The sequence below is a fragment of the Pseudopipra pipra genome, chromosome 1, assembly GCF_036250125.1.
Source record: "Pseudopipra pipra isolate bDixPip1 chromosome 1, bDixPip1.hap1, whole genome shotgun sequence".
Classification (NCBI taxonomy): Eukaryota; Metazoa; Chordata; class Aves; order Passeriformes; family Pipridae; genus Pseudopipra; species Pseudopipra pipra.
This window is the reverse complement of record NC_087549.1, coordinates 122640223-122784401: the sequence shown is the minus strand read 5'-3', so window position 1 is coordinate 122784401 and position 144179 is coordinate 122640223. Positions and strand designations below refer to the sequence as shown.

General features: G+C 39.9%; 2 protein-coding genes across 15 annotated transcripts; one reads left to right on the top strand and one right to left on the bottom strand.

Annotated features, from left to right (window-relative positions):
* The first annotated feature begins 57533 nt into the window (after positions 1-57533).
* On the top strand, positions 57534-116418 carry PALS2 (protein associated with LIN7 2, MAGUK p55 family member). 10 transcript variants are annotated; one of them, XM_064674842.1, is made up of 15 exons: positions 57569-57726; positions 74850-75008; positions 82292-82344; positions 84266-84361; positions 84859-84977; positions 89859-90011; positions 97812-97964; positions 98498-98725; positions 99910-100041; positions 101992-102091; positions 102653-102721; positions 103763-103924; positions 106474-106676; positions 107084-107212; positions 109547-116418. In XM_064674842.1, the coding sequence occupies exons 5-15, from the start codon at positions 84861-84863 to the stop codon at positions 109721-109723; spliced, it is 1623 nt and encodes a 540-aa protein (XP_064530912.1). In that variant the 5' UTR covers positions 57569-57726; positions 74850-75008; positions 82292-82344; positions 84266-84361; positions 84859-84860; the 3' UTR covers positions 109724-116418. The 10 variants fall into 10 exon arrangements, with proteins under 10 accessions (XP_064530888.1, XP_064530912.1, XP_064530906.1 ...); XM_064674836.1 differs by having other exon boundaries at positions 84856-84977; XM_064674868.1 differs by lacking the exon at positions 84266-84361.
* A 1641-nt stretch (positions 116419-118059) lies between these two features.
* GSDME (gasdermin E) lies at positions 118060-143832 on the bottom strand. 5 transcript variants are annotated; one of them, XM_064674892.1, is made up of 11 exons: positions 143658-143831; positions 142151-142263; positions 139700-139930; positions 138391-138583; positions 130011-130182; positions 128899-129019; positions 124692-124880; positions 122685-122812; positions 122382-122568; positions 120947-121020; positions 118060-119744 (listed from the first exon to the last, which is right to left on the bottom strand). In XM_064674892.1, the coding sequence occupies exons 3-11, from the start codon at positions 139908-139910 to the stop codon at positions 119514-119516; spliced, it is 1506 nt and encodes a 501-aa protein (XP_064530962.1). In that variant the 5' UTR covers positions 139911-139930; positions 142151-142263; positions 143658-143831; the 3' UTR covers positions 118060-119513. The 5 variants fall into 5 exon arrangements, with proteins under 5 accessions (XP_064530962.1, XP_064530971.1, XP_064530989.1 ...); XM_064674901.1 differs by lacking the exon at positions 143658-143831 and adding an exon at positions 143228-143584; XM_064674919.1 differs by lacking the exon at positions 139700-139930 and having other exon boundaries at positions 143658-143829.
* Positions 143833-144179: the final 347 nt, after the last annotated feature.

Below are 144179 nucleotides of genomic sequence, written 5' to 3'. Positions count from 1 at the left end.
AGTACTGGTGTTGCTTGAAAATTTAATAAAGTGTACTTGTTAATTCATCATCTAAGTCATTAATGAAAATATTAAATAATACTGGACGGGGGACAGATCCTTGGGGGATCTTGCTTGATACATCTTTCCACGTTTATTGTGAACTATGGGTAGCTATTACTTAAGTATGGATTCCCCAGACAGTTCTATACCACTGATAATGCCTCCAGCTAGTATACATTTTACTCACTTATGAGTCTATTATATAGGCCAGTGAAGAGTGGGTAGTGACAGTGAAGGTAATAAAGAGATGACAGTGAGTGCCTCTCTCCAATTCACACGGCTTGTTTCCTTGTCATAGGAGGAAATAAACTTCCCATGATTTATTATTGACAAATCCATGTTGGCTGTCATTTATCTCCTTTATATGGTTACACATTGCTTGATTATTTCCTCCAGATTTGGGAGAGGAAATCAAGATAAGCTGACTAGTCAATAATTTCTTTGTCCCTCTTTCTCCCCTTTTCAGAGGCAGAAACAGCATTAACCTTCCTCTGCTGTGAAATCTGTTTTTATCTGAGCTCTCTGAAGCTCCCTAACAGCTCTGAGGCTGCTCTGGCTGGCTCCTGAAGGGTTGCATTGCAGAGTGACTTCCCAGCAGAGGTTGTGGCTGCAGCCATAGGTCCCTGACCCATTACCCCACTTCCACTGGACATGGCCAAGTAGGGAGCTGGACCAGGGACTGCGACTGGGCTGAAAAACGGCCTCTGCTTTCAGTGGGCCATGGCAGCAGGAGTGCCTGGCTCTAAGATAGAGAGGAGCTGGCATGTCACCATGAACACTTAACCTGCCTTGAGCAATGCCCCTTCAACTGAAATGTGCCTGGAGTTCAATACCCTGCAGGGTCTTTCTGAACCACCAGGGCTGAGAGAGACTTCCATGAACACTGTCAATCTACCCATTCCCTTCTGTAGCCTGATCTTTTATTTTCAGTTGTTGGTGTTAAATACATTAACTACCTAATCCCAAGTGGCCCTTAGTGTCAACCGAGGAAACTTTTTACAATGTAATCAGTAGATAATTTTCCTGCCCCATTACAAGTTTAGGTGATTCTTACTTAAATCATTTCAATATTATGAAGGTATTAATATACCCTGTTTACCTGTGTCTCTGGGGAGCTGTATCTGGTTTTGCTCCTGTGCTTTTATAGTTGTGTCCCTGCACAATTATCCTTTATGTCTGTGCATAACATGAGGTTTCTGGGAGCTTCCCTCCTCCCCTTGAGGCAGCAGAAGAGCTTGTGTCTGGCAGTGCTTATCTGTGACAATGTCTCACAGCCTCCTCTGCCAGGAGAGGGAGTTTGTCCTGCATGTACCTTCTTCAAGGAGATGCAAAGTCCTGCAAGCTCATTTCCCTCTAAGATTTCCCATAGGATTTGACTTACCTGCAAAAAATTTTTATGCCTGTGAAACCCATTCTCTTTACCATATCAGTTTGTCTCTTTTTTCTTTTTTTTTCTTTTTTTTTTTTTTGCAGCAGCAGCAGTTGTAGACCCCCTCACACTGCACATTGCCCTTTATCTTCCTTTATTTTCATCCACCTCCTTCTGTCTTGATCCGGTGCCTGAACACTTAGCTGTGTGGTACTGATGGAGTTTAACAAGCTGCTAACACACAAGGAAGTGTTTTCAAGAAAAAAAAAGAGACTAGCTGAGATACAACCAGGGAGAGACATTTTTGTCTGCCTGAAATGGAGTCAGACACTATTTTAACCCAAGACTAGGTAAGTAGATTAGCTTCCAGGAGAGCCAGATGAAGCCAGATGTACCAGAGAACTTTAAGTTGGCTTCTCCTAGGTCTCATCTGGATACACTGAAACTCAGCCATTGCTTATGAGTAAAAAGTGAAGGTAAGGCTACTATTTCTTTTATTCGTTCCACCATGTCTCACTCTATTTTCTAAATTTATATATATATAATTCTGCACAAGGTTCACAACAGTCTCCAAAAACAATGTTGTTTTTAGTTGGCTTCTTCCTGTTGAAGTCAGGACAACCACAGCAGAATCCACATGCCGACAGCAGAATCCTTTTCTCATGGGTCTAAACGACAGATTTGTAGCTTATAATAAAACTGCCTTCAAGTTTATTACTGTGCTGTCATGCATTTCAAACGCTACAGTAGAGTGAACCTGAACAATACCCCAGCCACCACTTGCCATATTTACCTGATGATAAACGTCAGGTTGATTTTCAGCAACAGAGCAGATAACGGCAGGTAGAAGAACTTGGGTGTAGCAACATCACCAACAATCTGACTCTGTGTGACCAATCACATTTTTTTATAACATGAAAAGATTACACACTGCAACCACTCCTATGACACGAGCTAAAGGAGAACATTTTCCTTCCATTCTTGTGAAGCCGTGATCTTCAGGAGAGTTATGAGGACAGGTCCTGTTCGTATTTGCCTTCTAAGTTTGAAGACTGAAGAGTCACAGCTTAAGCCTGTCTGCCAGTGATGGCTCCTCAGATGTTCACAAGGATTTTGCTGATGGTTTCAGAAGGGGTATATTTTCATTAGTTTTTATGCCAAGGAACATTAATACTTCTAAGCAGACAGAATGCTGTAAGGGCTTTAAAAACAGTAACAAAAGCAAAACCTCTTAGTATCAGAACACTCACAGTAAAATCACAAAAATTAACAACCCTGCAAATCCTGTCAACAGCAACTCTGAATACAGACTGGTTCTTACCTGTGTTTGTGGAGATCTGACACAAGATACCAGGTACCAGCAACCTAGAAACAAAATGCAGTGACAATTTTGCAGGGCAACTGCTATTGAAAGAAATTATGACCCCTAACTTTTTTTTTGAGTTTGTGTTGTTTGCATGCTTATCACACGTGCACAAATGCAGCATCCTGGATCCATTATTGCAAGTTTTTCAGAGAGTCTCAAAGAGTTGTTGGTCTCCAATATGCAAAGTAGTTCTGTAGCATGACATCTATTATGAAGCATTAAATCAAGCATTTAAGATTTACATTGCTAAAGCACCCTCTAGTGGAGCAGTAACAGAACAGTTGGTTTTAGCACAGATGAGATAAGTACCCTGCATATTAGAGAATAGCCAAGTAAAAGGCTGGATACTGGTGGGGATAGGCAAACACACTGAATCTTTAGTTTACAGAATCCCAGAATCATTTAGGTTGGAAAAGACCTCTAAGATCATCGAGCCCAGCATTTGACCAATCGCCACCTTTTCACTAAGTGCCACATCTAGTTGTTTCCTGAACACCTCCAGGGATGGTGACTCCACCACCTTCCTGGGAAGTCGGTTCCAGTGCTTAACAACTCTTTCCACAAAGGAATTCTTCCTGATGTCCAGTCTGAACCTCCCCTGGTTCAGCCTGAGGCTTGTTCTCTTGTCCCGTCTGTGTTCAGTCAATGCTTCTGCTGTCCATGCAACACATGGAGTTCACAATAATATGAAACGTGGCTGTGTGATTTTATTGAATATAAACCCAGAATAATGATGTCATTTTGGTCAGAGAGCTTTGGAAGTCATCTCATCTAACCTCCTGCTCAGAAAGATCAGACGATTTGTGACTATTTCCGGATGAGTTTGGAATATCTGCAGAACAGACATTGCACAACTGCTCTTCCCAACATATTCCAATATGTGACCATGGATGTCATGGTGACAGAATTTCCCTTGTTACAACTTCTCTCTGTTGCCTCTCACCCTACAGCTGTGCACCCCCAAGCATTCCCCATAGTTCCTCAGGGTCTTTAGAATGTTGTCATGTTGAAATATTGGAAAAAGTATTTGCAGTCACTGAAAGAGAAAGAAAGCTTTTGGGCCAAGGGCTGAATGAAAGTGAGTTGAGGTTTGTAGTAAAGAAACTCTTCCTTGTTCCCCCGTTAAGGGAAAGGACTTTTTTTGTGTGACTTGTAGAGAAACACAATGCCTTCAAAGAAGATCACTCATTTTATTTTACTTTTTAAAGGAAGCAGCTGTGTGATCCTGACTGAGGGTAACTGCTTGGCTGGAGGTGGGCAAGAGTGGGTACCCCAGGATGTTCACACAGCTTTGTGGGTGAATGCGCAGTACAGAGCATCAACTTCCCATAGGCAGTACAGTACCTGATGCTTTCAAATAATTAATCTTGTTTTAAGGGGAAGGAGGTGGATATGACCAAAAGCAGAAAACAGCTGAGCCATGGGAGCTGGGTCTGGAGAACCAGAAGGTCACTGAAGATGGTGGTGGACAATGGTGGTGATCTCTGCTTGCTGCCTGGCTCTATGTGTTCCCTGGCTGCAGCAAACAGAAGAGAAGGCAGGATGAGCTGGCCCCTACATTTGGTGATGCACAACATAGTGCTGGCTATATTTTTCATTAAAAGTTTGGCCAGCGACATCATGGCACAACTTTAAGTGCATAGCTTTGTGTATTTTTAGAAAATCAACAGCGTTGAGGTCTGCTATTTTCTGTTGCTTCCCAAAGATCAGACTTTGAAGCTGCTGAGATCCGGATAGATGTGGATCCCAGGTGAACACTGATGATCCTTCTGTACCTCCTCCAGACCTACCTGGGGCCATGGTCTGTCCCTGAGGATGCAGCATGCCCCCTTCCCCCCTGCAGTTTCATTCTCACACTGTGCATGCCTGCTGCCTCCCCTGTGCTGCCCTCAGCCTGGCAGGCTGTGGGCAGGATGTTTACGGGGAGGATTAGGCAAGGAGTAATCATAGTTCTTTCAGACTGGGTGGATAAAATTAGATGTGTATAATCAGTGGTTAGGTGGCTGGAGGAAAGGAGCTTTGTTTGTGAGTGGTCAGCACCTGCTGACATCCAAACTCATGGCCTCAGTATTTGTGTTTGCCTTTAGCCACCTCTGCATGAAAACACCCACCAAGGCCAGACACAGGGATTGAGCCTCCCCTGGACCCGGAATCCCTCCTGTGTTTTCTGCTTCCACCTGCCACTGCTCACACTACCAAGCCATGTGTTTCTGTGACCTTGTTGGGCAGGAAAATCAGTGTCTCTGCAGGTGGCCAGCTGCCAGGGACATTCATTTTTTCCAATTAGTGGAAAACAGAGGGTGTTACCTCTACCCATGATTTAAAAACAGCATCAGAGCAGGAAGCCATGGAGGATATCCAAAATCCTGGTCAATATGCCACTTTTGGAAGTTAGCAATGCTCTCTTGAGTGCAACAGAAGACACTTCTTTCCCCAGACTTTTGGAAAAACTAGCAATGATGATTCAAAACAACTGGGTAGAGGAGCATGGAGCCCCTGAAGTGTGACTGCCCTTGGCTCTCTTTGAGCAGAAGCAGGGATGCAGTGAGCATCCTGTGCAGCTGAAGGGCTCAACCTGGTGGGCTTGCTATGCTAAGAACTGCCCTGAGTGCTCCAAGAGCCTAAAGACCTATGTTACTGAGCTCACAAGCTGTGGTAAAAGAAGATCTGGGAAAACATATTAAACCATCATAGGTTCCAAGGTACTCAGGAGACTTCCTTTTTATTCTCTGTTGAAATTCAATAATCCTTCTCTGGATTTTCTTCTGATTCTAGCTCTCCCCTTTGGAGTGTTTCTGTTGCACAATTTGGTTTTTCAGATGTTCCCTTTCAAAACGACAATTTGGAACTGGAATTAAAGAGGGTGGCAAAAAGCCTTAATCAAAGACCTGCTTTATAAATAAGACAAGTACTTATTTTATTTCACTGTTCAATAATATACTTCTTTTCTATAGCTGCAGTGCTGAGGAGACAGAGCAGCGACAAGTAGGACTGTTGTTAATTCTACATAACTTACTAACCTTGAAATGTGGAGAAATGAAATTGCACTTTACTTTAGCATTTATAGCAACATTTAATCAAACGTGGTTGAAGCCCATATATAATTTCTGACGCTAGAGGGAGTACATAATTTATTTTATGAAAATAAGAAAAACCAAGTCTTGCTTTTTAAATAGAAAATAGATCAACAGGGGAAAAGCAAAAATATTCAAGGAGAACTTTATTCCCCCACTTCAAGTTACAGTCAAAAAAAAGAAGCTGAGAAGCTGCCCTATGTGTTACCCATATCTAGGTAGGTTATGCAACTGTGTCTGTAAAAGCCAGTGTGGGGCAGATAACCCAGTCTGTGCTCAATTTGTGTGTGTGTGTGTCTATCGAGTCTGCACACACAGGGTGAGTAACCAACCCACAGGATAACATGCACAGACACCTCTGCCCACAGGTTTCTATCTCTGGTGCTGCTGTATTCCCACTGTCCCCTCCAACCACTGCGGTGTCTCAATAGTTATGATCACTCCAATGTGTTTATCCTCTCAACATGCCTGGGAGGTAGGGAAGAAGTACTATCCTCTTTTATGGTTGGAAAAATCAGGTGCAGAGGGGGTGAAAGATGCACCCACAGCCCAGTGGGAGGCTGTGGCAGAAATTAAGACCATAGCCTGTCTGTGCACCCTTGCCCAGGTTCACAATTCATCTCTGGGTACAGCAGGTTGTTAAGTGACAAGGTGCCCTTGCCTGGCTGTTTTTCCAGACCACAGGTACAAAGGTGCCTTCTTGTTTTGTGTTTTTTCTGTAATTGGATAGATGTGTCACCATGACCTTGTGACCCTTTGTCCAGTTCTGGTTAGCAGGAGATGAGTCAGGCTCAGGCTGATTTGGAGATCGTGCCCTTTGCAGGGTGGTGTGGGTAGAAAGCAAATCCCTCACCCCTGTGAGGGTGAGAGGCCACACAACATGGCCCCTGCTGGCACTGTGACAGTGGCTCTCACATAGGCTGAAGCAGATCATCTTGGCCTCCTACGACAGTAGTCATGAAATTGAGAGTTAAATACAAATGCAGTCATCCAGGACAATCTGAATGGTTTTGCAGCCCAAGCATCTTGATTTTCATGTGAGATCAGTCTGACTCGAAGGATGCAACAGTGGTTTATCTCCATTACAACGTCATTATCTGATACAGAAATCTTCTAAAGCTCTCTTTATCAGGGGAAGGATTTTTTTTAAGTGGTAGAAACAAAGTCAGTTCTGAAAATGCTATTGTCTTGTTATCATTGTACATGCCAACAGCTTCTGAGATTCCGTTCTGAGCTCTTCCACTGAGGCCTCCTTCAGCCCATTTAGCACTGCAGTTATTAAAGCAACAAGTAACTTCAGCAACTCATCCCATTAGGGAATACTAGGCAGTGAAATTGCACTGCTTTTAAAATAAATTCTAATATCTTTAGTGAAGGATTTGGTATGTTACACAGTAGTTTAGGGACAGATATTCAAGGGTAAAAGCACTGTGATGTTTGTAGGTGGATCTTGTCTCCTGCCAACACAGACACCAAATAGTAAAGTCATGCAAATAAGACTGTCTATCGCTCTTTGGCTCACCCACAAACACACATGTACAGGCTAAGAGAGCTCAATGAATACAACCACTGAATAGTCCTTCTTACCCACTCCCCATTGCTCCTTCAAAGCAGTCAGCATTTCCCTCCTTGCTAACAGGGCGGGGGGGGGGTCCCTTATGCTCTGAGACTTCCTGAGAGACAAACCTCAGCAACTCTCCACTCCTGGGACAGACCCTATTTATGCTTGCGATTTAAGGAGTTGAGTCTCATTCTCACAAATGTTTTCTAGAATCCAGGTAATGATTTGTTACCAAGAAAATGAGGGTGCCCCTTGAGATCCTGAAGAATTCATATAATGCAATGCAGCTGCATTTGAAGATTTCTTTTGTTTGCACACACAAAACTTACAGAGAGCTTTGTATGCCTAAGAAAGGCAAGATCTAAGCTAGGCAGGGGGCACCTATTGTTAAGCATCGCGACCTTCTTGTCTCTTTTGTTCAGATATGAAATATTTATCTTCCTTTCAACTGCCATCTATTGAAAATATGTTTTTTAATCCCTCCTGTGTACATATTCAGAAAGAACAACAACCAAAAAATCGTAAGTAGGTGATCAAACACAGTATTCAGTGTATACCCAAACACCAGAGCGCATCAAGTCTATCTCCTCACTTATGTCAAAATTTTATGTGGAATAGAAACTGAAGATCCCAGGAAACCCCTGCAACCCAGGAGCATGAAGAAACTGAGGCAGTTAACTCCTCATCAAATTCAGCTTTTTCTGCATCTAAACAGCCAAGCCTTGAAACACTGAGCCTCTCATTTGTCAAATGAGGCTGTTCAGCCTGGGGAAGAAAAGGCTTCAGGGAGACTTTATAGCACCTTCTAGTACCTAGATTCTTCTGGGGAATCTGCAAGGAAACAGGAGAGGGATTTTTTACAAGGGCCTGTAGTGAAAGGAAAAGGGGCAATAGCTTTAAACTGAAAGAGAATAGATATTAGAAGATCAGATTAGGAGATTAAGAGATTAGATATTAGGAAAAATTCTTTTCTGTGAGGGTGGTGAGGCACTAGAACAGGTTTCCCAAGAGAAGTTGTTGTGGATACCCCATTCCTGGAAATGTTCAAGGCCAAGTGGGATGAGGTTCTGAGCAACCTGGTCCAGTGGAAGGTGTCTCTGCCCATGACAGGATGTTTGAAAAAAAATGATCTTTAAGGTCCCCTTATGAGCCAAACCATTCTATGATTCAAATAGGGGAAATATCTCTACATGTTGTGAGAATAGACTTATCAAAAGATTTTGAGACACTTGGGTCAAACAGTGTAAGAAGGGTCACGGAAACAAAGCCCAAATCTTATTAAAAAGAGAGGCAGTCAACAGAGGAAGGAATGAGTAACTGAGCAGAGGAAGGGGAATAGAAAGCCACAACTAATTTTAGAAAGAGAGAAAGATCGAGAAAATAAAAGGCTGTGAAGAGCAAAAGCCTCAGGGACAAAGTCATAAGTTTTTTTGTAAAATCTCATGTGCAGAATATCATAATGAAAAATACAGCAGCACTGTCAGGGGACATAGCTGCTTAGGAAAGAGAGGTTGAGCATCCTGGCAGTGAGGAAAGAGTGCCAGTGTCCTGTGTTCATTATTCAAAGGCAGATATGTTCAGTTTTTACATGAGCTTAGTACCACATAAGCAGAAATTTGCCTGGCTTGATGCATTTTAATAGGTGATTAGGAATACGTACAAGCTTGGTGCTCTGAGACTATGGTCCACCTTTGCTGTGTGCATGAGGGCACATTCATAGCCACTGGCTGGGAATCATGTGTGAGAATGCTGCATCTTCCAGCTTCTTGTTGCAGCAGCTCCTCACAGCTAAGGATTCCACCTCCCACTTGTACAGCTCACACTGACATTTTCCCCTTAATTGTGTTTAGCTATATGCAAATTCATGTGCCTATAGACATTGTATCTATGTATCTCTCTCTCATGGCTCCTGGTTACATTCATCTCTTTCAGATTCTTATTACGTGCTGTGTTTAATTCTGCAGCTGAAATTGGCATTTTGATTTGCTCATATTGCATTAGATGTGTGCACTGACTTTTGAAAAAATCAGCTGACTCAAATGGCGGGATGTCAGCATGCCCATCTCTGTACCACCCAGCCCAAACAAAGCTGCCAACCCTGCTGGCAGCCTGCAGTGTTAGAACTTGGGTAAATGAGATATTTAGCTTTTACATTTTTCGCAAGATATTTGATAGAGAAAGGATATCAAATATCCAAAGAAATTCAACAGAGACAGATTCCCCCCAAGTGTGGTTTTTCTCATCACGAGAAATGCAAACATTGAGTGCTTTTTAGACTTGTTGCTGAATTTAGGATTCACAGAAGGGTTGAACAGTCAGAGCAGTGCGTAGTCAAACCCATTGTGGGGAACGTGCAGCATTAACTCCTTTCCTGGGTTCCTGCTAAGGCATTGCTTCTTGGCTAAGTTGCAACGTGCTTGCTATCCTGGTTGGCACCTCTTCGGTAGAGGAGTAACATAAATTTTTAGTGCTTGAGCACTTAGCATTTAGATTGAAATAGGAGAAAGCAATTTACCTTTGCCTACTATTACCACATGGTAAAATTACGCTGACCTTGACAGTATCTTTTGTTTGCCTGGAGTGCTCTGAATTCAGGGCAACTTTGGCTGCACGATGTACACAAATTCATCACCATCATGGTTAAAATGAAACACCTGAATGAAAGCAAAGGGAATGTCTTTACCTCTACCTGGATTCCTCAAATCAGACTCACAAATTGAGCTCAGTATCTGAGAAAACCCTGGCTTTCAGATAAGATCATTTCAGACGAAAAAATCCTCTTCCTGGTCATGGGTTGCTCTTCATATAGTACCCAGAAGGACTTTTGCTTCAGATACAAAACAACACAGATCTTTTTCTGATATAAATGCAAAATAAGCCAACATATTCAGTGATGTATGGAAATCTGTGTTGTGGAAAGCCAATTTACAGATAAGAATTTCATTTCCTGTAGTCAGAAACTATTTAATAAGAAGTGGGGGTGAAAGAAATTGAAAGAATTAAAATAATTGCATTTAGCTATTTTCTTCCTCTTGAGATACCCCATTATCTAATCCCTTGCATTTCTAATAAGCAGTGATCAGGCACCTAGTTTGTCCTGAATGTTCTATGGAAGAATTTCAACTAAAGAACGATATTGTAAACTTCCTACAATAAAATCTTTAAAAGTGTGACTCAGCATGTGTGGCCATAAAAGATATCCAGTTTTTACAGGAAGGGTGATGAAAATGTGTGTATCACATCAGAATTAACCCCTTCACAGGTGAACTTTTGCAGGAAAAAATCAACCCACCCAAGTTTTCAGCCAAAGACTTCTGCCTGAAAGCTAACATTTCTAAGTTGTCCTTCTGTTAGAAGAGACAAAAAAAGCCTGAAGTACTCAGGAAGAAAAGCATGAGCAGACATTGCAGCCAATAGAACTGATAGAACTGTGAATGGCAGGACCACTCCTGATGCCTTTTTCACCCCTTCAGAAGGGGTGAAAAAGCCTGAAGCATGCAGGAGCTTCACTAAGAGAAAAAACAAAAGCAACACCTGAAAGATCATAGAATCATTAAAGTTGGAAAAGACCTTTAAGATCACCAAGTCAAAGAGTCAACCTGGAATCCCCACCATGCTCATCATTAAACCATGTTCTCAAGTGCCATATCCACACATTTTTTAAACAATTCCAGGGATGGTGACTCCCCCACTTGCTTGGGTAGCCTGTTTCAATGCCTCACAAACCTTTCCATGAAAAAAAATTTCCTAATATATAATCTAAACCTCCCCTGGTGCAACTTGAGTTCATTTCCTCTCATCCTGTCACTTGTTACCTGCAGAAGAGACCAACCCCCGCCTTGCTACAACCTCCTTTCGTGTAGCTGGGGAGAGTGTTAAGGTTACCTCTCAGCCCCAGCTGCTCCAGCTGCTCGCCATAAGGCTTGTGCTCCAGACCCTTCACCAGCTTTGTTGCCCTTCTCTGGACAAGCTCCAGCACCTCACAGAATGAGAGAATCAGAGAATACACCAAGTTGGAAGAGACCCACAAGGATCATCAAGTCCAACTCCTATCCCCGCATAGGACCAAGAGCCACACTATGTGCCTGAGAGTGTCATCCAGATGCTTCTTGGACTCTGTCAGGCTTGGTACTGTGACCAATCCCCTGGGGAGCATGTTCCAGTGCTCAACCACTCTCTGGGTGAAGAATCTTTTTCTAATATCCAACCTAAACCTCCCCTGACACAACTTCAGGCCGTTCCCTTGGGTCCTGTCACTAGTCACCACAGAGATCAGTGCCTGCCTCTCCTCTTCGCCTCACCAGAAGTTGGTTTCCCCTCAGTCTCCTCTTCTCCAGGGTGAACAGACCAAGTGACCTCAGCCACTCCTCATATAGCTTGCCTCATAGTCCTCCACCACCTTCATTCCTCAATGCCTTTCTTGTAGTGAGGAGGGGCGAAAAGCCAAATACAGGATTTGAGGCGCGGTCTCACCAGTGCCGAGTACAATGCCAAGATCACTGCCCTGGTCCTGCTGGCCACACTATTTCTGATACAGGCCAGGATGCCATTGGCCTTCTTGACCACTTGGGCACTCTGCTGGCTCATGTTCAACTGGCTGTTGACCAGCACCCCCAGGTCCTTTTCCTCTGGGAATCTTTCCAGACACTCTGCCCCCAGCCTGTAGCACTGCGTGGGGTTGTTGTGACCTAAGTGCAGGACTTGGCACTTCAAGATACAGCTGTGTGTTTGATTTTCAGGGAAAGAGAAGAATGCACACACTTTTTCCTCTGAAAGAGCAGTTTTCTTCTTCACACCGATTTAGAACCATGAATGTACTCTTAAGTAAGGGGAATGAGAGAAATATTAAATCTAAAGACTGATTTAAGAACAACACAACTGTCAGAAGGATGACTTTGGCATTACTAAGTTTATAATATGCTTTTAAATGCAAGAATGGTTAATGAGAGGTTCTTGCTTCTTACTTTACAAAGAGATGTAAATGAGGCATATTGTGAAAAAAAACCTCAGGAAGTTATACTTACAGTCAGAGCAACCTACAACCTGTTAAACTTGCGTAAGCTAAAAATCATACCTTTCTACCATCATTTGAAGGAAAGGAATAATTTGTTACTGAAATTCTGATCAGACAGTGTATCTGACATATTGTTTGATTTTATTTTCTGAGAAATCTTAACTTTTTAACCAAGTGAAAAATAAAAAATTACTATTTTGTAGCTTTCCATGCTCAGAGTTTAACGAAATATTTCATATTTCCACTGTGAGCATATGTTCTTCCATAGAATGAATATATCTTTTCAGTTTAAAAAAATCCATTACTGTTAAGATACAGTCCCTTTAAACACCACCACCACTGCCAGCAGCTTCCATTGCTCTTTCCTTGGCAAAGGACAGAACAAAGAAAATCCCTGTCTAGAAGACTATCTTCAAAACCGAGAGCAAGAACTCTTCTCCTCCTTTAGCTGGGCTTCTAGGAAGAAGAAAGGTAAAAAGCCAGCTCTAATCCATTGGGCATGAAGGGATAGGAAGCTGCTATGGGCTCACAGAAGTTAGTAATCAAGTGGACTGAGTAAGAGGCTTTGTGACAACAGAACTAACATAAAAAGAGAAGGCTGCAACAGAAGAGAGCTCAAGGATACTTAGCTCAGGAGTTGGCTGCCATAGTGGTTATTCTTTAGCCTTTTGCAGGATGATTGCAGTTGATCACCTGCCCACAAATCTGAGGGAACATAAATCTGGAATTTGTGAATTCATCTGTTGTGTTTTGACAGGAGAGAGGCTTTTGGCAGACAGTAAGTGGAAATAAACTCTCTCTCCAGGGCTCAGAGCCATGTTGCAACTGCTGGAGAGTATTTATGCCCTCTCATTCTCTCTTTTCAGAGAGGCTGCAGTTCAACCAGCTGCAGGGCTCTGAATCAGAAGTACTGCTTTAGCAAGAGGGAAAAGTCCTTCTGTCTGACAGATAGAGCTGCCGAGTATTTTTTTTCTGAGAAGTTGGCAGCCTGGTTTTGAGCATAGGGTCTTTTCAGGTACTTCAAGAAGATGTAGACACAAAACACCTCTAACTAATGCTAGGTCAGTTCTAATCCTTGATGTCATCAGTTTTGTTTCTCGTGTGAGAAGATTCCATTCTTCTGGAGAAAACAAAAACATAAAAACCAAAGTACTTTTTGGTTTAATTAGATCTATGATTACTAAGCTACATCCTTAGTACTGCGGCACAGTATCACTGATGAGGAAACATGAAAAGCTTGCCAAGCTTAGGTCAATTAGATAAGTACCCCAAGTGTGGCTGCTAATCTGAATCACTTCATAACTAGTTTTAACCACTTGAGACTGAAAATGAAGCTCAGTATTTCACATGAACAGGCACTCCCATGTGAGTTCTCACACTTTTTTGCTTCCATGGAGAATGGAAATTCCGATTTCAGTATATGTTTCCATTACAATATGAATAGTACCTTAAAAAAAAAGAGAGAGAAAGTTTGGCTCAACTTAAGTTTAAGTTTTAAATAAACTCTCTGTAGGGTGTGGATCTCTGATGTCCTCAGGAGTTGTTACAATAAGATGTAAGATAGTGCCAATAAAGAACTTCAAGTATTCAAACTGCACTCTCTATAAGCCCGAAGAGAAACAAAGCAGGAAGGTGGAGTGGATTCAAACAGCTGAGGTTGGGACTGGCCTGAGCTGGCCTTAAAAGAGCAAGGATGCGTTGATCTAAAGACCATTTCTAACGGTAGACTTTGTGTAGTTGGTCTGGGCCCCATAAAGGGGCTTGAGCCAGTATGCAAACATTATCTGTTGCTGTTTCAAATCTTCTGATGGGACAAGCACCCTGTGGATTGGGCTGTGACTAGTGGGCTGGCTTTCAAGGCTTAATGCTTGCCAACAGCCTCTGGGCGAGGCCAGTACAGCTTGCTGTAAGGAAAGGTTTCTTTACACTTGACAACACCGTGTTATTTCTGGGTTTTATTACATGTTTATCCTCCAGGCTCAGTAACCCTTGGGTGGACTCATCACGACCCTGGGTGAGAAGGACCACCCGGCACTGCTAGGCCCTAGGTCTGTTAGCTGCTGGCAGAAGAGAGGGACCCCCCAGACAGCACCTACCTGGAGGAAGTTGCTGACAGATCACAGCATGGATCAGGGGACTGGGGAAGGGAAAGGCTGGGGAAGTGCATAGGCAGTGTTCTCCAGGCAGGCTTTAACATTTCATTACAACTCTAAGGAGGAGTTGCCCCTTCTTTTTGTTAGTCTTGCCCAGCAGATCTCCATCTCTCTCTCCTTCTGGCTTTACGTCAAGAGCCATTGCTTCTGAATGGCAGTGGCAGGGATGGACAGGGCTGGAGGTGCAATTGCATGAGCACATGTTTGTGGTGCAGGTTATGGTCCTCCCAGTTTGGACTTTTGCACAAGAAAGCCCAGCGTAGGATGGGAGAAACCACTCTGATTGTGTGCTGATAGCATAAAAGCACACAAACAATCACACCCATTCAAACCAAAAAACTGAGCTATCTCAGTATCCTCTCACTGCTTTAAGTGGATGCCTAGTGAAGAGCAAGAGCAGGATGAAGCTACGTGAAGTTTCCTTCAGATATCCAAAATTGAACTCTCACAATTTCAAGCTACTTTCTGTCAGGAACTTCCTGAGATAGGTGTGAGGTTTGTATTCTCTAGCTACCAAAGGCTTTCCCATCTATGAGTGTCTCCAATGTCCTCTTGTGTCCTCTTGAACTTATTGTGGCTCTGTATTAACACCACTCCATGCCCCCATTCCTTGTGTTGCAGAAGTGACTGGTTTCTGAGCATCCTCACCAAGCCACTCTTCATGCTGTAGACTACTTCCGTTAAGTTGTCTCTCTTTCAGACTGGGATATTCTGTTCTGGTAAAGTAATTGCCTAAACTGAAGCTTTCTGTATACGATCAGAGATTGAAGATGGTAGTATTTATTACTTTCCCATGAATTTTCTCTGGTTTGGCTGTACCAGTTTTGATCTGAGAAGACCTGAACCCCACAGACTAATCATAACGTGAGTCAGTCATGAGTTTACATGCTAGCATAACGTTCTTCCCTCTTTTATTCTTTATTCCCATCCTGTGATGCCCTAATACTTTATTTGAGGGTTTTTTACCACTACTGAGTACTGAGCTGGCATATTCATGGAGCTGTCAAAGAAGTCCCAAGATCTTGCTCCTGAGTGCCAATCATCATCTCATAGCATGCTATTTTAGCTGTGCAACTATGATTGCTTTTTCTCCCCTATGTATCCCTTTATATTTATCTACACTACATCATATTTACCATTTTATTGTCTAGTCACTAGGTCTCATAAAGTACTACTTAAGTATTACTCTTAAAGTCAGCCCTTGTTCTTAACAGCATAAGTATTTTGCTATTGTCAACAAACTTTCCTCTCTGTTTACTCCCTTTTCCATGCTGCTTATGAACACCTCGACAGCAAGGGTTGCACTGCACAGCACTACAGAATTACTCCAGTCCCCTCCTCTGTTTCCTATCTTTTAAATATCTTTTTATCATGCAATGACTTTCCTCTTCATGATGTAGCTGCTTGACTCCCTTAAAAGCCTGTAATGAAGAATCAAGGGACAAGTTTGCTGAAAGTCTTTGGATATCCAAGTAGACTGTATCAACTGAATTGCTCTTATCTATAAATTCATTGATCTTGTCAAACAACTCCAATCTGTAAAAATGGAAAAGGTCATGCTGACTCTTCAGAAGTAAATCAAATTTATTGAAGTGTCAACGGATTTTGTTCCTAATTACACTTTCTACTAGTTTGCCTACTGCAGATTTCAGACTTTCAGGTCTGTTTTTTCTCACATCTCCCCTGGAACCTTTGCTGAAAAAAGTTGGCATTTGATATTTGATAACCACTCTTTGGATATCAAGGGACTTTTAAGCATAGAGTTATAATCTGCTATTAGACATTTAGTGATTTCAACCTTGAGGTCCGTTGAAACTCCTGGGTGTCATAATCTGTTTTTTGGCAACCTGTTGCTGCTCATTCTGTTTCAGTGTTCCCAGACCAGGTTCCTGGGCATAGCTATTTCAGACAGACTTCCCCATTCCAAAAAGGCTTCTGCTGTGGGAATCTACTCTTCTACAGTGAACAAAGTGATGCAAAGGATTCATTTAATTTCTCTAATAGCTTTATTTTCTCAGAATGCTTCCTTTGAACTCTGGTAATCAATGGGCTCCACTGATTTCCTGGTAGTCATCCTGATGTTCAGGAATAAAGATTTATTGCTAGTTTTAATTCCTTTTGCTAGAAACTCATCAAACCCCTTTTTGGCTGTCTAATTGTTATTGTACATGTAATCTTCCAGAGTGTCTGTTACTTTCTAATTTATTCATTTGGATCCAACATCAGTTGTTCGAAGGATTTGCAGTTATTCTTCTAATAACTTCCCTTATCTTGCTGTCTTCAAAGCTACCATGTACTGCCCATTTTCAAGCCTACTTGATGAATAATGTGCACTGGCCTTCTACTTCCAGCACAGCATCCTTTAGCAGACTTCACATCTTCAGGAAACAATTAATTTTCTTTGTTGTCTCATTTTGCTTCTTTTAAAAAAAATTCCTCATTTATATAGGTTTCTCCTCCAAGCCAACTCCATAATTGCCTGTTTTCTGATCAGTATCCTTAACCATTTCCTCCACGCATTAGTTATTGACTGTTTCATATTACACTCTTGCACAATACCTGGCCCATTTGCATGTAAATAATTGAAGTCTGGTGTTTGATATTGCCTTTCCTGCCCCTCTGGCATCTTGGAATTCCCCTGTATTGTGCAGCCAGTGACAACATCCTGGTCACAGAGGCAGTATCATACACAATGTTTTTGCCATGCTACGGTATATTAGATCTGAAATTTCCATCCCCACAGATTTTATGTTTCATGCTGATTAAGTAATTTGTTAGTTTTATTGATTCTAGCATGGCCTACTCTAAACTTGCTGAATATTTGGTATTACAGTGTCCCACTTACCATCCTCTTTCTGCTGTATTTCTGATGTCTGTTATGTTGATGCCTTCACTTAGACTACACTGTCTGTTCTTTTACCTTATTTCTTAACATTTCTTAATGTTCTCTCTTTCTGCCTCTCTTTCCCTGGCAGCACATGGATACCAGGAGCATTTCAGAGACAGCTACAGTAAAAATCCTTATTGTCAGCACCTCAGAGCTTCAGCTTCACTTATAGCACCTTGCATCACCTCTCTTCCACTCTCTTCTCTCTTGCTTTTGCTTTCCTACAGTATTGCTATCCCCATGGACAGCAACCATCTGGCCCTCTGCAGCACTTCTTAGAAGCTGATCAAGGTTCCTCATAGACTCCTTCCCCTTTCTGCTGTCTCCACACAGATGCTGTGGCTCCCTAAATAGACTTTCTCGTCTGTATGATCCCACTGACCTTAATTTCCTTCCCTGGCTTGGCCCAAGCATCGCGTGTACCTCCCGTGACCACAGGCTGCAGGAGCCATTCACGCCAGCACTACAAAAGCTGCAGTAATACGAGTGGAACCAAGTGCATCCTAGGTCGGAAACTTAGCTGCCCCTGGGGTGCTTTCAGGAGCCTGCAGGTACTTCAGTGCAGATCTCTGTCAGTGGAGTACCACTCCGTAACAGCACAACTGGGTAGCTCTGACTCCTGAGGGGCTATTCAGGTGTATAAAATTAAGCAGGTGCACAGGAGTTAGCAGGGTTTGGGTTTGGACATGTAAATTTAAGGCAGGCCTTTGCCTTCCTCTCTTCTGTTAATTAAGTGTAACAATTCCAGCAGCTCGAACAAACATGTGGGATTTTAATAAAATGCACAATTACAGAGCTGATTATTGGGATGGTAGCAAATACCATGTAAATCTTTTCAAAACATTTATCTGAGTCAGTATTTTTCCCTCATTCAATTTTCCCTGGCAGAGGGACGGGATGTCTAGGCAGGCTGATCATTACAGAAACATTACTAAGAGCGACTGAATGCTTTGCGTAAATTTTCATATGCAAAATCTGTGTAGAATGGGGGGAGAGACATAAGGAAGTAGTAGGCAGTTTTGTAAACGTCTTGTGCTTTATCTTGCATGGAGCTGCTTGTTCTGGTAACACGTGAATTCAGTTTTAAACACGAGCTACCAGGCGAGTTGTTGATCCTGAAAGCTGTCGTAATTTGTGTTCATTTAATTAGCTCAGTGTTGATGTTGTTGTCGTGTGTACGCTGCTGACCAAGCCACATAATCTCCTCCCCGGTTGTGCTGTAGCACTCCTAAGTCCTGTGATGAGATTCTGCAGAAAGCATTAACCTTCTTTGTCTGACCCTTTTATTTTCACTCCCCCCAGGCTTTCGTACATGTCCGCTGCTAGTTTAATTAAAAAAAAAAAGAAAAAAAATTGCATTTACATTGGCTAGTCCGCCAGCATATATGTATCTGGCATGAGAATAAATGCTCATAAATGCAGTGAGAGCTTGATGACTGTGGGTTACCTTTTAAAGACAGTGCTCAGAGGTTTAGCAGCCTGATTCCCACTGACATTAATGGAAGGCATGAGGCTAAATCATAGTGCATTGCTTTCAGATCTGACCCCAGAACACATTTCCTGATGGGAAGGGGCACAGCCTGAGAAATAAAAGTTTACAAAACCAGAGAGCTGAAATAATTGAATAAAAACTAGGAGGCATAGGTGCAAAACTGAATGAATTATAATTCTGATAAGCTTGCGTGTAAGCAATAAATCCGTAAGAGGAGCGGAGAAAAGAGAGAGTTTAATCACACTGGAAACATTTATGTATTTTCACTCAGTGGAAAACGTTATAGGCTTGACCTCATTTTTATTTACCAGATCTGAAGATGCTGATATCCTATGACAGTGAACACTGAGTGACAGCCTGCAAAGCCTACAAGCTGCAGGGCACACAACTTCCCAGCAGGTGGCTTGAGCAGAGCAAACCAGGCTTGGGCTTTGGGGAAAAAGAACTTAAAATAGCTACAAAAAAGTATCAGAGAGTTCATTCATGGCTTATTGATGCCATAGATCTTAGTTACATTTCAGGGACTGAGGAGTAAGGCAAAAGATCTTTCTCAATCCTGAGCACTGCATCAATATTGCACGACTGTTTGGTCTAAAGTATTAAGCTTTTTTGTCTTTTATGATTTTGAGTAGGCAGTGTGATGCTGGTTTACATAGCTTGGCATCTAGTTGTAAGATTGGAAGACAAATTTGGCCTTCACTTGAGGACTGGTGAGCAGGAGTGGATTCTACAGAGAGAGGATGGATTTTGTGGCATGCAGCTCAGTGAAACGAAAGGCATTAGCACGCACCCACTGCAGAAGGTCGCATGAGATGACACCAGGATGACAGCACAAGTAGTGGGTTCTTTGAGGCTGACAGTAACATTTTCAAATGCTTTGGAAATTATCAGCTCGAGTTTCTCAAGTTCCTTAAGTTCTACTTCCATGTCACTTGTAAGGCTTTTAAAATAGTATGCCTCAGGTTTAGAAAGACAGCCTGATGGAAGAGTGAGATAGTAAAAGCAGGCAGGAGACTGGGTTTTCAAAACAAAGAAATAAAAAATTCTTTTTCCCTTCTGTTCATCTCACACAATCTTCTGAAATATTATATTGTTTTGATAATTTGTAATTTACAAGAAGGATTGTCAGCATAAAGTAAGCAAAATCCTAGGATTCAAAGTATAAGTGAGTCACTATAAAAGTGATAAAGAGTCAAGAAGAGAAAATCCAGTTTTGGAAAAGGAATAAAAGAATAATGAAGACCAGACCTAGACAGCTAACATTTGTGACACTGTCTTACAAAGAAAAAGTATCATAAACTCTTCAAGTCAGGATGCCAATAAGAAGTATCCAAAGAAGGATGTACAGAAATGGTAGAGTTTCTCTCTTCCAGTCAGAATAACAAATGTGACAGTTCAGCAGTCCTGAGAAGGAGCAATGCCTTGTATGAGCTCCACAACAGAGGGAAGGCTTCATGTCACAAAATAGGCAAAACACCGGCTAGACCGTAAAACAAACAGTTGTTGCAGCCCGGAATGGTATGAGCAGGAAAATGAAGTTGTTTGATGAGCTTCCCCTTCAGCAAGAGCCCGTGCCACTCCGTCCTTCTCTAGTTATGTGCTTAGGTGGGAATGAGTTCAGGGTTTATCCATGGTTTCACCTGACACAATAACTGAACTTCAAAGACTGTGTTGCTCACACTTTAAGAAGAATGTCTCTCATTAACAGTGGGAATGTTTTGTAGAATATGAAAATATCCTTTTAAGCTGCAACCACACAGGCATGATCATTATAATTATGAGTAGTGAAATGCCTGTAGATTCTGCTCTATGTTTAGCAGTCAGAATCAGGGGCATTAATGTTGCAGACAAAGATAGGATCTGATTTCTCTTCCCGGAGTGGCTGCTCACTCCTCTCAACTGAGCAACCACAACATCCATATTCATATACTATTTTTTTCTCTAAAACATTGCCCTTGGTTTTGCTTATTTCAGTGTGAAAACTGCTTGCAGTCTCCTAACAGCCCCACAAAATTTCCTGCCCTAATTGCAAGTGTGCTCTGGAAAGAAGTGCTGCCACAGCCAATATAAACAGGGTCAAGGCAGAGCTGAGAAGCAAAAAGGACATACCTAATCAAAAGGGAGACTTTTCTGGTCATAAGCTGTTTCTGGAGGCTCTGCCAAATCCAAGAGCAGTGTCTGATTTGACCTCTTATGTTAATAGCCTTAGCATTTCCAACCTTTTTCTGACACTTGTCTTTGGTACATCTGCTGTAAGCGGTTATCTATTTAAACGAGCATTTTTTACTTGGAGTGGATTTGGTTTAGTTCTTATACAAAAAAAAGTAGCCCTTTCAAAACAACCAGAAAAAACTCAGGAAAAAACCTCTGTGTGGCAGGAGTCCCAAAATTCATCTCTGAAAACACTGAGCCGCACTCTTTTTGAAAGTGCCAGTTCTGTGAAAGCCTTGGCAGTCTCTGCAGGGTACCAAGTGCCCTAAGTTTTCAGGATAGTACTTGCAATTTAAAGCTGCTCAGGAGGCTGCAGGATCAGGCTCCTAGGGCTAAAAAATATCTCCCTCTTCTTGCCCATGGACATACCCAACATGTTAATTCTACAGTCATTAAAGAATTACAGGCTCTCACAGAAGGCGTGATCTCATATCCTGGAGATTAAATCTGGTTCTTAGCCTTACTTTCCAAACAGAAAGATAAAACACCTCCATAATAAAACAGATTAGCAGAGAAAATATGGGGTTACTAAATAAGTGACAATGTAAAGCAACAGTAAAGCAGTGCAGAGCTCACTAGAGATTTTTCTGCTTCTACAGTGACACCAACTGAGGAATTGCATCTGGTGATGACATCTGTGTATGCTCAGTGGTTATTTATGCCACTGAAGAAAAATTAGCCATTTAGTCATCCTGAAAATACTTTCTTATAGAGCACGAAGATGTTGCTTTGCTTTCTAGGGATGAAGAACTCAATTTTGCAGGGGTTGAGTGACCTCCTTCCTCGATGAGCTTACCTGATGCCAGCTGAGGATGCTCAGCACATTACAGAAATGCATTTCACTTCCAAGGAGTGAAATCTTGACTCTTTTGAAGTTAATGGGAGCTTTGCCATCAATCTGGCTAAGATTTCATCCTAGGTCTGTAAAAGAGATCCATCTACAGTCTGCATACATGTTCTTTGACATATTGCTGACCTTGACCACCGTTACGGTGTGTATAAAACCACAGATCATCTTCTGGAGCTTACCATATTTTATAATGATAACAAGGAACTCTTTTTTTTCTAGGACCTCCTATAAAATATAAACCTCCGAAAAAGCCTAAGCTCTTCTTCCATTCACAACCCCCTTTGAAATGTGGAAAAATGAGAAAGAGAATGTTTGCCATGATTTAGGCATCTGCCAGCCAGCTCTGATGTGCCTTGCAGAAGGATTGGCCCAGCTGTAGACGGGAACACATTACTCTGAATATGTATAGACATAAACAATGCTTAGAAGCTACTGCCCAGTTTCAAATCCTCCTGTCCCTCCCCCACATATTGAATTAGTGCATTTATAATGGCATCTCTGTTTATTTAATAAATCTAAATTTCAATTACAGACCACTAACAATTAGTCATACAGACTAGATATGACAGATGGGCCTCATTCATGGTTGATTACACTAAAAAATGTTATGTGAGTCTACTCTTAAAATACTATCATTCTAATACCCTTGTTGAATGCAAATAGCTGAGAAGTCCGTAATGTATTAGCGAGAAATTTGGCTTCCTGATAATATTGCAATTTGCACAGAATATGAAGTTTATATTATAAAAGGGGTTCATTATTGTCTCCCATTTTCTGGAGTTCATTAGTAAAAATTATGGCAGTGTTTATGTAGATAAATGTAACATAGTGTGATAATTTGGTTAGTCTTATTTCTCTACATGGGCTTGATTTAAAACATCAAACAAGAAAATGTACCCAAGATAGACAAATACTTGCATGGATCATGGCAAGGGTGTGCCTGAATAATGTAGGGGATTTTATATTTGCCTTTGACTCCCTTGGAAATCTGATATTCTAAAATTCAGCCATGAATTGACAGCTATGAAAAATATCTCTTGTGATGAAAAAATAGGATCCCCCCTTCCTCCCAGCATGAAATGAGTATGTTGTATGTGTTTTTCCTTTCAAAATGTTCATATAGACTCGTGTAAAATACATAAACGGAAGATTTTATGTTCCTTCAAAAGGACTTTAACTAAGACTTATATATTCAATAATACTTGTATATTATATATATATTTTATAGCCTCTGAGACTCTAGTCAGAGCAGGGGAAAGTGATCACAAAAATGTTACATAGAGGAGCACATTTGAATGGCATTAGACTTCTGATTTCTATTCTCTTGTCCTTTCAACCCTATTCACAAATGCTTCCTTTTTTTAGCTGGCTAGCAAAACTGAATTATAATGCCATGCTACAAGGAACAATTCTGACAATCTTTCCCTAAAAAAGCACTTATTTTAAAAAGAGATTTATTTGTTTGTCTTGAAACAACTTCAGAAAAAAAAAATCCTGTATTAAAGAAAATGAAAAGGTTAGGAGAAAATTCTTTTGAGGAACACTAATGAGAAAATCAGGAAAGGGCATATCAGATAACACAAAACTACCCCAGAGAACAACTGACCTTGAAAGATCTAAGTTAAAATCAGAAAAATTAAGGAGAAAGGGCAATTTTAATCTGAGATGTAAAAATAACCTAATTCAATTGAGCTCTGTGTTTCATATTTATGGCATAAACCTTTGTCCTTTTCATTTATTTGTATGAGCGACACTAAACATTTGATATCTGGAGAGCCAGTTTGTCATTGATAATCTCTGATGGCTATGAAAGATGAAATATATTCAAAGTTCATACTTTAGGCTTATAATATATATAGCACTTCTGCAACTCCAGAGTAACAGAAAAGACCATAAAGCAACTTAAATGGTCTCCTGAGGAGCCTTTCCATCCCAGCAGGACCCCGGGTGACAGCTCTCACCACAGAGCAGGTGGGTGAGGAGGAGGCAGCACGATGTAAATGCTACTATAGGTCAGTGACCCCTTGCTGTTCAACAGCCCTCTTAGGTATGGCCATAACTGAGGTTGTTCCTGAGGCCAGTATCTTTATGGTACCCCTTGAGGACACCAAAAGAAAAGAATAGACAGTGGAAAGTCCCTCTCTCTTTTCTCTCTCTTGGATCTGGTACTGTGCCGAGCACAGCTACGGGGGCGGTGACAGGCCAGTGTGTGTAACCCTATTCAGAAAAAATCATGGTTGGTAATTCTGTTAAATCACTTTATCCCAGAGTAAAGCAAACATCAGAGCAGATTTTTGTATTCTTATTTTTACAGTTTTCTTGCTTGGCTGACAAAATAAATAAAATTTATATGCCTGTCTGTCCATCTGAGTCTATGTGGGTTTTCATGTTTAAGCTGGCTGCGTTCCCTGGAGTATATGCCATGTTGCCATTAATCACTATGTGATGATATGCACTAAAAGCAATGTCTGTGTATGTGGTAAGAGAAGAGCTACATACTACTCTGGAATTATATGCTGAATTCACTCACTTGCATGGCTTGCAAAAATCTCTTTGTCAGAAGGGAAAATAAAAGCAACGTATCCAAGGAGCTTCAGGGGTGTTTCCAGGGCAATGTCTAACTCATGATTTGCTCAACATCCCTTGGAAATTCTTCATTCTGCGTCAGAGGAAGAATCTGTGCTGTTACATTACTGATTGCAAATTTTAGCAAGTTTGAACTGGGGCTCGGTAGGCAAAGGTTAAGCCCTTCTAACTGCTGAGACAGCTCTGGACTGATCCAGGGTTGACACGCTCCAGTTAGCTGGAGGTCCAGCACTGTACAGAGTTCTTGATAAATGGCTCTTGGCTAGTTCACAGGGCAGAAAACCTCCATGTCATTCCAAAGGGAAGAAAACATCCAGCTGAAGGGTCTGCTGCTTGTGATTCGTTGACACCTCTTGACTCACCCAGGTTCTGAGAAGGGCTCCTTTTTGCAGTCTGAAATGCTATATTTCTCATCCAACTAAAAGAAATGCCTACCTGCTTGCACTCTTTTTGATGACAGACACCATCGGACCAACTGTCCTTGCCTGAGAGGAAGCACTGATGTCCAGGAAGCCAGTGAAGCTGGGATGCCTCATATGTTGAGGTCCCTGCCACCCTGTGGGGGACCTGAGCTTCGGTGATGCTGCATTTGAGGAAATCCCAGGGCTCCACACCACAAGTGTCTCATGTCTTGATGCAGTTTGGAGCAATTTCACATTATTCTAGCTGTGAAAGTTCCTGTTACCATTCTCTACTGGAGAGATTTGTGCATGTTAAATTAGCCAATCTACAAAATAATGACTTGCACCTAAAAAGTAAGATAATAAAATGATTGAGGAGGAAATAATTGTAATGCTCATGAGCAGTAGTAAATTGGTTATAACAAATAAAATACTTGCTTTAGCTTGCAATTGTAAGAGAGAGAAAACAGTGCCTACATATATGTTTGAAGTCTGAAAAGGTGATGAAAAAGTTTATTTTCTAGTTTCTATCCAAATACACCAGTATGAATGATGATACAGAACTCCTGCTGCTTTTTGCTGCAGACCATTGTTATTCCTGTGGGTGAGATATGGAAGATATATGATATTTATATAGTTTTAAACTATGAACTCTCTCTCAGACTGTATCCTGTGGGGCCACAAGATGGATCTTTTAAGGGATTCTCCTTTCCCGTTTCTCCTCTGTCTTTCTAGTCTTCTTTGCAATACAAACCTGTGGGCAGCACACAGTCCAACTCAGATTTTCTTTTCCACGGCAGCTCTACAGAAGCAAAGAGGAGGCCCTGGGAGAGTTAATTCTGTGTCAAGCAGCATTAGCTGTAGCTCTGATTTCCAGTCGGAAATCCCTGGGGTTGGCTGAGGACAGTGCTACAGACAAGAGCTGGTCTCCTGATCTGTCTCTCCCGCCTCACTGATTACCCCAGGCCCACTGAATACCTCAGGCCATCTTCTTTTTATCCAGCTGATGGAGGGGCAGTGCTATGGAGGAATTACAATCCCTGCCATTGCCCCAGATTATGTCAGGCTTTCATCCCTCCCACTCAAAATCAGAGGGAACAGTTTGATACTGAGGCTTATAGTACAGTACTTCAGGAAAAGAAATAAAATCTTTTTTCTTCCATATTTTTTTCTAGTTGTTGTGGTTTAACCCAAGCTGGCAACTAACATCATGCAGCCACTCACTCATTCCCCCTTCCCAGTGGGATGGGTGAGAGAATCAGAAGAATAAAAGTGAGGAAACTCTTGAGTTGAGATAAAGAGAGTTTAATGGGACAGAGCGAAAGAGAATAATAATAATAATGATGATGAGAATAATTATAATAATAATAACAACAACAGAAAAAGTAGGTTATACAAAGTAAGTGATGCACAGTGCTATTCCTCACCACCCACTGACTGATGCCTAGCCAGTTCCCAAGCAGCAGCCCCTGTCCAGTCCCTCTAGTTTATATACTGAGCATGCCCTCATATGTATGGAATATCCCTTTGTCCATTTGGGGTCAGCTGTCCCAGCTGTATTGCCTTCCAAGCTCTTGTGTCCCTCCAGCCTTCTCAGTGACAGAGTATGAGAAGCCGAAAAGTCCTTGACTTATTATAAAGACCACTTAGCAACAACTGAAAACATCAGTGTGTTATCAACATTATTTTCATACTAAATTCAAAATACTATACCAGCTACTAGGAAAAAAATTAACTCTATCCCAGACAAAATCAAGACACTAATATTTCTTTTTGTTATTTCCCCACATTATTAATATATTGACATGTGATATAATTGGAGCAGAAACTTTTCCCTATATAAAGCTTTATATGTGGTACTGAACAGGCAGTAATGTCCTTCCTTATCCATGAAGTTGTATGGCTACATGAAGATTTTTCCTGTGAAGGAATCAGCTTGGATTTCCTACTATGACTTTTTCTTCTGTTAGCATAGACACTTCTAAAAAACTATTTCAGCTGAAAAAAATAACTGAACAATGTTTGCCACAGAAGCAGCCAGGAATACAGACATTTCTCTTCAGTCTGCGCTGCACTGGGGAATCTGCAGGGCTTTTCAAGACCTTTCTCTGACCCAGCCTGCAAGAGTTTTGCTACTTCAAGAGCCTGTAGCTCTTGAAGCTCTTGCTAGCTGATGACAAAAGACATTTCATGGTCACCTGATAACCTTGTTTTTATATGTACATTACTTTTAGACGTGATTGACAGTTCAAGCTCAATCCAGCATTTCTAACAGCAGCCTCTTATGATTACTCTAACCACTCTGTTAAATCCCAGGCTTTTCTTAAATCCCGGGAACTGACAGGAATCTAAATACGTGAATATTAACCTCGGGTCACTAGAGCTTAAGTTTTTGCAATGCACAGGTCTTGCATTAATACATTGTTAATTTTAGCAATAAATGACAGCAAGACATAATCTGATTCTGTTTCATTGTACTTATTATTCCTTCAGTCAGATATGGAACTTACAAAAGTAAGTACCAAAAATGCCATTTCTAACACTAGTTTTATTAATGTAAATTGCAGTGCCCCTACATCCTAAAAATATGGTGTCTTGTGTGCGGTAGGAATTTCTCTACGGAAATGAATAATTTTTTTCTGAGAAGAAAACAGCCCCATTCTCTGCTGGCTTAACTCTGGTGGAGTCATATCATGAGAGAACTGCTTTTTGTTCTAAGGTCTTTATCCCCCCAGACCGCAGAAGTGCAGTTTCAGTCACCCATTCCTTCTGTTGTGCCAAGAATGGTCAATAGTTTCAAACCACAGTGACCATGAAGTAAAATTCATCAGATCCTCGAAACAGGATTGAAGTGCTCTCGAGTTCTCATCCCACCTGTTTACCAATAAACATTTTCTATCTCTCAGGAAAGGAATACAAAAAGATTGAAGTAAACATTACAGTTGTGATTTTAAAATCAAATTAAGTGGGAAATTGCTATTTTTCACTGCCTCACAGTTATCTTCTTGTGTAGGCCTGGAAGTTTTTAACATGATATTTCAGAGAAATCTAATTTCCTCCTATACTAAAGTCTGTTTCTGAGTTATCTCAGCAATGCCCAATTCTATGGAAAAGATTTCTGATCTACACTAGTGACACAAACAGAGCTGTGTAGTGTTTGTTTCCTGTTATCTGCTGGAAACAGACAATTAAGTTGCCCTGACAATACCCAGGTGCTCCTTTTCCGGAGCAGAAAATTCTATTCTTCCCAGGAACTACTCAGTTTACCTTTCATCAAATGAGAAGGATTTTCACTTTCATTCTCTATTTTAAAATTCACACAGGATTTATCCTGCAAATGTCAGGTGCTTGATAACAAAAGCACATATTTACTCTGAAGTCAGAAGCAGCTCATATTTTACATAAGACTTGGAAGCGCAAGGAAACAGTGATTCCTCTTTGACTAAGCTGTAAGTCAACTGGTTGGTAGTGTTTATATTTCTGAATGGTTTGGTATAGTCAGTAATTTATATTGATCCTGGCTGTGTGTATATGAGAAGTACCACTGGGGATGTTTAGACATAGTGTGCAAAGTTTTTCAGGTTTCTTTCTTCCGGATGATGAGAAGTGCAGGGCTGAAAGTGCCATTTTGAGTAGCTCTTTTAATCGTGTACCTTACTCCACAACATCATATCCTACTAGCCCATGATTAGGACACTTGCTAATGTACTCATTTAATTTGGCAAATGGAAAAGAAAGCACCCTGAACAAACGGTTGGAGCAAATATTGTCAAAAGCAGCCTCTGACCTGAGGGTACAGTGCAGATGAGTGCAAGTTTGGTAATATCAGTATCTGTCTAGAAAAACTGCTCTTCAGGCACTGGAGCAGGTAGCTGGGATCTTCCCACCAGCTTCCTACCATCTCCATAGGTGCAGGTTGAATTAAACAATCCCTCTGTGCACTGGGACTTGATAAAAATACATGACTGAGAGCTAAATCACGACCACAACCACATCCAGACTTATTCAACTGTGGATGCAGGTTCCAGAGTCTCAGTCTCAAGCTCAGTATTCACATATGCACAGTCTCACACACACTTTCTTATTAATGGAAGCTAGGACAAAATATTCTATACAATTATGTATTCAATTGCATACAAACTGCCATTCATCAGTTGGCTGACTCATTGTCTTTGTTTCAAAGTCCTTGCTTGTGCTTCACTTCTGCTATTCAGGTATCATCAGTGAACTCAATTAAAACTTCAGATAGGACATTCTTACACTTTCGTTTCCTCATTAAAATACTTTCCTTGGTAGAAATGTAAAGTTAAAGGAAATTTCAAGCAGATTTATAGAGTACTTAAGGGGTTTTTTTAACAGCTCAAAGTAATAACTTGTGTATGAATCTCCATTTCTCTTTAGGTAATTGAAATTGCTTGAATAAAAAATAATAAATAGAGCATAAATCCACTACCACCAGAATGAGTTTCATTAACATGTTGAATATTTACCGGAAATTTGGTTTTCATTAACGTTAAATGATAAAAATTCTCTTGCTTGCTAGAGTTAGATCCATGTTCTTTGAATTGCTGATCACCTTTTTTGAAGTGCTGAGGGCTCTGATGTTCAGAAATTATTCAGCAGTAGAAGCACACCGCCTACAATGCAGTTAGACTCTTAGTTAAAAAAAAATGCTTTTAAATTAAATGTAGAGCCACCCTCAACTTTCTATTTAGAATTTGACTTGGAGCTTTTAATGGGTTTGCATATTGCTGTGAATGTAGCCAAATGACTATATTAATGAATTAAATTCTAGTTATGATTCTTTTACATCTGAACTGTAAATCAAATTATTTAGATCTTTGTACACTTTCCAGTACAGAATTGTTTTTTAAAGCCCCTGAACTATCACACCAAGGAATTAGACCAGTTCTACCAGCTACACAGCATGCAACACCAGTCTGATTCTACTGAGAAGCAGATCAGAGAAGGATGTTTAACAGCAAGCTGCATCGTTCCTTTCTTGAGTGAATCGAGCAGTGAATTGGCATGTTTCTAGCCATGCATTGAAAGAGGCACCTTTTAAACATTGTAATCTGGTGGTGAGAGTACTAAGGAGTGTGATTTTACTTAAATCTATCTGTGAATAAGAAAAGAAGTGCATCTGAAATTTTGTAAGAGATCTCCCGGACACCTTTTGCTCTGCAAACTTAAATCATTGCATAAGAGCCCACATCTGTGAGCTGTTCTATTTCACTCAAATCCTGCATAGTGATTTTAATAGTCTTTACACAGTTCATCAAACCTCTTCACAAAGACTAATCTGCTCAAGAACGAAATGGTGTTACAGATATTTGCATGTTATGCCCTCACTAGTAGAATCATTTTAGATTTAGTGTTTGTAATGATTAAGTGGTTAAACTTAGTGTTTGCATTGGGGTTATCTGGTGAAAGCCAGTGATGCTCACAGATGGCAAATACATGTAAATATCCATGTTTGGCCTGAGAAATGGGGGAATGCTGCAGTAGTCAAATCAAAAGCAGATAACCTCCAGCTATATCGCTGGTGAATCATGATTCCACTGAAGTCAGTAGCAAAACTCCCATTGATCTCACCTGAGATAGCACATTACTGACCCTGCTATAGTAGCAAATTCGTGTAGCGCTGGGTTCGAGTGTCAGAGCAATCTCCTGAAACGGGCTGATTAAAATCAGGCAGATTGGTATATTCTCTGCCTCTTAAATCAGTCTGATTTTAATCAGCTGCTTTCGGGAGTTGCTCCGAGGACTTTTCTGTACGTGCGTAAGTGCTTTGCGGACTTGGGCCCCCTGTACCAAAGACAGTAAAACACACTGAGTTTTATGAAGAGTTGAAAGAAACAAACACATAATGCTACTCCTCCATTGACTTTGGGAGAAGGAGAAATGACAATTTATAAAATAAAAGCCAAAGCACTCTTAATATCCCCTTAGCAGTTCAGCTGAAAAATGTGACCTTGGCAGAACTGGATGTTTTTCAGCTTCATTTTACCGATTATTTCAGTGTAAGAATTAAAGCTAGTCTAAGTCCACAAACTCAAGCAGCATAAACATGTAATTTAAATAGAACAGTCTATACTAATAGGACTCCTTTTGTTTGAATTAACAAAAGAGATACCCGCAGTAGTACATTTTTAGAAGTTAAGCCAGCTACTTGCCCCCTGCTATGGAGTGAGCATGAATTGCTTGAAGGGCAGTGGCAGAGCAAGCACAAACAAACAAACAAACAAATACTTGGAAAGGAAACAGACTGAACATCCAAAATAAAAGGAACACTGTTGTTCTCTACAGGAGTGTTTTCGCTCTTATCTGTGCTACATAACCAACCTAAAACTCTTCAGCTAGCAAACAGTCAGAGCTTTAGAGGGACTTGGATGGCTTAGGGGATTGCTTTTGGGATACAGAAGCTTTCATCTCTACGTCATTGCTTCTGGCTCTCATCCAAACAGGGTAGTGATCAAAAGCTGCTGTATGATGAGCCCTTCAATACTCTGCATGAAACAAGCGGCGGGTGTCGCGTCTGCCTATCTGCACCCACAGCCCCCAGCTGAGACCCCTGCCAGCCTTTGCTTGTGACACAGGCTTGGGCTACCCAGGGGGGTACTGGGGTCCCCACCAAATCTCCACTAAGGATTTCTGTATCCCTGCAAAAGAGACCTACACTCACAGGGTTCATATCACCAGGGGTACCAGAAGAGAGTGGGTACCACCACACTGCATTGCTCCCAACCCCAGAATCTGGTAAGGGCATGAGGAAAGAGATCCAGAAACACACCTCCAGATGGATGGAGCTTTAGGCAGCAATGTGGGAAAGGCTGTCCTTCCTCTCACAACTGCAAGCAATATCATCAATTACACTTCTCATTAGGCAGAAATTACTTAGAGGGGAGGGAAGAAGAGGAAACACAAACCTTTTTGGTTAATGTTAACACTAACTGCAATTATGGCCAAACTCCTGGCAGCCCTCAGTAGTGGAGTTCTTGGATGAGATGGTAAGTTTCAGACATCATGGAAAGTTTTCTAAATCAGGTATGATATTCTCAGCTATTTTTTTTCTTGTGTCAGAAAAGGGATTTGAAAGAGTAGACCTACCTGCTAAGTTCCTCAAGCTGTGTGGAAACAAAACTTATCTTAGTGGAAGAATAAATTTGAAGGACCAGGTTGGGCTGGAGAAGGAAGCTGAGTTCCTGTTATCAAAAGAGAAATGAAACTCTTGGTATGATCACCCAGAAAACTTACTGCTGGCAACTGCGAAATTGCTGCTATATCAAAAGACATCAGAGACACAAATACATGGTTTTAGAAGGAGGTACTATTTTAAGTACAAAGAAGTCTTAGAGGAAATAAAATGAATTAATGTGGATTGACTCTGCTTTATAGACCAGATTTCGAGAAAATTTCATTTTACAATGAATATGGCCCTCTGCATAAAAAAGAGGTGAAGGTTTTAGTCACATATCTTCAAAGCTGTAAATCATCATTGCTTACATGGCTTAAAAAAATGGTTCTCAGAATTATGATCTTATAAAATGACAGCAATGTTTGGTATTAATTACCTCATGAAGGAGCTGGAATTTATGTTAATGAAATCTACCTGGTACGAATGCATTTGTTACAGGCTGTCACCCACTAATGTGGATGAACAAGAAGTGTAAGAGAAAAATCACCTGAATTACTGCCACTAAATAGGTACAAGAGTTCCATGCAGGGCAATGGTTTTTAAGTCTCACATGGAATTCATACGACCGATGAAAGTGATGTATAGGGATAGGACAGCTCCTTCTCGACTGAAAAAGTATGTGAGGACACACTGCCTCTGAGGATTATGAGATACAGAGAAACAGAGCAGGAGTTAACTATAAGAGCTGGAAGGGAGGGAAGCTTAGCTAGAAGGCAGTCGTGTGCAAAATAGCAACTTTAAGGTGGCAGCTGCTTTTCTCTCCCAGTTGAAAAAACAGCATTGTAGGATGGGTTTGCATCAGACATGGAATTAAAATCATAGCATCCCCAGGGGGCTGGGCAGCTGCATAAACCAAGCTCCTTCATTTGTGTCCTTGCTCCTGGTGCTTGTGTCTGAGAGCCTCAGTGATGTACTTGCAGTGTGCACCTGGCTTGCAAGAACCGCATCCTCCACTACACTTTACCTGTCAAATAGAGCATATTGCTTCTCTTCCCATGACATTTAGGTCTGCTCGAAAGGGCAGAGTGGTAGCAAGAACTTGGCTCTTCACCTTTACAAGCTGGTGTGCGCACATAATCACTTGACTCAAGGAACTGAGACTTTGGGAAAAGCACCAAATGCTTATGTGCCTTGAGATAAAATTGTGAGATTCAGCAGCACTGCTGTTTGGAGTGCCAGGAGCTTGTGGGTGGAGCACAACTAAGTTTCTATTGACGCAGATTAGTGTACTTAAGATGACAAGTCTGATACAACCCCGAATTTGAGCTCCTAATGCAGAACACCCTCAAACCCCTAGTGACGTTATGCTGGGGAAAGGGTACTGTGGAGTTGCTGGGCTGGCTCCCACTGGAGTTCCCCTGGGAGACAGATTTGTGGCAGAGCCAATGTACACAGAGCAAGGTACAAGAGTGAAATCAGCCTCATGGATTTTTTTATTTGCCCTGATATCCTCCTTACGGGATAAAACCAGTGGCTTTTGGTACTCCAGTTAAAAACTCTCTTATGAAAAGGGCAGATGGAAGTGACTGATTGTCAGCAAATGTCATGGGTGGGAACTAATCACGGGTTTGTAGAGTGGTTTTGGGAAGTGGCTCTGCTCAGGAAAAGGCTCTTGGCTGCAGGTCCTGTCCAGGGGGGCTCAGGATGTGGAAGAGTTTAGCATCAAAGAGCTCCGCTCTGAGTGGAGCTGAAGAGTTCTTGAATTATAAATGCATTAAAAATACCAAGCATTTTTCAGTCGTATTTCAGAATTTTTCACTCTATCAGCAGAGTAAAAGAGATGAAGAAAGATTTTGCAAGGTGTAGGGTAAAACAAAGCAGAGAGTAATAAAATACTACTTGTAAACGAGCCCAGTTGGAAAGAGAGGCTCTTTATGACAGCTTGCCGAGGCTGTAGTGTTTTGCAAAACTGTGTGATAAACTCCAAATAGCTTCTCTGCAAATCTCTGGAGGCAGAACTGAGCTAAGGCTGGCTGCTGTTGCTGCCACAGCTTTCAATGAATGAGCTCAAAATGGACCCTCTAGTGACAGCTCTGTCAAAGAATAACAAACAGATGCTCTAAACAACAACAACTTCAACATACATATTTTTGTAGGTATAAATGAACCTTAATGTGCTGGCTTCAAACAAAATGAAAAGCTCAAAGTTTTTAAGATGAGTGGTTGGACTGTGAACAAAATAAAAATGAACGCAGATAGTACTGCATTTTCTCCCCTATTTAGTTTGCAAAGCACGATTCTCACTAGAATTGTGATGAGAACAGAATACAAAAATAGTTGGTGTTGGTAGGGGAAAAGACTGGATAAAGGTAGCTCTGCCATCATCTTCAGAAAGGAATTGTCAGAGGAGTCACCATCACCTAACAGTTCAGGTGAACTGGCTCCACAAGGGAGTGTCTGAATGATTTTGCAAACTCACAGTTTTGACAAGTAGCAAAACAACCATGTTTTGGAGGAGACACTCTAGACAGAAAAAACCAATTGCCTAGAAATGGGCTTAATCAGAACCAAATTATTACCTCATGATATTATTTATGTCTCTACAAATACCTGATTTCATACTACCAATAAATTCTGCATTTGGAGTATTACGTTGCTGCTTCTCTCACAAGCAGAATAAACCAGGAGCACCTGCCTCTGAAAAGCATGAGAATCTTTTCAGCAATGGCATGTGGTGCAGGTGAGATGAATCTCCACACTCACAGTTATGTTGGGTAAAATAAGGGTTGTACTGCATGTGACAGTCAGTTTTAGTTGTGTGACTGTCAGGAGGACTCCCCTGGCACCAAAGTACTGGGAGCTCTCTCACGGACACCATGCAAGAGTTAACATTTCTGTGGGTGGAAGCAAGGTGTCCTTTTTGGATTCTGCTCAGGTGTAGCTGCTTGTGCAGTCTCAAGGAGCTACTGCTATTGCCAAAGGAAAATTAAAACAAATCTGGCTTGGCTAATACAAGGCTATGAGTATTAATGGCTTTTTCTCCAATTGCCAGAAAGTTTCAATCTCTGATGTGATAAAGACAGATTATGTACAGACCAATGTTATCATGCTACTTTTAAATTTTGGTATGCTAGAAATTGTAATAATTTTCCCTGGTCTTTTGGCAAGCCAAAAGGGAAGGTAAGAATCACAATAAGAACGTGATTGTTATTTTCAAGAAAGGAAAGAACAATTCTTAGGCATTAAGACTATTAGTTTGGACAATTATAAAAACAACACCACTTTGTGGACCCAGGTCTCAGAATTGCTGAACATTCGCAGCTCAGTAAAATCAATAGCCTCTACTCAGGATTACTTAAATCTAGAACATGCCAACATTCAGTGCTATTTAATACCGGATACCTATTAGCTTTAAATGATTGTATATATTTTGACAGAACTGCTAAGATATGTTGTTACAAATAGGAAATTCTTAACTGTACCACACAGTGAAAAATAATCCACTCATACAAGGAAAATTATATTAACAAATGCTGCTAACAGCAAACATATTTACAAACCAAAGCTGAGCAACAAACACATATACCAGATGTTACTGGGATATAGACAGTCTGAATTGCTCAGCTGAAGTAGCTGAAATTCTACAGAGGAATTTTTTTAGAGCATGTATTTCATGATGGATACCCTAGTTCTTGAGCAAAGTGTCATGGGAGTCGGAATACGGCAGTTTTGAAGTTGTCTTAAAGATTCGGTGGCAAGTAAAATTTCATCAACTTCATATAAATTTTCCCCTTTTTCTTCCACATTTGTAGGTATGAAAGACTCTTCAGCCATACAAATGATAGTTTGTTTTAAATGGAAATTTTTGAAGGGACTTCACACTGTCAAATAACCACCTTCATCAAGAGGCAGGATTTTCTCTGAAGTGACAGAGGAAGGCCCTTCTTCCCCATTGTTCCGTCCAGAGCTAACTAGGCTTTCCCTTGCCTAAACCTCCTTATCTTTTCAGCAAATCCCATGTTTCACAGTGGTTGAGGTAGTTGGAAGGTGGACCTACACAGTGGTGTTCATTCATTGTGTTTGCACTTTCACTCCCTGACATTCCCTGCTTATCTTCAGTTATCTGCAGTTTTGTCTCATCTGCTCCCTCCAGCTTGAAGAAAGCATCCTGGTTTCCTGGCAGGAAAACCTGCCAGGACAGAGGCAAGGATAGAGGCAAGCTCAAGCTTTGCCTTCACAGTCTATCTGGATCCATCGAGGTCAAACCATTTGGCTCTGGAGGCTCAGCTCTGAAGCAGCATAGCCACTTACAGGAATGTTTGCATTGTCTGTATCAGGTATCTTCTACCACAAATCCTCCTTGTTCAGCTTTCCTGCTTGTGGGCTGTTTCTGAGACTATCTCAGTATTTCTTGTTGATGTTTCTTTCAATTCCTTGAAAACCAAAATGAAAAACACCAGTTTTTATTAAAAACAACAGTCCAACCTGAGAAAGTGAGTCCCCAGACAACTCCTGCAGTGTGTAAGATGTTTTTTTATGAGACATGAAGGGTTACTTCAGACCAACATAAATGCCTTACATGTGCTCAGCAGCTGGGAGTCATGTTGAATTGTCCCTCGACATTGTACACTGCACCTCAGTGAACATGTACAACTCTTCCAGGGTTTGTACTTAACCAGGAAACAGCTAAAATTATAAATTTTGATTATTGCATTCCACATGAAGACCCATTTTTTTTTATTCTCTGATAGTTTCTACCTTGCATCAAATGTTATCAGGTTGTACTTAAAGGTTCCATCAAAGCAAGTGGAGGTATTTTTTCACAGAAAAGACCTGGGTTTTACTTATGAAATAAAAGTTTCTTGTTAGGATGAGGGAAGCCACAACTTTTCTGCTGTTCTCTTTTGGCACATCAATGAAATTCAGTAAATTTGCAGAATGCTCCCGGTATGAATCAAGCACCACTCCAGCAAGACAGGTATCCCTGGGGATGCTCCTTCCTTGCTGAGCAGAGATTGCTAGCAAAAAGTCATGCCCTTTGATTGCTGGGAGGCAGAGCACAGAGATGGCTAAGGTAGAATGTGCAGCAGGTGCTGTGGAGCTGATACTGGTTAACCAGTGGAGTTATAACCACCCTTAAGGGTGGCTATGAAAAACTGGATTAAAAAGAGGATCACTTGTAAAAATTGGAACAAGGCTGACATTGGGGAACACTGGGACATGTTAACTAAAACCAGAGCTGTCAAGGAAATCAGTTGGCAACTTTCTTTTCTGACCCTCCTGCACAAATACAGAGGTGGTTTTGGATGACTTTCCAGCTAGGTAAGAAAAGCTGTCACTATTAAAAATACATTAGTATTTCTGCTGTAGATTATCATAGTGTTTCTTCAAGGATTCACTAGATGCCAGAACAGAAATGCACCAAAAAAGTAGAGATGGGTCTCAGTGTTAGTAATCTGCTACCCTTGAGCAGCAGAGGCGTTAGGATGAAGAACTGAGGCAGTCCTGATATTGTTACCGAGTTCTGAGGAAGCTGGGTTGTTTCTTAGCCAGCTCCCAGTGTCAGTGTCCCCCAGCCTTAGTGGAGAGAGCAGCTCAGTGGGAAGTGACTCAGCTGTGCTGCTTGTAGCAGTGAGCACGAGTCAGCACTTAAATTCACTGTACTAATTGGCTTCACACAGTTTGTCCACACTGCAGTGCCTTGTAGGCACAGCTTGCTTCAGCCCCGTGTCAAATGTGTCCACACTGCAGCTCCAGCTCTGCAGATTCCCATGCCCTTTTGCACTATGACAAAGGTATTTGAGAGCATTTGTCTCCTGATTTCTCTACACCATACACCTCTTATCAGCCTCCAAATACTCTCAGGTGAGGAGTTCTCCACATTGCACTCACATTGCAAACATGTTACACGTTACAGGTGACATGATGTGTGATACCACTGCCAGGACTCAGGAGAGTTTTCTCCCAGCCTGACAGTGCCACCCGCAGCTGTTAGAGTCCTGCAAGGAAAGAGGAGACTATGGTATGGAGTGTGTCTCTATAGGTCAATGTTAAAGGGCACTGCATGCATATATTGTAGTCTCTATGCTCTCAAGCACTGCTTTTTTTCCAAATACCTCAACCATCTCTTGCCCCTCCTGCTCCTAATTCCTCTTTCAGAGTCAACCATTCCCCTGACACTGTATCATATGAAGCCTGTCTCCTTAAGCAGCTGTCCTGCCTTCCATACTCCCTTGCCCAGTACAATATATACCGGGCTTTAAAATCCTCCACGTGTTCTGTCCTAAATCTTAAAATAACATTTCCATGTCATGAAGAGCTATTGCAGTCTAGCAGTTTCCTTCTCCCTGTGCCCTACACATAGCCAGGCTTTTCTTCCCACTCTGAGATACCCCTGCAATGCATATGCAAGCTCCCTGGTATAGACCCTGCATGTAGTCCTCAGGATGCTCATCAGAACTCTAATAGAAGCAGATCATACTACACCCCAGCTGGTGGCTGGGATAGATGATAAGAAAACCTTTAAGAAGCCAGAGAGCATTCAGCTTCAACAGGCTAAATATATTTATTCCCTCAGGAACATTGTAAAATATGGCCAGTCTTGGCTTGCAGTAAAAACATAAGTAATTAGGAAATCTAGTGCCCAAATGTACATTACATGCCAGCAGAGAAAGTGGCAGCAGCAGCAAGGTGTGACCAATGCAGGCTAGCTAGGCTCTCTCAGGAGTCAAGAGAATATAATGAATGTTTGGAAGTGATATAGATCAGTCGCTGGAAGGAGCAGATATAGAGCCCCTGGAACTGATCAGCCTTTTTTACCGAGGCATCCAGAAAACACATCTAATTTTTTGGCCTAATTTTGCACAAAATATATTCTGGTTTAGAGTAGAACAACTTGATTAATAGAATGCAAGTGAGATCTCTGCCTCCTACCTCCCAACACACCCATGCAGACAGCACTTCAAATATATTCCTTGAGGTTTCTTATCATTGAGCAGATGTCATTCTGAAGTGAACATGTCAGGCATCCTCATCCTTCTGAGCAAAGCAAGAGATGGCTTGCTGTCACATTTGTGTCTCTAAGAGTTCAGTTCACTTAAGTTCAAACACTTAAACAAATACACTCATTGCATTACAGCAATGTTGTTAGTAGGAGGATCTATAGTCCTTTCCAGCTGTACCCACATCAGAATTGCATCCCATATCCCCATGTGTCCTCTTCCATGCGTTGCCTGACTGAAGAAAAGCTGGGCAAAGGCAGATGGGGAGATGCTTTTCTGTCTCTGCACTTGCTGCTTTTACTCCTCTGGGAGGCAGCTGAGGCAGGAGAGCATCCAGCAGGTAAGTGCAGGAGAGAGACAAAGGAATACGGTTGTCAGACTGTGGCTACAGGTGCTCCTGGGAGGCTTCTCACCCAAATGTTAATCTGTTGTCTCCATTCCCTGAGGTCTGATGAGCTCAAAACTCACATCTGTATCCTCTTTGTTGGTTTTTGCCTGAGGAAAGCAAGTTGTAATTCTCTGGAAGTATCGGTGATAAATCTGCCCCATTACTTCCATTTACTCTGGTCCTCTTGATGCTTCTCAGTCAGCATGGCTCAGAAACACCATCTCACCAGAGCACTGCCTGCAGAAGGGGAGAGATGGAATGTGAACGTGAGCACTGAGTCTGGCAAAGAGCACACTGTGTAACAGATGACTATGGGTTCTTTTACTTTAATGATCATAATAATAAGTTTTATTTATATAGCACCTATTTTCACAGCAATAAGAGCAATATGTGTGTTTCAGTGAAATGAGACATGACAGCAAACAGATTAAAAACTACAATTCATCTTGAAATGAGGGAAAACAATCAAATGAATCACAGAGCCAAGCAATGGCAAATCATTATCCTTAAAACAGCATTAAAGCAAAACAAATGAAAAATACACTGTACAACACTTTTTTCTTGTCTGATGGCAAATATTGAGCAATGCTGCCAGCTTATGCAGAAATTGAGCCAAGTTCTCCATTTAAGTTTCATGGACACCCTGAAAAATGATATTATGTAAGTGAGACTTCAGCTGTGCATTGGCTATGTGCTAACTCCCAGTACACACATGGGTTTAGACCCTTGCAAAAAGTACTATCTCCAAATCCTTGCATTGCTTGTCATGTCACAAGGATAAGAAAATGTGTTTCCTCAAACTTTAAGCCCCTTCAAATTTAACAGATTTAAAATTGCACAATAATGGAGCAGAGCCTCTTAATATTCAAACTACGTTTTCTCATATGGAATTCATCAGCTTCCTCAGCCCTAATTAGTTTTCCTGAGGCTGTCAGTTGCAAGCAATAGCAGCACTCTGGTCATCTCTTTTGCCTTCTCCTCCCATCTCCTCACCCATATTCATTATTCCTATCCCCTTCATGCCAAAGTGTCAAGCCTTCTCCATGTTCATTTCTCCTAATGACTCATCTTCCTGTAAGGCACCAAAAAAGTGATACAACAGTCTATACACAAATGAAAGAATCTTAACATCATAAGTTTGAAGAATCTGATTTTATTTACAATGGGATGGTTATGCATCTGATGCCCTATCAGATGCTGGCCGACTTTCAGGATGAGAGTAGTCTCCAGTTTAGTGAGAGAAACCATTCATTCAAATTTCTAATAATTTGACTTCAGCTGCTCTGTGAAGCTCTCTTCATGGGAAAGTTAGGCTTTTCCCTAGAATGTGCATCTCTAGACTTGTATGTTTCTGTTTATTATGTTTTTCTACCAATAAAGCTCTTCTCAATTTATTATGATACATAAATATTTCAAATAAGAAATGGAATATAGGGAATAGATGTCCTCCTGGCAGGTGACTGGATCTGCCCCATATTAAAGAGTAGCAGACAGAGCAGCACTTCTGTCAATTTAGAAAAGACTGTAACTCAGATTAACAAGGTTGTCCTTTCCTGGGCTGGTAGATGTACACGTCCGGATGTCACGAAAATGTATAAACACATGAAGAGGTTTTTACTCTATTAGCAGCTGTCCAGCTAGAGTTTAATCATGCTGCACTAAAGCTGATGGCAAAACAGTCCTCAACTTCTTGTGTCAAAATGTTTAGTTCTGGTGCATTCTCCCATTCCTTAGAGAGAAAAGAAAATATCAGCATGATTCAGGATATTTTAAGAAAACAACACAAGTGTCTTAAGCACCTGGGTGCCCTCTGTTCCCTGTCACTCCACTACTGTTAAATTAGGTTCTGACATAAGGATCAATGGAAAGATGTGGGAGCCAATAAACAATGGGTAATTAAGCTGAGGCATTGAAAAGCCTGTCTTTCCTGAACTTGGCCCAGAGAGTGGGAGGCTGTGCTCTGTGGTAAGCACCTGAGCTCCTAAACTCAGTTTGAGGGCTTGGAAAGGATTTGTGGCTGTGAACAGAGAGAATGAAGGCACCTGGGACTGGCTGATGGGAAATGCTCTGGCTGTATATGTTTTTCTCACCACATGCTTGCATCCCTTGCCCAGCTGCTTTACAGGGATATGAGCAGCACTTGGTATTTTCCATTAAAACGAGAGAGAGGCACCAAGAAGAAAACAGCTTGTTGAGAGTAAAGTCTCAGTTGAAAGAATCCAGCTAAAAAAGGTCACTGAAAACTGCTGTTGATGTAAGTTCTCAGACAGGACATAGGAAGACTTCCATGGTCACTTTCAGCAAAGTTGAATTTAAGCCCAAACTGGATGAGCTCAGGCCTGTTGTCATAGAGCTGTCAGCTGGTACCTACTCCCTCAGGGACATAAAATTATGTACATGTCGTCTGCAGATGTTTGTATGGACCAGGGACCTACAAACTGTCAAATGCAAATTAAAGATGTTTGCAGTGCTGCTGCACAAACACAATCGCAGTGTTTCTCCCTGTCCAGCTCTATGAGCACAGTGCTGCTGCCATCTCATCTGAGAAGAATACTCTGATTTGGTGAAATCACTTTTTTTACCAGTGTTTTGTAAACCCAGTAGAGCCATTTCCTGACAATGTTCGTCAGAATCTCAGTTTGGGAAACACTGTTGAAGAATCCTGTAAGAAATATGATGTGACTAAGGTGGAATCTTAGTTTAAGCATTTTGTTTTGTGATTTTTTGAGCATTTTCCAGCACAAAAGCACACACCATCTGCCTGTAAGCTCCTGCTGAGCCACAAGGGATTGCAGGTGCCCTTCAGTAGGAGCCACTGTGTTAAACAAGGGCTAACTGTTTAAATGATCAACTTAAGCAAGACACAATTCAAGCTAATCAAATGATTATGCCCAGGTCAAAACCATCATATGCAGTAGAGCTCAAGAAGCAAAAGGAAGAGTTTGGTGTATGAAGATATTTATAACTCTTCTTTTTGACTGACATTAATTAACTTGCCAGCTGGACTAACTCACAATGAATCAACATCCTTCAGAATTGCAATGTTCCACCCAAAGTGGGAATAGACTTTGCTACTGAGCTGTCAAACGCATATTTATAAAACACCACGATGCTGGAAAGCAGTTTTGCAGTGTGAAGAAGTGCAGATATGAGCTATACATCTCGGCATGCAGTATCACTTTTTTTTACCCATTTGGTTATTTTTACACAGACCACTTTTTGCCTTTATATTCATCTTTCAAAAATTAGTAAGACACAACAAAAAACACATATAAGGAAAAAAAAGTGAGGGACATCTTGATATATGTGTTTGCCACAGTGGTGCTATTTGGTGCTACTGAAATGTATAGAAGATAAGTAATGTTACTACTCAAATATGCTGGGTAAGGATACTACATGAGGGAATTAAAGGACAATGTTTTGGCCACAAGAGACATTCTGTATTTTCCTGTTAAACCAACAGATACATTTTGAAAAACCTTAAAAGGTTAATTTGAAAATTAAATATAGACATTGTTCATTCTGTGCTTTGCCTGTTTTCTATTACCTGCCAGAATCTACACACATACTTGCTTTAACGGAACGTCTGTCTTAATCGCCTGTATTTTGATTCCTGAAAGAGAACAGTCAATTGTATGTTATTAAGATTCAGATTATTTTGGAATGAGTAAGATAATTACAGGCCAATCCTGCCTTCAGTTTCCTATCATAATTTAAAAGTGCTGATTCTGATTTCCACTGATACAAAGCAGTTTAAAAAATTTCTGAAGTAAAATATTTCTTAAATAGGAAAGATGTTTTTTATTTTTTATGTAAGATGTATTTTACATAAAACATTTCTGCTAGAAATTAATATCTTGATCCCTAGAAATGGAGTCTGAATCTCCTACTGAATTTAATGGAAGCTGTTGGGGTTAGGTCACTGGTAGAACTAGAAGAGGGACACAGGGTATGGAATCTTTTGCACTCTTTATTTTCATCATCTACCTTGGACATTGCCTCTTTTCAACACTTAGTAAGAGTTATCAGGAGGATTAGAACCTTGTTTTGGTTGCCAAAGTTATTGGTGAAATTTGATCAAAGATTTGAAACACAATGAAACCTATTTCAGGTTATGAATAAAAAAAGGCAAGAGAGATAATGTTGTTCATGTGCAGTGTTCTTCATGTGCCATGTTCTTCATGTCTCAAAAGCTGCTAAGTGCTCTTCTCTTCTAGGGTAGCTTTCAGCTCTCCAGACTATAAATGAAGCATTCTCTTGCTGAGAACAGTGTACTATTTTGTCAATTAATAACATCTGTAAACACCCACATTTAATGACAACTGCAATTCATTTTCAGCTTCAAAACAAAATTCGTGATTTTCTCTATGAGAACAGTGACAAGAATGTGAAGATGATGAAAAATGCAATCTATTTTGCCCATACATTTTTAATAAATGAAGCACGTATTACAGTGCGCTATTTTTAAAGCTTTTTCGTCTGCGATGTTAAAGTGTGTAGGTACAAAATCCATCAAGATAATACATTAATGTTTAACAGTTAGCACATCAAACTCTGTTCTGAATAAACAGAGATGCTCTTTTACCAACTTGATTCTATTCTCTCCAACATTTCTTTATACTGTCAGAGCTTATTTACTTCACTCTATTTTTGAAGCACTAATATAATCTTTTTTTAATGCACTAGAAAACTCAAAAGCCTTGACATATTTGTAAGTTATCACAGCATACAAGTTTGGGATAATATATTATTATATGTTTATTAAGATCTGATAAAATACTAGACACAAATATAGACAACTCTCTACTGTAAAAGTTTATACACTAAACCAAGAAAATATGTGTTGAGTAACAGGCACATTTAGAACATTTTTAAATTAGTCTTCTCTAGCTTAAGAGTTAGTTTCCCCCTTCTTTCCAGTATCTGCAGCAGTTGTGACAATGCAGTTCTGAGCTCTGATAAGACTGCCTGAACTGTGACAGGATATGGAAACTTCAGCGCATCGGGTTGAAACTCCTGTCATTGTTAGATATCAACAGAGAAGACACTTGAAATACATGAGATGCTTAGTAAGGTGTTAGTTGGCAGCTTTCCTTAGTTCAGTCCCTTCTTAGAAAGAGCCAAAGAACTTGTGGAGAAGACCTTGCAGGAACTGATCTTTGAGGCAGCAAAAGTTCCTGGTGAGAAACATCTCAGCTGGCTCAACTGCATTGGAGCAACTCAGTTACTTATCTCCTATCACCTTGGAAGAACCAGAATGCCTCAGTATCAAAGCTTTGTGGAAAGTCTGGAGAGAGCTTTCCTATCCACCTCTCTATCCATATGTCATTCTATCCATAGCTCATGGCTGAAGTATTTTTGTATTAGTCTAGGAGGTTTATTATAGGAGGTAGAGATTGCAATGGTAGTCAGTCTGATGCCAAAAAGTAGGCATATGAAGTTCTTCAGATGACATGAAGTATGTGAGACATCTGGGTAGAAATGACAGTGAAGATGAAGAGAGATCTAGAAGAGGCTGGCACCTTCTGGAAAGACGGCTGGACACCATGCAGGCTGCCTGCAATGTCAAAAATGTCTTCGTTTAGGCAACAATTTCCTACCCAGTATGACTCACATCTTTCCATGAAGTTCTGTGTCATCAGGGAGAAATGCCACAATTTGCTGGTTCTCCCAGCATGTATGGAACACAGTGTTCTCATCGATTTTTTAGGCCAAAAGCAGTCAATATCTCAGTGAAATGCAGATTGTTTCACTCCATAATATATTACAGAAAGACACAAGATGCCATGTTTTAATGGTCTATTAAAATTCACCTGCTGTGCTTCAAAACACTCAAGGCTGGGGAACTTCAGCTACCCAAGAACTGTACTAATGGTCGAATAATACATGCGTTATTGTGTGCTATTCTTATAATAATTTGGTTCTCTAATATTTATCAATAAACATCCATTTTAATGAAATCTATTTCAATGAGTTCATACTCCTATTTATGGAAAAATAGATTGCTATAAAAGGAGAGGGCTTCTAGTGCACTCTGATACAATTTTTTAAAGCTGCCATTTTAATATAGTACACTGGAAATGTAAGTGGTAATCACAAATCACATTCACTGGGGTAAGATTTCTGTTAAATAAAAATCAAACTCAAGTGTATAGTTCAGATGATTACAAATTTGCACTTGGTTACTAATGCACCACTGAAAAGGTAGGATTTTTTCAACACTCCTTTTCCCTTATGCAGAGGTAAAAAGGTCATGCCACAGAAGATAAATGTACAAAACCATATGCTCCCTTCTGCTTCTGTGAGTGGAAGAGAGCAGACAGCTGCACATCACAGCAACAGGATGGATCCCAGTAGGGACTGCCAGCTCTACGATGGCTTTCAGTTCGACATAGAAACACTTCTCTTACCCTGGAAGGGCTAATTTAGGCCATACTCCTTACGATGATTTGGCATCCCTTTCTTTCTCTGGTTGGTCTTACTCCTGAGACTGGAGCTGTGAAGGGCACCGCTCCCCTGCAAAAATCTGTGTTTGCTCTAAGTGGCAGAGGTTAGCCTTCATCACTGGGGAAAGAACTTGAACCTTAGATGAATTCAAACCTCTAAGAACTTATTTTAATTTTTTAACAGCTGATACCTGCATTCAATGGTTAGCCTTTTAAGCCTGGTTTTGACATCAAGTGCTTTGCATTTGGAAGACCCCAATTAATTTCCAGGTTAAGAAATGAACATATTAGCTGTCACAAAACCTCAACTGCTGGCCTTACCAGTAGCGGTGTGGGGTACAACTGGAAACATGAGCTTTTGTGACCGTGGTACTGGTGATTGGAGGTGGATTGGAGAGTGGATGCATCTTTTCCAGAAGCATCAATGAATTGAAAATTAGTCCTGGATTCTGCATCCAGTGTGTAGTGGACTATGTTCAGTCCTGTACTGGGACAAGAGTGGTTTTGCCCAGTCCAAACATCCGCAGACTTGCTGTAGATACAGAAACAGTGCAACTGCAGCCTTGCAATAGTACCAGTGGGTGCAGAGTGCTGGGATCCCATGATATGGAAGTAGCACGTGGCTAAGTATGCCTTTGTGTCTATAGAGTAGTTGCACTGGCCTTGCTATAAGTCACTTTTTCCCTGCCTTTGAGCTGTGTCTCATATTCTTCAGACATAGATGGGAATCTAGATAAGATATAAATTCAGGGCCCTGAAATAGCAATCAGGTTGTGATTAGAAGAAATCACACGGCCTTGTGACCTGGCCAAAATCTGTGCACCACTTTCATAAATCCAACCTACTGAATACTTGAAGATGAATACTTTCTTTATTTCTTGTCTTTTTTTTTTTTTTAAAACAGCTGTGCACTGTTGAATATCAATGGCATGTCCTCTTTCCTTCTCCCTTCCCCCCTCCAGATTCCAATATTTGACTGACAGACAAATAGATAGTATCTCTGCATAACATATATATGAGTTTATAAAGCAGTTTGGTCTCTCATAGGCTGAAGTCCAATACAATACTAGGTTACAGGTAGTTTCCACTCTTATCTAGCTTTCCTTTGAGTAATCTTATGCCTGGGAAACTACTGCTGCCAACTTCCACTTTTGATTGAAGATGTATTTAATTTTTGGTTGGTTTGGGATTTTTTCTTTAATGAGAAATGAAAAGCCAGGTAGGAAGGAAGTGCTATTAAAATCACTGGCAGTCTGTTAACAGAAAGAAAAAGGATTTTTACCCTTGTCTGATAGAACTAATTCAACTGTGACTTTTAGCAGCAGCTTCTAAATTTTGCTTTAAAACAAGTCTTGAACTTTACACCATTCAATTTTTAGTAAAATATTTAAGAAGTAGAGAGGAAGCCCTATGGCGTGTACACAGCTTTTGAAAGGCACAAAAATGCTAGAGAACACCTAGGAGGGGGTCTGCTAAAATCTGAAGTCAAAATAAAAATTAGGACCCAGTGTATATAATGTTGTTAGAACCTAAAAACCACAATTTACTATTTTTACCAATTTTATTCATAGAAGTGCCTGTGGGCTAACCAGAAGTGGAATTTTAACAGATTTGGCACTCTTTAGACACAGAATGAAGATAATCCTTGCCTTATGAATCTTAAATGCAAATAAATAAGTCTGAAAAACAACAAGGAAAAGGGTATACAATCAATAAGTACTGTAAAAAGGATAGTTCCTTTATGTAGCAAAACCTCTTTAAAACATTTTCTTGGTGTAAAAGAACATAGAAGCTATTCTAATAATCCAGTGCAATGTAAAACACTGGATAAATATAATTTCTATTTGGTTTATAAATCATTCTCTATAAATTACAGAAAACTAGGAATGCAAAGGATCTCAAAAGTCAAACAATCCCTGTCCCTGTTTCAAGGCAAGATGAACCATACCTCTGATAGTCTGAAGGATCTCAAAGACTGATGATGCTGGAAATTCTGCCATATTTCCTAGGTGATTTGCAAAAATAATATCTTGTATGAGAGAGTTTAGCCAATAAGCAGAAATTCAACCCTGCCAACAGCCTTAGTCCTGTGAAAAACATAAAATAACTAGCCTGTACCTCCCCTTTGGCATATGCTGCCCCAAATTAGTCAGCTTGTTCTCAGTTGCCTCCTCTGCCAGAAATTTGTCTGAGGCAAAGGAAATAAGAGCTGTATCTGTAGCTCCCACGGACAGATTTGTATAGTACAACTCCATACATTTGTATTGTAACCATCCCTGTTCCCCAGAAAAAATTGGACAAAGAGGTTCAGGAGGCTGTATTTTCCCTGGCTTTCCAAAATGCACGCCACAGCAAAAATGGTGTTTTGACTGGACATAAAACTCAGAACAAAAGGATATCATTAGTCCTACAAGCCAACTTTTCTCAAATGAGAAGCAATTTTGTGAAAGAAATTAACTATGGGAACAAAACCTACAGATTTGGGGTTGGTTTAGATGATGCAGTATAAGTAATTAGTCTTTAAATGGAGATATTGTATTACATGTGCACACAGCCAATTGTATTTTTTAAAGCCTGGTTTGCTCTGGTGGCCATAATTAGATTTCTTTCAAAGACTTTTAGGACTTTTAGGATGGGCTCAAATCTTAAAATTACATATTACAGTCTTACAAGCATTTGAAAATTAAAGAGGAAATGGAAGTTATGTAAGATCAATACTATTGAAATAATTCCTTAACTACTCTTTCCATGGTATCATATTTGTCATAAGAATTTGATCCCTAAAAGTGGCTGTAAGTAAATGATTCCTTTCTAAAAAGTAAAATACCTAATCAGCAGTTCTTTTCCTCTCTGTTCTCCTTTCTAATCTATGCACCTTTTAAAATCATCCTGTATTGTTTCTTCAACATTTGGTCTTTACTTCCTCATTCAACAGAAAAGTGTCTTCTGATGCTGTTGTTGTCTCTGCCAGACTGACCTATGGGTTCCTTTAAACGAATTTGCTACAGCAGATAGCAGGGAACAGGCAGCAAAGCTTGCTACTGACAATGTTTGTCTTTTACTAGATTTTCACTGGAGACACATTTTTTTTGCTGGTATTCCATTGAGCTGGAGACATGAATGGCAATGTATTTCATCTTAAAAAGATTTGCAGCTAAAGAGTTTGGGGAAGGAACTGCCTTTTGTAGCCAGAGCTACAACACTTTAGGGAAGAAGACTTTGCAGTCTGAAGCTGCTAATTTGCTGTTCATTTCTCTCTTGTAAGGGGTGGTTCTTCCTGCCCTCAGCTGACTGTTAATTTGGCCTTGAAGCATGAGGATACAAAGTTTCTCTGGCAACACTTACTGTAAGAAGAACACTGCTAGGAAATGAGCTGAGCCTACTCATATAGGCTGCAGAGCTGTGGCTTTTCTGATATGCTTAGGTTCACAAATGATTTGATTCCCTGGAGTTTATTTGAAGTTTTTAATTAAAATTCTCTCCATTGGTACTCTGATTTTATTGAATGTGACAAAGATTTCTTGGGACTTGATTTTTCTTTAAACTACGGTCCCTTTACAGCCATCACATAGTGTGAAAGAATTTTGAAGTGTGTGTAAATGACATAATTTTAACAACATAAAGGAAACCTTTGGGAAAATGAGAATGTCTGTATTCTATTTTTCTGAAATTTCATCTGTGTGTCTCTGGACTGAAGACAAGACTGTGAAGTAGGAGAATTTTTACATTTTCTTTCAAGAAATTATTTTCAGATATGAGTTCCGTGTCAATACATTTTGCAAGCATTATTTTCACAATTTTGCCATGCTTCTCTTTCACTTTGGGGAGGCCTTCTTCTCTGGGAAGGAGGCCATGGAAAGGAAAAAAACTAAGACTTTTGTGGTGGCCAAAAAAGACTTCAAATATGCAAGCCTTCTTCCTAAAGTAGAGCAACCAAAAGTGCATGGTTGCTGAGACCAAAAAGAGAGTAAACAATGGAGAGTATGGCACTAAGCTCACTTGCTACTGCATAGCTGGGCAGTTGTAGCTTGGATTCTGGCCCATGCTCCCAGTGTAAGTTAAGATTTACCATTTTATTGGATAAAATATACCAGAGCTGTCTTCTTTTCCTGTCCTTTTTTTCCTTTCCTTTCCTTCTGTTCCTTCACAGTCCCTGTGAAGTTTTTGAGTCATTGAATCATTGAGTGATTCAGACAGGGAGGGGACCCAGGGGGTCTCTAGTCCAACCTCATGGTCCAGGAAAGGACAGGTATGAGAGCACACCATATTGCTCAGGGCTTTATCCAGGTGATTCTTTAAAACCTGCAAAGAAGAAGACTGTAGAACTTATTTAGGCAAACTCTTCCACTGCTTCCTAATGATGAAATAGGAAGTCATCCTAATGATGAATTAAGGTTGTTTTCTTTACAGCCTGAATTTCTCTTGATTTCATCTATGTCTATTTTTTCTCAGCCTTCAGTCATGCACCACTGAGGAGTCTGGCTCCATCTTCCCAATAACCTGCTAGTAGGCACTGCCAGGCTAGTGTTATGCCCTGCTCAAAGCCATCTCTGCTCCAGACTGAACAAGTCCAGTTCCCCCAGCTTCTTCTTGCTGGACAAGTGCTCCAGTCCCCAACCCTCTTGGTGGCCCTCTGCTGAACTTGCTTCAGTTTATTCAATGTTTTTCCTGTACTGGGGGGTCCCAAAACTGTATTTAAATGTGATCTAATGAGTGACCAGTAATGGGGGCAATAACATACTGACTTTCCTCTTATATTAATAAAGCTGGGTAGCTGTTGATTTTCTTTGCTGCCAGAAGACACCCCTGGCTCATGTTCAGCTTGCTGTCCACCAACACCCCTTGGGCCTTTTGAGAACAGCTGATGCCCAACCAGGCATTTTTGCTCAACCACTAACATCTTCTTCCAGCCTGAATCAGTGCAAGGAGTTAGTCTACCTGTGATGCAGGACTTGGCATTGGTCCTTGCTGATTTTCATGAGGTTGGCCCATTCCTTCACTATGTCAAGGTCTTCCTGGAGGGCAGACCTTCTCACCAGTATTTCAGGTGTACCCCAAACCGCTCTCATCTGCAAATCTGTTGAGCAACTCTGTGAACTCCTCCAGATCATTGTTAACAATGTGAAGCAGGACATGTTCCAGGACAGATCGTTGAGATGCTCCACTTGCTAGATTTGCTACTGTCCTCTGAGAAGAGCACAGTCCATTAACCACTGCTCTCTTGGCCTGACCATCCAATCCATCTGCTCATCCAGACTGAAACAGGTGAACTCGGGTAAAAGGGCATTGTGAGAATCAATGTCAGAAAACTTGCTGTATTTTATTAAGTTTTTTAAGCCTTGCTTAAGTCTTGACATCCATAAATCTAGCCATTTTACCATAGAAATGCTTTCAGGTTGGTTAGACATGATTCAGTCTTTGTAAATCCACACTTTCTCCAGTCACCTTCTTCATATGCTTAGAAACGTGTTCCAAGAGGACTTGCTCCAGGACTTTCCCAGGAACCTAAGTGAGACTGTCCCTCCTGTAGTTTCCTTTTTCTGAAGATGGGTGCAAATTCTTCAGTTGTCAGGGACCTTCTTTAATCTCTATTACTTTACAAACCTTGTAGAGAGCAGCCTTGTAAGGACATCAGCCAGCCCACTCAGCTCTTTCAGGTGCAGTCCATCTGGTCCCATGGGCTTGCATGAGATGAGTTCTTGCAAGAATGCCCTGTCATGATTTTCATCTGCTGCTGGTACTTCTCTTTCTCCTTGCACAGAACCCTGGGAGACCTTGCTGGTGAAGAATGAAGGAAAAACAAGGCACTGATCACCTAAAACAGCTATGTCTGTTGTGACTAAATTACCTACCCTATTCAGTAAAGAGAACACTTTCATGGTTCAGCTCTATGAAACTTTCGTGCCTTGTTCTGTATTCAGGAGAATACTGTAGACAGTAGATGCTTTACTGAACTTGTTTCTGAGACCTGGGGAGTAAACAAAAGTTTTATATTTAATTCAACTTCATTTAGCTGAACCTTCTACAGCTCGGGGCCATGCAGCCTAGTGAAAGACAGTGGATGAATATTCTTTCTGTAAGAAAGATAAGCACTACTGCACCTGCAAAGAATTTTTGAAATTGTCTTTGTTTAAGCTCCTCTTAGGTTTTCAGATTTTCTTGTCATGTAACCCAAGTTTCAAGATGCCAGTGAGGTTATGTTTTGGTAGACTTTTTCTGTGCTCTGAATGTGGGCTGAGAGTTGAGAATGCACATAGGCTGGGCACAGGGGAAAAGTATAGGCCACCTGAAAATAATTAGTACTTTTAAAATAAATATAGTTGAGATACGGGTCAGGGTAATGACAGTTCTTTCGTTCGAGGTATTGCTCATGGAAACAGAATTGTTTTCATAATATTGGTTTACAAAGAATTCTGCTGTTGTGCTTCCTCTACCTCCCAAGAAAAAACCCCACCAACTCATAAAGAGTATCACATTCACATAAATAACATAAATTTTGCAGAAAAATAGCTAAATATTTTCAGTTGCAGCTAATATAATTTCCCTGATGCACACACTGATGGAAAATAAAATATAAGTATACACACAAAACACCTACAACAATATGTTCAGGCAATTAAAGAAAATCAACAGTACTTCCCAAACTAAATATTCCAAACACATGTCATTTCAACTCCTAGCTAAGAGCTCATCATCATTTGGGGCTGTGTCTTCCTGCCTAAACCGCTACTAAGATGCAAATTCTGTAATGTTACTGACCTAACCAGAAGGAAACGTGCACTTGCAACCTGCAACATCTTAATCAATGCGATTCCCATGTCTAGTCAGTGATAAATATTTTTGAACTGGAATACCAGTCTCAGGTGGAGGAATTTTTGATAGATTTCAGACAGTAATGCACTTAGGTAATCATGTTCAGGGGATTTTTTTTTTTTTTTTTTTAACAAACATGAGAATTGTAATTCTAAAATTCTGACAGTTTAGAGGAGCAGAAGTGGCACAAGAAAATAGTGCTCTTTCCTCTGTCTGGCCAAGTACAGCCTCTGTTCTCTAATAACAGCAAAAGCTGGTTTCTTTAGAAGGTTGTACCTCTTTTTCCCAATAATAACCTTGCTAATTGTATAGTGCTGTATACAGTGGAAAGATTTTTCCTGACCCCGCAGGGAACTAGTGCTATGATGCATGAGATTTGATTAGCCTTATTATCTTAGCTTGCCCAGTTACCAATGTTGTAAGCTGCCATGAAATTATCCACCCCTTTTAAAAATAAAGCCATACTATTTGTCTTCATTATCTCCTCCTGTGGAGTTGAATTCCACTTGCAAACAGAACTCAGTGATGAAAATAGCACAGGAATTAGACATATACCCTTTTAACTGTATAGGTGCTGTTTCATTCTATTCTTTCATGTTACTTTTACATGTAAATCAACATTCTCCCAATTATTGTGGTTTTGATAACCCACCCCTAAAAGAAAATTGGTTTTATTTTACCATCAATATTTGTAATCATCTACATGATCTTTTAATGAGTTCCTCTGAGATAGTTTGGAAAATTATGTTATTTCTTAGAGATTTTGCTGAATTTACTGGATCTTTTTTAAAATCTTCCATGATGTCTTATGTACAGACATGTAATCAAACTGTACACCAAAACCACATAAAAGTAATAATAAAAATTAAAAATCCCGTGGTTCATTTCTTTGGCACAAAGAACTTAATAAAAAATATCTTGGATGGTGTGCCAGTGGATACATAAACATCATAAGATTCCCAAATGGTGATAAACACAGCAAAGAAACTGATACTTTATTGTCTTAATTTATTGGGTCACGAAGAAAGCATATTTTAGGGGTTATCAAATAAAGAAGTAGTCTAGAATTCCAGCTGTCTTAAGACTGATAATAACAACTGATCCAAGCTAGACATTGGTTAATGAAAGTACACAGAACACTGGACTTGCTGAGTATGCCACCAATCAGTTTAAAACTTCCTTTAAAAATATACAGTGTCTCAAAATCTTTCACTCTAAGTGCTCAACAACACTTTGCCACAATAACTAAATGTGAAAAGGGTAACTAACTCAAAAGAAGAAGCTCTTCTTTGGGTACATCTATTCATTTCATCATTAAAATTGTCATTGGAGCACTGATAGAGAATTCAGAATTCAGACCCAGAGTTCTGCACAGCATGAGACAAAAATTTTGGCATAGTTGACACCAGGCAGTAGATAATTTCTCCACTATTGTGGCAGTGCTGGTAGTGATTACAGGTTTTCTTTTTCATGTGTACATCCAGAACTGTAAGTGGACTGAAAACCACATCGTCCTCCTTCTCACTTTCTGTATACTGGAGTGTCTGCTCCTCTAACTACTCTAAAATCAGGGTGGGAGCCCCAGCAAAACTAAAAGACCCTGGATAAAGACCTCTACTTTGTTACTTGCAGCATCAGCACGGAACTATCACAACATTAGCCACCCTGGTCCTTGCAGTTTTACAAAAAGGAGCAGCAGACTTCATGGTAAAAGAAACCCTTTGCTTCAGTGAGATCTGTATCATCAAAGGCAGAGTTCAAAGCTCTGTAGAGTCATAAACCCCAGTTCTAGTGAATGCTAATCAGTCAGTCCAAAATTATGAGAGTTGGAGCTGCCCTATCATACAGACTTTATGCTCCCTGAATCCTGTGGTTTGACAGAGACTGAGACAATCCCTGGCATAAAGCAACTTGGTTTTGGCACTATTCTAACTTATGCCTAGCTGACCATGATTCCTAGCCAGACATTGCAGGGGCATAAGTCAGCCCTGGCTGGGTCCCCATCTTCTCTGCCCTAAACTGGGAACAGGGTGAAGTTTGGCTGAAGTGCAGTAATTGCCCATTAAATGGATAAAAGAGATTTACAGTCATTTTTGCACTGCGGGAATGGCACAAAGCCATCAGATTGAACAGGACCAGCAGGGTCCTAAGGACCATCCTTCGACAGCAGATTTCTTCTATGAGCGGCATTTGAATGTAAGTAGTTAAGAGTCAAAAGGATATGATAATTCCTGCCGGAGGGTGAACATCAAATTCTAAATTCTTCTCTGAAACAATACATCTCTAATTCCTTCTTGACCCTAATGGGTCAAATGTATTAAACAGTGGGCAAAATATGGTGTGTGAGCATTTGGAACACATTATCTAGGGGGCTTTAATAGCCAAACAGCAGCTGTGGAGGCAAGGATGAAAGATGTTCAAAGGGCTGTGGAGCAGTCAAAGTACTCCGTGTTTAGATATTTCTGTTACAGCCAAAAACAGGCTCTCATGTTTCACAGGTTTGGATTCAAGCTTTAAGTAGCACTGTAATAAGGAACCTCTAAGTTTTGCAGTGAAGCAATTTTCTTTCATAGGCCATGAAGGTAAAGTCAGGATGTCATGAAAGATGTCAGCATAAATTGCTGCAACCCTTTCTCCTTAATAAAATACTGTTCAGTCTCCACAAATGCGGGGACTGTAAGAGAAGAAGTCAACAAAATGTTGAGTTGTGAAATACAGGACGAGATGACATTTATGCATTTTGTGGCTCTGGTTCAAAAGATTTTCCATTAGAACACCACAAAAAATAAGCAAGAGGCAAAGGAGAGAGAATGATGTGGAGTTATTTTTTGAGGAGCGAAGATTTTCTCTGCCTGTCAGTTTTTCCATCGTAGCTGCAGGGGTTCGAACGTCGGAATGGTGGTGTAGGTAATTTTGTAGCTTAGAATTCCTGATGCCGTTTTAAGTTGCCTTTCAGTTTGATAAGGAAAAGATAACTGCTTGTGAAGCAAATTACTAAAAACATGTTCAATTTGGACTTTTTAACTGAGAAATTGCAGGAGGGCTGTAAGCTCTTTGGACCTGGGGATGCATAATTTCACATGCTTGTGAAGCTCTCAGCACAGGGTAGCTACTGTAATTTTAAGAGTAAGTAAAAATGATTCCTGAAGGAATTTTACATGCTGGTTTCCTGAGATGAGGTCCACAACATCTTGTTTACTTGATGCAACTTTATTGGTCAATCCGAGAAAGGTTTTTCACCTGCTGACTGCTGTTCCACAGTTTCTGTAATTATGCCCATCATATATATAGGCTGCTTTTTTTCATATCTTTAGTTGCATAGAAATCAGCTTATTTGTTATCTGGTAGGAAAGCACAATCTGAACCCATTAGAATGAAAATTGGTAACTGTGGGATTTTCTGTTCAAACTCTGCCCCCACATAGTTCTGGCTTTCCCTTTTCCCCAATGGCTCCCAAAGGAAAAGCCAGTGTGAATTGCAGACTGCTTGTTATGAAGGGTTACCATGTCACACCAGGCTATCAGGTGTTCTTAAAACAGCAAAATTAAGCAGATTTGAAGCCAAACTGTACACTTGGATTCAAAAAAATGTCAGGAAAGTCAGTATGAGAAGGAAAAAAGTGAATTAAAACAAGCTGAAGAATGAAGGGTTGTTTTGGATATGAACATTTTCTTTTCTGGGGCAAATTTTACCCTTAGGTAAAAACTAAAAAAAAATCCACCTCTAGTTAGGGAGAATTTTTCATACAGGACTGACCGAGTGCAACCCAAATTTCCCGAAGTCCAAGAGTATCCAAAGGTGAGAGCCTCTGTAGAAGCAAAAAAAGTGAAAGCTACTCTATTATCACTGTTCAAAGCAAACAGTGAGCAGAAGTGCGGGAAAATCTTTTTTCTTCGTTGCTGCTTCCAACTCAGTGGTCTTGCAGGTTATTGGCATCAGGGGAAACTACCCGCCTCCCCTTTCCCCTCTGAAATGCGTGACTTCTCTGCCAGTATTTCTCGCACTCGGTGACTGATCGGGCAGCGCCACGTGTCACGCCAGCGCGTCCCCTCCGGACTCGGACCGAGGAGAGTCCAAACCAGCCCGGGCAAAGCCCGAGCCCCGTCCGGGAGCGCCTGCGCTCCGCGGCGTGGGGACACGGACACGCTCGCACACGCTCGCTCTGTCTCTCGCCAGTGCTCCCCGTCGACAAACGCGGTGGCCCTCACACGCCTGTGCTTTTACACGAACACGCGCGCTTTTACACGAACACGCGTGTGCTTTTACACGAACACGCGAGTGCTTTTTCACGAACACGCGTGTCCCCTCACACGGCCCCGCGCCGTCCCCGACACGCCCACACGTGCCGCCTCACAGACACGCGCTCACACAGGCACGGTGACACGCGCAGTCACGCACTCGCGCGCTCACACGCGCTGACCCCTCTCGCCCTCAGCCCCCGGCACACTCACACAGGCTCTGCCACACGCGCGCGCGCGCGCTCTCACGCGCAGTGACACGCACTCTCACACGCGCCGACCCCTCCCGCACACACACACACACACACACACGCACACACACACACGCACACACACACACGCACACACACACACGCACGGAGGTGGGGGCCGAGTAGAGGCGCGCGCGCTCCCTCCGGGAGGTGGCTGGAGCGGTGGAAGGGGGGGTGTGAACGGGAGGCGCTCGCGCGCCGCCGCCGCGGAGGCCGCGCGCGCGCGCGCTCGCCGGTGGTGGGCGGGGGAGGAGGAGCGGCGGCGGGAGCGCGTGCCACAGCCACGCCGGCGGCGCGCGCCGAGGCGGGCGCAGAGCGGCTGCGGAGGCACCTCCAGCTCGCGCCGTCCCTCCGGGAGACCCGCGCGCCAGGGATAATCCATGGGGCCGAGCGGCGCCCGCTGAGGGAGGAGGGAACGAGGAGCGGCGGGAGTCGGTGCCGGCCGGTGAGTCCCCGTACCGGCGGGGAGGTCGCGTGTGCGCGGGGGGGGGGAGGGAGGGTTGGTCCACGCTCTTCTCCCCTCCCTCCGAGCCGGCGGGGAAATGGTGGTGGGAGGCGGGGTCCCGCAGCCATCCTGGCCGAGCCGCTCGTCCCGGCGGCGGGAGCGGAGGCGCCCCGTGTTCGTGTGGCGTGAGGGGGAAGAGCCGCCCGCAGGTAGCGGGGCCGGGCGGGCCTGCAGGGGAGCGAACATGGCAGCGCCAGAGTCCGGGAAGAGGGATTTTTGCCCCCAGAACGAGGATTAACCCTCCTCCTCCCGCCTCCGGATGCGTCCCCGGGAGACTCGCGCTTCATCTGCCGCTCTGGATTATCCACCCGCCCACCCTCCTTCCCCCACCCCCTTTCCCGGTATTTTCTCTCCTCCTGGAGATTATCAGGTTTCCCGCCCCTCCCTCTCCGGGATCCTCCGCCTCCCCCCCTCCGAGGGGATTATCTCCCCCCTTCTCTGCAGGATTATCCCCCCGGTTCGCTGTCCCTGTCCCTCACTCCCTGCTTAGGCTCCTCCGCAACCTCGCCTCTCGGGGATTATCTCCTCTCCCTTTGGGGTGATTCTTCCTCTCTTGATCTCTGCCCCGGCCTTTCCCTGCCTTTTTTCCTCCTGAGGAAGTCAGCCCTCCCCTTCCGTCTGCTTCTGACTGGGGAAAGGGACGAAAATGTGGTTGTGATCGGGTGGGCAGGAGTTTCCAGCAGTGCTGTCACCTCCTCGGTCGCTGTACGAGTACTACAGGCAAGTGGATGTAGGTGGTAGGAGAGAAGGCACCAGGGATGGATGTGCGGAGCTTGTAGCGGAGTTCAGCCTGTGGCGTTGTGTTCCGTATGCAGGAAAATATCTGCACCCTTTCCGCGATGTTACATCTGATGGAGGTGAAGGAGAGCCGGTCTAGATCAGTGCTTTAAAAAGACACGCATGGCTGAGTGGTAGAGACTGCACGCCAACAGCCTCCGAGTTTCTTTGAGAAAAATGCAGCGTACAGGAGTAACATTATAAGTGGGAGGGTGCTTGGTTGACATTGCTGCTGTCCAGGGGTCAAAGCTTACTTGGATAGCTTCTGTCTTGGCTTGCAAGCTGGCTTGGGCTGTTGCTCAGTGGTGAGGAGGAAGAAGGCAGGTGTGTTTTTCTGAGGCTCTGATGCTGATGTGGTTCATTGCCATCAACATGCTGGCAGAGAAAAAATGAGTGTTCCTAAAGTGGACAGGGAAGGTTTGTGCCATGTATTTGGCTGCTATGTAGGTTAGATCAACCTCATCTCATAACCCTTGGTCTTCACGCACGTGGGTTCGCTGGAGGAGAGTTGCAGATCTGGCCATCTTGCAGCCCAAGGCCCAGCATTATATCCCTTAAACTTCTCCCACTTGGCTTTGAGAGGAGGAGAGGCTGTGAGAAATTGTAGAGAGGCTGGGCAGCTATAAATAGATGTCGGACTAGAGGAGGCTCTGAAATCTTAGCATGCTGCTTCTGAACAGATAGTATCTGTTAAACTGCTTGGTTTGACACCAACATCATAATGTTTCCCTTTTTTTCTACTGAGGTAGTTGGCTTTTAACACTTTGAATATGGCTGGACCATACAACATCTGCCAAAAAATTCTTCTTCAAAAGGATATAGACAAAATTCTCGTTTACATAAAGTGCTGATAATTGGAGTCTAGTTTGAGCTTATTTAAATGTGATTTTTAAAGGACCTTTCAGAGAAATCTTTCATTTCGTCTTCCCTCCATTGAAATGTTTGGAATTCATGATCTTGCTCTCCTTAATTTGTTTTCAAAGTGTTCCACTATATAGAGTACCTGACTTCCATGTTGCTGTGAAAAATCTGCAGTACTGAGGTATGGCCTCTAGCACTGTTAGGTTTTTATTTTATTATTGAGCTTTTGGAGTTTTTTTGTTTATTTTCTTTTCTTTCTTTCTTAATGGAATCTTTGACATCTAACCAAAGTGTGTATATTCAGCTTTTTTGAATTCTGAGTGAATTCTGAATTTGTTTTAGATCCTATGCATCACTGCTCTTTCACTCTTTCAGCCTGTCTTGTCAAGAACTAATTAATATGGAAATTATTGACAAATATACTGTACTAGCTCTGTGAAATGGTGTCTGTTCTGCTGCTGTATTAGTGGGCTAACTGCATACCGAAACTCTCTGAAATGATTGTAAAACTGTTGCAACATAAGTTCAATTGGACCTTTATTGAACTACCTCTTGTGCCTTTTTTTTTCTTTAAAAAATAATGGAAGCTATTAACTTAAATCATGGGTTTGTTGGTTTGGTTTGGGGTGGTTTTTTGTTTGTTTGTTTTTAATTAAGGAAAAATAAGAAAGAAAGTAATGAAAACATGCCCGGCTAATTGAAAGAGTCTTAGTGAAGGCTAATAGAGAGGATGAATGTCTGCAGGAACCCTGACTTTTAGGACCTTTCTTATTGAAAGCATAAAATTTTAATCTCATCTTTTTCTTCTTTTTGTGAATTCTTGTATATGCAAACCTCAAGTAGGTAGAAAGGAACAGAAATCTTGGCAATATGACTTACTAGTTTTGGCATTTTTATTTGAGGTTTAACCATAGTAAGAGCAGAAAAACCAAGCCAAAATTATTTGGCTTAATTTTGAGCTGTTAAGGATGTGATCAGAACATTATCCTCAAACACTGTGTGTCTTTGGCCAGCACCAAGCTCCAGCTTGATATTAGGTCCTTGGGTCCTTGTGTTGGGTATTTCTACACACAGAAAAAAAGGTCAGTGGACTGGAGAAAACTTTATAGTACCGCAATGACAAGAAAAAGACTCTTTAGTGTGTCTTTGTACAGTGTCTCAGTCCCTGAATCATTCTGTTATTCTAAATGCATTTGTTTGTAGAAATTACTTACAGTTTGAGTGCAATTTTATAAAAGTTCAGTGTCCTGCTTTAAACCCATGCTTTCTGCTATAGTTATAGGTGATTTAAAGTTATCATTTGGTGGGACTGTCCCAGGCTCGTTACTGCCCTTTGATGCTCCGTGCAGGACACTGATCTCTAGATCAGGGAGTCTTTTCTTTATGCTGTAGAAAAAGGGGGAGGATGTTCCTTTTACTTAAGAGACAGGTATGCACTTAGGATTATGATAGTGTTTGTGGTCGTAATTTAGGTGTTGCACTCTCCATACAGATGTGAAATGAATTATACTGTCTCAGGATTTGAAAGGTAAAGAACTCACAACTTTAAATAAAATGCCCTATTGTGTTTTGTGTTTGAGGTAAAAATGGATAAAAACTGGAATGGGTTGGCCTGGCTCATGTGGTGAAAACTTGACTTTTTAGAAGCATCCTGCGACTGGAGGGGTACAGACACCATTGGACTTATTTGTCCAATACAAAGTATGAAGTAGAATATGATGGCAGGATTAAGAGTGAGTCTGTTAGTGGGAAAGTGGTTGTACTGTCCATGATGAGAGAAGCAGCTCATAGAAAGTCCTGGAAAAGGGTGAGTTTAATTCAGGCTGACATGTGAGAGACAGGCTGAAATACAGGTGTGCTGGTCACAAATGCTGTCAGAGGGCTTATCTGAGCCCATGGTCGCTATAACCATTTCCACATGGATCTCAGGTTATACTACAGCAAAACTGTAGTACAAAAAAGCATGGTGATGGTATTGTGCTATGCTGTGGCTTAGAATTGCGTTTTTTCAGAATAAAGCAAGACTGAATTGTGTGGTTATGGCTGATGTCATTCTTACAAGAGTAATGGAGATAAAAAAAGAGAAAGGAGAGGTTAGGGAGAGGTGTTTTTCCATATCAAAACATTTACATTCTTATTTTGGGTTAATTAGAGTCTTTTAAAGCTATAGCCATTTCACAACATGTGTTCAATAATAAAAACTTAAAAGTGGGAGGTTCTCTACTTTTACCATCATGTTTAATTATTTTCAAGGTCTCTGGCTTAAAGGAAAAAAGGTGTTACATACTGAGAATGCTTCATATTAGCAACCATTCTGTGGGTTTTGCACAGCAGTTATTTAAAGAACTTGTTCTAATGTTAGTGTCCAGGTCTCATGAAGGGATAGTGGAAATCAGCAAGATACTGAAATAAGATGACATTTCAGATTTACTAGCAAAAAATGTTATTTAAGAAATGACTTATATATGTTTTTTAGGAGTATTAATTAGTTTTGCATTCTGACAGGCAACTGTTTGAGAGCAGGGACTTTGTGACATCTGTGTGAACTGCAGGGAATGGCAGTGGTTTCTGCAAACTTGTGTTTGGGACATGACACGTGATGACACATGTCACACGCAAATTCTTCTCATCTTACACAAAAATCATTGCTCTTTTACTTACCCAAATCCCAAAGTTTCAAATTACTGTTTCAGTTAAATTTATTTTTCCAGTAGATGGAAACACAACTGTTGATTTCAAGTAAGCTTAAGCTTTTACTTTTTTATTGCAAACATTTTGTCAAGACTGTTGAAATAATGAAAATTAGAACATAAGAAAAAATTTAAATTTTTATTTTAAGATAGTTCATTTGATCCTCTTTTAGTGAGGTAGTGTTGGCATTCAAATATTATTTTTGTAGAAAGTGTCTACTCCAATAGTTTGGTTTTAATTTTCTAATTAAAACCTTATCTCCACCCAATGGTCATATGTGCATGAATGAAAAGTTAAAGTGATACCTTTTTAAATGTCTAAACATAGGATGGGGAAAATAGATTGAGGGTAAATGAGACTGAGGGTAAAATGATTGGGTAAAGTTTGGTTTGTAAGACTAGTAGTGCAATGTAGGGAGCACTCAAGTAAATCAGCAGGGGAATAAAAGAAAAATGTATCAGCCATTCTGACTGTTATTCCATTCCTTGATAATTTTTTTTTTTTTTAAATATTTGATTCCATGTTCATTCATTAGTTGTTTAGGGATCTGCATGTAGGTATCATGTGAGAGGTTTTGTGTGTAAAACATGTCAGCAACTTTTTATGTGACATTGATTTATTTTTTTAACAAGTCAGTGGGCCAGTTGGTAAGTCAGCCTTTACGTATCTTGTTAGAATTCCCCCCCATGCCTTTCCTGATCCTCTGTTGAAGTTTACAGGAGTCTTTTTGGCAAGATGAAACTGCTTATGCAGCAGAAGTTCTGAAACTGGGAAGGCAAACTGTAGTCTAGTGAGGGAAAAGTTTTATTTCTCCTTTCCAAGCACTTCTGGCATACTGTATTGTGAGCTGTTGTTCTGTAGCAAAGCACAGTGTTGCTGGACAGAAATTGCTTGAACAATACTAAGTTTGCCGTAGTCATACTGCTGCTTACAGCTTCACATGCATTTTTCAGGTCACTAGAAAGAGGTGTAATTAACAATTTAAAGTTCAGTTTACGCATTCTTTGGTAAAGAACATGAGGGCAGGGAGAAGTCAGTAAGTGAAACTTAATGTTCATGGAGTGTGCGATGGGAAGGCAGTCATCTGAATTCAAATCAGGCAGACAGCTGTGCTTCCCAGATCTGCTGGTACGGCTTTGCCGCTTACACCAGATTGGGTATGCAGCAGCAAAATGGGATGAGCGGGGCTTGATTTGGTCACTTCTGACCAGTGCAGCTGCTTTATATAGATTTAATATTTGCACTATTTAAACAACTTCCAGAAGTGTATTGCTTGATGTAGCTGGCATTTGTCATATGTGATCTTCCCTCAGAGGACAAACTCTGTGTACACTGCTACGTGCGGTATTTAAAGCAGGGTTCAAGTGAGGCTTATTTATGAAGTGAAACTCTGGTGATACTGGGGCTGGCTCTGTGATTTTTGTTTCCTTCTTTCATAGCTTTCTATGCGGTGGCCCACTTGCTGCATGGATAAAATTTAACCTTAGCATGAGCCTGTTGTGTGAGAGGAGTTGTCCATCCTTAGCTCTGTGATAATCTTAGAGGTGTCGTGGCTCAAGGGGGTTTAAATGAATGGACTACCTTTGAGTTACTGTGCTTTGGGAAGCAAGATAAACCGGTAACCAGTGTTGCTGGGTTTTAAACAGCACTTCTGTAAAATTAGCTGGTCACACAGAGGTAATGATTGTGCTTGAGTTACTCTGACTGATGGTTCTGAATCCTCATCATTCTGCTGCTGCCTGCGGGGATCACATCCGCTTCGTGTTCCCATTGGTAGAAGGGAAAAATGTTTGGACAGTTTTGAGGACAGGCCATAAATGCAGTAAGAGAAAGGGTGGGAAAGGAGTTGGAGAGCGTTGAAGAGTTGGCAGTCGAATTGTCCCTTGAGTTTGACACATAATTCGATAGGAAAAAATCTGTCCATCCATCTGTCTGTCTGCACCTCCACCACCATTCCCCTGCTTATCTCCCAAGAGGTAGATCTTAGGGATCCAGGCATTGTTAGAAATCTTGCTGTTGGGATGGGAGAATAACGGGGTGTGTACACTGGTGAGATGGGTAAGAGGATTTGGATGTTGTTAAAAGGTGCAGAAAGGTGTTTTTTATTTAGTGATTTCCAAGTGTGGAGCCCGAGCGCTCCGGGTCTCCTCAGAAAGGTGGCTCGAGCGCGCCCTCCAGTGTCCACACTGGGACAGCGGCGCCGGGACGCGCCAGGGGCTGCCGGAGCCACCGCTCTGAGTGAGAGTCAGAATCCAGCTCCGGCTGTGCGGGTGCCTGCTTGCTTAACTGATTACACCGATAAATAAGCCGTGGCTTCTTAACAAATAAGTAGATAAATACATTAAAAAAAAAATCTGCTGTAGCCAAAACGTGATGCAGTTAGAAGGCTTGCTCTGGTAGTTGGATCAAGAAGTGACTCCTATCCAGTAATCTATTAGTTGAGGAAACTGGTGCAGTCTCTTTGCTGGGACCGTTTGTGCTGTCACCTGGAAGCAAGTTTACTGCTGAATGGAATTTATTAGCTATGAATTGAAGCGTGCACATTTAACTGTCAGATCTTGGCAAATAACTCTGCGAACAGCACGGGCTAACTAGACAGCAGCAGAATGAAATGTGTAGTTCTTACCAAGTTTGCCATACAGTTTTCAGTCTTAGGTCAGATTCCATGCTGTTCAGGAGCACAGCAGGGACTTTCTGAAGGAAGAAGTTCATGGTACTAATGAGTAGGAAATGGAAAAGAGAAGGGCGGACTATTCAGCAGCTGGACTCCTAATAAAGTGGAAGGTCTCAAGGTGTATTGTCATAAGTAATTTGAGATTTCCAAGATTTCATAGATGTTTCATAGATGATTTCAAGTTTCTAGTATTGTTTTGCTTTGTTTCTTTTTAACTGTTCAAAACTTGAGCTTCTGGCTCCTAGTAGAGGTGTTTTTTTAGACAAGGTGTAAGGTTAGGCCTTGTTTGACCACACACCTTATTTCGCCATAAAGCCACCAAACTATTTTGAAACAGTTATATCACAGTAAGACTGTCAGAATGGTCCTCTTAGGTCTTGCTGTTAACTGGAGTTGTTGAAATAAAACACTTCTTTAAGTAAGTTTAAGCTCATAAGAATATAGTGTTTGGTTTTCTTTTTAAAGTAATCTCGTTTGTAAGGTATTGGCAAAAATCTACATAGAGAAGCTTTCAGTGAAACCCATAGGAATTCTTTCTTTAGAGTTGTAAAAATTAGTATAATTACAAATTTGGCAAGGAGTACTTTTATAAGACGTTCCAGAGCAATCTGCTACTTAGCTTAGAATGTATGGGCACTATATGGAAAAGTGCAACTGTATGTCTGTTCTTACTTGACATCTGGTGTGATACAGTCTCACCAGTTACATGTATCTGTTTGCCACCACCAGGAAAGACCTTATATGGAATATGTACTTTTGTACTCAAAGTTCTTTTCTCAGTATGTATGTCATTGTGAGGGTTTTACACATTTCAAATAATAATAAAAAAATAAAATCCCTTGGGCCTCCCTACCCCAGGCATAAGTGATTTTACTTTAGAAATATAATTACTGTACTTCCAGAAGGTAATCTCTCTGGACAGCTATAGACTAGTTTGAATTAGATTACTCTGGTTTTTCCTCCAGGGTGAGTTAATACATTGAGTTTTATTTTTCTGTAATTACTTCAAAATTCAGATCACTTCTAATGCTTGCTATTCTTCCTTATTACTAGATTGGGAGAGCTAAGAGTACTTGCATTTGAAAAGTTAACATCAACTTTTTTTTACCTGTAACTTTATTTCTTTCAGGTAGGTATCTGCTCTACTTCTCAGCTGCATACAGCTTATGTTGTACTCATTTAGTCTCAGTTGTAGAGTTTCTTAATTTGAAAATACTGGAAATATTTACTTAATAAGCAGAGAGTAAGCACACTAAATCTTTCAGCTGTGACATTTAAACAAGTCTAGCTAAAGCAATGTTTTTGTTAAATCTGTATTTCCAGAGTTCTGCATTTGCAAACCTTTCAAGTAGTTTGGCAGTAAGCTGCATGGATAAAACAAGTTATTACTTTTACCTCTATTACAAAATCTTAGGACAGAAAGCCAGTCAGTATGAAAAAACCAGAGAAGCAGAGTCAGTCGTGGGAGATACTCAGTCAAGAAAATGTTTTTCCCATTTTTTTCATGAACTTCAGCAGGAAGTGCAAATCTCTGGATAGATGACTGTGAACCCCTGTGGGACACTAATTCCAAAATGCAAATGCTTTTATATAAATGACCTGTTTCTATGTGGATTTTTCTTAGTTTAAAAAGTAGCAGTACACTTAAGCACTAAATGAGAGAAATCTACAGAGATGAATTTGTAAGTGAACCTCGTTGTTTGATAATATAGTGCTGTTTTGAAATAGAAGAAAATCTTTGGTGTTTTGAGGTCTCAGGACATGACTTCCTGGTTGTGTTGAATACAAGACTAGCCAAGATGTCTGTAGAGGCAGTTCATTTTAGTTCTGTAGTTGGCATCTGGTATCAAAGTGCGGGAGTGTTATGTACTAATGCAAGATTTGTCCTGCAGCCTAGCTACATAACACCTGAGTCCATTGCAAACCTGAAAGTGTTTTGGTGCTCTTAATACAGTAGGTTTTCAAATAATAACACCTCTCATTGGGTCGAACTGAAGGTCCATCTAACTCCTTTTTACAGCGTGCAGTACAACTTCTGAAACCATTCAGAGTCTGTCAGGAGCTCCTGTTAACATTATCTCTAAGCAGATTTTCAAGATGGCAGAAGTCATGGATGTCTCTACATGAGAAGGAGCTGGAGCCGGAAAATTTAATGTCTGGATAGCCTTAAATTCAGCTTCCAGATAGGGATAAAGAAGAATAAAATGATCCCTGAGTGCCTAGACATCATTATCCAAAAACGGGTGAAGAATTTCATTGTGCTAATCTGCAACAGTGTCAGAATCCAAAATTTAATGCGTTGTTCACGACTAAAATAACATCTTATGTAATTGCCCTGGGCCTGCACATTAACAGCTTCCTAAAAGATCTGATAGCTTTGCAGAGGGGATTGAAAACTAAGACAGCAGAATGACTGATAATGATAAAGATGTAAGACTTGAAGGTCTCCAGAAAGTCCATCCCTTTGTAAACAACAGACAACACACTTGCCACACTTTCTCTGCTTTTCTGCAAGTCATAAGGGAGCCAGCGTAAGTGCAAGAGGATGAACTACAATACCAGGCACAGATGAGCAGCTATGGGTATGGCTACCTGTAAGAAAAGGATTCCATTTCCCTAATATTACCCTGAAGAAAGACCTTGTATCAGGACCTTTCTCCTGTTTGATGTGATCTTGCTCTATGTTAAGGTATTACCCATTTGAGCTGAACAGGGTTGTTAGCAGTAATCGGTTGTAACTGGCAGTTCAGTCCTTTAAATGCCCTTTAAAAAATATGTTTATTTTATTTTCTTTGTATGTGTGCATATGACTGTATACATATATGTATACATAAATAAAAGGAGGAAATTTTTAATAAAATATGGTATGTTATATGTATGTGTAGAGATGCATGTGTGTATATAAAAAGAGCATTTGTCTCTAGACAGGAAGCCCAGCATCTGTGAGCTGACTAGGAAAGCATAAAAGCAAAGTAAGCATACGTAACATTTTCCCCAGGTAATCTCCCAGAATCCAGCTAATATTTAACTTGAAGATTTTTTTAACCAAATTAGGTTTGTGGATTGCTTATGTAATTTGTGTTGTGTGCTTTTGCTATTCAAGATGCTTCCATTTCAAAACTAGTCTCAACTTCCTAATGGACTAGTATTCATACATAAATTGCTACTGAGCACTGGAGATCTGTTTGATTAAACATGAGAAACTCTTATCCTTGGATTGGATTACTGTTTAGTTTCTTTAAATAATTGATATGGGTTTTCACTGAAGTGCTTGATAACTGAGATGTGATACATGTATCATTGTAGCCTACTGTGAAGATTGAGCCAGTGCTAGTTCTTGTTTTGGTAACAGAGCTGGTGGCAAGTTTACAGCAGATTAATGATTACCCATATATTAGTTTCAGAAGCATGTCAGACTGACCAGAAGCCCACAGATTGTTCTTTGGTTGGCCATTGCTCCATTCTGCCTGATAATGTGTCCAGGTGGAACAGCAGAAATAGATGTTTAGCCTCCAAACACTGGAGCCTGTATGCCTTTACATATTCACCTACTCTCCAGGGCTGCTGGAGCCCTGTGTGAGGTTGGACCTAGCTTTGGCCGAGATCCTGGTGTGGCTTTAAAGGTTCTTCTGCTTTCAGTGTGGGGTTTTAATGAACACAGACAGATACTGTGTGTGTAATGGACTAAAGGAATAACATTGTAATAGTTTGAATTTTGGGTTGGTTGGTCACTGAGCCCTTTTAACTTACATGTCTGTGCTGATAACAGGTGATAACTTCTATGTCTATGGTGATAAGCTAAAGGGAAGACTTCTGGATTAGCAATAAAAGTGCTCTTTCAAGTTAGACTGGACCTTATGGTATCTTGTACCTGGCAACATCTTCAACTGATCTGTGGAAATGCATTGATAATATGGAAACAGATCACTGTTTCAAATTGCTTTCATTAAAAAACATTCTTCCTAAAGTCTCTCCTCACATGGTCCTATATCTGTACTCAGAATTGGGAACAAACTGTAGCAACTGGCTCATCTTTCACTTACTTCAGTCATTCTACAGGTAGCTAGCAGTTTGTTACATTCAGTATAAGTGAGACTTGAACAGACTTGTGTTTTCTCTTGCTGAAGAAATAGATCCTTCGGAAAAAAATTGATATAAAGTGCAGCATGCATATACTTCTTATATAGAAATAGGAGAAAAAAGAGAAGTAAAATTTACCAACTATACATTGAATATTGTCTTTTCAAGTGATGCCCAAAAATACTCTTGCGCATCTGAAGATGTTGAATGCATCATAAATCTCAGCTGATATTGTCTAGAATTGCTATACTTGGTTATCTGTGACCAAAATTAGAATCCTGCTAAAACTTCTGTTACATACGTTTTAGAGTTCATTGGCAGCTTCGGCTGAGTTACAAAGAAGAGGAAGGCAAAAGAAGTGAGGAGTCATGAGGACTCTAGATCCTGACCATCTTACTTTAAAATAGAATTTAAACTGTTAGAAAAATCTCTAAATGTCTATAGCATAGGTTCTTTTTAATCAAACTGCTCATGGTTTTTATGCAGCTAAGCTGCCATTTTGGTTTTCTGCTGTTTCTTAAGCATTTTTGTATACTTAGGAAACATTAGGAGTACTTTCTTGAGTGAACAGAAATATGCAATGAATGGAAGGAGAGTGGAAAATATCTTGAGAATATATGAACCAAATGGGTTAATCAAGACTTACACTGTGTGACATTTCACAGTTTGTACTTAAGGAAATATATGCAAATACCTCTTGTCAGCCTATTTTGAGGGGATCTGAACATATAAACCTCCAAATGAGTCTTTCATTCAAGTAGGTCACTTCCTTTTTTCTTTTTTTTCCCTGGAATAATTCCCTAAGCCAACTTTAACAGATGCCTTAACTTTGAAGTCACAGGGACTACTTGCTTGCTTGCAGGCGAACATACAATTAAATGCTTTCCAATAGTATTTTAGCAAATTCCACTTCTCTCTAATATTGTCTAACCCAACTTTTTTAAAGTCAGCAGACTGAAAGAGGAGCACAATGAGTGGCAAGTTGAACCTACTCAGCTTGGGGAACCTCTCTTTCTTTCTCATCAAGGAAGAAGTGTAATGTCATCTTCCAGGTAAAAGTGCCAGGCTGTGTACATGAAGACAGGGGGAGCAGGTGACAGTGCCATTTAAACACCCCTTCCAGCATGGTGTAAGCACCATGTTTTAGTGCTAGACTGTGTACAAAAAGGACAGACCAGGCATGGTTTCCTGGGCCATCAGCTGGAACATATCATTAGACATTTCACATTTTTTCTTTTTCCTTCTGATCCATTCCTTTTGTTGTATCTAGTTTTTCTAACTTCATCATAATGCGTTGCCTACTTTCTAGCCATTTTTTCCCTTTTATTCAATACATTTTCAAATAATTCACTATTAAATAAGTGTTTGGGACTTTGGGTCTCAAACAAAATTTTAGTTTTATTTATTTATGTGTTGGAGAGATGACCAACTCTTCTGTGTATGGTAGGGTTTAAATTTTGGCTAAATGTTTTAAACACTGATGTTGAGGTGTGTGCATATGCATATGTTATGATGGCTGGTTTAAACTGGAGAAGATTACTGTAAAAAAAACCATGAGAGATAATCTGACTCTAAGATGATCTTGAATTTCTGCATCTCGGTGGTGTTTAAATTCATTAAAATATATTTTCCACCCCTTCCAAAATATAATCCAAAAAACCTTCAAAGGATTAAAGTCAGTTTTTCTAGAGGCATCTTTTACGAAGTGTCAGGAGTGGTATGTCTGTAAGCTTGTTTGGGATGCTCTTGTGGTGGTATGTGTCTTTTGTGGAATCTGTTTCCCTTCCTCTGAATTCATAGGACACTCCGTGTTATTGGCTTTGCTGTGAGTGCTGTAGATTCAAGTAAAAATGTTTGGGGAAAGCAAGAATGTCTCGGATGCAGTTGCAGTGATATTTCCATGCATGATATTTCAAATTTGTGGTAGAGTCTTGCAGCTGTGCTGCACTGTGCACTTCTCATCTTGTCAGTCTTTGCATTGTTTTTCTGTATCTATCATACAGAAAAATCTGTATCCACCTGTTCTTAGAAAGCCCCATAACTGAAGAGCAAGGCTGGTAGAATTACTGTATTGATTATTTTATTAAGTCTTGAACTTAAGATAGTCTTCCTGATAATTTAAAATAAGAGCTCTGACATGTGTGCACATACAGCACTGTGTGAATGTTCCTTCATCACAAAAAGATACCTGGTTAGGTTCAGGTGTCTGCCTGGAACAAGAACTGTCTGCCGAGTGATGGACTTCATTAAAGAATTAGGAAAACTGACAGGCAGTGCTTTATCTGTAAGGCTTTGGTAAAAAGTCTTTAGGGGAAGGGTTCTACAGTATCCTCTTGTTAGTATTGTGTTCAGAATGGATGAAAATGTTTTTCAGTTTATATTGAAGTTTCTGGTTTGCTCACGAAACCAGGAAATTACAGGGCTTTTTGGTGCACTCTGCTTTGACTTGTTTGATATGCTAACAATTCAATTATTTAGCACAGGAAGATTGGTTTTGAGGACATGTGAAATTTATGTAATTGCATTGTGAATTTCAAGTACTTAGAATGTATATAAAAAAATTATCATGAGACTATTTAATTCTCTACCCTTTCAGCCATAATTTAATCCTGTGTTGAGCCAACGCAATGCATGCTTGATTGTATCTTTATCCTTCATAGCCCTTGATGTCCATTGTTCTGAACAGGGGGATGGTAATTAATTTGTGAAAAGAATTTTTCAGTACAGACACCTGGCTTCTTTTTTGAACTACTGGCAGGAGCTCATTCAAACCAGTCTCTTTGGTATTAAAAGGCAAGTGTTGATTCCTTCTGTGTGAAAGTTGGCTTGTCTGGGTCTGAACTTGTGCTGAGAAGTGATGTGGTATTTAAATCCTGACACTGTATTTGGAAAAACAGAATCTCTGCCAGAGTTTCTGCAGTTGAGAAAGCTCCTTTCATGTTTCAACTGCTTCAGTCATTGAACACAAATTCCTTCCTGTGGGATCAAATGTGATTGCTATTTTCTACCATGACAGGTTTCTGTAGAGAAATACTCGGTGCCATCAGTAAGCTTGATTTGTAGAAAGGCTATTATGCTAATGAAAATAAAAAAGAAATCTCTAAGCAATATGGTGTTATTACTGCTAAGGTCTCTTCCAAACTGATCATTCCAAAGGGAGTTTCAACATGAAGATCTGATGCTTCTAATGCATCTCTCTACGTGCAGATTGATGACAGTAGGTAGACCTGCAATCCAGTGCTTGCTTGCCAGGCTGCTGGGCTTGTGCCTTTGTTAGTGTGCCACTGGATCTGTCCGGGGACGGATGTTCTGGCAGTCTCCCTGCATGGGGTTTACTTTATTAGATCTGTTTGTTCAACCTAGTTTTCCCTCATCACTGGACCAAAAACCAAGCTAAAGTCTAGCATGTGACCTTGCAGCTTAGCACGTACTTGTAGCTAACTCGTAGGATGCATGTAGCTGAGCTATCAGGTTCTGTTGATTTAGGGAAGTGCAAGCCTGGGTACTTAAAAATATCAGCTGCTCTTTGAGTAGAGAGAGTCAGCCAGATTCTGTCCTGAGTGTAGGACTTGTTCCTGAACCACATGACAGGTGGAATGTTTACAGGTCTGCTGGGGGCCATGTTAACAGACAGGGTTTCTGAATAGTTGAAGCAAAATCAAGATTTCATTTGGGTTTTGGGCGTGTCTTCAGGAACAGTGTAGTGGAAAACGAAAGAAATACAGTTGATTATTTGAAAAATAATTGAACAGATTAATTTCCTTTCTACAAAGATGAATTTACATTTTCTGAAAATGCATTCTTAGGCTATGTTCTGTTTCATACCTTTCTTAAGGAAGAATGGGGCCATTTGACTTCAGTGCCAAATTTGCACGAGACAGTGACTACTCCATCTGTTTCTTGTTACCTTGTGCACTGCGTAACCTCTCTGCTGAGATAGGACTTGTTTTCTTTGTTGCCATAAGTTATGAATGTCATTAATGTGGTTTTGACCTTGTAACACCCAGGAAGCTTTGTATCTTAGCATTATGGAAAAAGACATCGTTGCCCTTTCAAGTTTTCTTGGGAACTTGTGGGTAATTTCATGTTAAATTATTCCACAGTCTTAAAGCGAGTTGTGTCCAAAGAACCGATTTATCTGTAGGAGGTTACACTGCTCTCCTTTTATATTGCTCTCAGGCCCAATACTCTTCTGGGAAAGAGGAATTTAATGGGGAGTATAATAAACAGAAACTACCATGAATGGGACTGACTGCTCTGAGAACTCAGAGTGTGAGGAGGCAGTCCTCTCAACTGCCATGCTGAAGATGGTTGGCAAAGCAATTGCTCTTTTCCAGGTCAGGACCAGACTTCATAAAACCTTCTTGTGGAAAAGCTGAAACATGGAATTATTTATGTGTTGCAATGAAATTCCAAAGCTGGGGACAGAGAATCAGGGTCCCTAACCTACCATTTCTCATTGTTCATGGGAGGACTTTAATAGGCTATTTAAGGAGTCCTTTCCAGCTCTTTTCTGTTGATGGTATTAGTAAGTGGTTCTGGCTGCTGATAACCAGGTAACTGGGCCTCACAACTTGTGTGAATCTGAGAGGTTCTGTTGTCAAAAACCAGTGAGGTTCTTGCTTGTACTTGTATCTTCTGCTCTTCTCTTCTCCCATCCCTTTCTCTGAGACCCCTAAGCAGTCTGAGGAAACAACAAAACAAGGGGACTTGAGTGAAAGCCAAGATAATGTGGCTTTTATTGCTTCAGCATAAATAGATTCGAAGAGATTGTATGAGGATGTATATGAACTGCTTTTAAGAAGCAGCAATTGCAGTTTAAAGTCAAGAAAGACGTTATCTTAAAACTTTTTCATTTTTTTTTTCCCCTCTGTAGACTTTCTCATGGTTCAGATGCGGTCAAAAAGCCAAGTTCCATCATGGCCTTATTTTTACAAGAGAAGACATTGTAAAAGACATCATGTAATAAGCAAAGGTTGTAGTTTTAGACATCTCTACTTCCAGATTTACAGCAATTTGCCTGTCTCAGAAAATGATAAAAAGCCTCAACAGACATGATTCTTCACTGAGTTTCTTCTTGTCCAAGAAGAAAAGTTCAGCTGTCTTTACATTTGTCAGTACTTCTTTTGGGGAAAAAAAAGAAAAGAAAGCATTTGAACTGAAAATGTGCAGCGCTTGGCTTGTGCAACAGTAATGGAGTGATTTGTGTAATGTGAGTGAGTGGAACTATATACTTGAATAATTACTGCTATCAGGGAAGAGAAATAAACTGAAGTGAGATTCCTGGTGGGCAATGTGAAGCTCAAAGGCAACCAAGGCTTTCTAAAGAAACAGTGGAATGGAACAATGTTTAAAATTCATTGTGTAATTAGAAAAATTGTAACTATTTGGTCAAAAGTTATTCACTGTAAGCCTTTACGTAAAAGTTCTCTGGTTGAGAACTTCAGTTGAGGTGACAAGGTACATGACTAAAAATTCAGAAGTTCCTAGGCAAAACTTAATGAAACCAAACTTGGTATTCTGAGGGAATGGAGTAGAAAATTTCCAGCATGTCAGTATGCATCTTGTGCCATTTAGAAGATACCCTTTGCAGTTTCACTCCCTGTGCCCACCTTATACACACAGAACGGTGTCATTCAGGGGTTACGGCAGTGAGTTGGAAATTGGCTTTAGAGTGAAGGTGGTGAACATTCAAAGTGGCAATTTCCTTAAAAACATGTAGTTCTTAATGCAAGCTGCCCCGAGACCACTAGAAAAAACTTCCCCCCCTTATTATTGTGCCTAGATATTATTAAATTGAAATTAGATTTCCCACTTCTCATTGAGCATTTGCAATTGTAAATAAATCCTGATAGCATAATGTGCAGAAGTAGTTCAGAAGGTGAAATACAAGACTAAGGGCAGTGTGACTTACTGCATGGAGTTTTTCAGTTCCCTTCAAAATGTGAGTGTCAAGGTGATCTTTTCATTCCTTTTCCAGGGTTCTGGAACATACCCTTCAAAGGACTAAAGGAAGTGACTGCTGAGGATAACGAATATGCAATTGTGTAAATCTCAACTGCATTAAATTGAAAGAAAAGTTTAGAATAAAGTCTCTTAACTAGGGAAGGACAGAGATGTGTTTTGGGCATTCCTACAGGTCAGTAAACCTTTAACAAGCCGTCATGTTTTGCCATCTCTGTATTAAATTACAAAGGTTTTATGTGGTACTTTTTCATTATTTAGAAACATCAGCAGTGTTGTTCTGCAAACAAATTTGGAAAAGCCATTTTATATCTACTACATCACTGCTAACATTCCAAGTGTGTTTTGGAAATTTTCTTTTTAGGTAAAGCTTTAGCTGTGTCCTTAGAATAAACAAGAACTGTGTCATATGACAAGGGTAGCAGAGTAAACATTTTTCTCTTTTCCTTTCGCAAGTCACCCTGAACTATAACATCATTAATTTAGCAAATTGCTTTTATTGCTTCCTATTAAGTTTGTTTGGACAGAGATGGGGAGTGCTTGCTTGAGAGAGATTAGTTTAGTGGAAGTGGGAGCATTAGAGTTTAGGGATGAACTGCAAATGAAACTCCTGGAAAATAATCATGTAAAATTGAAAACTGAGGTCCTGGGACAGAGATAATTGAATTTAAAATTTATAAATTTTGTAGATTCACTTTTCACCTTCAAACTGGGATGCAGTGGAAAATCGGATGAAATTAAGTTGATTCTGAATTAACTGAAAACTTCCCAATGGAAGTTCTGTATGGTGGGTCTTCTTCCCTCTATAGTAAAATGGGCTAGATATAATATAATCAAATATATTTTTCATTCTTTATTAAAGAATATGTTGAAATAGTCTAAATATTTTGTAAAGTGCTTTATTTTGTGCTCCAGAACGCTGTCTCATATTTCTGTTTTCTGCATCTACATTTATTGAGCAGTTTTCAAATGTTTGTGTAGCATCTATAATAGAATCTCAGAAATATTTTTAGGCATCCATTGATACATATCTAATTTAAATACTCCAGTGTTTTGGGTTGAAAAGGATAATTTAATAAGTACTTCACAGGAGCAGAAACCTGAAATAGGGCATGCATGAAATGTTAATGTATGGGTGTGATGTGTTAAAAGGGCATAGGTGTAGTTTTTGAAGTGGCTGAATCATAATGGAGCAATCAGATTCTGAAAGTGCTGTGTTTGGATGCTTTCATTTAGAAAAGCATTCTGCTGTTATGAAATAAGTCTGAGAATGTGTTATAATACAGCCTTGCTTCACTTGATATCAAACCTCTTCATCATAAAATTCCTTATTGTTAGAATTCCTCAATGGCTCCTACATTTAAAGCTGTAGAAGGAGGTTGTGTTTAAAGCAACAGTAGTATCTGGATGATGTGTGGTTTCTGGTGGATTTTGTTGTCTAAGCATTTTCACTGAAGCAAAAGAAGATCAAAACCAAAGTACCAAGAACTGATTTGAAGCCTAAAGCAATAGTAGCGGACAAAATATACTTGTAGTGTTTTCACTGAAAAAAGAAGACACTTTGTTCAGCTACAAGTGTCAGGTTTGGAGAAGAGTGAGGTTCAAAATGATGTTTTATACTGTTTTGTGACAGACCAGGAGATTAAGCTGACAGTATGATATAACTATAAGAAGGACAAAATAGATCTTATTATCTATCTGTCTCAGTAGAAAGGGAAGATTTTGAGTGTTGGGCAAGGCACTCATGAGACTCTCGTCTAAAATATTTTGCACAGTTCTGACTGTATTGAAAAAAGGTGCAGAGTGGAAGAGGTACAGGGAAGTTATGCCAGGCTTGCTTCTTTCCTGGTCAGTATAGGAGTGGAGAAGTTGTCCTCCGTAGGGCAGAAAATTGCCCTCTTTAGGTTAGAAGAATGAGAACTGAGATATTAAAAAAAAAATTGGTTTGGGAATAGGAACCAAAAAGAATTGTTTAAGCTAGATTTCCTAGACTTCCAAGATTAAGGAAACACCCAAGTATCCGAAGTGTGGATTGTTTTTAATGGTATCCTCCTGAGAGTCTGATGAGTGATCAAGTGCTTTCAGATTGAAGGATACAAGTACCCCTGAGATGCAAGTGACAGTGGAATCAGCAACATCTCTGGTAATCAAATTCCTCATAGGTCTCTGGAGGTGCACAGTGTTGTTACTTTACTATACAGTGGAATATCTAATTCTGTTTATTAAAAGTACATTGTCTTGTTTGCAGATGTGCACAAACCACATTATAAAATACTTCTATCAGTAATGTTCTGAACCATGACATTTACACAGACAGTAGAGTATGTTACAACCCTTGTGAATTTTAGCTTTCTTTGACTATGCTTGCCTAGCGTTACTAGATGAAAGTGCAGGTGGTTGAAAAAACATGTTCATAGCAGAACTTGAACCAGTTGCTGTTGGTGCCTGGTCTCAGAAGTTGGGCACAACATACAGCCTGCCTTTATGCACTAAGACCGTGTTGATTGCAGGCCAGCAACAAGTTGCAAGGAGGTAACAGTTGGAGTGGAATTCTGCTTCCCTTTGGAAGGGTGTTCATTATTTTCTCTTCAGGTCTAATTTTTGGACATGTGTGAAGAAGGGATCTAATTGAGGAAGAAATTATTTGAGTTTTAGTTGGCCCAGGCTTGAATTTTTTAATGGGATAAAACTGTATAGATAGTTCTGCATGGCTTTGCCTAAAGTTTTCCACAAAGAAAAGTGGTATAATAAACTGATATTTTGTTTGTTTGTTTTTTGTTTGTTTGTTACACAAAACTTGTTCCTGTGGGTATGTAACTGTGGTCTTTACTTATGTTAGTATTTTGTCAGTTTTGCTATCTTCAGGCTCTGTCCTCCTGCAACAGATAAATAATTTTGAGTCCTGTGGCAGAAATATAGAGATACAAAGCTTTGATTAATTTGGAAGGGTGCACATTGGAGGAAGAAATACTTCAAAAGATGTACTTGCTTTGTTGCATCTGTTTTGCTGGCATTTTGGACTTCATAAATACTGGCATTGATTACCAGAGTGACTGCAGAGAATACAAGTTTCTTCATCCAGCTGCTGCTTGCAAACAGTAGGGAGGATGATTGATGTGATGCAATAAGCTCAGCCTATTCTATAAGTCTAGTGGAGTGCAGGATACATCCTGAAACTTTGTTGAATTTGTACTAAAATTTTGAGTACAAAGTACTCAAAATTAAACTGCGTATCTTAAACTGCGTATCCACTGAATGTGTTTTGCCTTCATTTAAAAATCTGTTTTAAATATTCTCCAGTACTTGAACTACTAAAGTAATTGGAGAACTAAGGGTAGTACAGTCTTTCTTCAGCAAAATTGAAATTTCTCCTGGGGCATGTCCTAGTATTCATTTAAAGTACAGTAGTTTTTGTGTGACATCATCATATACTTTCCTAACATCCATAGCTAAAATGAAAGAAGATTTTGCACTAAATGCCTTCTATATTCTGCATACTTGTGTGTGTGTGCATGTGTGTGCTTCCTCAGTTAATCACATCTGTGCCTGAGGCTTGCATCAGTCTTCCTCTCATTAAAAAAAGTCAGAAAATGTGGTAATACCTAACACCTGTATAGGCTTATCTTCAAAGCATCAAGCTTAGTGAGCATCAAGTTAATTGCCTTTATACTTTAGGAAATATTTTTCTTTGCAATCCTTTAAGAAAGAGAAGTCTAACAATTTCTGCAATACTGGATTTTAGTGTATCTCTTATCAATATCTTATTGTTTGTCATGATATATGTATTCAAATAATACTTAACCTTTTAATTCTGCTGATTTTGGAGTTGTGATGCTTTGTTCCCTTTTTATCTTTGCTGAGATAATTTTTAAATAGAGCTTTTCTTTCCAAAAGATGCAGCTGTGTGGTCCATCTGTTCATCAGAAAATTTGTGCTTCTTCTTTTTTTAGACAAACTTCACAGCCTGAAAGAAGTATGTCTGCAGTGTTCAGGATGAGAAAGGGTTGTTCGCTCTTCCCCACAGCTTTTGTGACCTTCACAGTCATGAAAAGTGGGCTCGTAAGATTGAGCCAGGTTTGATAAGGGTAGGAACTGCTCGAGCTTCTATTTATAGCTATGCTAAAATAGCTCCATCTTGGTTGCCAGTAGACTTGGAAAAAATGAACTAAAAAGATTAGCAAACATTTCTAAGCATTTATGTTATTTCTTTTCAACATGTGAAAATTCAGTGGGCAGAATTTGAATATCCAGAACACTCATCCTTATCAATTAGACTTTCCTTCTTCCTTTGCAAATTCATTGCCATATGTGATTATGCAGTCAGTACAGTGTGCATGCTGCAGACAACAGCTTCCTTCAGTAACCAAGCTTATTGTCTTTCTAGAGGAGATGTACTGTATTTACTGCATGAGGAAGGGGTCCTGTTTGGAAAAGGTGCCTGTTACAGTGGACTGCTGCCCAGGAATGTCTGAGTTAAGGTGGCTGGCTGCAGGACTGGAGTGGCACTGGCCCAACTCTGTCAAATAGTAGATGCAAAGTCTGTGGATGCTTGAGAGCCCAAGTGCTGTCGTACCCTACTACAGTCAGCAACGTGTGTGGGATTAGGTGTAACTAATTTGTACCCTCTAAGGAGAAGCAGAGGAGCTGAGCTGCAGTGGTCCATCACTTCTGTAGCGCTTCTCTGGAGCAGTTGCTGAACGTGATCTCTGCTCAGTGGATACAGCTGCTGGCTGTGAAAACAGAAACATAATGTTGTATGTCCTCACTGCATAATGCTTTCCCAGAGACTTATGTTAAAATCTGGTTTCTAGCAGTAGTAACAAACAGACGGCTTTGTTAGTGTTTCATACACTCTCGGTCAATAGTCTGTTAGTGAATGAATTTGTTACATGTTCTCAAAATGTTACCTCATCCATAGGTACTCTTTTTCTAGATTGCCAAAAATACTATACTTTATAACTGGGGAGAGAAGTGACCAACAGAGAATAGCTTCTTTTCTTTGCCTTATCTTGAAGCATAAATCCGTTATTTTAAAAACATGAATGCAAATGGGAAAAAGTTAGTGTTTTCATTGGTTAAGGGCTAGAGAAGTTACAAATTAATTTTCTTTTGTCTGAGCTTATTTGGTGTCTTGTGAAACTTTTCTTTTTGATATATCCCACTTGAAAAGGTTTTAAGTCACACAAGAAACTATTTCCAAAGTTTCTGTATGTACCAGGTTTTAATCTAATTTCCTAGACTGTGTGTGACGCATCTGCCTCACCAATAGTCCTTGAGGTATTTATTATACCTTCCTAGCCAGATGAGTAGGCCATGTGGAAATAAATATGCATGTTTATTTAAATATATTATACATAATTTTCTTTTCATTCCTGTTATTTTGTAAGCTTGGAGACTAATAAAATGAAACTGAGCTAAAAAAATCTGTGCAAGGTATTCACTCTGGAAAGCTTTAATTTTCCCCAGTGAGTGACACATTTGTCTTCTGTCTGCAAATCTGGAAAATTTATTTAAATGTATGCTTCCTCTTTCCTTTACATAGAATTAATATAGACGAGAATTAGGCACTGAAAGAAAGAGTAAAATCAAATTTGATAGAAGAATCACAGTTGAGAGCTTGGTGAAAACCTGTCTTTTTCTTACAAATACAAGAAGAGAAGAGTTATCATAGGATCTTTTACTTCTGTTTGATCTGAATTTACTATTGTAAAGTACAGTGTGTAGATTAAACCTTTGAAGCATCCTTTGGTTGTCTGAAGAGCTCTTTGTGAATTAGGAGGAGTTAATTATGGTTAGTAAATTTTGCATTAGGAAGTGGGATTTCTGTATTCTTATGCCTCAGGATGCATGCTGTTTGCCACAGAGATAATTAACATGTCTTCCCCCCTTTTACCTTTTTGATATGGGGTACAATTGACAAACTAGTTTCCCCAAGTATGGGGTCCTGTGCATAGTGGATTAAATTGTTCAGTGCATGTACACAGCAGACCAGTAGCTCCTGCTGAGTCTTGCTTGAGGCTTTAAACTTGCTATGGTTATGAAAATGTTCTTTGAAAATTGACTGTGGAAATTAATTCTATGTTTGTGTGTGTTCCCTGTCATCAGAGCCAGGGGCTGGAATGGAGAGGGGCCCATTGTAATCTCATTTTCTCTTAGGAATCCCAAGTCAAAACTCAGTTTTATTGTCACTGTTTCCTAAGAATCGATTAATTTCAACACCTTGCCTCAGCTGAGAGCCTGTTTTTGCTGCTGGGTTCATCCTGTTGTGTCTGGAGGCTGTTGTCAGTGTGTGTTTCTTGTAATGTGTGTGTTCCTAGATGGTCTGTAGTCAACATCGCCTATCTCATACTGTCTTCACAAAAGCAAATCCTCTTGTTTTGTGAGGAGACTTTAAAGTTTCATGCAAATGGCTCTTTGAATATAGAAGAATGCTTGTCTTCAGAGAGAGAAGGAGATGCATGGTAGAGCTCTCAAAGTTAGTATGTTCTTATTAGTTTTCTCTAAATGATGGGGCAAGAGAGACCCAATTAATTTTCCACTGAAGAAAAAGCTTTTAATTGGACACCAAAGCTTTCAACAACAAGGAGCACTTCTGCCAGCCTGGTTTATGCAGTTTGTTCATGTAGTCCTTATTCTGCAGGGCTTTCCACTCCAGCAGTGGGTAACTTCTGTCAATATTTCAAGGGTGGATTTGCCACAAAAGAGATGTGAGGCTCAAAAGGCAATTTTTGATGGAGTATTTAGATTTGGTAGTTTCTAAACTCCTCAGTTCCATCTGTTTCTTGCTTGATAGGACCTGCTCTTTTAAGTAAAACTTTGCTACATAAGTACTTCCATCTTCAGCTTTCATTCCTGCTCCTCAAAGATAGGATAAGTGCTAAGGTGGCTTTACCCCAGAAAGAAAAGAGTAAAATAGTTTAAAAGACTGCTACTTGAAATTCCTGGTGTGTATACATTATTCTGAAAGATCATTATAATTAAGCCTGGAAACAGCAAATCTCCCACTGTTTGTTTTTTAATAAGATCTTTTTTCCCTAGAAATGAATAAACAAAAGCCTTTTGAATAGATACACAAGAAGAGGGCCCATAATACATTTCCCAAAGTGTCTTCACCTCCTCCCTTCTCTGCCCTTAAATAGTTTTTGGATAAATCAAATTGTTTGAAAGTACATGTATGAATATCTAAGGCATATGTAGGTCAGTACGTTGCTTAGACTTTCAAAGTTATTTTCACATGTAAGCAAATATTAGCATTTCACATTAAATGGGAACTATGACTTGCATAATAAATGTAAAACACTAAAATTAAAATGCTTAGTCTAGTCTGTCACAAAAAGTACTCATGTATTTGTTGCCTATTCTTCTTATATAAACCAGCTGACATAATTCCTGTTGGAAAATGCTCTTGGTGACTTTTTGAAAAATAACATTTGATCATGTTCTGAATTTTTTTGCCAGGTGAATGTAAAGCAGTGAAGCATATAAATGTTCCTCTGCCTACCATGTGCTAGGTAAGAGGTGAAAAGACTTTGTTGAAGGTCAGGCTTTCTCTCCTCTTAAAAATTTCTTGCTTAACATTGTAGCTGGCTAAAATAAAGGGGTACTTAACAGTAGTATTTTTTTTATTCAACTACTGGGAAAGATCTTCCCTTTAAGATGGGACATTAGCTATCCTGAGGCAATTGGGAGCCTCCTACTGTGAGGATGAGTAAATGAGTTACCTTTAAGTAACCAATTTGCTTATTCCTGCTTCTTTGTTTTGCTTTCTAATATTGAGGCAACAGTACTGATAGCTAAGAAGACTCTTGCCATTATGGCTGTACCATGAGAGAAGGCAACCATCAGACACACAGCAATAAGAAGATATTCCTGAAAACAGCTGATTTGGGTTTTGATGACCTGGGATGCAAGTCTGCCTTTGTGGATTTTTTAAACTCTGAATGTTGATAAAGCTGGTTGCTGTTTTCCAAGAATGCCAAAATATAGTTAAGTAGTTCTGATGCTAGATGTTTGTGAAACCTTTATTAAATAAAATATTATTTTGAAAATACCCAGACTACTTGTACAAAGGTTGAAAGACATTCTTAAGAAACTTAATATTGCTCTTAACAGTTTATCATTGATTATAAAGTTTTTATGTAGGGACTTTATTTTTTAATTTGATCTTTCTAAGACTGGCAGAATTCTGAAAGATTTAAGTAAGAAACAGCCTATTATCATGGAGATGTGTAAAGAATGTCTGTATTATGCATGCCTTTGTCACCATCAAGTGCCGGAATCGCAACTGGCAGTTGAGATAAATGCTTTGTCCTGAAGGAAGTTTTATATTTTCTCTGATTATTTATATGAGCAAAAGGCTAACCTGAAATCCTTTAGAAGCAATTTACATAACTGTTAAAAATGTAAAGAAAGCTTATTATTATAACACAGTATTATGCAGCATCTGATACATGACGTAAATTCATGAGAAACATCTGTCTACTTCTGCAAATATTATAGCTTGCAAGACTTATACAGTAAGAGTCTGTAATTGGAAACTGAGAAAACATGACACAAGGCAATTGCATGTGCAGCTGAACTAGTCAAGATGTGGGACATACCTAGTCTGAGGAAGTTGTTGTGACTGTTTACAAAGCAATTTAGTGACTTTATGTAATGTGTGATTGCTGACAGCACTCTGTCTGTTATAAAGTAGAAATAATACTGCTTCAAAATCTGAAAGCATAAAGTGTCATTTTCCCTCCTACTCATGGTTTCACAGAAAATTCACTTTTTGGAAGCGAGAAGTATGGCTAAAACACGTTTAAAATAATGCAGTCTTTTGACATGCACTGCTGTACTTAAAATGTGACACATGAGATGATTTGATTGAAAAGTCAGTTCCACTTTACAGAAAGAATAGCCAGAATTTTTTTTCTTGTGATGGAATTTTCTAGGAAGAATTGAAATCAGAAAGTAGGTGTTTAGAAATGCTGTTTGTTCTGTTACTGTGCAGTGTTTCATAATAGCTTTCATTATAAAGCAGTGGGGAAAGTTAAGGGTAAATTCCTGTGTGGGAGAAGGGGCATATAAGCTTTTCTAATTCACGTGGTATATACAGCTCTGCAACATGCAGAGCATTGCAGAATGCAGTGGTTGTTCCAGGGCTTTTTATCTTCTTGGGGATCTCAACAGGAGATTTTGTTAGTATACCTGTATGTGTGTCTGATCATGTATATGTAACTCTGCAGTTAAAAACAAGAACAAATTCTTCTTAGGACAAGACAGCTGGGATGGTGGGATTTTCTGGCTTTTTCTTGGGCAGTATTGTTCACTCTCACCCAAGCTGCTGCAGTTCTCTCTTGAAGTCTGTAGATAGCCAGGAAAATCTCCACTGAGGGCACTGGGCAGGCACAATACATTTCTCATTGTAGGATATCCTTCCCATTGCAGTGTTCTGTGGGACCAGGTTGGTGTTAGCATCTGCACTTAGTGCCAGTCAGAACTGGTTGTAAAGGACTGATGGGGATGGACACAAGGGTCCCCAAGGTAAGAGCTGCCTTGGAAGCAAATTTTTGGTTTAAAAAAAATTATTTCAATAACAATGAGTCTGCTTATACAAGTATTGTAAAACTTGTAGTTGGCTGGTGTAGATATAAGGTCTGGAAACAACTTCTGAGAGAGGGATTAAATGAGAAGAGTAGCGAATGAGTTGCTTTTATTGTATTTGGAAGATTATGCTTACCTTGTACATAGTTTGTACTTGTTTGGTTTTTTCCACCTTTAAGTGGTAGCGAGTCTTGAAAGGAATGTGCTGGGCCTGGGTCTAAGTTGATGTGGTGGTCAGGGTTTGGATAGATCCTTTATTTCCATCTGTCAAACACACACACAAAAGATCCTTTTCTATTCTGTTCCTTTGTTCTCAGGAGATGTATTTGACTGCTTAACGTCTATAAAGTTAATATTGTGGTATTTCCCAGAGCTTTTGCTCCTCATGGAAGCCTGTTTTGGTCAGTACTTACTCTTTGTTTTTGTTTTGTCAGCAGCCATGCAGCAGGTCTTAGACAACCTTACCGATCTGCCGACATCGACGGGCGCTGAAGAGATAGACCTGATTTTTCTTAAAGGAATTATGGAAAACCCTATCGTAAGATCACTTGCTAAGGTATTTAAACTTGCTACTTTGAGTAGAATCTGGAAATATTTTAACTCTTAAATTACTGTGTGAACATTGAGTATGGATTGAGGTGTTAATGGCTTTCATGTATGGTATGTCTAATTAAAAGAATAGAAGGCAAGCTTGAAGGTGAAGATTTGGTATAGTATAATTTCTGTGTGTGCTGATTAATTGTTATATGTAAGATTCTAGAGAAAGAAGAAGAATTCAGAGACTACAAAAGTAATGTGGTTACATTGTTTATGAAAAAAAAGTCAAAATACTTGAAATTAGACTCAGTCGATTTTAATGTAGTCTTGTAACCACTGTTGTGTGCAAAACCCATATGCCCTCTGATTTTTAGCATTTTTGCCAAAGATGAAAAGTGAGAGCAGTAACCTTCCTTCTCCCGTGGCATAAACAAGTTTTCTTTTTGTCTTTAGCTCAAAACTACTTTCTGATCAGTCCAGGAAAATATTGTCTTCATGCCCTTTCCTGGATCTCAGAATAATGCTGTTACCTTTGATTGTCAGCTCTCTGAGACATCAACTATCCTTAGTTTTGGTCTTGGGTTACGAAAATCTTTTATTTATAGATGGTAGCAATCAATTATGAATACGTAAGGTGATATTTGCAAAAAATCTTGGGGCTCTGTAATTAAAATGTAGGTGATCTTACCAATAGGAAATGCAGTCAAATATTGTACAGCACTTACATTCTTTCTTAATTTTATTTCATAAAAATAAGCTTCTTTCATGAGGAAAACACAGTTAACTTAAATGCAGCTGTGTCTTTAATAGGAATAGACATCTGAAAGCAATGCCCTCTGGGCAGGTGTGAAATACTCTGTAAAGCTAAAGGATTGTTGTGCAGGGATTTTGCTCAGTATAAAAATCTGGAAAGGAAAACTTCCCATGAGAATTCATAGAAGAATTTACTTCTGTTAAGCTGTTCAAAAAAATGGTGTTGAGTCAAAGACATTGCATAGTAATAAACTGAGAAGTAATAGAAGTGCCTCATCTGCTGGTGAAATGACTGTGGAGGGAAAGATTTTGTACTAAATTTAGTAGAGTAAGTAAAAGCATTTTCTTGCTGAAGTTGGAAACAACTCGTTAAGTATCTGCTCCATAGGTCATCTTTAATTTAATATTTATCATGAAGAAAATGTTCATTGCAAAGTTTTTTCCTGTCAAGAATTTGTGCTTTAATGACCAATTACAATTATGTGGAATTTAATGACTAGCAGATGTAAAAAAAGTGCTTGTAATGGAAACAGATTCTTAACTGTACACATGCTTTATATAGAATGCTGAAAGGTTTAAATTGTGTTCACATGGCACGACCACACTCATGTTTTCTTTTGTAATTATTTTGGAAAAAATCTCAGTCTTAGCCATTAGAACTAAATAAGGGTAAGTTCAAAACACATTTCATGGAAGTGTGTGTAGTTCATACATTTGTATGATATCCATTTGTCCCTAATATCCATTGTCCCAAGTATCCATTTGTCCCTAAAAATACATAAGCTTGTTTTTCTATTAAAAGAGCTAGTTTTAACAGCATACAGCAATTCTCAGAACTCTGAGATGGCCACACTATTTAAACAGAATAATTTCAAAGCAGGCCAGAACTATTTTCATTTTCCTTTATTAGCCAGTTATTAAGGCTAATCGTTATGTAAATTATGCCATAAAGGACAAAAAGAAACTTAGGGAAATTGACCACAGGTCATACAAACTTATTTTTTCTTTTCAGTCCTTAAAAAAATGAAGATAAACAATAAGCATAGTAGTTAGTTTATAATATTTTGCAGTGCAAAGCATGGGTGATCTTTTGAAACTGGGTTAAGTTCATTTCACACTTTTTCTGTGTAGAATAAAGACATCAAGGTAGAAATTACAGATCTTTTTGGGGATAGGGTTCTTTGATGGTATCTTTCATTTTTTCATAGGTAGTAGGAGAAAGGGGAAGTAACAGTAATCATTGTAAAGTGTTTTTTCCTGTTACTTACTGATGTTTATAGAATCATACAGTAGTTTGGGTTGGAAGGGTCCCTTAAAGGTCAGCTAGTCCAACCCCCCTGCAATGAGCAGGGGCGTCTTCAACTAGATCAGGTTGCTCAGAGCCCAGTCCAGCCTGACCTTGAATGTTTCCAGGGATGGAGTGTCTGCAACCTTTCTCTGGGCAACCTGTTGCAGTGTTTCACCACACTCATTCTAAAAACTATCTTTGTTATATCTGAGCTCAGTCTACCTTCTTTTAGTTTTAAATCATTATGCCTGATCCTATCTTTGTGGGCCCTACTAGAAAAATTTTTCCCATCTTTCTTATAAGCCCCCTTTAAATATTGAAACACTGCACTTGGATCTTCTCCTCACTTAACAACCTCAACTCCTGTGCTGACATTTGTGTTCAATCCTAACTAGCCTTTAGAATTATTATGCTTTTTGGAAAATAGATGTTGAGCTTGGAACGTGCATGAAGTTTACTCAGTTTTGCTACTGCAGTTTACTCAGTTTTGCTACTGAACTGTCTTATCAGAATTCTCTTCTCCTGGATTGTTAACTATTCTTTCAAACCTCAAAACTTTTATCTTCTTTCTGCAGTCACACTATTGCTTTTAGCATTGTATGCCTGCAGCATACCAGCACAATGCCTAACTCAGACCAAGGAAACATCTTAGGACTAATCTATAAAATTCGAGTCCAGTATTTAGGATGTCGTATTGTTGGAGGTAAAAGCCTTACTGTTTGAACATTTGGCAAGTATAATAAATATCGAATGCACCGAAAGACTCAATTCAGTATCGCTGTTTCTGAAACGATGAATTGAAATGAAAAAAGAATTGCAGTATCTAAGTTAGGTATTCCTGTTTGTCTGTTGGGTTTTTAAATTATTCATACTACTCTGTATCCTGCTACTCCTCAATATATTACAGGATCAGAGGTTGTTCACTGATAAAACTTCCTGTTTCCTACTATATATGTGGCCTTTATTTTGGAGTAAAGGGTTAGGATATTTGTATTTAAATTATACTTAGTGGTAGTATTTTAAAATGAATATATGAGAAATAAGATAACCCATATTCTCTCATATCATAAAGGTTCTGCGGTTGGATTATGTTTAAAAGTCATAAGATTTGTATTTTTACTTGCTGTAAAAGAAGTAAACTTTAAAAGAAGGATATTGTTTACTGTATGTATTATGTACAAAATAGCATTCCCTTATTAAGAAGAATGTGTGTAGGTGCCAAGCTTCCTATGCTTTGTAATCACAGTGATTTGGTTTGTGTGTGTTGGTGTTGGGGAATGTTTGAAATGTCTTTATGTTAAGTTAGCCTTTCCAGAGTTTGATCATCAGTCTGGCAGAAATACCATTTTATAGATACAACGTAGAATTTAATATTCAGATCATTTCAGGAAACAAAGTTTTCTCGCTTTAGCAAAATTTTATTTTAAGGTCTGGTTTAAAGTGCTAATAAGAAAGTAGAAGTGCGTGAATACCTTCAAATTATATATATGGGAAGTATATATGGTTGAATCTCAATTATATCTGCTATTTGTTTGTTTTTTATATGCCAAAGTGATTGCTCTTTTTTAAATTTCTTGTTGCTATGGTGTTGGAAATAACTTAATTAAGTGAGTTGAGAATCAGTTATTTTTGGCCTCCTCCTTTTCCCCTAATTCTATGATACAGCACTACCTGTAATAAGTTAGTGAAGTATTCAGATTTATGAGATGTTTCTCTTGCTGTTTAAAGCTCCTACCTTTAAATGAATTTCAGTATCTGCAGTGTTTAGGAAAGTGTTTATGTCTGCAGGAATAGCTCTAGAAATAGATGAAAAGTTGTCAAAGAATCACAGCATAGTTGAGGTTGGAAGGGACCCTCTGGAGGTCATCTGGTCCACCTGCCTGCTCAAGCAGGACCTCCTGGTTGCCCAGGACCACATTCAGACAGCTTTTGAGTATCTCCAAGGAGTGAGACTCCATCCTCTCTGGGCAACCTGTGCCAGTGCTCAGTCACCCTCACAGTGGCAAAAGTGTTTCCTGATACTCAGACAGAGGCTCCTGTGTTTCAGTTTGTGTCCCCTGCCTCCTGTCCTGTTGCTGGACACCACTGAAAAGAGCCTGGCTCCGTCTTTTTTGCAGGTACCTGCAGGTACTTATACACATAGATGAGATCACCCTGAGCCTTCTCTTCTCCAGGCTGAACGTTCGCCTTTCCTCAAATGTGAGGTGCTGCAGGCCCTTCATCATATTTGGGGCCCTTCACTGGCTCTCTCCAGTATGTCCAGAACTGTACACAGTATTCCATGTATGGCCTCACCAGTGCTGAGTAACACTCCCACTTCTGGTAACATTCCTCTTAATGCAGCCCAGGATGCTGTTAGCTGCCTTTACCACAGACTTTTCTGTAGCATTTTCTTTAGTTATGGAGGGTTTCCTTTAGAATGTGCTGTTTTGAAGGTGTTTCAATGGGAGGAGTCTAGGGTAAATGCTTCTCTTAAAGAGTTTATTTTTTTTCTGAGCTCCCATAGTTCCTTTTTTTTTGTCCTTCTTCTAGAAGATGTGCTTGTACAGGGTTCTGAAGCAGAAAAGATCCTGAGGCACTATACTGTTCTGAGAGGACTGTTGGGTGTATATATAAAGGTTACAGGAAATGAGGACATACAAGCTTCTCTGACAGGTGTTGCTTATGAAGTTTGTTGGGTCACATAGTTAAGCATGCAAAATCCTTCAGCAGTATAAAAATAAAATATACAGGTTGTCCTAAATGTAATTTTTCTGGCTTTCCTGCTGAAGGTTGCACCAAGAAATTACTTAAAAAGTTTATAGATGGGAACCTCTTGAAACTTATTTACAATATAGTCTCATATATTTAACCTTACAGGCTCATGAGCGACTGGAAGATTCTAAACTTGAGGCTGTCAGTGACAACAACCTGGAGCTGGTGAATGAAATTCTCGAAGACATCAGTCCGTTAGTAAATAAAGATGAAAATATTGCAGAATTGGTTGGAATACTCAAGGAACCTCATTTTCAGGTGCCACCTTTTTACTGTGTGTTACCAACTTACTGTATCAGTCTCCACATATGAATCTAGGAATAATAATGAAACAAAACCTGACCTGTAGCAAACTAATATGTAGAATTTTACTCTGAATGAAAGGTAAAGCAGAAGACCTGTGGGGTTACAAATAAGCCTGATTTTATTCTTTGATATCACCTCAAGAATATCTTCACTCACTGTATTATAATCTACTGGAGTTTCTGTTATAAATCTCGAACAAGCATTTACTTTCTATATGAAAGTTTTCATAACAATTCCCTGAAGGCGTCACCCTTAACATTTCCAGGTGATCTACTGGTAATTCTGCATTTCGGTTCAGCTCATTCAAGCTCACGTGTAAGACGTACGGTTTGCAGAGTGAATGAACATGACTCTTCTGTGATCTGATCTGCAGCTGAAGTTCAGACACTGCATCCTTCTCCCTATTGCTTGCTCTGCTTAAGTGAGGTGTTGACGTGCTTGTCAAAAGCAGATGTTTTTCCATAGCTGCTGTTCTATGACCAGCTGCCATACTGACTCTTAAAGATTGGGGTTTGAAAATCTTTGGTAGGTTCTGGCCTTTCTAGGTGGGCTTCAGCAGACTGTAGTACTTGGCTGTAGGTATCCCGGAGAAGAACAGAAGCAAACCTTTTGCCACAGTACAAATGAACTTCTTTTGGCACACGAGTATGGGGTCGTAGACATTTTTGAGGTATATGAGTTTAAACACACTTTTTTCCCTAGGTTTTCAGTTACAAACTATACAAACATAGCAGTGAGGTGCCTTACTGTTTAACATGGATAAACACTGGAAATACTGTGAAGCTGTATTGTGGTCTCTTGGAAGAGGGAACACTTTAAGAGCTCAGCTTTTGAGGTAGTAGCTCTTGTGAGTGATGACAGTTCCACTGCCTCTCCTGAAGAGCAGTGTGTTGGCCTCCTGTCCAGAAAGGCATCATAGCTAAGTGATCAAAGGCTACGATTTGGAGACTTACTGGTGAATAAACCTGCAAATCAGTTTTTGATCCCTTAGCAGAAATTGATACTTGAATAGGAGAGGAAGAGCTTGGAGGAACCGGTATTAAAATGTAAAAGGATTAGAATTGGGGGCCAACTGGTGCAGTGACACACTTGACAACGATCTATTGTGTTAGATAGAGAAACCAAAGCTGAAAGTTAAAGAGGATGAATCAAAAGATGAAAAGGACATAATAATCGAAGTGCTGCACTTTGAAAGGCACTGTAGCAGTGATTTCTGGAGAGAGATGGCAAAGACCAGAAAGCAGCTGGGCAAAGGATCTTTGGGGTGGAGACTGAAAATGACCTGTAGGAGAGTGAGGTCAAAAAAGAATTATATTTAAAGTGAATAGCCAATACTGAGGCAAGCCCAGCATTCACTCCTGTTCAGTGGTCAAATTTACAGAAAGGCACAACATGATGCTGGTGTCAAATACTCCATTAGTTCAGGCTTAAGTAACTTAAATGGGTAATCTAAAAGTTCCAAAGTAGCTGGCAAACTAAGATGTTAGTATTTATGCTGTTTCTTGTATGTTTTTTGTTGTTTGCTTTATAGGAGCAGATGTGAAATTGCATATTGCTACCTTAACTTTACAGTTTTCCTCTGATCTTTTGTTAGTATTTCCTGATTCCATGTTAAAGGTTCATTTAACAAACATCTCTTCTGTTTTCCTTCCCTGTCCCAGCAGTAGTGAAGACTGTAAGGCTAGGACAAGCCAACTGTGATACCTCTCAAAATGTTTTGTGAGGATTTAGTAATTTTTTTGCTCAGACTAATGAGTGAGAAGTGGTATCATTCACCCATGGTTCTCCTCCATGAGATTGTTTTCTGAGTTGTTTTTTCAGTCGTTTTTTGAACCCATATGAAAGTCTGTCACTCACAGCATCCCCCATCAGAGTGGAGACTGTGCCTTTTTGGTTTTGAGACTGTCTCCTGTCAATTTAACTTAATATTCCCTTGCTTTTGTGTAGGAAGAAAGTGAACAGTTTTTCTTAATCAGCTTTTCCATGTTACCAGTATTTGAGAGATCTCATTGTGTCTGTCTGTCTCAAGTAGATAAAATGAAGGGAAGCAAAGCTGTATACAGTGTGGATTTATGAAGTGGTGTCATAATTTCCATTGCATCTCCTACTCATGGCCTAAAAGTTCTTAGTATTTGGTTCGCCTTTTTAACAGCTGATGAATAGACTGGAATAGTTCAGTTGGAAGGGACCTGCAGTGATCATCCAATCACTGCCTGACCAATTCAGGGCTGACTAAAAATCATGTTATTAAGGGTGTTGTCCAAATGTCTGTTAAACACTGACAGACATGGCACATAGGCCACCTCTCTACGAAGCCTGTTGCAGTGTTTGACCACCCTTTCAGTAAAGAAGAGGTACCTCTAGAGTCAGAAACATAGAAGTGGATTGGTTGTTAGACTTGGATTGGTTTTGTACTGTTTGCATCTCCGAGATACCATTTCTGAGTCTGTCAGTTAATATGTTAAACTAGGATTATGTTTTCCCTTGCAGTCTGTATTGAATTTATTTGCTCTGTTGCTCATGAGGTGCCTCTGCAGGTTACAGTCAGTAGTTTTAGTCCTTGAATAGCTGAGCAGCATCAGCAGCATCTGTCATTTCACTTCTCATCCCTGTTTCCTAGATCATTTATCTGACATGTCAGTGTATCGACAGGTGTAGGACTGAGCACAGCTGCCTGTGGGAAATCCCCTGGTGACATGAATTCTGGAAACTAATACTACTGTATTCCTGGCACCAATTTTTCTGTCTTTTAACCGATATTTTCTTCCACTCGAGTGTCTTACTGCTTATCCTGTTGTAGTTTTGTTTCTTTAAAAGACTTCTATCAAAGGCCTTATGGAAATTGATCTATATTAACAACTTTAAGCTGCCTTGTTGCTGTGCCTAATGACTCTTCCAAGGAACCTGATGAGATCTGAGAAGCATGTCTTCCCTTTATTAAAGCATGTTGATGCTTTCCTGTGATCTATTTCATCCAGTCATTCTGGTTTTTATAGAAACTTCTAATTTGTTTAGTATCAACATCAGACTTACTGTTTTGCCATTTGTTGACTCTTCCTTGGAACCCAGTTTAAAAATTCATGTCATGATTATTGCATGCTGCTGCTTCCTGGGTGGGTCATGGGTATGTAAGAGCAATACGCTATTTCTAGAGCTCCCAACTTCATTTGCTACACAGAAAGGACAAAAAAGTGTGAAAGGAAGAGAAAAGACTATTTGATGGTTAAGATAGTAAAATACTCCCCTGGAGAACTAACCTATTAATCACTCTGTCAGAATTAGAATTCCTTTAAAAAAAAAAGTCTAAAGCAGCTTTAACTTGTATTTTTTTAATATATTTTCAAAGTACCTCTTGTGAGGCCTTCAGTATCATTTGCAGAAACAATGAGCACTTTTGGCTGCTGTGTACAGGCAAAAAACTACTTTGAAGTATATCTGCTGTGATTCAATTTTGAAGCCTAAAATTAGAGCATACTTTTTGGCCCTTCATTTTGTGCTTCCATTACCCATGGCGAGGCAGGCAACAAAACCAACTGAGGCTGAAGTACTATTATTTTGATTAAATGTTTTTATTTAACTGATATTATAGTTATGGTGTCTAGAAGAGCTTCTGGGGCAATTTGCAGACCAAACTGTGGATACAATATTCTTTCTAAGGCTTGGGGAAGCTATATGTCTCCCTCTCTGAAAAGGAAAGAGAAAATTACCTAACTACTCAAGAAATAAGTGCTATCTTTTATGCCTCATTTGGTGCAAAGTGGCATATTCCAAATTGTGCAAGAAGGGAAAAAGGAAAAATACGTCAATTGCAATTATAGAAAATGTCATTTGTATCCTTTCTCCAGTTCAGTAAATGTGTAAACAAGCCACCCTGACTCTTCTGAAGTTTCATGGACACTATTGTGTAACAGGTTTAGAGGTTGATTCTGTATTTTACAAATGAATGGTGCCACTTTATCACAGCATCACCTTACAGTTGTAACCTACCTTAGCATACAAGTATCAAATGTGGTATACAAATCATCACTGCAATAGCTTATTTGAATGTATCATTTAGTGCTAAAAATATCAAATTACAGGACTTAATTTCTTTCACACATTTTTATAGTAGAACATTTGGGAAGGACTAGCTTTAGGAGTACAGGTGCACGCATGGCTATAGGATTATGTTTGCCTGACTTCCCTCCCTTTTCTTGTTTCTCCTTTCATTCCATTCCTTTTCTTCCCTTCTGGTTTTAACTCTTTTTAGTTTTAACTGAACCTTTCAGGGGTCAAAGTGTGGAAGTTCTAATGAGTTTCACAGTATTGATGGCTGGCCCATATGTTTTGAAGAGCCAGCTGGCACAGGCAGCACATGGCAAAGGCTGTAGCAAGTCTTACCAGGCAGTGGCTGGAGAGCAGAAGAGAAGAGTGGTAAGAGAAGTTGCCTTAAGGGAAGAGGAAGCAGTTGAAAATTACCAGACTGTTGAAGTGGTTAAACATGCAGAAGAATCACTTCTGCTGCTTATGGAAGACCTTTTTCAGTTACTTTCACCTTTTCAAGAATTAGGCAAGCCATTCATCCTAAATAGTAGATTCTGCTGGCAATAAAATACTTAATCTGAAAAGCAGCCAATATATTATTCTAACAGTTAGGTTTATAATGGCTGATCATACCTTTAAAATGTTTCATATTGAAAAGTGATCTTAAGTTGCCTCCTACACAGATATTAATTTATAGGGTTATTTCCCCCACATATTCCTGTCTCCTTACCAGCCTACCTGATTTCTCTAAGTTCATAAATGATTTCTTCACATTTTCAGAATAGCCTTTAAAAATGCTTCATAACATGTATACATTGTGTTGAGAATTTTTTTAGGAAAAACAAATTCTGAATTTGAACTTGGCTTCAGCACTGCAGAGAGCCTTGGATGTTTAACGTTTCTCTGAGTTTTTACTTACTTTTGAAATAGTTTTTTTACCTGTTAAATATGTGCAGCCACAGAAAACTACTGTAAGGAAGTCAATATCTCTTAAGTTTATGGGTTATTTTGTGACAGCATCTTGCATAAAGGGATCATACTGTCTGCCACAGGACTGTGTGTCTTTTGTGTGATATCTCTTGTGCTTTGTAGAGCTCTTCTAAATGTCTTATTCTGACAACACTGCCATTTTTTTCCATGACAACCTTTCTACAGCTATCCAGTCTTGGATAGTCAGCTGATCCTGTTTACAGGAGGAAATCTTGTATGGAGGAAACTTTGAACTGTTTTATGGTTGTTAATTGTTCAGTCTGTGTTGTTTTGCAGACTTTGGCAGTGGTTTTATAAGTGTTCCAGGACCAATATGGAAAGGTCAGATTCCAGGGGAGCTCTGGAGTTGCAGGGGCACGGGATATCACTTTTTCCAATACCACAAGAAAGAAACAAGAGAAGTTCATGCAACTGTATTTCTCAGATCACTCAGCCACGTTACTGAAATAAGAAAGTAACTTAGCGACATAGTTGGCGAGGGGTCCTGCAGAGGTACAGACACATGGCTCCTGTTGCCAGGTGGCTGTGCTTAAGTGTTCTTCAGGATTGTAGGCCATGACCTGGCTGGCTGGAAACAGCCTCATAAAACTGGTACAGATTCTTCAGTTTCAGATCTGAGAGTTGGGGGTGGGATGATAATAAGTGAACTATGATTGCAAGGAAACCAAGGAACTCCTTTTCTTAAAGAAACCACCTTATAGTTCTGGGCAGCAGTGTACAGTTCCTGATAGTCCTTCTGTGACCCAGCCATGAAATAGCAAAAAAAAATCCTGTGATTGAGAGATGGTTAAGTAGCAGTTAAAAGACTTTTTGCTGATCCATAAAACTGAGTGGTTAAAAAGTATCAGAATGTGGAATGGGATCAGATTTAAGAACTGAAGAATCTAACAGAGCACATTAATTTGAAAAGGATAACACAGACTGTTAGCTTAGTAGTCATTTTGACTGTGGATCAAATGATAATCCATAAATTGCATTACCATTAAAGGGCAGGGAGCTGTACAAGCATAGTTATGTGTAAGGCTTCATGAAAAGTATAGTGGTTGTGGCTTGAAAGTTTGGGAACAATTTATTCTAGCACATGACCAAAAGAAACCTGGAATTATTATGGTGATGTATCTACCTGGTTTTATCAGTGGTAATGTGTTAAAAAATGTGTAGCTGATGCTAGTTGGTTTCATTTTGAAAATACAGAAAGATCCAAAAAAAAATGTTGCTTGCAAACATTGGCAGAGAGAGAATTGGACAGTGAAGAATTAGAAACTGCTACCGTCTGACAGCTGCTCGATTTAAATAAATGATTGTTTTTCCTATTTAATTTGATTTCAGAGTATCAGAGCATCTACAATAAGCAGCTGTCTTTACAGTCTTAATGGAAGGGGCAAAAGTGGTGAATTAATACTTCCTTCTAACCTCAAGTTGAAATATCAGCAGGTTCATTGTGTAATGGGCAGATTAAAATGACTGTTCAGGTTTGTGACCCTTTGAGGGCTTGTATGCTGAGCTTAGCACTAAACTAATGTGGTTACACAATGTTTAGCTTGAAGGTGGCTTACAGGAGGATGGAGTGGACTGCATAGCAAAATCATTAACGTTACCTACTTGCCTGCTCTGCTTTATAGTAGTTCTCTGTCTTCCTTTGGCATGTGCATGTCCGTATCAGTGACAGTCCCCGTGTGTCTTCCCTTTTTAGCTACTTATGTGACACCGGTCAGTAATCTGATTTAAGACTGTATCTCACCAGGTCACTGTTTGAAACAAAGCTACATTGTTTGAGGCTAGTAGGCATCTCCTCTGCTTGCTTCTTTTTTTCTCTCTGTATCTGTCAGTGTGACTCTCTGTGCTGTAGGGGGCTTTAGCTTGAACTACTGTATATGATAGCTATTGGGTGTCCCTATTTTTCTCGTAGATTCATTGAACAGTGGGTTGGAAGGGACCTTTAAAGATCCTCATTCCAACTGACCCACCACAGGCAGGGACACCTTCCACTAGAAGGTGACAAGAAGACAGAAAGTCTTCACTGTCTTATTTTACAAGTTTGATCTTGGTTTACCTGTATGTATTGTCTTAGAAACTTTTCTTTAAATCTTGCATTGTCTTCCAAGCATGATGATGTTTATTTCGATCTCCTCTTTTGGCTTTGTATTTGTGTGGACTGGTGAAAACACTTTTAACTATAAGATCTGAGCTCTTGTCTTCCAGAAAGTAAATTCTGTCAACTTGGATTCATTTAGTGCTAGCATTCTGCCTTGGCTTTGTGCAAGCAGGAAGCATTCATTCTGCAGATTGCTAAAAATCCTTGCTTACCTGTAATTATCCAAATTACTGGTGAGGAAAATTTTACTACATTAAACACAAGTATCTAATGATGAGCTGTCTTCATTTTTTGCAGTGGGTTGTTCGTTTACTGTAACCATTTGCTGGGATACTTTCTCATTAGGTGAAAGACTATTTTAGGTACTCCTTTTTCTGTCTCCTTCCCTGGCAAGGTCACACATTCCTCCCAAATTAATTACATTTCTCCTATATTTCCTTAAGAAGCAGCATTTACAAAAGAAAGCATATTTGCCAAGACAGTAGGCTTATCAGTCCATGTGAGCACTGTTGATGTCAGTTTTTTCTTCATTCCATGTGAAGTGAGAGTTTTATGATCTGGTCCCAAAAGATTATTCAGCACTAAATCCTTTTGCAAATGATTATTTCAGGATTTAAAGAAAGACCTTTTCTGTTCCTTTGCAGTCACTCTTGGAAGCACATGATATTGTTGCTTCAAAGTGTTACGATTCCCCTCCTTCTAGCCCAGAAGTCAATAATTCTTCAGTGAACAACCAGGTTGTTCCAGTAGATGCTATTCGTATCCTTGGAATTCACAAAAGAGCAGGAGAACCACTGGTAAGTAACTGAAGATGAATTTGTCTTTAGATTAGTACAGTTGAAAATGTTTGCATGTGCCTGATTTCTTGCATTATGTTTTAATTATTTACATTATTATGTTGTGTAATTTAATGGGTGATAAGATCTGTATAGAGAGGTTGAAATAAATGATAAAGTGATTTAAATAAATGATACTTATGTGTTCTCCCTCTAAGATATAACAGGCTAGTGAATAAGCAGTCACTAGGCTGAAGGACTTGCTAGCATAACTGACTAACACATGTTTGGTCCCGAGACAAGATGGCAGGGTCGCATGCATTTGAGAACAACACAGTCATTTTTCAGTCGTATGAAAACCCTGTCTGAAAGCACTTTTATGTCACCTGATGCTTCTCTGTGTATTGGGAGCTCTTACTCTGTAGTAACTGTTACTGTCTGTTTTCATTGGAGTAGGTGGAATATCCCGTAGCTGTGTATTTCTGCTTGAGATAATGGTAAAATGAAACTGAGATTCAAACAGTGGTGAATTGGTTGTCACATCTCTCTCTCAGGGTGTTACATTTAGAGTTGAGAACAATGATCTGGTAATAGCACGAATTCTTCATGGAGGAATGATAGATCGACAAGGTCTTCTGCATGTAGGTGACATTATTAAAGAGGTGAATGGCCATGAGGTTGGAAATAATCCAAAAGAATTGCAAGAACTGCTGAAAAACATTAGTGGCAGTGTCACTTTGAAGATTCTTCCCAGCTACAGAGACACCGTTATTCCTCAACAGGTGAGTAGCACATTTCTAATGGTTCTGTCAAAAGAACTTCTTCTCAGTACTGTATTATGTAAGGTTATTTTAAGATTTTGGATTAAACATAGTTTGATTATTTTGTGTGTATAGTGCTAGGAAGAAGGCTAAAATGTAGATACCTGTATTAATTTAATTACATTTTTGTAATGTGTTTATTCATTACCTTAATGTGCTACATCCAATACGCCTACCTGAAAAAAATCTCTTATCTGCAATTGCTGAGCATTTGTATATTACATATAAAGCATGTTTCTTTGACATCGAGTGACCTCTGATGACCCAGCCACAATCACACTAACATGCAGTGAACTCTGCTTGTGTGTCTGTAACATGTTTGGCGTCCAAGTAATCTGTTTCATGGAATTCAGAAACATACTGAATTCAACAGATTAGCTTGAACCCACTGATTTACATAGGAACTTCAATGGTGGCTATTCCTTATCCTTTCGTTGTTGCTGCAGACTGTCAGTTTCTCCATGGCAGAAGTAACTTGTTGCTCTAAATCAGTGCCTTTGAAACACCTTTTAAGATGCTCCTTCAGTGGGTCTTAATGCCCATGACTGTAACAGGCTATGCTTACACTGAGTAGAGGCTGAGGGAATGATGTGCTGTGTTCGAGGCAGTGCTTCCTCTGCTCCCCAGCCTGATACAAAGAAAGTCAAAAGATGTTTCCAGTCGACTGATGCACCTTACTGTTTCTTCCCTTGCATCAAATTTGAATCTTAAGCAATCATGTATCTTATCTGTTTTAAAACATTGAGTTCATGGCAAAAATAATTCTTAAGCTTCCGCAAGCCTTGAATTCAGTGCTCACATTCTGAGAATTTTTCTATATTTTTAAGTAATTAAAAGTCAGAATACTAATTGTATATACTGAAATGCAAAAATGAGTGTTTTGTAATACATTGTCCAAATGGAGTGGTCGTTTTTTTTTTATTTTTATCATGAAGCTTTTTCAGCCAAGGTTTGCACTGTTGATTATTCTGTCTCAGCTGGTATATGCCTTTTTTTCCCATAGTTTGTATTTTACATGTCAAATGCAACTTTCATCATGTCAAGCTTTTTATGCTCTAGGTAAAGACATTACTTCAGTTTGACAGATAAATTAGTCAGAATGTATTTTATAATGTCTTAGCTTTGTTAATTTTTGCACATTTCAGGTTTTTGTGAAGTGTCATTTTGATTATAATCCATATAATGACAACCTCATTCCATGCAAAGAAGCAGGTTTGAAATTTTCTAAAGGAGAAATTCTTCAGATTGTAAACCGGGAAGACCCGAATTGGTGGCAGGTTGGTAAAAATATTAAAATAAATAAAATAAAAAACTGAAAAGCATCAGTAGTTGCCTTAATAATAAACTCTTTAAATTGTGATCTGCTTCTATTTAGCAGTAGATACAAGAAAAAATATTTACGCTGCAATTCAGTTTCAAGCTAATATCAAGATATTAACAGTTGAAACTAGAGGAAATGAAATGTTTTAAATTGTATGTAAGGCTTATTTTGCTGTTAGGGCTACTTGTTTTGTTTTTTATCATAGCCTGGATGTTCCAAAATCAGTTTAAGTGGAAAATTTCTAGCAAAAAGTCTTAGGTTGACTATGTTAATTGTGGTAAGCCTTCCCTGACAGCGACTGTGGAAGAAGTGGACCCCTTCCTGAGTGCTCAGAGTTGAGGAGAGAAAGAGGGAAATTAATCTTATGGATTTGAAGAAGGATGAGAATAGCTATTTGGAGAAGCTGTATCTATTATTTCTACAGTGGTGATCAGCGTCTGTGAGCTGTATCATGCATGTTCATAGTGCTAGTGTTTGTCACTACTTCAAATATTAACAGTTCATCCTGCTTTAAGGTTGTATTTCTACATTCAGTCCTTTAGTAGAAATGTAATCCAGTGCTTCTGCTATTTTGATTTTTTCCAAGACACCATACAGAGAATTAAACATCATGAGTGCCTTTGAAAGTGGGCCGAGTGAACCTTTAGGATTTTTTCAACTGAGGTACTCAGAATTAGAAGTGTCAAAGAGTTTAGCATTATTAATTTCCCTTGCTGCCCCTACATTGTTCACCCTTTGCAAGGTAAAAAGCAGTAGAGAGCCAGACATTACTTGAGAACAATACAACTTCTTTAAAAGGAACAAAAATATTTGAGTATGCATAATCAACTGCTGAATTTTGTTGCTTGTCAGTGACAGAAAGAGAATAAAAAGCATGAGGGAAGGCAGAAAATTTATTACTGCCAACTTAATTAGTTTCAGAAGTTAGACACTCCAAAACTCTGGAGTAGTTTGACATTTAGCTACCATGCTGACTTCTGTATTGCTTTTCAAATTCTCCAGCTGTAACTTGTGGGAGTCCAAGAGAAATAAATCTTCAATACTCGATCAGTGGCAAAATTGAAATGTATTAAATCGCTATAGTGTATTGCTATGCAGATCATGCCGCTGGAAAAAAAAGTTACTTTTTCCTTGTGCTTTCTAGAAATGCCAGACTGTTAATGAAAACTTCATACTGTAAAAAATGAGTTAGTCATAGGTAAAAGCATACAAGTTGGAAAGCAAACATTTCCTATTAGCAAATGAAAGATTTATGCAAGCGAAAGATGTATGGAGAATTATAACATTTCATAACTGTGTGTTTGTACGTGTTAAGCTTGCTGAGAATTGAGCTTGCCATGAAATTATTTTTTAGAGAATCTTAGCCAAATTTTCATTACAAGGAATACTTGAGTTACTAAGATTTTAAATGTGTAGTTACTTAGTGAAAGGAGTTTGAAGGCACAGTTAGGCACGTGTTAATGGCATTCACTGTGAAATGACAGTTAATAAGCTGCACTGGAACCTGTTTGTAGCAGCCCAAAAGACAAAATAAGTGTACTGTGTACTAGAAAATCTTGTTTTGTCACCTGAGAGTTCAATATCTGGAGCTATAGAATTCCATTTTATATTTTCATGCTAAAGGTTTATGGCTGTAGGAGCTTACTAACTTAATGGGAACCAGTAATGAAACTTGTATCTATTTTATTTAAGTTTCCAGAATTGTAATACTCAATGGCAAGACAGTGTTCCCGTAAAGGAGAATTTTAATATCCACATCTGAGTTTGAATTTCCAAATTTCAGTAGTAAATGTGTCAATATTCACCACTGAGAAACTCTGGTGGTATGGAAGTCAAGTCAACACCGTGTTGATGAGCTCAGTGCTTCTCACAAGTTATAATTTTTTTGGATTATTTTTTCCCCCAGGCTAGTCATGTCAAAGAAGGAGGAAGTGCAGGTCTAATTCCCAGCCAGTTCCTGGAAGAGAAGAGAAAGGCCTTTGTTAGGAGGGACTGGGACAACTCAGGTGAGATTTAGTGAATTTCAGGAGTAGCTTTTGCTCTGGCTCCATTCGTTTTGCTTTTCCTGCCATCATAAATAATAAAAAACTGCTGTGTGAGATTACACAGAATATTGTGAAACGCTAAATATTATATTTTGACTTTGATTGAAGGACAAAGGCTAAAGTCTCTGCTTAGTGTTCAGGGATGAACTGATTCAAACCTGAATCAGTTTTGCCATCTGCTGATGAAAACCTGAATGAGGTGGGACAGGCATAAGAATTAACTTTTCTTTTTTTAAATTATGGGATTTTTAGTATGCACTGAAAGTTACTTAACAAAACACGGATTTTCCTGCTGCTTTTAACAAAGCTTTGTAGGAAAATATTTTTTTTCTTTGTGTTCAGTTCTTCCTATACCATTTGATGTGTATGTAAATAGATGTGATCTCCTGCCTTAGAACATACAAAATTCTAAAATAGTCCTTATATATTAAATTAATCTAAAATTTCATATATTTGTGTAAGTAAGATTTGGAAAAACATATTTAACAAAAATTGCTGGTTCATATGATTTTTTATTTTTAGGGCCTTTTTGTGGAACAATAAGCAGCAAAAAAAAGAAAAAGATGATGTATCTCACTACAAGAAATGCAGGTATCTCTTAATATTACATATGAGTCAAAGTTGTCTAGATTTCTGAACTTGCAGAGTCTAATGTATCTAAAGATTTGCAGTAAAATATTTGATCATAAATTTCATAGATCAGATAGTTTTTATGGTTTAAAAGCAATAGTAACCAGTGAAGATATGGTTGTGCTGAGTGCATCATTTGGTAGGTGGAAGTCAGAGAAAAAATGGAGTTAAAAGAGAAGAAAAGCAAAAGCTTTGTTTCCAGCAGGTTGAGGGGATGTGATCCTTCCTTTCTACTTGGCATCAGTGAGGCCACATGTGAAATGTGGCATCTGAGCACCTGAGCATCTCTCCAGTACAAGAGAGACATGGGCATACAAAGGTAGTGAAAGGACTGGAGATCTCTCCAGTGAGAAAAGGCTGAGAGAGCTGGAACTGTTCAGCCTGATGAAGAGAAGGATCAGGGCGGGTCTCATCAATGTGTATAAATACCTGAAGGGAGGATGGAGCTGGGCTCTTTCAGAGTAGCTCAGTAACAGACCAAGAGTCAACAAGCAACAACGCAGGAGGTTCCCTCTGAAAACACTGTTTCCACTGTGAGGGTGACCGAGCAATGGCACAGGTTGTCTAGAGAAGTTGTGGAGTGTTCCTCCTAGGAGATACTCAACAGTTGTCTGGATGTGGTCCTGGGCAACCATCTCCAGGTGGTCCTGCTTGGGCATTGTGGTTTGGCCAGATGGCCTCCCAAGGTACTTTCCAACCTCAACCATCCTGTGATTCTGTAATAACTCATTAATTGTTAATCACAGTTTTTCCCCTCTGATCAAACTCCAGTTTTCTCTTTGGAAGTAAACGTGAGAATCTGACCTTGATGCTGTCCATGGAGGGATAGCTATCTCACTCCCAGAACAATTTAAAGCAAAAAAGCTCATATTAGACTTATTGCCCTTTGAGTACTATTTATATTCACATGGGGTCTTTTGAAATGTGGCAGGACTGCTTAGTTGTTTTTTTTCTTACAGCACTGACTGTGTATTAAACATTTTTGTACATTTCTCAATCTAGAATTTGATCGCCATGAAATCCAGATCTATGAGGAAGTGGCCAAAATGCCTCCTTTTCAAAGGAAAACACTAGTCTTGATTGGGGCCCAAGGAGTGGGGCGAAGAAGTTTGAAGAATAGGTTCATAGTACTGAATCCTACTAGGTTTGGAACTACAGTGCCATGTAAGTTGTCAGCATTCCTATCATCATATCATACTATAAGTCTCTGATTATCTGGAAAATACCTGATGTTTATCCCAATGATTCAGTGTAGGATTACTTTTGTCAGAGTATAAAAATTATATAGAGTGGGAAGACACTTCCTCTTTTCAGACAACTGAACTAACATATGATGACTGTGAAAATATTTGTAACTAGCAGTTAAATGTTACTGATGCTGCAGAAAGCCAGTTTTTGTCTGTGCAGTATTTCAGTCTGTGGGTTTCTTCAGTGTCAGTCACCATCCCTTACTGGGGAGATTCTAGAAGTTTCTAGTAGCCTTCTGTAAGGAACAGCCAGTGGAGTTTCTCAGGTCTGCCTTTTAGTTTTCCACCTGTGAAAGCATCCTAGTCATTATAAATTGTTGCTTTATTATTAGAAATGTAGGGAATAGCAAGAAACGTCCAATAAAACTGAAGTGTTTGTACTCTCCAAGATTTGTATAACAAGCTGATGTTTTTATATATCTAGCTTGAAGTCCACGGTCCTTCATTTTTTCTCTCTATCAGCTGCAGAAAAAATGCTCCTCCGTTACTGAAGTATTGTTTCCTTGCCTACCTTTCAGATACTTTGCTCATTCTCAAGACCTTTATGTTTTTTAACTGCTCCCTCCTGTTTGACTGCTGACCAGAGAAGTCAACCCTAGCCACATTATTATTCTCTGCCATATGCTTTTCAGAATTCCAAAACCAGTCTGTTCCCTTCTGTTTTCAGTGGGAAGAAGTAGATCTGATGACAACAGGGGAGGAGGGACAGGTCTGAAAGATGAATTGTGCAACATGAGAGAACCAGTCTCTCTCATTTTCTGAATCTCTAACACCAAAACTAGCCAGGGTGTTTAGAACTGGTATATAGGACTGATAATAAGGTCGACTTCTCAGTGTTACTTTTCTAAGGAAATCTTGCCCTGGGAACCTCATTATTTTATATTGGCAAAATAGTAATAGACTTTTTATTGCTTCTAAAATTCTTATTCTATTTTAAAAAAGCCCTCAGAAATAATTGTTTCTCTAAAATGCTATATAAATGCTTAAATATATATAAGTAATGTAACAGTGTTAAAATACTTGGAGTTCTTGAACACACTTCAAACACATAAAAATTAACTTTTCCCAATCTTGACAGTCTAATCATGCACATGCAGTACCTAGTTTATTATATGTAGATTCTCCTCTCTGCTTCAGATTTTAACTGGGATAATCAGTAATCAGTAATTTTAGTTGGTCTCAGTTTCTTTATTAGAAGAAAATTCTCCAGGTTATTCACAAAGTAGTATATGTGGGATTTTTTAGGGGTTGGTAAATGGCTGAAATGGATCCATTGTGCTATGGAGACAACCATGTTCTTGGTGTTGAGCTCTAATCCAGCACATGCTGCTGTGGTTTCTCTTCAACAGAGGTACCTGAACTGTTAACTCGTCTTCTGGCTGTAAACTGTTAAATCCCATTCTCTAAAATTTATTTCAAACTGATATGATAATATTTTTTTGTATTGTATTAACCATTATAGTGTTAATGTTTCTATAGAATTATGGCTAAAACCAGATGTTCTAGTACTACTGTTTATCATTAATAGCTTCAGAAGATCATTTTCCCTGAGACTTGAGTTTTCTATCATATTGAAGTTGATAGAAATTACTGGAAGGGAGAGACTTCTTTCCACTTGTATCACCAAGTTGCACCAAGTGCTGATAAAAGTATTACCAAAGGAATCCATTCACTGTAACATTTAATATGTTCAAGAGTTCAAATCTGATTAAATACAAGTAGTGGGTAGTTAATATGGTGAAAGGATTGCAAAGTCAATAATAATTCAATAGGGTATTTTATTTTGTTTTTACTTTCTTGCTTAAATAATGTCTGTACTGCACAGTTTAGTCAATACCCAAGAGAACTGATAATGCTTTACTTAAATATTGGCTTTAATCTTTCTGCAGGGAATTTACCTTATTTTAAAGGGTAAGTTGTCCTGGAAAGCAGCATCAGTTGGCCTCCTCTAAGATTCTGCAACAGTGGCTGCGCTGCTTCTGATATTTAAGTAACTTTCTTTATAGCTAGCTTAGATAATTCTATCCTGAATAGCAAGGGCAAATACAGCGAGCAAAGGTTTGGGGGTGGGATGAGGCAGATCTTGTTGTGTGTTCAGTTATTTTCAGAAGTACATTTGGCATTTGAGAGTTAAATTTCCATTTGATTTCCAAGTCACTTAAGTAATTATTTAACTAAAAATACGACATGAATGAGTATTGTATATTGTGTGAAGGAGTAATACAAAGGAAATAGGCAAATGAGTAAGAAACATAGAGGAAAGAATAGAAATAAAGGGAACAGGAGGGGCTGTGTTCAGTTTTAAAACTTACACTAGAATAATGAATTAATCTGTACATGGAACAATTACAATTGTATATTAATGTATATTATATTCTCCCTAACTTAATAGGCAGACCAGTCTCATATTTTTATTCCAAATATAAAAAGAAAACATTCAATTTATATTTTAAATTTTTTGTTTAGTTACTTCACGAAAGCCAAGGGATGATGAAAAAGATGGGCAAGCGTACAGATTTGTGTCACGAGCTGAAATGGAGATGGATATTAAAGCTGGAAGATATTTAGAGCATGGAGAATATGAAGGAAATCTTTATGGCACCAAAATTGATTCCATCCTTGAAGTTGTTCAAACAGGAAGGACCTGCATCTTGGACGTAAATCCACAGGTATGTCATTTATAATGTTCCACTACAAATGTAGGAGTATAACGTTGAAGAGTTATGTGTTAAAATTTGAAGGCTTCTTATCTGGTTTCAAGATTACAATATCAACTGGATTCATGCCTTTGTGCCACCTCACTGGAATGAGTTAGAGAAAGATGGAAAAAACCCAGCCTAGATTCTGCATGAAAAAGGAGACTTGCAGAGTAGTAAATAATCTTTTTAGCCAAGGAAGGAAGGATGTCGAGCATTTCAAAAAGCTGTGTAGGAGTTTCTAAAATAGAAATAAGAATGTTTGCTTATGTGTTCCTGTCCATTGTAACAGATTAGTTTTGCAGTGCCCCTTAAGTAAAGGGGATATGTGGTGAGTCATTCTCAAACTTTGGGGTTTTTTTCTTTTTCTTTGCTTCTAGGCCCTGAAAATACTGAGGACTTCAGAATTCATGCCCTATGTAGTGTTTATTGCTGCTCCAGAGTTGGAGACTTTGCGAGCTATGCACAAGGCTGTGGTAGATGCTGGAATTACAACAAAACTTCTCACTGTAAGCAGATTATTTCTTATTTATTTGCTTTTGCTTTGAACAGGTTATTCTTAGATTTTTTAAAAAATTTTTACCTTTATTTTAGGTTGAATTTGTTCTGAAATCAATGTCTATAAGAAAAATTAGGCAAGACTTTTGCTGATTACTTAGTAAAAGTTAATAAAATACTACATATAAGGAAGATTGCTTCTTTCTTAAAAATAGACCTCTTGCAGGGAAGTGTCGATTACAAAAATTATTTGTAATGTGTTCTTTGAAAAGTGTCACCTTTGATTATTTGCAGGAAGTGGTTGATATTTCATGGTGGGAATTGTTCTTTTATGCAAATGTCTTTCCTTCACTTTCCATATCTCTCCCCCAAAAATCTTTGTTCAGTTTTGTCTTATAATACACGTGTGCCTTAAAAATGGAATCTGTCATCCTTGGGAAAATTATTGCAGCTTTTGTAAACCAAGCCAAACAAACAACAAAAAACCCCAATCATCCAAACAAAGAAACCTCCAATAAAAACAACTAAGAATGCAGGTAGTCCTTGTTTCAACTGCTGCAGCAGCACGTGCTGCACTGAGAAATGGCTGAGAGCTGCCAGAATAGGAAATGTTGAGCAGCTTCTCTTCCCCTGAAGTTCCTTGGATTTGTCATATAAAGCGAAGTGGCCCATTTTATTAATTAGATCTTCCCTGCCTTTCTGAGACACGGTGTGTAGCAGAGGGAAATGAGGCATGCTTCCTCAGGCACAGCAAATTATAAATATTCTGTGTGGGCATGAACTTCCCCAGCTGCAGGAGCAAAGGGAAAAAGCCAGATTGAGCAGTTAAGAAAACTACCCTCTATGTTCAGCAGGGCCACTTCCCCATCGGAGAAAAGCCGAGGTTTGCTGACGACTCACAAAGATAGTGCTGCAGCTTAGTAGCAATATCCTGAATAATGCTGACAAGGCATTCAGAGCAGTAAAATGGGGGGTGGGTTAGTATTCCACTAAATGAATGTGTGATTTTTAGTTATGGATTCTGGTTATCTTATATTGTATTCTAGTATCTCCGTGGATGCTCAGCCTTTCCTTCTCCCTGCCCCAAATGTCCCCTGAATTTTGTGGTGCATATACAAGAAGCCAGTGTTAAAAACTGTCCAGACAAGTATAAAAATGATTTCCTGCACTTTCTAATATTTGATTCCCTAAGGGACATCCTTGCCTCTCTATTACTTCTCCTTATGAATAATAAAGAGCATAGTTATATTTCAAATATGCATTTTTGTGTCTTTACGGATTCTGAATTGTATCTGTGCACATGTGTATACAGTATGATTTCCTATTTCATATTCTTGTGCTTCCTCAACAAATGAAAAACAAATGTAATTTTAAGTATGATATTCTGCTTGTTAGTGGGTCTGTCTGTATTATTTCTAGCATTCTAAGCCATTGCATTACAAAAATTTTGGCTCTTGTAGTCATACATTTACTTGTCTCCTTCATTTACTGTGAAGGAAAGGCTATTCACAAACTTATTTTTCATTTTGGCTTTTGTATTGACAACTGTGTCAGGACTTGAAAATATGAAAGTAAATATTGTAAAGGGGGACAAATCTCATAATTGCTTACAAAAAAATTCTATGGTGCAAAAGCAGAGAGGAATTTTCTAAGAATGTAGGACTAATGAAACACAGAAATGTACTCAGAGGTACCTTCGTGAAGCTTCATAATGTAGGAATATAAATTTCTTGCATATTTTGTAGCTTATGTCAGAACTACAATAATGCAGCAGTAGTTCACAAACCAGTGTCTGGTGAGCAGGGCTGAAATGCTGCCTCTAAAAGCCATTTAGTATTCTAGAGCTTTATTCTGATAGAAATGTATCTTTCATTGGGTTTTGTTTCATACTGATTTAAATCTTGGATTTTTGGTGCTTTCTGTGGAAGTAAAAGGGGTACAAATATATTTACAAAACTGATTGACTCAGTCATTCCTAAAGCATTAATTTTATTCTGGTTGGATCATCAGTTGCGCGTACAAAAGGATTAACTACCCATTGTGCACACCAGCCCAAGTTCACGTGATTCTAATGATTCAAAGTTGCAAGACTGGCAAACATTTTCTTACCATATTTAACATTATTGGCACAGCTTGTAACTTTTTCAGCCCTTTTAATGTATTTTAACTAAAGTTCTGCATGGATTTACTATAAATGAAAACTTATTTTTTAAATATATTCAGTATATAGCTTTGTAATATGTACTGAAGGGATATTCTTCTGTGTTTATAAGGATTTGCCAAGTCTTATCATCAAATCTTTAGTAAGATTTAGATTTAGTAATCCTTCAAAATCTCTTCCACAGGACACTGATCTGAAAAAAACAGTAGATGAAAGCGCCCGGATCCAGAGAGCGTACAACCACTACTTTGACCTGACCATTGTCAATGACAACCTGGACAAAGCCTTTGAGAAGCTGCAGACTGCCATTGAGAGACTGAGGCTGGAGCCACAGTGGGTCCCCATCAGCTGGGTGTATTGAGATGTCTCGAGAGGAGCTTAAGTACAAATAAAATCAACAGCAGCAAATGTGACATGTAGATACCGATGATAACCTACAGCACCTGTGCATTTTTACTCTGTGTATATTCAAAAGTACACTGTTCTGAATTTTTATAAAAATGTTGAAGAGAAAGTGTACTTAAATATGTAATTTATTTTAATTTTTCTAACTTTTTACAGATAACCTTTCTATTCATATCACATAAAGGAAATGCGTTTAAGCATTTTTCTATGTTTTGATTTAGTACCTTTGCCTTTTTCATCTAAGAAACTTTCAGTCATTCACTTCAACATTTACATCTTGGTCTTACATTTTCACTGTGATTAAAAAAAGGATACTTGAAACAATTTTTGTAAAATTTGTTAATGTCAGTGTTTAACGGATCAAAAGTCTCTTATTAGGAAAGAACACTAATTTCTTTGTTTTTTTTTTAAATTCCTTAAAAAATCAAAATTTCATGGGAGCAGAATTATAAATATTACAAGCAGCAACAAACAGCTCCATTGCTCCAGCTTCTTTCGGCTTAATGTGGGTGCATTCCTGATGTTTCACAAGTTCTTGATATCTCTTGATTTAGGTAACTTTTATGTAGGTTCCCCTATATCTGTCTCCTAAGTTAACATAGAGCAATACCTTGCAAGCTGCTTATTAAGCTTTCTTGGGAGCCACCCTGTTTGTTAGCCCATTAGAGTTGAAGTACTGATATTAGAAAGTCATATGCCAGGTAATTCAGTGCAATTTGAATAAAGGTGAAGTAGCTTGAGAGAGAACCTGATAATGTGGAGCCTTGTAAGTGACACTTAATGTTTAGGACTATTTATTCACACTTGTGAAAACAGACTGCTTTAAGAAAAAAAAGGCATTTTCTTTTCTTAGAACATTGTTCTATATTTGTATAGTGATCTGTGGCTTCATTTCCTGTGATGTCTGGCTGGGTTCTAAATTATCTTTTAAATATTTGTGTGTGATCAACTGCTGTATTTTATGAGTGTTGCGTAATGGCATTACTGTGCTTTTTCTCACATTGTTTTTAATTGCATTTTTCATTAGATAGCTTGTGAATTGGAAGCTTACTACTAAAAAGCAATGTTGTTTATACCTTTTTTGTTTTACAATGTATTTTCTTTTGTTTAGTGACAGTTCTCCCCTCAGTAGGCCCATTGATATAATTTGTATTAGGTTCAAGTTCATCGATCAAAACTTAGGCTGATGTAAATTTCTGCTTAATGAGAACAGAACAAAAAGACAGCTTGTTGCTCAGACAAGCTCTTTTTGTGACCATGTTTTATATTATAGTGTCAACTGTTGTATATAGTCAGATTCACCATCGTGTACTGGGTTAGGTGTCTAAACTGAAGTCATCTGTTTAATTTCTCTTCCATCTGGTGACAGGCACCTGGCTTCTGGATTCTTTCTCAACACCAAAGTGTGACACGGAATGCTATCAAAAGGCAGCTTCCTCAGAACTATTTCTGGAGGAAGACAGGCTTAGACACTGAAAAACAGTATTGCTTCCTAGGGCTCTCAAAAGACTTTTATGTGCACAAGGAAAAGAAAAAATGGAGTTGATGCACTACAGGAAAAGTGTGTTAAAAAAAATCCCTCAAAACACCCGTATACTACAAATGATTTTTACAAAGCCTATGAAGTTGGTTGTTGTGGGGAAAAAGGGGCAGAGGGGACTTTAAATCGCAGTGTATGTGGAAAATGTCAAACTATAGCACAGGAAATCTTTGTGGCTCTTAATACTGAGATTTCAGTCTTTTAGAGGGAATCTGAAATTCTCTAAGGAAAATTTGTACCACTACTTTGTTTTACTGCTATACTTTTCAGGATGTGTTTTCTCTGATTTTGTTTAAGTTTGGCAGAGCTTTTAAATGTGGCACCAGCATGGGACTCTTAGTTTCCTTTCCCAGGAAACATGTTCTGTGATCCTATCACTCAGAGGCTGCTTTGAGAAATGGATCAAGTTTTGTATGTAGCAGTAAATGATAGCAGGGCCGTTGCTTGGCTATTTTAATGATTTGCTTTTGGCACTCTATGCTGAACATGACTGAACTGTGTTTGTGTATTGTGTCATAGGAGACCTCCATATGCTGTAAATAAGATGTGCTGTCTGGACAGATATGATGCCTTTTCATTATGAGTTAGAAAAATACTCTTATTTATGATGCCAAAAATGGGCTGAGTTCACTCTTCCCTAATGAATGGAATGAGAAGATTCTTCAGTTTACACACCGTAGTACTTTATATTGCAAACATCACTTATTTTTATCTTTTTTTTTTCTGTAAGTTTACTTAACCAAATGAGACACATGAAACATGGACACCAAGGTTTAGTCAGGATAAGCTCTCTGCTCCTTCTGCTTCCATCTCAGAGAGAACACTGTCGAAAGAGTCTCCTAGTTAGCAATCTCCAAAATATCCACATATTTGCTGAAGCCTAAAGCTTTTGCATTTGCTACAGGTTCGCACTGTGTGTTTAAATCAGGCAGTGAGCACAGTGCAGCCTGGTGGCTGAGCATTGGGTGGTGGTAGTGCAGATGCCAATGAGCAGTACAATTCTTAAGCAATAAGAGAAGATGGCTTGCTTAGGTTGCAGGCAATGATTGTATGGAAGTGTCTGCAGGTTTTATCTGGATGTCCACATGCCAGGTTGTAAGGGGGAAAACAACCCAAACACCACACTCCTTGCATCTTTTAAATCTTGAGGGTTCATACTGGCGTGTTTAATGTTGAGAGAGGGAGAAAGGTTGGCTTGTTTTTCTGCAGTGGTGGGTCTTGGTTTTGTTTTTTAGCAAAAACAGATTTTCATCAGATATTCTGCTTAGTTTGTCACTACCTGGTAGGATGACTAGCATGAGAGTGACAGTTACTTTTTTTAAAAAAAGCATTCTTGGGGGTTCTTACAGGGCTGGTGCCATTTCAGTGACATCCACAGCAGTGATAGTCCCTACCTGCCAGGATGTGCTGGATCAGCTGTTACACAGGGACCTGTATATTGTGCAATTAGGGGAGAAAGACACTATGAAAGGCTCATTTTGAGCAAGTGAAAACATTTCATAGAACAGCTGTTTGAAGTATTTCAGAGGAGTTAAAATAACTGGGATTTCATGTATCTCATTCTGTACTAAACATTAATTTTCCAGATACTAACAGGAAAACTTTTTACATTGACTGTTAATGATTACAATAGGTGTGTCTGAGCGAGGTGAAGATGCTGCTAAATGTTTAAGATATGTGGTATGTATCACAAGATAAATATTTAAGTAGTTTAGAAAAGTAAATTATCAAGTAGTTGTCTGTGTATATGTATGTATGTGGATGGTAAAACAAAAAATGCTCATGTTGGTTATCACATTACTAAGCTACCATGACTTAATCCAGAAATGTACCTGCATGTGAGACTTTAGAACTGGTACACTTCTCTACCTGGTTTATTGTGTTTACTAATGTATATTTTTCTAAATATACAGATATTTCAATCTAAAAAATTCTATATTTATCTGTAATTTCTATCTGTTTTGGACAGTGCATGAGGTGCTGTAAAATTCTGTACATATAGAGACTTATAGAAGAAACACTGTCGTTGCCCTGTGAATGAAAAGTTATACACAGAAGTACAGTCAGTATGCCAAGACCTGTAAGTTATTTCCCTGAATTCACCAAAAATTCCCTTAAGCGTGCACCAGTCTCAAGTTTCATGTAAATACCCTGGTGCATGTGTACCCAGGTGATTACCTTGCTGTCTCTAAATGTTACTGGCAGGTCTATTTTAGGTTCTGCATCATGTGACAAGATGCAGTTCAAGTTTAGTGGGATAATTATAATGGAAAGTGGGATAGTTATAATGGAATATGTCATCTTGCATAGATTTATAAAAGTCTTTCAAAATGTTCTGCAAATATACAGTGAAGGTAAAATTGGAGCACAATCACAGACCTTTGTAGGCAAGGAAAATTGAATTTATAACCAAGGCAGTATCTGTAACTTGTGCCGTGTTCTCAGATCAGGGCAGCTCTGTGTACTTAGTCATACAAAAGCTTTGTGAAGCAGGATGGTGGATCAGCTCATCGCTTTTGAATTTGTGTTTATATAAGCTGTCACATCTTGGATAGGCTCAAAATGTGACATTTATTTCCCCATCCTCTGTACTCACTGCATCTTCTAAAATCACACCTAAGTGACTTGCTGTACAAATTGCCTGCAGCTCAGTGCTCAGAAGTCATCTGGGTTTGGTTTTGTTTTGAAAAGGGTGATTCAGCTGAGAAAAAGGAAGACTTTTTTTCTCTTTGAAACACAGAAAATCCTTGGCTGGGTACCCCCTTGAGCCCAGCTGGCCTGTCTGGTATGCTTAAGGACCAGTGGAGGACAGTCAAGCAGAGCAGTCCACAAATAAGGAACTATGGGTTCTTACCTGTCCTTATGCATGAGCTGATATTGTGTACATAAATTCAAACTTCTTTCACCTATTCCTTGGTTTCCCATCCAGGCTTCCTCTAGCTTACTGCTCCGTTCAGACTGAACCTTGAGGCAGATGCTGTTCCTCGCTCGCTGTGCCTCTTAAATGCAGCTCTAAAACAAATACAGCTGGAGCTCTGTCACATCTGTCACGCAAATCTGTACAGACTGTTTCTTTCATGCAGGGTTTCTTTCCTGCCTCATCCAAATTCTGAAGGGTTCAACTACCACATTGTTATTGCCAAACTTCATGATACTATCACTTTATTGATGTCTACGTAGCGGTTACTGGATACAAAGACTTGTAGTCTGCTAGGCCTCTTGCCTTAAGTACCCCTCAGCTCCCAGCTGCCCCCCAGAACCTCTCCTGGGCCATTGAAAGGGTTTCTGTACTTAAAGGTACTTTAATTTGCTTTCTCTGGTGGACTGTCATGACTGACGGTGCTGAAGTCCTGGCCCCTTGTTCTTTTTTTCCGGCTTTAATTTTTTTAGCCTCTCCTTCTCAGTTTTCAGGTATGTTTAACAGGCTTTCTGATGGAAAGTGTCTGGGATTCTCCACTCATGTCTTGTAGGGGAAATAATAGTCAATATAAACATTGGTATTTAGGACTAGTGTAACTTACTGGTTTTAGGCCCAAGAGAGACACTTAAAAATAGAGTAAAAAATGCTTGTAAAATAACCAGTTTGGGTTATTTTACAGGCAGTGTTGGCTTCCAAAAATATTAAAAGTGTGCTCATGTTCACACACATACATATAAAACTTAGGGGTAAATACTGCAAGTAATTCAGGCAGTATCTGCTAATTTACCTGAATTCTCCATGGTGGGATGCTATTCCACAAATGGTCCCATTTTCAACAGCTGAACTCTTGAGTTCATTTGCTGGTATTGCAGCTGAGATTTACCTGTACAGGCTTAAAAACAAACCCCAGCTTGGTGAAGGCTGTTAAGCAATTTCACCTACAAAAAGAATTTATTCAGCAGGGGTTCAGCAATATTTATATTTTATGGAATAAATTACACTTGAAGTAAATTAATTTTGTTCTCAGTATTTGGAACCATTTCTTACTTTCAATGGGTATGGAGTTCCTTTTGCTATTAGGGCAGTCATTGGACAACATAGTTGAAAGTAGTCCTGGAAACACTTTTTCCCATTTAGCCTTCTCCCTTTTACGGCAGCAGCTCCACGCCAATGCTTCTCCATGCAACTTTGGCTGTCCTCATGGCTCAGCCAAGTATTATTCCACAAGTAGCCAGCATTTACCTAAAACACAGCAGAGCCTCTTCCAAAACCCCAAGTAACTTCTCTGTTATTTGACCTCTCACGATACGTAGTGTAGTGCAAAATGAATGGCACTGCTTTGTACAGTTCCAGGCTGGCAGCCAAATTGTTGGTTGCAAAGAAAAACTTGACTGATTTTTGGTTGGTTGGTTTAGGTCTTGTACACAATTATATATGGAGATAACTGTTGAAATACATTTTTCCCCCTATGAAAATGCATGTTGAGCATCCCTTTCCTGCCCCTGGTCCCCCATCATATATTGCCCGTGTGTAACAATTGTGCACTGTGGTATAAGGAGGGGAACCACCTCTGTGGATTTTAAAATACAAGAAAGTTTGCCTCTCTCCCACCCTACACTGGGCTAAGAACTGTAGAATCTTGGTTAAGTGTTTGGGTTTAAATGTCTGTTAGAAGTCTGTCACTTTGTGTTTCCTTACCTTGCTTCTTCTCACAACTGGTTTTGCCAGTTGGAAGCTCTTGTGATTTTTGTTTGTTTGTTTTCATTTCTACAGCATATTAAATTAAACTGGATTTGACATTTGTAAAATTTTCAAAACTGCTCTCCTGTAAAAAAATTAGTTTCTTTAGCTGAAAACTTCCTACAAAAAAAAGTTAACTATTAGCTAGACTTTTAATGTAAACCTGAAAATTATTTAGTACCTAATTGTTTGAATACTGTACTGTAGAGCAGGCCTAGGATATGGGACTTCTTAGCATTGTGACTTCATACTGTAAAGTCAGCTACTACGTGGGATGTTTTTAAATTGTGACTTGTTTTCTAAGACCCCCCTCCTTGTCTTTTTCACAGCTAATATTTTCACAATAAACACAGCCAAACATAAAAATATTAATGTACAAATGATGAAATTCTGTTAATTCCCAACAAAATATTTTTGTATATAATAAAGATTTAATATTGAAAAAATGTAATTGGCTTTTTTCCTGATTGTTTTTGGTCATACTCTTGAATTCTAGCCACATAAGGTATCAAGGAACAGTCAGTGCACCTCTGTCTTTTTATCTTCAGATCTCAAGTGCTCCACATTCAGAAAAGCAGCTTTTCAGTTGGTCTTATTTAGCTCCATGTTCATGCATATGCCAAATCCCCATTCCATGTGCAGGAAGACCTCGGGGCCTCTTTGGCCACCCTGTGAACGTCACCATTGCTGAAGCTGGGTGCCCTGTTTTCTGAGCACTGCAGCACTGAGGGAGTCACTCTCTGGGGCCTGCACTGTAATTAGCCAGTGTACAGAAGCCCGGGGGACTCAGGACTGAGCAGCTTGAAGGAGGGAAGTGCTAGTTCCTGGCAGCACGGCAGAGCCTGCTGGCCTCTGGAGATAGCGCATGCTTTTTGAAAAGAGGCTGCTGACCTCCTTCCAGATTGCAAAGGTATGGATTCTTCCCCCTTCCTCCTGGGGAATGCAAAGGGAAGCGGTATTTTCAGGAGGTAAGTCAGGATGTGGAATCAAATCTTTTATGAGACAAGCTTCAGCCTTCTCTAAAGCACTCTCCCCTCCAGCTCTTTCACCAACTCCTTTCCTAGGGAAGACCACATCTAAGCATTTTCTGTATGAGGTCAGCCTGTCACAAGGAATTGCTGGTTTGTCCAAGAGGTAGTAGATGCTCATCCAGCTCTTCTGAGGTGGACTGTGAATTAATTTGGGCCAGTGCAGCTTCAGCTGGGTCCCTGAAGAGGGTGTGCTCTTAGCTTAGGGAAGGGCAAGAGAGGAGTTATTTGAGAGACAGGCTGCTTCTCTTGCTCCCTTGGATCTTCTTATTTCCAGTTTGACCTAATTTTAAAATTCACGTGAGTAACAATCCTGCATTCAAGAGCATGGAAGAAGGAACCGGAGAGAAAATGGTGATCATACAACCTGCCTTAGTGTTTCTTTTTTTGCCCAGTTGTGCTGCTCACCCAGTTCTAAAAAGGCCATTCTACCCTACCTGCTGTTCTAGAGGTGCTTCTGTGGTCACAGGAGTGCTGCCAAATGGAGGAAAGCTGGGAAACCCTTCCACAGAGAGCACCTAATGGGACAAAGCCAAGGCTGAAGTGCAGCCAATGACTTCTGCAGATGCACTGATCAATCCTAAAAGCACAGCAGCAGATGAGGTGAGGACCCAAGAGACCCAAGCAACCCTCACAACGAGCAGGAAGCCTGGGCTGCCTGGGACACACTCCTGTTGGCCAAGTGTCTCTCCTGTTGCCTGAGTCCGAGGCTGCCCATTCAGTGGGTTGAGCTGAGGCAAAAGCCTAATCGTATCTGAAGCCAAAACAGCAGGAAACAAACAAAACCTTTTCTTTTAAATGATGTCTCCATAGAACATCCAGACTCTGGGGGGTCTTCCACCTCTTTAAACAAGTTCCCTCTTCTACATCTGTGACACAAAATCACATCCTGACAGCAGTTACACAATATAGTGCACAGAAGGCTCACACCAAAGCTCTGTAAGGAAGATCAGAGCACATGGACAGTGGCACTGTGTGGATGCCCAAACAGCCACTTGCCATCTGTGCACCACCTTTTAAAGCCAAGGGAACCCCCAAAAGAAAAACAACAGAAATTATATTCATGATGTTATAAGTTGTTTTCTTGTTTTGACATAACATTAAACAGAAATTTTTGATAAATTAGTTACAAAGGCAACTTTTGAGTAGTGATTGGCAAAAAAAGACTTTCCCATTTACACACATCGTTCCAGAAGCAGAGTTACATGCTTCCATCCTCCTAAAGGATCTTTCCATCTACACCAGTGCAAGGTTCAGGCAACACCATCAGCTTCACTTAACAGATGAGACGCAGAAATGCCCACGGCGCAGTGTGCAGAGCTACCCTGGGCTCTTGGGGTATGGAAAGGTTCCACGGTGCTTTTCTGCAAAGTCCATGTCCTCAGGGAAAGCTGAACTGCGGTGACTTTTTGATAACTTCTTAGTCAATCTGCTCAAGATCATGTGGGAATAGAGCAAGAAACAACCAGACTCCTATCCACCACCTACACTGCAGGGCCTGGTTACTGATCACATAGGTTCCTGCTTGTTTGTCAGCCATCTCAGAGTCTTATCTGCAAGCACTGATATTCCACTTACCTGGAACATCATCTTCCCAAGCCCACATTTGCAGTGATCTCTGCTGCATTTCTGTTCCATCCACAATTACAAAAAATTATGATGGAAAAAAAGGCAAAATAGTTCAAAGCATGCAGTGAGTGCTTTACTGACACTTTGCTACTAGTCAAAGAAATGAGCAAAGTATCTGCATTTAAAATATCCTATGGGTGAAATGATCATTTTTGTGGTGTGCAGCAGGGACCCTTCATGTGCACACACCAAAAGGCATTGCCATACCTCAAAGTTCCAAATGCAATTTAAGCTTGCTAAGGTGAGTAAAAACTTATTAGAAAATAGAAATGCTGTACCGATGCATAAATCACTAAGGTGGTCTTGGTTTTTGAAAAAAAGGATTTTATATTTCCTGCATTGTGCAGGAAATGCCAAACAACAATAAGACAACCTGATCAAGTACCTCTTTGAGATCCCTCCATTCCTCTTGCTCTAGAGTGAAGGATTCTGTACATCCAGTCTTAAAGGAGCAAAACAACTGCTGCATTGCAGAACCCTGGATTTCCACAGCTTGCTTGTCTGCTTGCTTGAAAAAAGCAGTTTGTACTTTGCTGTTTTCTCCCACGCATATTAATGCAAGCAATCAGGTTTCTACTGCCCTGCAGATCTGACAACTACCACAGCAGCTCTGTTCAATTTCTGTTCCTCACTTCTCTTGTTTAATTCCCCCCCTTCATCCTTTATTTGTGTATTTTCCTCTGGAACCGCAGAGGGGTGGCACACCTGATGGCAGCGCAGAGCCTGTACCCCTGGGTGTTCCGAGTGCCCCCTGACCGCCCTAACCCCTGGCTGTGCTGCTCTAAGGACCCAACAGAGCAGCTCTACTGCTTAGCCCAAACACACCAACACTATGGAGCTATAGAAGAAAGAACAGACTAGAGCAAAAACTGGATACTCAGTAAAGCTCCTATACATTCCCACCTAAAGCATGAAGCCCACACAGCGCAACATAAAGAACGAGTGGGAAGAATCGAGGTTCTTTCATAGTTACAGCTTTTACAGAAGACTCTGTCGTTTCCAAATCAATGTTTGATGAAGCAAACAGCCTTTTCACGACATCAAATCTTCTCCTGTCAGTGAGAGTGGCCACCAAAGGACTGCTCAGCGCCACGCTGCCATCGGCTGAAGCAACATCAGGCTGTATTTATGAGAGCAAAAGATAAAAGACATGAAAACATTTTCCAAGCAGTGCTATTCCTGCCATTGCACAGCTCAGTTCTTTCATACAAAACCACTGTAGAGCTTACAAGGCAGCAGCAAAAGGGCAAGATTCCCTTTACTATTGGGCTTACTGATCCAGAACCAAAGCTCTACGGCATCCTTTAAGGAGAAACATTCCTCCCTACTGTCCCTCTGTTCCCCTACTTCAACTTCTCTCAATACAAATCACATTTAACTCTCACTCTGAGCAAACAGTATTACTCCTCTTGCCCCTACATATTTAAAGGATTTTACTATTGGTTTTGTAAGTGAGCTTAAAAAAATCAAAAAATGAGAAAAACATAGAATGTTTTGGGTTGGAAGGGACCTTAAAGATCAGCTAGTTCCATCCCCCTGCTGCCACGGGCAGGGACACTTTTCACTAGACCAGGTTATTCAAAGCCCCATCCAATCTGGCCTTAAACACTTCCAGGGATGGGGCATCCACAATTTCTCTGAGCAACCTCACCACCCTCACAGTAAAGAATTTCTTACGAGCACCTTGATTTAAACCTACCCTCTTTCAGTTTGAATCCATTCCTCCTTGTCCTGTCACTACGAGTTCTTGTAAAAAGTCTCTCTCCAGCTTTTTTGTAGGCTCCCTTCAGGTACTGGAAGCTGCAATTAGGTCACCCCAAAGCCTTCTCCTCTCCAGGCTGAATAAACCCAATTCCCTTACCCTTTCCTCATAGGTGAGGCACTCCATCCCTCTAATGCCCTGCACCATTCCTTCAGCAGTTTCAATAAATGGCCTCAGAGTTTTGGGACTTCAGAGTTTGCCATGGCTCAAGCACTGCTGCTGTCAAAGGAGAACTTCTTTCCCAAGGGAGGTGATTACTGTTACTGAGCCTTTAAAACAGGGAGACTATTAGTAAACTAAAATTCAAGCTTAAGTTACAATTTTCTTTTGCTCACAACCCACGAAACCTCTAAACATTGGGAAGTTAGGTATCCACCTGCAGTAAATTATGTACTTCATTTGCCACTGTCAGACTGACCTTGGCTAAGCTCTGCCTACGGCTGAAATTCGCACTGGAGCCTGACATCTCCTTTATTGGGTGAGAAACGTGGTGAGGCCAATGACATGGTCATTCCTGCTGCTGGGCCCACATGCCACACAGCCACTTCTCCATTACTCACCAAACAACACAGCGCTGGAACAACCTGAAGATCACAGCAGGCACGCAGCAGGACCAGGGTGTAATCAGACAGCTCTGCGAAGGAAACATTAACAGGGAAAGATTGTTTCCAGTGAAGGCTGCACGAGGCTGGCTGCTGGAAGCCAAGGAGCTCTGCTATGGGATTCTCCTTAGCTGGATGTTTGGAAGAGGCTGATCCAACCCTTTCCTGCCTGAAGAATAAAATGGGATGGGCAATGGGTCTGATTACCTCTGCCCTTGAGAAAAGGCACTAGTAGAAAAGGGGATTTCCTTCCCATCAGCCTTCTCTCCTCCCTAAGTATCTCCCCAGTGTTTCACCCCACATCTACAGGCTGAATAAATGACTTAGGCCTTGAATAAATCAAGAACCTACGCTCTCAAAATTTATACGAGCTACCGACTTCTGCAAACCACAGTCTGAGAGGAAATGACACAGCTGAGACTGCCTTCAGGCTGGGAGATGGAGTAAATGATCCCTGTGGTGCCCTTCAACTCTGTAACAAAAAGGCTGTAATTCCTAACAGGCAACAGGGTTAATACAGCTTTTGAATCTTGATCCGGCTACACTTATGCCTGGACTTTAGCAGCAGACATTATGTCCAAAGTCAGGTGATAATGCAACACACTCAGTTAACTGCACCCTGCTGTTAATAGCATCTGAGAAGTCTCACCACATCAGCAGGTTTCTGTTTTCTATTTCTTTTCTGTCTCCACAAATGAGTTGAACTATCCTACCTGGGTACTGTCTGTATATGGATGCACACTGACATTTTGCTGCAGAGTGCCACATCTACACTGGACTTCCCTTCGTTACCTTAATGTCAGGAAATTCTTTATATATGAGAGAGAAGAGAAAAAGCCAGGGAAGTCTGTCGTGGACTTTGCAGGTAGCTTTTAATTAACACTCTGATGCCAACTAGATTGTGAGGATGGCATTTGTTTGACATTTATGTTTAATCTCCCATTTCAGTAGCTGCAAAACAACCTTCTAATTGCAGTGTCTCTGTGTTAAACTCATTTTTACTGAATTTAGTTTGCATCTCAACAATATCCGCTGTTATACAGGAGACATCACCTAATTTGTAATTCTCAGCACTTAGGCAGGAAGAACTCTGGCATGCAATAAGTACAGAAATTAGCTTGCCAAACTGCAAATGCCCACACTCAGCAGAAGCAGAGTCGAGCAGTCTTGAGGGAGTGTGTATTTTACACGCAAAATCTGTCGGTGATTGAGGGCTGAATTTAATTCACAGGCAGGAATGCCAAGCATAGTATACCAAACTCATAAAAAAGGAACAGAACAATTTATGTTCACTCAGCCACCAACTGCTCAAAGACAGCCATAAATGCTTTAGCAAGGAGGGAGCTTCTAAAAGGAAAATCAAATTTAAAAAAAAGGGCTCTTAACAACGTACCAGAGATAGCACTGATGAGAAGGTGTGCAGCTGAGAAAAGTTCTTCATCCTGAGGCTGATATTTCTGCAACAACAGCTCACTCTGTAAACTGCACCCTAAGAGCTGCAAGAAGTCAAGGAGGTCTCTTTGTTGTGTAAGTTTTAACTCCTCCAGATCTGGCTCGTCTCCTGTGCAGATATCATCAAACTGAAAGCAAAAGAATAAGCAAAATTTCTTGAAAAGAGAAAAATTCAAGCAAACGAGAATGTTCGTGCTATTCTGAAATTACTTTTAGGAAGCAAGCCAAAGTTTCTTCATCTTACCACATCCCCCAGGGCAGTCACCATTTCTTCATGGAGCAAGAGTTCACAAAGGGTTTTATATAAAGCTCTTTGCTTGTCTTCTGGAAGCTTCACAAAGGGCTGGAACTGAGTCTTCAACTGTGACAGATCTTTCCCAAGAAAGCAGTAAAAAGTAAAACTAAGTACTTCTACACAAATGCCAGTAAAAACAGTTAACATTTTTGCTATGTGTTTCATAAGTCCATTTATCACCACACCCTGACTACCTGATTTCCACGAGCACAAGTTATAATGCAAGGCTGAAACAGATGTGATTATAGTTCCTAAGGAGCCAATGAAGCCTTAATGAAAACGCTAAGAAAGAAGAACAGCTACCAAGGATCACCATTTGGTGTTCAGTATTTTTAATATTTTAAAATCAGTATTTTAATGCTAACCAAACCAATCACATCTTAAGTTTCTCACTTGAAATTTATCTCCAAAATATGTACATTTATACGGCAGAATAACGAGTTCTGCTCATAAATTTACTTCTGATCTGTGGTTAGTATGAATTACAAAGTCAATGGTGTAAGTCCACACAGAGATCTATTAGTATCCTACATTGTTGTCCTCGTATTTCATCAGGTGAAAGAAAGAATTACAGCCCTTCACCCCTGACCTAATTATTATTAAAATAGTCAGGACAAAAATGCCTTCTTAATTGAAATTCCGAATCCATTACAGTACATACAATAGAAGTACAAGAAGTGCACTGCACTTCTTTCACCACAATTCAACTATGATCATGTAACTAAATACTTTGTGACATCAAATTACCACTTTGCTGAAAGAAAATAAGTTTTCAAATCAATAACGCCAGCTGGAAGGTTGGAATGTTTTTTCTCACATTCCAAAAATATAGGCATGCAAGTGTTCTCAACCTTGTTTAAAAGAAATTTTCCTTCATGTCACTCTGGTCAAAAACACGCTCTCTTTAAAAGATGTCCTTTATATCTAAAAAGTTACTTCACTGGGGAAAAAAAAAGCCCAGCCACAGGCAGATATTTTTTTATCTGATGCAATTGACTGTCTATACAAATAACAGAGAAGGAAACCTACTTTCGAATTCCTTAGCAAAAACAAATTTTTTTTAGGTTTTTTTCCCCCCAAGAGACTGTGCAGGTTAATTAATTAAAAGAAATCTCCAAGCCTTTTAAGCAAGAAGGGCAAAAAGGTATTTCAAGCTAAAACAAAACACAGAACTGTGGCATACCATTCTTTTACAAGTAAGTGGGTTTTATATACACATGGAGACAGTTATTCCTTTCAAGCAAGTCTACATAGGAGAATGACAGAATTTACATAGGGACAACAAATATCTATTCTGGCCACAGTCTACTGAACAACCATTAACAAAGGGTGAAATTTATAGATAACAGAATTGATGTTCATCAGTAGAACCATTGTAAGAACTCTACCAAGAACTGATGAAAAGCAAACTGTGTTCTGAGGCCTTGATTGGTTTTCCCTTTTTTCATTCCTCCAGTAACAATCCTGCCCCTTCTTTCCACAGTCCTACAACAAACAACTTGTACCTGGCCCTGTTTTAATTTTGTCAGTTATAAAGCTTCTCTGAAAATAATGAGGCTAAGTCTTTGTAATTTTGAGACTTAACCTCTAACTACGAAGCTTTACAGAGAGTATTTTTCAAATATGAAAAAGTATTTTCAGTGACCCTTTATGAATGAAAGCATAAATCATCACTAATCTTATAGAGGTTATCTGGAATGTAACAGAACTGACATAAACACCTGACTTTGTAAGATCATATTTACGACAAATGGATTCAGGATGTTCCTAAGGAACAGTCTACTGCGTATATCTATTGCAGAACTAATTTTTTATATCCTTTCAGTGCATTCCCCAAGAGTTCCTGATAAGAGTTATTAAAATGAACTAACGAGATTTCTTATGTACTATTGTACTAGATTATTTCTCCCTATCATGTTGCTTAATTCACTGTAATGTAATCATTTCTGGTAATACCTTGTTTCAATACACTTATAGAAGCATCACCGGGAACGAGGTTTTTAGCCCCAGAGTACATCTCATTATCAACAGCATCTGGCTGATAGAGAAATGAAGCATCTCTAAACAGAGCTGAATGGGGATAAGTCGAGCCTTCTGTGCTTTCCTTTTCAAAACCTCCTTGCTGTTCATCTAGCAGACAAAACTCTGTAATTAGAAATTCAATTAAAAACAATAATTAATAAAATACACAAGCAATTACTAAATAAGATGCTAGCTTGTATTTTCTAGTGTTCTTGCATGTGATTTCTCCATGTCTCGTCTCTTCCAGATGGAAAGAATGCCAGCTGTTGCTATGCATGTGAATTATTGAGCATTGCTGCAGCCCTGGTGTTTGGTACAGCGTGTACAGATTGAAGGTCCTGTGATGCAGCTGCCACCTACAAAATGTGACACCAGCTCCTGTGAACTAAAGTAATGTAGACAGCAAATACCATGAAACAACACAGTAAAACCTGAATGCTGCATACAGGAGATGCAGGTATGAATTTCTGACATGCTGGAATGCAGGCTGCTGATCCACTCATGATGGAGACACATGACAGCACCCTCTGAGACTCGTAAGAACTCTTGAGAGTCCTTCACAGAGCTTGTTTTGGTCATGGCACTGACAAGACACTTCTTTCTCAGCTAAGCCACAGGTCCATCCTCAAGTTCTCCAGATGAGTGGAAAATAGAGAGTCTCGAAAGGACATCACCTAGGCATGTTCCCAGAGTCACTGCAATATACTGTCTCTTTGCAGTAACTTCAGGGAGGAAATAACGTGTCCTGGCTGGATTATCCTTTCTGCCTCATCTTTGTGACAAGCACTGACTGACCTCACCCAACCAGGACTGCCCTTTTCCTGCCACCCTCAGCTTAAGGGACTCCTGCAAGGTACAGGAAGCCTCTGTAATATGCTGAGAAAGCCGGAGTATCAAGTTCTGTGCTCATGTGTCCAGCATTGTGCCCCAAAGATGCAGAATACAATCAAAGCTCTATGCATATTCTGATCATCTTTTATTGGCTCAAATGCAAGATCTGAATCTGTTCCCCTGGGACACTGCAGGAGGTCTGAGGAGAACACAGGCAGGCTAGCAAGAGAAACTCAATTTTAAAATAATACCTGACAGCAAAGAGGGGAAAAAACGTAACTAATCAAGTACAGTGCTCACGTGTACCAGGCACAAAACCTAAATATAACCTTCCTGCAGTTGTAAGACTCTGTCTCACTAAATTAAGGACATTCAAAGCAGATGAGAAAGCATGGAGAGCACTCCATCAGCAAAAAGCTTTTTCAAAGGGAAAGCAGACAAAGAAATCTCTGCCACAGAGGAAGAAAGAAGACAGACCTTTATGCTTGCATAACCCTTTGCAGAGAAGAGCGAGTTACAGAGAAGCAGAAAGTGATTAACACAAGCTAAGAACTTCCCAAAGCATCAAGACTCTGGACAACAGCTGAGGCACCATCAGGCCAACTCACTCATGTTACTTTCCTTGATAATAACAAAGCTTTCACATGAACCCTGAGGAGGAGGACAGTGCTGACAAACTGACTCCCCTCCTGAGGCAGAATGATGCTAATAAGGGAAATCAAACTTTTCAGATGATGCTGTGTGTTAAGAGATACAGACCCTGCTGTTAACTCTTGTAAATGGGACTCGATTCAGAGGAAAACACAGGACTCAAAATTTTGTATTAATAGGACTGTTAATGAATTCTGTATTGAATGCTATCACATTAATCGATGACACACCTCCAACAGTGCAGTTAGAACTTGTTAGTTATTCAAAAACGTTAACAAAAATGCACGAAAACCAGGGATGATCAATGAAAGCAATTAAAGAGACTCCTTTGTGTGAAAAGGTGGAAAAGATTAGGATGGTTCAATTTACAGATACTTAAGAGGAAGCAAGACACACATTTTACATATAAAAATGTCCGAGCATGTTTCGTCACATCAGCCAGAACATTTTAAGGAAAATTCATATAACATTCTTCCTAACAATAACTCAAGCACTGCCACTGGCATAGAAAAACAGACAGAAAAAAGTTTATATGCACCCTATTCCATAATTATCTCTGAAGAGAATCCCACTAGGTTACACCTGCTACAGGTCACTTTCAGTCTCATGAGGAAGGACTACATTAGGCCCTGGATTTAACTTCAAAGGCCATTTCTACTTCCATAAACAGACACTGATCACTGCTGCTTAGACATTAGCAAGCTGAAGTTTAGGCTCCACCATACTTATTCTTGCTGGCAAATCCTTAATTTTGTTGTTAATTTCTACCCTTTACCTTCTCAGTGATAGTCAGGCAAGGGAAAATAGCTCAAATTAAAAAAGAAGAGGCAAGACATAGGTTGTTTGAGATAAAACATGAAACAAGCTGTGCTGGTTTTGGAGCTTGAAAGATATTAACATTAAATATGAAAAAAAGAGTGGGAAAAGAAGCAGAAGTGGAAAAAGAGCAGAGAAATACAGATCATTAACAAGACCCATGTATCATCAGCTAGCAGGACACAGGAATTTCATCTGGAAATCACTTAAGTAGGTTATCAGCTACACACCTATGTAGTCAGACAGCCTTAACTGCACCTCATTACTCTAAATTACAGTTCTATTATAACCATGAAGTCAATGTCCTTTGCCATTATCTCTGTGTTCAGTCTACGTCAGAGCAATTCCACATTTCAGAAACTTTTTACAGGTTACATAATATTTACTTCTATTCCTGAGCCTATAGACTTCCTTAATATCAGAAGTCAATTGAAGGAGAATGATGCAGAATTATCTTCTGCATTTCTTATCCAAATAAAGTGCATCCTGGATTCAAATCTCAACTGTACTTCAATTATTTCTTCAACGTATCTCCTGTTTCTCTCCACATGAGTCCTTCCCAACTTCCAGCTCTACCCAGTCCATCTGATTTCCTTTCTTCTCGCATAAAATCCCCTGAAACCTCCTTTAGGTCAGGGAGTTTAAATGAGGACAGACAAGAAAGAAAAACCCAAGTGATTCTGCAGAGCAAAGTTACATCCCCCCAAAGCCAACTTCAACATTTTTTTTACCCTGAAAAATATTCGACCTGACATAAGTAAAGCATGACCAGAAAACATGACAAGGACATTTCTGCAAACATTCTGAGGGCAATCTGTATATGAAAGTGTAAGTTAGAAAAGTTTAAATTCCAGTCCTGTATGAATGATTCTTTTCTTAACACGACTGTTGTCTAAACATTCCTGGTTGGCCCTTGATTTACATTCAGGTCACTCTCCTGCCAACAGGTAAAGGGAACACTACAAGCCAAGGGCCAGCTAGTTAGAAGCAAAATTGCAGAAAAAGACCAGGACAACAAATTTGAGAGGATAAGCAGCGTGCCCCTGCAGTTACTGAAGTTTTCTGCATACTGGGCTGTACTGACAAGAGTGTAGCTAGCAGATTGAGGAAACTGAATTTTCAATTTGGGAGACTGTATTCAGTGTTGTGCCCAGTTTTGGACTCTCCAGTACAAGCCCCACATGCACATAATGGAGCAATCTGGCAAACAGCCACCAAGATCCCTGGGGGCTGGAGAATATCAGAGATGAGGAGAGGCTGAGAGACTGGGTTTGTCCAGCCTGGAGAAGGCACTGCTAAGGGAGAACCTTACTGCTATCTATAACTACCCAATGGAAGCGTGAAGAGAAGACAGAGCCAGATTCTGCTGTATGATGACAGGACAAAAGGCAAGAGACACAGATTAAAGAAAGGGACATTCTCATTAGATATTAAGGACAAAAACCTTCACCATCATGGTGGTCACACGTGATAACAGGCTGCCCAGAGGAGTGATGGAATCTCTGTTTCCAGAGATAATAAAAACTTTAGAATAGACAAGCAATCTGATCTAACTCTGAATTTAGATCTAAGTTTAAAAGCTGGCCCTGCCTTGGCTGGGGCTCCAGCTAGATGACCTCTTCCTCTGAAACCTAAGTAATTCTGAGTTTAAAATGTATTCAAGCAAGTAAAAAAGCATTATTAAATCAGAAGTGCAGCATTTCCAGCACAAATAATTATCAAGGCAAAAGAGACCATACAACATCATCACCTTCATGCACAGGGAAATGCAAAAATCATTGCCCAACGGACAGCTTTGTGCACAGCTGAAGTGAGTGCCACAGAAAATGAGCCTTTCACTTACCAAACTTGCCATTCTGCTTTATAAACAGTTCAATTACACCATAGGCAATAGTGGTTGCAGGAGGAATTTCAAGAATCACACTAGAATCCTTCACCATACTTCCGTTTTCACTTACTGAAACCTAGAAGACAGATTTATTCACCATTTATCTGATTCAGCTATTGCATAGCTTAAACCCATAACTAAGGTGAAAAATACAGAGAAAGAATGTGCTTTATTCTCTGTGATGTCTAACTTAAGCATGTAACATTTGACATCTGCAAAAGGAAGTAGATGAAGAGCGAGGGAGAGCACAATGCCAAGAGCAGCTCTCAAACTCTTAGCTACCCTGTCTCAACATGAAGTTGAGTTCCAGGTGCAGCTTTTGCCACACATAAAACACCATGTCACTAGGAAATGGGCACCCACTTCAGTATCCTGAGCTGCCCAATTCTATCTTGAGATATCTTTTGCCCAGCTGGAGACTGCTACCCAGAAGGTGGCACTTGCACAGAGGGTGGTTGTCCTGCAACTCCCAGATTTCTGCTACTGGAAACACCCTGTACCCAGAAGTGATTCATCTCTACCATTAAGAAAAAACCTTAAAATGAATAAGCATATGTTTTGGCTTTGGTAATTCCTTCTCAATTCATAGGCAATTTTTCAGATATCCTCATAATGCAGTTAATCTCCAGTCCCATGATCGAAACCAAATAGCTTCCCAATAAATATGAAAACTCAGTAGACACTGCAACCATTTGTGAGGAATGATTACTTGGCTTTTCAAATAAATTTGCTTCAGCAATGCATTTTTCTATTCAACTTCCAATGAATTGCTATACATTTGCTTTATGTTCTGCTGTAGGCAGGAATCTACACAGAAACTGAATTGCAATTTGATAGTGTTGATGGAAACTACATTCCAGACTCACACTAAAAGATGGCATCTTTTGCCAGAAAGGCAAAAGAAAAAAATATTTTGCCTTTCTGAAGTTTCACAATTAAGCAGTACAGCAAATTCAATATGTTAAGGAAGCACAAAAAATACTCTGAAGCCTATCTGGAGAACCCAAAATTTCTTCTCAGATAATCTGCAAATGTTCCATTCCTTGCACATTTTTAACAACTTTTACCTTTACTGTTTTTGCAGTGCATCCCATCACACCACTGACTTTTTCTTCTGTCTGGATATGTTCAAATATTGTACACCTCTGAGTTGTTATTATCTTTTCTCTCAATATGCACAGCACTTCCCGTTTTCTTTCTATTACTTGTTGCAGTAAACTACTGTTTAGATCTATTGTTCTGAAAAAGAAAAGACACCATTAACAACATAAATACTAGAATTGTGAAAAAAATATTTTCTTAATTGCTTGAAGAAGCTTTTATTGTAAAAACAACAATGGTTTCTGTATGAGCAGTCCCCTCAAAATTATTATGTCCTCTTTTGTTATTTGGTAGCAGTAAATATCTGTATTCCACAGTAAGTCCCGACACACAAGCTGAAGTCTTGATTACTTACTCTTGAGCACAAATGGCAGTTGTCTGGCTACTTTCTGAGCAAACAAAAAAAGCACAACTTGAGACAACTTTAAGCTTCCCGGGTAATATGAAAACAACCAGCCAGGCTTGTGGACACCAGACTGAATCCTCTCCTACTCTGAAATTACCACGGCCATAGCAGCGGATGCCACACTAAGAGAGTGTTGCCTCAGTGCCAAACCTCACTGCTTGCTACAATCTGTGTCAGTGTTCACTTAAACCCTGAATGGGCTGAGTGGGATTAGCACCAACCAAGTACTTCAAAGGGCTGGATGAGAAAACACAAGATTTCATGGTTTTTAAAACTGAAGATCACTGAAAAAAACACCTGCTACAAAATCCTGTGTATAGACTGAAAATTCAAAATTAGTGACCAGGACTGTCACAGTCAAAAGAAAAACTAACTGTGGGAGGGACCTCGAATCTCTAGCCCATGCCCCAACTTTACAAGCCACCCTACTGAACAATGTAATTCAGCATGTTTTTAAATGCTGCTGGAGATAGTTCTAACATTAAGCTCTTCTTAGAATGAGCAGAAGACAGAAAGTGAATTCCCAGAAACAACACAGAAGGTTTATTTTCTAAGAAAATGTTACAAAATCCTCTGTCTTTTGGGGTGTTAACAGATTTTTGGTAGCAGTTAAAGCAACTTCTTAATTGTATTTAATTGATTAAAATATGTCAATTATATTATACTTTTGCAAAATACTCACTGGAGGTCCTCAGATGAGATGTCGTATTTTCTGTGAACAGATAAGTCCAGCAAGACAGCTGGAAGATTAAAGGATTGCTATCCCTGGCTCAAGTTATTCAGTCTCTTCTCCTCCCTTTTACTGTAAATGGCTATTCATGGAGCTAAATGGCAATTCCCCAAAAATGTGACAGAAAGACATGTCTGACTCTACTTCATCTAAATCGAGATATCTCCACTTTTAATTAAAAAGTTTTAGATTTATTAGATTCTGGAGTTTGGAATTTATGCAGTCTGTGTAAGTCTGAAGTCAGCTTGGGTTTTTATTGAATTAAAAATATCCTCAGGCAAATTTTGATCTTTGGAGAGTTACATGCTTATATGAAAGTTCAATCAGTTGGAATGAACTGTCTGAAAACCTTAAAGTGGATTGTTTAAACAAGGGAAAGAAAATACCTCTGAAGCAGTGCAGCAGCCACTAGAAAAGCACCCCCAAACATTCCTCAGATTATTAATATAACTCTTCTTTTCTTTTGGTGCAAAGCCATGCTTTATGCTTGGAATGCAATGAATCTTTGGATTAAGCAAAGATTGAAGAAATGTCAAGCAATCACAAACATCACTGCTCTCAGAAGTGTCTGCCAAACCAGAGCCATTAGTTATCACAATAACAAGCCATCAAGCCTATCATATACTTCACAATAATTATTTATGTTTCTGAAGTGGTGTGCTAAGCATCTCAGAAATACAAATTAATGCAGTAAGATCTTACAATTCTAACATTTGACCTAGGAAGCCACAAGGGGAAAAATACAATGAAAAAGCATAAAAGTAATTTGGTTGTTTTTTTTTTAATGTATATTTTTGGCCGGTTTTAGAGGATGACAAACTTGCTGGATATCCCTAATATTTAGAGGAAAAAAAACCCCAAACAATGTAAGGTAGAAAAATACAGATTAAATAGAGACTTGCTATTTCTGAATGAATGTCAATAAAAGAAGCATGACCTAACTCTATACAAATGAGTTACAAAATAATTCAAGAGACTTTTTCTTCCATCTGCTTCTACAGTATTCTGCCTGAGGCAGGACTGGCTCAGACCCTGTCACACTCCTGGCTCTGAGGTCCAGATGCAGAACTAACAGGAGTGTGGCAGAGTGGAAGAGTCAGAAGACACAAGTTAACATGCGAAGAGGCATAGTGAACAAATTTAGGAGACAGTGCTGGAGGAGCTGCTGCAGCACTAGAGGCTAAAGAGCAACAGCAACACACAAGAGCACAGAGCTCACTGCCTGGCCTCTGATGCAGCACTCTCACCTCACAGGTGACTGGGGTCCTCCACACAGAGCTGCATGTGTGGCAGACACATGGCCACTGCCTCAGTCCCAAGGTTTGAGTGACTTCAGTGGGCTGTGTTCAATTGCAAAGCTGTCAGAAATGCTCTCCTCTGCCCAGAAAGTTTAGCGTCTACTGAATTCAGAGCTTTAAAACACATACCCTTACCCACAGGTACAAATACCTTTTGTTCTAGGGCAGCACAGTTAAATGTTCTCCTCTAGATTTTCTATCATAAAACAGACTCTAGGGTTGCGTGTGGACACATCACGAGTTACTACTGGGGCACAGCCTGTTGAAGGCAAAACATTCTGCTCTTCTCAGTGACTCAAGCAGGAGATGACATGAGGTAAGCAAATACCCAGCTTATCTAAATTATCATTGAAAGCAGTCATCAAGAGCAAAAAGCAACAGGGTTAAAGTTTGACAATCAGAGCAGGGCTTCAAGTATTGCAGGGCAATGGCCACAATCTGTAACTGTATTTTTGCAAGAGCTCAACTTACTTGCTAGCATAACACCGAATAATACAAGGTGAGTTATACATGCATGCAGGTATATGAACTGCATTTCATTTTATTATGTTACAGGTCATGTTTTAGAGCTTTTATTTCTGTTCTACAACCATCGCTCTTACCGTCTCTTCCACTCTCTATTGCACAGGAGCCCTCACCAACCCTGTGCCACTTGTCCCACATCACTGTACTCCTGAGCTGAAGCACTATAAAGTAACACTGTATAAAATACAATGAAATTTTGGTTTGCTAAGTCCCATTATCAACACACAGAGTACGAGCCTGTATAAATAAAGATAATTTAAAAGGATTATAGCATTTTGCTTGTTTCTTTGTTCTGCTTAAATAACCTTCCTGGGGTCAATGATTTACTATGCTGGAAGCTCTATAGGTCAAACATGTACAGAAAATAATCTCTTTGAGTTTTGGTCTCAGTCCCCATTTAACTGGATTAAACACTTCCATTCTCCTATAATGCAAAGACTTCCTTCACCCTCATTCAACTTTTTTCTTCTTGCATGAGAAAAGTAGTGGAAAACAGAAGCACAAAGGCAATTTTCTGCATACTGAAGGCAGAAAAGAAGGGAGAAAGGCAGAAACCAAATGAAGATAAGAGAAAACAGACAATACTTGGCAATATAGCAGACTCACAGTTAAAGCAGAGAGCAGGTGCCTGGTCTAAACCCCACTGCTGAGACTGAGGGTCTTACCTTTAGGCACAGAATTTGATCGAATTGTCCAAAAAGGACAGGCCTTAGGACCATTTTTCCATCAAATCCTGCCTAGTCTTCTCAGTAACCCACCCAGGAATCTTCAAAGCAAGAAGCTTGCCAGTTTACAACAAATACCAAGAACGGTTACTGCTGTGAGCACTCCCTATCCTCACATTGGACTCAGCACTGCTGCCTGCCTGCACAGATTTTCACTAGTCCAAACTACCCATGAGTGAAAGCCTTTCCAGTCCTGCACCGGGCAATGTCACTGCAGCACACCTCCTTTCCTAACTCTAGAGACACGGGCAGCCCACACTCACAGCCTCCACTGCATTTATAATGTGTAATAGTCTGATGTCTTCCATACCAATGCTGCTTGTTGCACAGCGAGAGCCTTCAGCCAGCTTTGATCCTGCTCTAATAGAGACATCTTGATGAATGCCATGGAGTAAAATCCACCAGACCTCGGTCTGCCACTTTCTGCCAAACACAGATGGCATAATATTTATTTTGTTAATCCATTTCAAATATAATCTCTCTGACCTACTTCTTACAGAACACAGCACCTGCAATAGTCAGCTTATTGACAGCATTTCACTATTTTCCCTACAGAATAACCTGACAATTACTTCACAGAACATCTTCCCCAAGAATACCAGAGACTTCTCAGACTGCAAGAGACAGGTAGTTCCTCTATTTTCTCCTTATTATTTCTCCTTTATCCTTATAAGGCATGCTCCTTATGTTTTAAATCACAGACACACACAATTGCTTTTATTCAATCCTGTCTCATAACATTCTGTGACTTCATATTACCATGTAGCACCTTTGGTGAATGATTTTCTCACCATAGTCATAAATGCTCAGAGAGGTTTAATAAATAACAAAATGGTCTGAATCTCCATGGTACTCAGATTAAGAACAGGCACTTATTTTCGTCTCAGTGTGGACAATAATATGCACTTTCACTGATTTAACTATAGTGCAATATGCAATAGTGTAAAAGTATGTTTCAACTATGCCAGAGTATGATGCTAATAACATACTGTTTTCCTAATATGCTAATCACAGAGTTAGGAATCATTCACATGGTATGATGAAAGAGTGACAGGCAATTTTTTCTGCAGCTGATGTGAAGTGACTGGCTGCTGCCACTTGGTCCTATTTCTGCCGTCACTGTCAGCTCAGAACTTCTCTTTCAATCACCTCACATGACTTTTAGTGAAATGGTAAAAGCAAACAAGCAAATTTGTTAATCCATGGGAACTACAGAGATTATAACCTCCTCATAATCCTTTTTACTGGAGGGAAGAATACAGAATGGTTGAGGTTGGTCTGGTCCAACCTCCTGCTTAAGCAGAGCCACCTAGAGCAGTCTGCCCAGGATCATGTCTCCAAGGAGGGAAACTCCACAGCCTCCCTGGGCAACCTGTGCCAATCCTCAGTTACCCCCACAGTGAAAAAGTCTTTCCTGATGTTCAGACAGAGCCTCCTGTGTTTCAGATTGTGTCTAATGCCTCCTGTTCAGTCTCTGGGCACCACTGAAAAGAGCCTGACTGTCCTTCAGGTATTTATATACATTAATAAGATTCCCTCCTAGCCCGAGCCTCCTCTTCTCCAAGCTAAGCAGTCCCATCTCTCTTAGCCTTTCTACAAATGTGAGGTGCTCCAGCTGTTTTCATCACCATAGCAGCCCTTCACTGAACTCTCTCCAGTATGTCCATCTCTCCCTCGTAGTAGGAAACTGTACACAGTACTCCAGGTTTGGCCTCAACAGTGCTGAGCAGAGGAGAAGGATCACCTCCCCCTCATGCAGTCCAGGATACCACTGGCTTTCTTTGCAGCAGGCACACATTGCTGGCTCATATCCAACTTGATGTCCACCAGGATCCCCAGGATCTTTTCTGCAAATCTGCTTTCCAACTGGTCAGCCCCCAGCATGTACTGTCACCTGGGGTTGTGCCACGTGCAGCACTTTGCACTTCCCTTCCTTGAACTGCATGAGCTTCCCACCAGACCAGCCTGTCCAGGTCCCTGTGCATGGCAGCATCACCCTCCGGGTGTTAGCAGCTACTCCTCCCAGCTTTGTGTCATCAGCAAACTTGCTGAGGATACACTTACTGACTCCATCACCCACATGATTAATGAAGGTGTTCAACAGGACTCGATGCAGCATTGTCCCCTGGGGTACATAATTAGTCACTGGCCTCCAACTACACTTTGTACCACTGATCAACACATTCTGAGTCCAGCCCTTCAGCCAGTTTTCAATCCACCTTACTGCCTGCTTCTACAGCCCATATTTCATCAACTTCTCTATGAGGATCTTATGGCAGACAGTATTGAATGCCTTAAAATAGAAGATGGAATATACTCTTAAATCCACAGCAATCCAACTAAGTTAAAGGCACAGGATTCTGACCCAAAATTGGTATGTTACAGTACTGTGTGAACTAGCAAGCACGATGTAATACAAAAACAAGACTAATGTAAAATTAAATATGCCAAATATTGCTTAACTTTATTTTAATATTGCATATTATATGTTCTGTCTTTACAATGTCACTGCTTCTGCAAACCAGGAAGGATCTCATCCCACATCCTTCAGCTGTCATCCCTTTTCAAAAAAAGGAGCCATTGCAGCATCTGGGATCTAATTAAAAGATCAGTAGGATTCTCCTTCAGAAGGTTCACCTAAGAAGCGACAGGAAACCGATCAGCTGCCACTAGCACTTCCAGCTTGCTGAACTCTGAAGACTCACATGACTTAGTTTAAAAGGCATAATGGATTTGACTTTTTAGAGTTTTCTGCTATTTATCTGCAACCTTGACTTAATCAGCCTAATACAAGAACATATTTAAAATGCAACTTAATTAGGCTATATATGTAGAAATAATAAATAAAGCAATGATTGATCAAACAATAAAGCAATGATTGATCAAGCATAAGCACTATGTGTCATTTAATGACATCAAGAATACTTTGCTGATGCTCATTTCACAAGGACTGACAGGTAAACATCCTCTTACTGCCATTAATGTTTTGCATCCAAAAATCACTAATCTGTAGGCACCAGCATTCCCAAATTCCACAAAAAGCTCCATGAACGAGATGCAAGCTTGAAGCTTGGACACAATCAATCACAAATCATAGAATATTTATGAACAAGTAAGCAGAATTTAATCTATAACGCCCTGCCACCATTTCCAGTGAGCCTCTGCATTATGCTGAAGAAAAAAAACAAAACTGAATTCTGCTATCATCATCATTTTCAGTGACCTGGCAGAAGGCAGACTGACTTGATATCAGTTATACACTGTGCATCATAAGCTTTAATAAGCTATGAGCACCTTGTCTATGAATTGAGAACTAGCTCCTTACATAAAGTGGCACACACATCAGCCTTATTTACAGTTACATATACATTGGTGTAGAGCTACTGATTTACTCAAAAGAAGATAATATATTTCTGAGTATTTAGTTACACTCAGGATTACAACCCCAAGATGTGCTGCTTAGCTACGGGAGGATTCTCTGTGTGAATCTGCTTATTGATCTGAATCAAAGTTGCTCTAGTTTCTTCCTCTGTAGGACTTTTTCTAGTGCTAGAAACAATCTTGACTGACACTATTTTCCTGATATTAGATGCATATTAATTTTACAGACTTGGTACACACATTTAGCCCAGTATTTTCTGCTTTTAATAAGGCATTTAGCACAAAGAGAGCAAGGTGCCTTACTAGAATAAATCTATTGCCTTGTGAGTGCTCATTATAAAAAGAACACCAGCCATTTGTTCCCATGAAAATGGAGAATTGATTATTTCTAGAACATCAGTGTATCTAAAGCAAATTAACACTGCTTCTGACAACTTCTGCACTGATAACAAAAAGCTATCATCTGTACCTTCAGAGCATCAGCAAAGGTTATTAAATTGCATTACACCCCCTGCTGCAGATCTAGAGTACAATGCTGTCAAAACCAAACCACCCTCATCTCCCAGGAGTCAGGACCTGCAATACACAGTAGATCCCTGACTTGTCAGCTGGTTGCCAAGTAGACAGACTTTGGTCCATAACTGTCTTATTGCAACATTAAATAAATCCAATTTCAGAGTAGGACAGAAAGTGAGGAAGTGTTGTGTTTCTTGAAAAACACAGAATATGGTTCCCTTCTGTTAATACAGCATATAACAGGGAGAAGTAGATCTGTATTTTGTTCAACTAGTAGAACATGTGTTGACCATGCTTGCTCACCTTTGCTATTCCTTCAAGTAATCCAATTTTTTAGCACAGTTGCTCACACACACACACACACACACTTACAAAACCTTGTTACAAGAATATTAATAGTTCTGAATTCAGTTTCCACAGCATTTGCTCCAGTAACATAGAGACACTAATGCATTTTTTTCCAGACTCTTACCTCAGTACAGTCCCACAAAGAAGGGAGTAACGTATTCATGCAAATATGTAAGATGAAATTACAGAGAGATGTTTTTAAAATGAAAGGGAAAAGTTTGATCATCAAGATTTCAAACTACAGAAAATTTTGGTTTTATATATATGATTGATCACCTGAATACGAGAGCTTACAAGAAAAATCATTTTCAAACTACAGCAACACTATAAAACTGACTGCTCAGCGACTGTACCTGGCCCAAGTCTTTTGAGCTCTAACCCTTCCTGGCCATTACAATGCCAACATTAGAAACATACCTGTCCTTGACGTCTTTCATAAGCTGCTGCAAGTCAATCTCCTGCTTCCTCAGGTTTCCAAATGAGGACTGGTTTTCCACATAGCCCTTCCTTCCAGCTCCCAGGGTGATCTTTGCAAATGATGCTTCAATACTTCCTTGAAGGAAGTCTTCAAACTTCCCCATATATTTTGCAAAGTCAGACTCCACAACCACTAGGAAAGCAATAAAAGTAATTTCTACCTGTGAAGGGAAGTACTGAAACAGTCCTGAAGTGACTGGAACAACAGACACTTAATATGACAAGTTAGTGAAGGCAGCGAACAGCATCGAAAGGTAAATAATGAAATTTACAGCTCTGCAACTCTTATTTCTGCTTCCTTCATGTTTTCATCATCTTTGCTCTGCTATCTTTTATATTTTTGCCATTTTAGGAAAACATAAGGTGACTGAAATACTGAGCTCAGATGCTATGGAAGATTTATAAAGAAGGATTGAAACTTATTTCAGCTACAAAAAAAACCCAAACCAAAGCACACGCACTTGTACAACAGGGTTAGTATTTTGGCATTATCTTGGCATATCTCATTACAGTGCTGTCCCAAAGCTCACTGAAAACAAACTGAAGCATCTAACTGTTTTAAAACAACTCAGAATCTTATATACCTACAAACCTATGAACTGACTCAGAATCAGCTAATCTTCCAAGCTAACATCTTAACTTACAGACTTATTTATTTTCCTGTATGGAATTGTGACACGTCCAGAAATACAGGATTCCATGTTGTTAATCCTAAAACCTGGATGATGTAGTTGGGTGAAGAAAGAAGTACAAGAGTCAACCATTTTTAACAGCCTGTGGAAGATGAAAGGAAGCAGTGGTAAAACTTGCTTGGCCTGGCCTGGCCTGTGCAAGCATCCCCTGGGCTACTGTCACCAACAGGACACTGTCTATTCACCGCTTTTTGACCCGGAGCACAGTACAGTTTCACACTGCTATCACATACTGGAACCACCCAAAAACATTATATGGGAGTTCCTGTGACTACAGACAACAGTGTTATTAAACAGTAGGACTGACAAGCTTCAGCACTCAATTTCAGTAGTCTACACAGGCAAACATTTATTATTATTATTATTATTATTATTTTAGTTAAATAAATAGTCAAGTGAGAAAAGAGGCACTCATCTCATTTCCACAGATGGAGAACACTTCAGAGCATTCCTCTGAAAGAAGCCCTCTAGTAACATGACTGAGAATAATAACAAAAAAGATCAGGGTTTGTATTCTTTTTATCTGCAGTAATAGTGCTGACCGAGTATGGCTTTACCTGGTTTTATCGGTTTGTCTTCAATAAGCACATCACTCAGGGTGACTGTCAAGAAATGATACTTGGGCTTCTGCCAGCACCAGAATTTCCTCCTCTTCGTAACTAAGCTCAAAAGCTGCAGCTTCTCTGAGGCGTTCAAGTGGGAGACAGGGATCAAGTCACCTCCACTGTCAGTTTCTCTCACAAAATTCTTAGTTGCTTTTGCAAACATCTTGAGGAATCAATTAAAGCCTGAAAGAATACATCTGCTCTCAAACAACTACAGTTGGAAAGTACAAATATTTACATTGTCACTTTAAGAAGTTCTTCATAGCATTGGTATTAATGCAAGAACAGGTAGTGTTTTCATCCCATCTTCTCCACTCTGTCCTGGGAATAACAGTTCAAACAATTTATCCTAAAGTAAAAAAATGTTCACAGTAACTAACGAAAGAATTTTAGTTAAAAGGAACATTCACAGGTAATTAATCTATTAGAGAAGAAAAAACTTACTCAGCCTACCTGAAATTCTATGAAAAAGCTTCTACTAATGAGCTCCCTGCAGAGACTGGCTGGGCTGAGGAGAGCACTGGGGCAGTGGCAAAGGATTTTTTTTTTCTTTTATTACCTAACATAAAACCATCTTGCTCCATATAAGGTAGTTATGTAGTTAGTTATTACACAAATTATCCTGATCTTTTTAACAGGGAGTAAACACATATAGGGATAATAAAAATTATTCCATAAAAAGCAACAAATATTTGAGCTGGCATCTTTGTTACTAAGTTTTGTTTCGGAACTACACCCCTGGAAAGTTTCAATTAATTTTTTTCTTTATGAAATCCTTTTTTATCTCCAATATTTTCAAATTTTCTATTTTCCATTTACATAACTACAGCTAAATTGAACATATATTATTTGCAAGTGCTATTCATATCCACTAAACAGCTACATACATATCTTATTGTAACTTTTCAATGATTTTAATTCAAAAATATCAGCATTTCTTATCATGTAAGATTTTCTTTATCCCCAGCAACACATTTTGCGGTATTTACAAGGAATTTTTTCAATAAGGGAAACTGGCTAAATGCACAGAAGAAATTGTAAAAATGACCATTCACAAGTGCTAAACATGCAAGTCTAATAAACTAATATTTGAACCTCTTAAGAAATCTCATCTTTTTTAGTTTTTCAACTCCATGGTTTTTGAGCTAATGGTATCTCCAGAACTAAATCAATTTTTTTAAAATCTGGCAGTGTTCCTTTGAATCCCCCAGCTGACACTGACTGGAAAGTTCAACTAAGATCATAAGCTGTCTCAGCTGGCTATCCACACATTCATGATTAATTACCTGCCTCGTTCTGCAGAGATCTTAGATTTGTCATTGACAAGTACAGGCCAGAGTAAGATAGAACAGACTTCAAACAAAAATGGATATTGCAGTGAGCACTCAGCATTATTAACAGAAAATGGAAACCTGAATAAAGATATTACTGCTTGGACTACAGCCTCCATATTTTAGTATCGGAGGGGGAAAAAAGCCTTTTTGCAGATGGAAACTTACCTTTCCATTAGTCTTTCCCAAATCCCATTTTGGATATTTCAAACACTATTTACCAATTCCTGTTGAGGTAGCTACCACCTCATGAATCCTCCATGGCCTAGTCGACGTAAGGAGTAAAGGGTGTACAAGTGAAGGGTGTTTTCCAACAACACCTGCCTCAAAAGGATTTGAGCAATGTCAAAGTCACATAACATTTTACTAAAGAGTCTTCTGGGGCTTTCACTGTAATTGCAGCTGCAACAAACCCTGCAGCACAGCCTCAGCCGTATGCACTGGGAATACTTCCACTCATTTTCTTGTTCTCTGACCTTTTCCTAAACTGAACCGAGACTGACTTTTTGCATTTCTCCTCTTTAAATTTCCCTGGTTTTAATCTCAGTGAGAACACTTTAACAGAATAAAGCAATGAAGCTCCACTGCAGAAGAAAAAAAAAACCAAAACCAAAACAAACCAAAACTAGTTTTCTAGTCCCCCCTGGGACTTCTTTCGCAGGACACTGTATTTTGCAAACAGCCAGATGACTGCTTTGTAATGGAGGGGACCACCAAGAAAATCCTCATGAGGGAGAATGCATGAGCTTCCTGCATGAGCTGCCTTTCCCTAGCATAACCTTCTCCAAACATTTCTGTGCTTTACATGTCTGCTTGCTCATTCTGATCACCTTCCTACATAGCCAACTCACATGGGCATAGTCTCTGAAAACAAAAAGGCCACCAATTTCTGAGGAGTTTATCATAAAAGAAATTGCAAAAAACAATTCCTAGTATTGTTAAACTTCATGTGAAAAACCACTGCACCATTCTATTAAACTTCCAATTCATGGTATTTTGGCTTCACTCCTAGGCACCACACTTGACGGGCAAAAAGAACAACCAGGAGCTTGTGAGGACTGAGGAGACTCACCAGGCAGGAGAAATGGGACAGTTTTCAGCCTCAAAATGGCATGTCAGTGTCTTCCACACTTTGCTGTGCTGGGAATGTCTTTGCAGGGAGCATAGTTGCTGGTGCAGCTGCCCCTGCAAAGCAAGAATATTCTATCCAAACTTCTGTTTATGTCTCTTTGGATATAGCACCTTTAACACAAATTTGACAATGCACCCAAATATCTTGTTTCTGAAGTTCACAAAACAAAGGCAGAGAGCAATTGAATATGCCATTAGCCAAGATCAGGGAACTCCTATGCAGCCACCAGGATTGACAGTGTCCTGAGTAAAGGGATATGGATTGGTTATGGACCCAGCATTAAGAAAACTCTGCCTCTGGAGCTTCTTCCTCTGGAAGTTTTAGTAGAGCTGTGCTTGGTTTGGTAGAATTAAAAGGGAAGGTATCAAAGCTGGTAAGAAACGCCTGTCAGAGTGAATTCACTCTTACAGATTGATAGCCAGGCATAAAAGCAGAAAAGGAAGGAAGAGCACCTTTCTTGCCTACTGAGAAATTTAAAATTAGCCTGAACCTAAGCTACAGAAGGATTATTTAATGACAGGGATGAGATCAAGTGAAGATAATTACAGCAACTTCACTGTTTACTTAAATAATCTCACCCAGTTCCTTTGCTTTATCACAGCTCCCTAACTCAATAGAGTGGGGCATTAGATCCAAAGCAACATTTGATGAATAATCAGTGTTTACCTCTGTCAGCACAAAAGCAAGTTCTCAGCAGTTGCCTGATATTTCTTACAGTCTATATCCTTTACAGTAAATACAAAAATGTTTTTTTCTATTTAACATAAGGTTACACAGCACACTGGGCACAGTACACAGGGAATTAGGGTACAGAATGGCAACTGGATTGCCAAATGCCGGCATACCCCTTGCCAAAACAAGCTGTAAGAAAACACAACTCCTGAAGGCCAAAGAGGACCGGGCAGGAGCCGCGGTGTTGGAAGCGCTATTAAGCATTACGAAAAAAGCATCCGTAAGAGCTAATACACAAAGCCTAGCAGGACTATTCACACAATGCATTTCAGTCTTTGGACGCACGTGGTCTCCAGAAACACATCCAACACATTTTAGCCCTGGATGTGGCCCTCTTTTGTGCCTCAAGGACTGCGCAGCACGTGTCTCCAAAGACTTGAGCACCGTGGAGGGACGCGGCGTCCTTTCCTGGGATGCCAGGCGCCGTCCTGCCGGGTGCTAGGACTCTGGGAAGGGGCCGAGCTGCCCTTGCCCTGGGTGAGCACACCCCCGCCCGCCTCACGGGGACCGGCTCGGGCAGGCGAGCATCGCCCCGCCGGGCCCCGCTGAAACGCCACTCAGAGCCACCGCTCGGAACTGCGGCCATTCGGCCTCGCCCCCGCGGCGGGAAGGACGGCGGGGATCCTCCAGCCCCCCGGGAAGGGCGGCGCGGTAGCGGGGGAGCGTCAGGCACGGCAGGGCCTTGCCGCCGCCCCGGGCCCGCCCCCGTACTCACGGCATTCCCGGCGCTCCCCGCCGCCGGCACCGGGGATGCGGCGCGCTCCGCCCGCGGGCGTGACGAGCTGAGCCGCGCCCTGGCCGAGGCGCCCCGGGAGGAGGGAGCTGTGCGAGCAGCCCCGGGAAGCTCCCGTGGCAGGCGGAGGGGCTCCTTGCCGGGCTGCGGCGCAGCGGGGGGAGCGCAGGCCCCGCCCGGGTGCCCCGGCCGAGCGGGCGGGCGCGGAGCAGCGCCCGGGGCGCCTCCGCCGTGTTGGGCGGGGGCCGCCGCCCCGGCACGGGACAGCGGGAGGGGCCGGGGCGCTGCCCGTGAGTCCCCGCGGTGGCTTCTGCCCCCCTGCCATCCCTGCCCGCAGCTGCCCCGGGCGTTGACAACCCCGCCGTGAGGGATGGCGGGATGGGCTGCTGGCCGTGCTCGCCGTGTCCCGGGCAGCACTGCGGCACAGCGGGAGGTCTCGGTGTGGGGCTGCCCTGTGACGGGCTGAGGTGCCGGGCTGGATCATTCCCAGGTACTGTCACATTA

Bases quoted from the DNA above. Each gene is read 5' to 3' on its own strand.
- PALS2 (XM_064674818.1), top strand. From the start codon at position 84,861: ATGCAGCAGGTCTTAGACAACCTTACCGATCTGCCGACATCGACGGGC. The intron at 97,965-98,497 runs GTAAGTAACTGA...TCTCTCTCTCAG, and splicing joins AAAGAGCAGGAGAACCACTG to GGTGTTACATTTAGAGTTGA. The intron at 100,042-101,991 runs GTTGGTAAAAAT...TTTTTCCCCCAG, and splicing joins AAGACCCGAATTGGTGGCAG to GCTAGTCATGTCAAAGAAGG.
- GSDME (XM_064674892.1), bottom strand. From the start codon at position 139,910: ATGTTTGCAAAAGCAACTAAGAATTTTGTGAGAGAAACTGACAGTGGA. The intron at 130,183-138,390 runs GTATGTTTCTAA...TTTCTTTTTCAG, and splicing joins ATGAAAGACGTCAAGGACAG to AACAATAGATCTAAACAGTA. The intron at 122,569-122,684 runs GTAAGATGAAGA...TTTTGCTTTCAG, and splicing joins TGACTGCCCTGGGGGATGTG to TTTGATGATATCTGCACAGG.